The following is a 144,179-nucleotide window of genomic DNA, read 5'->3' as shown; positions in this document are numbered from 1 at the left end:
TTCAAAATCAGTTTAATCATTAAAACCACATTCATCATTTTAAGGCTCTATTATCGAAATTATGGCTTTGAAATTATTGTCTATGTTAAACTAGCTTTTAACAGGAGTCATTAGGAGACACCCTCTTGTTCAACAGGAGGCGCTAGGAACAAAGGGTAATACTCTGATAGTATCTGAAATTGTTACCTATACTAAACTAGCTTTTAACAGGAGATGGTTTTCAGCAAGCGGCCATAATTTTTCAGCAAGAATAGCGGCACCAGGAATAAAGGATAATACTCTGTTAAATTTTATAGATTTATTCACATGGATGGATTTATTCAAAATCAGTTTAATCATTAAAACCAAATTCATCATTCTAAGGCTCTATTATCGAAATTATGGCCTTGAAATTATTGTCTATGTTAAACTAGCTTTTAACAGGAGTCATTAGGAGACACCCTCTTGTTCAACAGGAGGCGCTAGGAACAAAGGGTAATACTCTGATAGTATCTGAAATTGTTACCTATACTAAACTAGCTTTTAACAGGAGATGGTTTTCAGCAAGCGGCCATAATTTTTCAGCAAGAATAGCGGCACCAGGAATAAAGGATAATACTCTGTTAAATTTTATAGATTTATTCACATGGATGGATTTATTCAAAATCAGTTTAATCATTAAAACCAAATTCATCATTCTAAGGCTCTATTATCGAAATTATGGCCTTGAAATTATTGTCTATGTTAAACTAGCTTTTAACAGGAGTCATTAGGAGACACCCTCTTGTTCAACAGGAGGCGCTAGGAACAAAGGGTAATACTCTGATAGTATCTGACATTGTTACCTATACTAAACTAGCTTTTAACAGGAGATGGTTTTCAGCAAGCTGCCATAATTTTTCAGCAAGAATAGCGGCACCAGGAATAAAGGATAATACTCTGTTAAATTTTATAGATTTATTCACATGGATGGATTTATTCAAAATCAGTTTAATCATTAAAACCAAATTCATCATTCTAAGGCTCTATTATCGAAATTATGGCCTTGAAATTATTGTCTATGTTAAACTAGCTTTTAACAGGAGTCATTAGGAGACACCCTCTTGTTCAACAGGAGGCGCTAGGAACAAAGGGTAATACTCTGATAGTATCTGAAATTGTTACCTATACTAAACTAGCTTTTAACAGGAGATGGTTTTCAGCAAGCGGCCATAATTTTTCAGCAAGAATAGCGGCACCAGGAATAAAGGATAATACTCTGTTAAATTTTATAGATTTATTCACATGGATGGATTTATTCAAAATCAGTTTAATCATTAAAACCAAATTCATCATTCTAAGGCTCTATTATCGAAATTATGGCCTTGAAATTATTGTCTATGTTAAACTAGCTTTTAACAGGAGTCATTAGGAGACACCCTCTTGTTCAACAGGAGGCGCTAGGAACAAAGGGTAATACTCTGATAGTATCTGAAATTGTTACCTATACTAAACTAGCTTTTAACAGGAGATGGTTTTCAGCAAGCGGCCATAATTTTTCAGCAAGAATAGCGGCACCAGGAATAAAGGATAATACTCTGTTAAATTTTATAGATTTATTCACATGGATGGATTTATTCAAAATCAGTTTAATCATTAAAACCAAATTCATCATTCTAAGGCTCTATTATCGAAATTATGGCCTTGAAATTATTGTCTATGTTAAACTAGCTTTTAACAGGAGTCATTAGGAGACACCCTCTTGTTCAACAGGAGGCGCTAGGAACAAAGGGTAATACTCTGATAGTATCTGAAATTGTTACCTATACTAAACTAGCTTTTAACAGGAGATGGTTTTCAGCAAGCGGCCATAATTTTTCAGCAAGAATAGCGGCACCAGGAATAAAGGATAATACTCTGTTAAATTTTATAGATTTATTCACATGGATGGATTTATTCAAAATCAGTTTAATCATTAAAACCACATTCATCATTTTAAGGCTCTATTATCGAAATTATGGCTTTGAAATTATTGTCTATGTTAAACTAGCTTTTAACAGGAGTCATTAGGAGACACCCTCTTGTTCAACAGGAGGCGCTAGGAACAAAGGGTAATACTCTGATAGTATCTGAAATTGTTACCTATACTAAACTAGCTTTTAACAGGAGATGGTTTTCAGCAAGCGGCCATAATTTTTCAGCAAGAATAGCGGCACCAGGAATAAAGGATAATACTCTGTTAAATTTTATAGATTTATTCACATGGATGGATTTATTCAAAATCAGTTTAATCATTAAAACCAAATTCATCATTCTAAGGCTCTATTATCGAAATTATGGCATTGAAATTATTGTCTATGTTAAACTAGCTTTTAACAGGAGTCATTAGGAGACACCCTCTTGTTCAACAGGAGGCGCTAGGAACAAAGGGTAATACTCTGATAGTATCTGAAATTGTTACCTATACTAAACTAGCTTTTAACAGGAGATGGTTTTCAGCAAGCGGCCATAATTTTTCAGCAAGAATAGCGGCACCAGGAATAAAGGATAATACTCTGTTAAATTTTATAGATTTATTCACATGGATGGATTTATTCAAAATCAGTTTAATCATTAAAACCACATTCATCATTTTAAGGCTCTATTATCGAAATTATGGCTTTGAAATTATTGTCTATGTTAAACTAGCTTTTAACAGGAGGCGCTAGGAACAAAGGGTAATACTCGGATAGTCTCTGAAATTGTTACCTATACTAAAATAGCTTTTAACAGGAGGTTATTTTCAGCAAGATTAGCAGGACCAGGAATAAATGATAAGACTCCGCTAGTCCACATGGATGGATTTATTCAAAATCAATTTAATCAATGAAACCAAATACATCATTCTAAGGCTCTATGACCGAAATTATTAGCTATGCTAAACTAACTTATGATAGGGGTGATTTTTCAATTCAGTTAAGTAATTTAACTCGAAAAGCTGGTCAATGTCCTTCAATTACAATAATAAATACAATGGCACAAATAGAGCCATTTTGTGCCATTTTTTCATTTTAAGCAAATTTTGCTCCACTCGTGATTTTTATTAGCAGCAAGAACAGTTCCATCTTCCAATTAATAATATGTTGAACATTAAATGTCAAAGTTGGAAATTTAACTTTCGTAAGCAATGCGACTGAGAATATCTTTACATTGCATCAGATTAGCGACGTTTCTTGACTACTAAGGTACTTATGTCGGCCCTGCTACAGCTACAGCTGTAGCTACAGCTAGGTTTTTGACCTCTGGGTTCCATAAAACCAAGCTGAGATCAAACCCACTGCGCCACCAAATGACAACTGAAAATATCTTATATTAAACTAAGCTGTTTTAAAATTAGGAGGCTAATTAAGCAGTAATATTGCATAAAAAATCGTTTGTTAGAGAGTGCAAATAATAGCTTTGTTAAAAAAAAAAGCTTTTTTATTTGTTCAAACATTCAGAGCTAAGCAAGCTGCTCGGTGCCACAAAATTACGAAGCAATTATAATAAGAAAGCAAAATAATAAAACAAAAGGAATGAAAAAATAATAGCACAAAAGGAAAAAATAATAATATTGAAAGAATAATATAATAAAAATAATAAAACGAAAGAATAATAAGAAAATATAACAATATTAAAAGTATAATACTAATGTAAAAATTGTAATAATAATAGAAAACAAACAGGCAGCGTTTCTTTACATAAACTGTATTACATATTGGAATCGTTGAATAATTTAAAAATTTACTCGATTATCGATTCCGATCTTTTTAAAAGCATTGAATATCACGATTTCGATTCCTAATTGCAATTCATCGTTCTACAAGTAGTTTTATAATTAGCCACAGGGGATGGGAGAAAAGTTATTGCCTTATTGAACAAAAAAAAAAAAAAACTGTCCCAGCACATTACTCTCTACCTTCCAGTGCAATTACTTCTTCATTGCGTCAATGAAAAGCCCATGAGAGCCAAATACATCAATTTATACAGTAGCTACCGGGCATAGATAAACAGAAGTGTCATTAATACTAGTTTGCTTCATGGCAAAAATGTTTCACGTCTCAATTAAATTTTTAATACGAACTGCAAAACCTAATATTTTTTTTACTATTTTTTTCTCATTTTGTTATATTAAAAAAATAGCTCTTAGTCTTGACAAAGTAAATTTTCCACCTTTCCTTGTAATTATCGGTTTGATTTGCTTCATCACGTTTTTAGTGTTCAGAAATCATGGGTTGTTTCTTCTAAATTACGCAGTTTTTTTACAGTTTTGATTTAGCCATATATTTCAAATGACCTGGTGCATCGGTTGGTAAGGTCCGTGAAGTTCCTAGATGGCTTCATTTTGTTTTACTCCTATCCAAACAGAAATATTTTTCATTTATCTATGGCTACTGCAAATTTTAATCTTTCAAGCAAAAGTTTTCATTTTATGTAAAATATTAATGGTGATTGATGTTGTATAAAGAGTTTATTAACGCTGAGATACACAAGCTCAAAACGGGGAGGCTAAAAAATTTCCCTGTAACCTGTCACGTCATCCGGGCCGATGCACCAAAAAGGGTCTACTAGAACTCTAGGTGGTGCAGTTGCTTATGAAGAAGAAGAAAAATATCCCTATCTTATAATAATAATCCTAAAACTCCTTATTAGTAGTTCTCATGGTAACCATGCTACTGGGTAGAATCCAGTCAATAAACATTCAGAGCAACAAAATCTATCAGCTTCTAAAATTAAACAACATATTTAGTTTAATTAATTTGACTAAATCCTTATTAACTCAAATTTAGTGCATAGCAAAGTATATTAACTTAAATTAAGGAAATTGGAACTTCTTTGGAGGGGGTAAAGAGGGAAGCTTTGAATAGATTGGGATGGAGGAGGAGCGTGCGTTGGTTTGGTGATGCAGTGAATTGTTAGAATCACAAAATCACAAAATTCAGTAATAAGTATACTCAGCCATACTTGTGAAGTATGTAAAAGGACTTGTAAGGGGAAGATTAAGAGACTGGAAAAAAAAAAATACTATCCAGATTTTACTACATTTGCACTCGTTTTACAAGAATGTTCTAGGGGCTGAAAATAGAATCCTTCGAGCGTATTCAGTTGGCAGCCCAGCCTACCTCCCCACAAGAATCAATACTTTATTTCTAAATAGTTTCTACAAACTTTCAGAAAGATTGGCCGAAAAGGGTTCAAGTCTGTATTTATTTTGAATGGTGCCAATAATCAAGACCGTCAATATGTAGACCTCGCCTTAAATTATACCATTTCAGTAGAAAAATTCTGATTTTAATCCATTTTCAGAAAGCTTTCATTTTTGAAATATATTTTACGATTTCCTAACGTTTATCTGTGATTGTCTGAATATGGCACTCTTATTTATCAGAGAGGATGGGATAAGGAAAGGACGGAGGGAAAACATCTTGGGATTGAGAGAGCGATGGAGTAATTCTGCTTGTTTTGAAGTTTTTCTCGCCCTTTATCCCCTTTGAGAAGTTTTTTTTTTGTCAAGCATTTACAAAAGGAGCGATTTCCATCATTCTAACTTTGCGAAAGTACAATTTGAATCTTTCTAATCGCATATACGAGGAGCGGTAGAGAGGTAGAGATACTGATTTTTTCTTCTTCTTGACAAAGTTTTTATAAAACCCAAACATCAATGTTATCTACTTCAAAGTAATTCCCTTTGGTAGCTCCACATCGATGGAAAGTTGTTCCCACTCTTCGTAGCAGCACTAACATTCTTCAACCGTTATGGTCTTCATCATGTACAGCCTTTTGGATGGTGTCTAAATTCCCATAATGACAGCCTATCATTTTGGTCACTTCAAAAGCCTACTAGAATGTTAATTTCCGTTTGATTGCGTTTCCTCCTGATATTATAGGACAATTGATTCAATACGATCACTCCTGGGGCAAACAAACAAAACAAATAAACAAGCATCTGAGATATTTCTTATGTCAAAAAATACAAAATTCCACATTTAGAGCTTGAAACCTCTATTATTTTTTAATTCTCTGATATACTGAGAATTTTTTTGGTTCTCTGATATACTGAATCTAAAAGTGTTATTTTCAAGTAGATTCCTTGACTTTTTTTTTTTTTTGGGGGGGGGGGTCCCCTTTTTCAAAGGGGGAAGCCATATTTTCAGGCTAGTAGCTTTTGATGGATCACACTAAACTTAAAGAATCTTGTATATTCGGAATCGGCGTGAAAAGCCAATTCTTTTGATGTATCTACTGATACAAAAAATTATTTTTTTTATAGTTTCGGTTACTATTGAGATTTTCCATAACGCCGAAAAGACGGTAAAATTTCACTTCAATTTCGTCGGCAAGTTTTCAGTCCAAGCTGATGGAGCCACAGGGAACTCCCAAAGCACCCAAAGTGCTGAAATTATAATTCTTCTGCGCTGATTTTTAGCATTTTCAGAGCAGGTATGCTAGCAGATTTTAAGAGACTGCCTATTCCTGAACTGTAAAAAAGAAAATTCTGCTCCGTTGAGTCGAAAAAAAACTCGCACTTTCTGATGATGTAAGATCATTAAAATTGAGCATCTCTATCTCTATCCAAAATGGCGAAAATTAAATAATTTTGCTAAGATTTCCAATAAATTAGGTATCAGATTTTAGCTTCCAGCCGTTTATTCGGATGTCTTATCCAATTTCTACAAGTTACGGCAAGAACCCCGATCAATTCTAAATAGTTAGCCCACATAAACTAAAAAAGTTTATAATGGACGATATAGAGCGATTCTTTATGCTACTGTACGACTTTAAGCCTGTCCCAAGCCCGCCCGTGTTCCAGACGGAGTGGAACAGACAATTTATTTTCAACTGCAACATGAGCCGTTTGAAAGACCTTTTCCCAAGTAACTAAGCTCTTAACCACAAATAAGACGTCTCAACTTGTTTCAAAATCGGCAGTTCGTACACAACACTGCAACTACTCAGAAACTTCTTCATCTTCGCTAAATGAAGTTCTATTATGCTTGAAAATAACGGCATTGCCGATATACTTTGCTTGGATAGCCTCAGCCTTTACTGGATAAACTGGATCAGTGGGCATTGGCTTATTTTTAACGTTTTTCATATTTGATTGGTCAAGCGGTCTTCTGTTACAAGGTCGAAGGTCCTCTTCTTTTCATAATTTAAAAGCCTCATAACGTTATAAAGGGTACTCAAGGGTCCTGAGTCTCTAATGAGAATCTTTCTGCAGGTCCTAACCACTACTCAAATTAAACTACAGTCAGGCCGGCCATCTACAATAAGACCTGACTAGTACAAGATTTGACAAGTGCTAATTTGAAGCAATCAACATTTTTCAGCCAATCAGAAAATTCTAGGAAAAATTTGATTGGCTTAAATAAACCCTGGCATTAGTAGAATCTCTTTATGACTACAGAAATTCTCATGAGTTATAGAGTATTACTACTACTGACAGCTCACCACAGCACAGAGCCAGCTGAATGGTAAGCCGTGTCATGTTGGAACAGAACCTATAAATATTATTCTGACCATTTCAGAAATTAGAATCTAGTAAATGGTAAGTCGTGAAAGCCACCAGTGGTAAATAGAAATGGTAAGTGGAAACCCACCTGGGCGGTAAGTCATGTCATAAAAAAATAGAGGCTCAATAGAGCCTATAAAATATTATTCAGACCATTCCAGATCTTGGAATTTAGCCGAGTGGTAAGTCGTATCATACTAAAATTGAGGTGTTAAGTCAAGAAAGCCACACGTGGTAAGTAGAAAAGGTAAATAAAATCCGCCTGAGTGTCAAGCCGTGTCATAATAGATGGTTTTGGAAATGTAAAGAAAGCTCCCGGCAAATTGTAAATTTTGAACCTGCGACCTTTGCATCCAGCATCGTCTATAAAATCAAGCGTATTTACACACTGAACCCCCCCCCCACCTAAATCATTCAAGCTAGAAAGTTATAAATTTTGTTCAAACTGGAAACTATTCCGATATTATAGTGGGCTAAAATTTTTTTATTTTTTTCGGTGGCGTCAATTAACAAAAATTTAGGGTGTAAATGTATTTTTCAAAATCTAGGAGGGAGGGCAAATTTGTGTTTTTTTTTCAGTGGAAATACCAAAAAAGACACTTTCACTAAACATAACCCTCAAAAGGCTATTTGCCAAAATACAGAAGAGAGAAAAAAAATCTAGGGAGGCATAAGCCCCCATTCCCAGTTGAAGCCACTTCTTTCAGTGCCTTAGCTTCACGGCTTTGGGGCATTAGAGACCAAATTTTCAGAAGGTAACATCACCAGCTATGCAAGGAGTTAGAGCTAAACTTAGAGATGGCCAATAAAACAATAATTTAGACCTACTAAAATATAAACGGAAAAGCAATGCACTGGATATTTGTTTGAATATACGGATCAAAAGCCCAAATAGATTCAAACTCCCGATTAGAGTTAGAGCAGTCAGAGATGGCTAGTAAAACAATAATTTAGAACTGCTAAAATATAAACGGAAATGCAATGCACTGGATATTTGTTTGAATATACGGATCAAAAGCCCATATAGATTCAAACTCCCGATTCGAGTTAGAGCTAAAGTCAGAGATGGCCAGTAAAACAATAATTTAGAACTTCTAAAATAGAAACGGAAATGCAAAGCACTGGATATTTATTTGAATATACAAATTTCGTAAGAATACTAGTTTTGGTAAGAAATGTTAGGAGATTTGGCAGAAATTATTAGCAGAAAACTTACCATCTCGACCACCTGTAGCAATTTCTGGAGATGTGGTTTCGCTACCCTTGCCACAAATGCTGTTCACTGTGCCGACGTGAGCATGTTTAACTTTGTAAATTGGTTCATCCAGATTATCCACGTCCCTTAAAGAAAATTTATAAATATAACACAAATTCTTGATAACATGACTCTGTTTCGTTTTTTTTTATAATAAAAGGGAGCAAAAAATACAAGTAAATTTACCATGAAATCTCAGCGCAATTGGAAAAAAATTGCCCTATGAGGTCCACGTAACGTAGATGTCGATTTTCGGATGCTCTGCCGGGAGTGCTAAGCGTACTTGGGGGCAAACAAACCAACACTTTCTATGTTTCGCCTAGATTTCTCTAATTACCCGTTTGGAGGTGGGTGAGCTTTAGGTTTGTCTTACTGACACAACTATAACTCTATCAGGGTTGCAGCAGTAGCGGCAACCAAGTAAGATAATTTAAAAATAATAACTGGTCCTCCATTTGAAGAGTCATAGTTTTGATTCAACTTACTCAGTGTAGGAGATAAGAGATAAGATTTTTATTTCAAAAAAATCTCTATCACAAGCCCACAAAGGGCCGAATTCGGACTTCGGAGTTGACAATATTAATGGTTGCACTAAACTGGCAAAAATGAAAAAACCAACAACAAAAAAGAAAAATCATAATGAACAACCATTTAAAAGTCAATAATTACACTGTAAAAACTCAATTAAAAAAGTTAAAAACATAAAAACCTGTCAAACTAAACTTACACAAATACAAATCAGAAAAAGAATTAAAAAGGATATAAAAAGGGGGGGGGGCAATATAAGCAACTAAACACGAAAAAAAACGAGACATAAGAACATATAATTTAAAGGGGACAATAAAAAGTGTCAATAACGAAGTCCAGAAAAGAGTTAAAAAGATAAAAAATGGTCAAGAAAGAGGGGGGGGGGCAAAAATAATAAGCAACAAAATAAAAGAGAACGAAATATAAAATATATAAGAATTACAGTGGGAACTAAAAAAAAAAGGAGAAGGGACAAAAAAACGAGTGCAAGAACCTGGGCGGCACCATCAGCTAATCAAAAAAAAAAAAAAAAAAAAAAAAAAAAAAAAAAAGAAACTAGTGGGACATTTTATTCATTTTTTCTGTAATAAAGCAGACAAAAGTTCTTTCTGTGAGGGTTTGACCATCCCTAAGATTTGCTGGCAAATGCTCCTTAAAAGGATCCAATGGGGAAGATGGAGTTTCATTTATCAGCATACATAAAACTAGGTAATCAGAAGATTAATGAGCAGATATCGCTACTGAATGTTGGAAGATACGTTCAAAATGTGAAAAATTACGAACAAGCAATTATTAGAATTATTTCAAGTAATTCAAACTATTTCGAGATAAAATAAAAAAACAACTGCATTTTTTTCAACTGAAAATAAGAACCAACATTGGAATTTAAAACGAACAAATATTATGCAGTATATGAGTACCTGGCTCTTCACCCTAAAGTACTTTAGAACTTTAAAAAAACTTCTTATTCTAACTAAACAGCCTTTGTGTTTCAGGAGTCGTTCTTAAAGAATTGGGAAAACAAGACAAACTTTAGCGTAAAGATTTTGAGATATAACGGAAATTTTTTTAGATAAGCGTTATTTCTTTGTAAGAACTAGTGTTTTTGAAAGCAACACTTTATGGGAAAAGTCTTAACACTGGGAAAAGTTTCCTGAAAATATGTTCATTGCTGAATCCGAAAGCAACAAGCTAGCAATTGAACCAATGCCCTGTCCTTGTCATAAACAGATTTCCAAATCATAGGCAGCGCAATAGCACTGCATGAGTAAAGAACGATGTTGGCACAATATGTTGTTTATTTTTTTTCCAGACCACGGCACTTCGTATCGAAGGAGTTGTCGTAGAAACGTGAAAAAGGGCTCATTCGATTGGAAATTGGAATGGCTAGTGCCCTTTTTAATAGTCAAAAGTGATCGGAAGGCAACTAGTAGCCCTTCCATACCCACAATTTTTCCCAACCCACCCAAGCCACATTTTGCCACATCTACTTTGTTCAGCGTAGTGATTTACTAGATGAAAAATATGTTTTTGAGGAGGACACTCCCCCCAGAGCCCTCAGGACAAGGGTTGTTAAGTTATGCCCTGGGGGCATATAAGGTTTTTACTAAAGCTTTGTCGTAGAAACTTCAAAAAGGGCTCATTCGATTGGAAATTCAAAGGGTTAGTGCCCTTTTTCATAGTCGAAAGTGATTGGAGTGTAACTAACACCCCTCTCACGCCCACCTTTCCCCAAACACTTCCAATCCAAATTTTGAGATGGCCATTTTATTCAACGTAGTTGAAAGTTCTGAAAACTAGGTCTTTGAGGATGAAAACCCCCCTACAGCCCTCAGGGCAAGGGTTATAAGTTATGCCCTGGTTGCATATAAGGTTTTTATAGAAAGCGTTGTCGTAGAAACTTCAAAAAAGGGCTCATTCGATTGGAAATTGAAATGGCTAGAGCCCTTTTTAATAGTCGAAAGTGATTAGAAGGCAACTAACACCCCTTCCACGCCCACCATTTCCCCAAGCACATCCAATCAAAATTTTGGGATAGCCATTTTGTTCCATGCAGTTTAAAGTTCTGGAAAATATATCTTTGAGGAGGACACTCCCCCCTCCAGTCTTCAGAGCAAGGGTTATAAGTTATGCCCTGGGGTCATATTAGGTTTTTATTGAAAGCTTTGTCGTAGAAACTTGAAAAAGGGCTCATACGATTGGAAATTCAAAGGGCTAGTGCCCTTTTTAATAGCCAAAAGTGATTGGAGGGCAACTAACCTCCCTCTCATGTCCACCTTTTCCCAAAAAGATCCAATCAACATTTTTAGATAGTCATTTTTTGGGAATAAGATAGTCAAAGTTTTGGAAATAAGGTCTTTAAGGATGCCACCCCCCCCACAGCCCTCATGGCAAGAGTTGTAAGTTATGCCCTGGGGGCATATAAGGTTTTCATAGAAAGTGTTGTTGTAGAAACTTCAAAAAAAGCTCATTCGATTGGAAATTGTATAGGCTATTGTCTTTTTTGATAATTGAAAATGATTGGAGGGCAACTAGCCCCCCGCTCACGCCCACCATTTTCCCAAATATACAATAAAATTTTGAGAGAGCCACTTTTTTCAACGTAACTGAAAGGTCCGGAAGTTAGCTCTTTGAGGATGACAAACCCCCCAAACCCCTCAGGGCAAGGGTTGTAAGTTATGCCCTGGGGGCATATAAGTTGTTTTTTTTCACAGAATGTTTTCGTAGAAACTTCAAAAAGGGCTCATTCGATTGGAAATTGAAAGGGGTAGTTAACTTTTTAATAGTCGAAAGTGATTGGAGGGCAACTAACCCCCCTGTCACGCCCACCATTTTTCCAAGTACATCCAATAAAAATTTTGAGATATACATTTTGTTCAACGTAGTTGAAAGGTCCAGAATGTATCTCTTTGAGGATGAAACTCCCCCCACAGTCCTCAGGGCAAGGGTTGTAAGTTATGCCCTGGGGGCATATAAGGTTTTTTTTTTACAGAAAGCGTTGTCGTAAATTTTCAAGAAGGACTCATTCGATTAGAAATTGAAAGGGCAACTAACCCCCCTCTCACGCCCACCATTTCCCCAAACACATGCAATCAAAAGTTTGAGATATTCATTTTGTTCAACGTACACAGCCTTCAAGGCAATGGTTGTAAGTTATGCCCTGGGGGCATATAAGGTTTCTTATAGAAAATGTTGTCGTAGAAACTTCAAAAAAGGCTCATTCAATTGGAAATTGAAAGGGCTAATGAACTTTTTAATAGGCTAGTCGAAACTGATTGGAGAGCAACTAACTACCCTCTCACGCCCACCATTTCCCCAAACACATCCAATCAAAATTTTGAGATAGCCATTTTTTCCAACGTAGTTGAAAGTTCTGGATATTATATCTTTGAAGATGATACTCCCCCCCTAAGGGCAAGGGTTGTAAGTTATGCCCTGGAGGCATATAAGGTTTTTTTTTATAGAAAGCGTTGTCATAGAAACTTCGGAACTTCGAAGGGCTAGAATCCTTTTTAATAGTCAAAAGTGATTGGAGAAAAACTAACACCCGTCCCACGCCCACCATTTCCCCAAAAACATCCAGTAAATACTTTGAGATAGCCATTTTGTTCAACGTAGTTGAAAAGTCTGAAAATTATGTCTTTGAGGATGACACTCCTCCCACAGCCCTCAGCGCACGGGTTGTAAGTTATGCCCTGGTGGCACATAAGGTTTTATAGAAGGCGTCGTAGAAGAAACTTCAAAAAGGGCTCATTCGATTGGAAATTGAAAGGGCTACTGCCCTGTTTAATAGTAGAAAGTGATTGGAGGGCAACTAATGCCCCTCTCACGCCCACCATTTCTCCAAAAACATCCAATCAAAATTTGAAATAGAAATTTTGGTCAACGTAATTTAAAGTTTTGGAAATTAGGTCTTTGCCAGCGTTGTCGTAGAAACTTCAAAAAGGATTCATTCAATTAGGAATTGCGAGGGCTAGTGCCCTTATTAATACTCAAAAGCGATCGGAGGGCGACCCCCCTCCCATGCCCATCATTTCCCCAAACACTTCGGATAAACATTTTGATATAGCCATTTTGTTCAACGTAGTTGAAGGGTACGGAAATTATGTGTTTTAGAGTATAACAATCCCCCACAGCCCTCAGGGCCAAGGTTGTAAGTTATGCCCAGGGGGCATATAGTATCTTTTAAAAAGTGTTGTAGTAAAAACTTCAACAAGGGCTCTTTCGATTGGAATTGAGAGGACTATTGCCCTTTTTAATAGTCGAAAGTAATCAGAGAGAGAATTGCCCCACCCACGCCCATCATTTCCCCAAACATTTATGATCAACATTTAGATATGAATTTTTTGTTCCATGTAGTTGAATGGTCTTGGTATTAGTTCTTTGAGGATAATAACCCTCCCCCCATATGTGTAATGACAATGGCCCTAACTAATGCTCTTGGGTAATATAACGTTTTTATAGAGATTATTGTTATAAAAGCTTAAAAAAAGGCTTATTCAATTGGAAATTGAAAGGACTAGTGCCTTTTAACTAGTCAAAAATGATCAGAGGACAAATGTCCCCCTCCACGCCTATCATTTCTCCAAACGTTTCCGATCAAAATTTTGATATAGCTTTTTTGTTAAGCCTATCAGAAAGGTCTGAAAATTATGTCTTTGAGGATAACAAATCCCCCCAGCCATCAGGGCAAGGGTTGTAAGTTATGCCCTGAGGACATATAGGGTTTTAATAGAAAGCGTGGTCATATAAACTTCAAAGGGTGCTCATTTGATTGGTAATCAGACGCTCTATTGCTCTTTTTAAGAGCAAAAGTGATCAGAGGGCAGCTATCCTCTCCCCCCTACACATACGTCGTAGTGTCCAGAAATGCGTCTAATAGAAGTTTTGAGACAGCCATTCTAATTGAAAATCTTCTAAATATCATATAACAAGACTTTTGGGGTCGAAACAAACCCCAGAGATTAGGAGAAAGGGTTGTAAGTTATTCCCAGGGGCTGTTTAAAGTTTTTATGGAAAGGATGGTTGTTTAACTTCAGAAGAGGCCCAGTCTTTCTCCCTGAAAAAAACTATGTCAATATAAAAGGAACAGAAAATAATCAAATAAACTTTTTGCACAAAACAAGTTTTTCAAAAAAAATGTAAAGAACTCTGTTAAACCAAAAATGAACAAAAATAGAATTCAATAATTTCTACCAAGCATAAAATTACCACAAATCAGTATAAATAAATAAATGAAACCCAAAACAAACAGAAATTAAAATAATTCAAACTCAAAACGAGCAGAAATTAATCTGCGTAGGGTTCTAAATCCTATGCTTTTCAAAAGCCAGAATGTTATTTGTACTTTACTGAAAAAAATTATTTTAAATGTTTTCCCTTTTATAATTTTAAGAAATCAAAAATTAATTAAGATTTTAAGGAATATATATCAGTATATGTATATTAAACTGACAATGCACATTTTTTTCGGTAAATTCATTTGAATTTTTTTCAGTAAAGTAAAGCCATCGTTATTTACCGATGTCTATGGCAGGATTTGGTACATGTCAAAGGAATCAATGTTCAGGTTAGTTGCATGAACTTATGCGAGTGCGTGGTTTTACGCAAGATGACACACGTATTTTTTGTTGTTCCGAACAAGTTCACTTTAAGGCTGTAAAAGTTTGTAGTGAACTTTTAAAAGAAGTATATTCAAAGCTTGGTTTTACAGAAATGGCTTTAAGATTTTCGGATCGTCAAAAAAATAGAGTAGGAAATGGAAAAGTATGGGAAAGAGATGCCGTTGCCTGATGCCGTTGAAAAATTAGGATTGAACTATGCACATAATCCTCGAGAAGAACTTCAACTTAGCATAAAATCTGGCAACTTTTTATACAGGGACAGACGGGAATAACCATTACCCCGTCTAAGTACATAGGGCAATTCTAGGGACATTTGAGAGTTTAATTGGAATTGTAGTTGAAAATTTCCACTATGGCTCGCTCCCACAGAATTTGTCATTCTTACAGTTATCATCAAGGCCGATATGTATGCTACAGAACATAGTATCTTAAAAAAAAGGTATTAGAATTCACACCCTCTTAACGAATGAAGCAATGCAACACAAGACAACCTTGCATAGTTCATAAAAGTGCCAATATTATGGGATATAGGTCAAAAAGAAGAGATAAATAAAACAGTATCAGTCAGGATATTGAGAGACAAAAATACAATGAATGTTCTTTAAAAAAAAAGGAACCGCATTACTTTTACAAAACTTCAACCACGGTTGCTCCATTGAATTCAGCATTGGGGAAGTTCTGCCACCCCTCTCACAACAAAAAGTTTGGAGTCACTTCATATTCAAACTCCCTTTGTGCTTATCAAGTTCGATAGTTTAATTAATCGACCGCAGGGGAAAATGGTTGTAAGCTATGATTATGACCTCATTCTTGATCTTCTATACAAGGATGTAGTTTTTTGTCAAAAAATCTGATTTTATTTTAAATACTGTGTCTTTTAATGACAAAGACGCTCTAGACGCTAAAGACGCTCTCATATAGCAATTTCCTTTAAAATGAGCTCTTAAACAGCTCATTGATGTTCCAGTGCTTCGCTAGCAGAGAAGAAGGAGAAGAACGGAAAAAGGAGGACACATCAGCACTTTCCATGCAAAAAACAATGATTTTCCTTGTTGTTCTAGCCAGGAGACCGTAGGTTTCCTTAATAGGGTTTTCGGCCATGACGATTCCAATTGTGTATGGTGTATTTTTTGTTTACGTCCAATTTGGTTTTAAAATGATTAATTTTGGGCTACTATTGGCCAAGGTTCGCCCTTTTCTATATTGCAGCTGGCGCTGCAACCAAGATACTGTTTAAGAAGCTAAAAAAAGGAAGAATATTTTGATTATAGTTTAAGTAAAAAAAGCATGTTAGGTAAATTTTCACAATAAATATCCTGGGCTAGGCTTCATTGAGGTTTCGGTCCCAGAGCTCCCCCATGCCACTTCGTCATGTCTACTCATAAGATCCTGATATAAGGACTTTGCCATACTGTCAAAGATACATTCATGAGACACTGTCAGTTTTAAGGATCTATGCAATCATCATTCCTAGTTATTGAGTTGTGTTGAGGTACCAAAAGAATGAAATATATTCAACAAAGTTATACAAAACAAAGTTTTTGAAGCTCTTTTCTTGATATGAAGCCATCATCGTTAGTATCAACGACTTTTTCTTTCATCCCTGAATTTACTTTTATCTTAATTTTTCTCTTGTATCTCCGCAAGTCAAATGTCCGAAGGATGTGATTTATTATGCCCCTGTGCATTAATATAGCTAGGTTACTCAGCCATTAGGCATACTTTCTGGAAGCCATGTCACGTCGTCAAGTTTATTTCATTAGTAAACTTCAACTATCATGGTTGCAGTACTACTATAAATCGACAAATATAAAGTTTATTCAGCTCAACACAAATAAGTGGTTGAAAATTAGATACAACAGCTTTTAAGTAACGCACATAGGAAAAATAAAAATATCTGATACTTTTTGACGGTGCAGGAGATAGGAGCCGTTCCCTTTAATCGATGGTACTTAGGTTCAATCCTCCCTGTCGCTACAAGATGGGACTACGTTAATACGTTTAATTGTTCAAATTTAAATATTTTTTAAACCTGTCTCAGTAGAGTTCTTGTTAGCCTGTGAGACTGAAATGTAACTTAAAATCCGTCAAAATTAAGTTTTCTAATTTTTCTTTCCCATTTTTCAGTTTACGCCAAAAGACTTATTCCAGTCCAATTTGCAAAAGAGATGCGCTTTGCCGAGACAACGCATAACAAAATATGTATGACTTTCGCTTGATAAGGTATTTTTGACATTTTAACAGATTATTCTTATGTATATTTACTTTTTAAATTACTAGACAGTACGCCGAAGATATACGACATACCTAATTTTGGCAAAAGGCCAAAGGAGACATTTCATACTTCTTTAGAACTTGTTTCTCTACTGCAATAGGCAAGAAAGTTATAAACAAACTATTGAAGAATTGAAAAATCACGCACCCAGTCAGGTGACATTAGGTAACTTCAGAGTTTCAATTATTAATATGAATGCTTTAGACCGAACCACAGTCTGATTTCAAATTAATTCTTAATGAATCGAACTTGTCAATTTTGCAGCAGAAGTACGTTCATAGAATGGGAGCTTTAGACCCTGACCTCCATAAATCCGTAAATTTTAATCTTCATAACTGTCATTTTCTATTGTTTGATTATTTGTTATAATTTTACATATTTCAGAAGAGGTTAAACTCATTTGCCAGAGGATGTCGAACTAATGGAAAGGCAGTACATAGATATTTTATTATATGACTGCGACGCCTTTTCACTGCGGCTTCGACTCCATGTAACTGCAACTCCTTACGACTGCAAATACTGCATTCGCATGTAGTTGTGGCCATGAGCAGTGCTCGTTTCGAGTTCGACTCGGTTATTTATTGTAATTTCTGTTTGTTTTGGGTTTTATTTATTGATGGTGATTTATGGTAATTTTAAGCTTGGAAAATTATTTGAATATACTTCTACTCATTTTTGGCTTAATGAGGCTCTTTACTTTTCTTTGATAAGCTTGTTTTGTCGATTTTTTTTTTAAATTAATTTTGTTCGTTTTTTTATTGGCATAGTGGGCAAGTGGCAAAGTGGGAAATTGGAACTTCTTGGCAGGGTGTAAAGAGGTAAAGAGGGAGGTTTGCATAGATTGGGATAGAGGAGGAGCGCACATAGCTATGTTGGCCTTGTATATATATATATATATATATATATATATATATATATATATATATATATATATATATATATATATATATATATATATATATATATATATATATGTATATATATATATATATATATATGATATATATATATATGTATATATATATATATATATATATATATATATATATATATATATATATATATATATATATATATATATATATATATATATATATATATATATATATATATCACCATCTAGGGAGTACTTTGAAGACACAATTAAAAAAACTTCTACCATGAAGTGTTCAACGAATTAACTGTAAAACCACCGAGTCTGCTCGTGTTAAAAACGGCGGTATTTTACCTTATCCTTACCATCTTGGCCATGGCCAAAATTAGAAGCAATTACTGCCTCAGCTCAAGCGAAGAGAAACGTCCTGAGATGTTTAGTGATTCTGAGATTACTCATTCGATTAAAGTAGCCGCCTCAGCGGCAGTACCATCTGAGAGAATTTGGGTTGGTACACGGAAAAGGGGCTGAAGCAATGACCCAGAGCTACAACTTGCACAGAACCGTCACAATTTTTGGTTTAAGATCTGGGTGGATTGTGATCGCCCCAGATATGGTTTAATTTATAGGATCCTTAAATCAACTAAAAAAGAGTACCAGAAAGCTGCACTGCTCTTCAACAAAAGGCAAGTGTCTATTCTGTCTCGTGATATCCGAAATCATCCGCATTTACTATGGAACAACGTACCAAAGTTCACTTCATCGTCTTATAGAATAGAATATGATTTATTGGCTAAAATAGCACAAAAGCTAGCATAATCACGTCAGAATAACAATAACAAGCCAGATGTTAGGGGATAAACATAAAACAAAAAATTGAATCAACAACAAAACAGATGCTAGGGGATAAATATAAAACAAGAGTTATATCAATTATTAAAATGGGAAACAAAACAGGGGACAAAAGAGTTTTTGTTCCTCATGGTCAACATTTGGGGATACAGGTCCAGTATCTTTGTCCAATATCAATCTGGTTTTTGTCAAGACTAATTTGAAGTTCATCCATTTTATTTACCAGTGACCTTACATTTACTAGAATGATTCTGGGAAATGTGTAGGAGGAGGAGCAATGTATCATACCAGGGTTTCTTGATTTGCTATTGGACACTTGTTGTAAGTTCTTGGGTTCATTTGAAGCAAATAACGGGGGTGAGGAGATGGAACGTAACATGAAGGTCTTCTTAATGGTTTTTTTCGGTGCCGTTGATAATTCGGATTCATGTTGCTTTTGAGGGCTGGTGGGAACAGTGGGCTGGTGTGCGCGTGGGCTGGAGTGGGCTCTTGTTCGCGTTCTAATATTATTAATGTAACTTGCTGGGAAAAACACTTCTCTTCGTTATTCACTGATAGCCCTCCAAGCTTGTACAGCGCAAATACATTCTAAGACCACACTAACTATACATGACGTATGAAACCAAGAAAGGAAAGGATATAATAAATGAAAAATAAAATCAAATAGGTGAGAAAACGAGGATTTTGTCAGCCAGTGGCAAAATATGAAGACGAAGAATAAGCAAATATTTTAACAAGGACCTCCGTAAAGTCGTCTTCAGAGCTCAAAAAGAAAAAAGAAACAACAAAATCTAACCTTTCGAAGTGAGCTTGACAAGAAGAGAAAAGATACTGAATAAAAAAAACCAGCCGGAAATCAATGATTTTATTTTTTTCTCACCTGTTTGATTTTTCATTTATTATATCCTTTCCTCTCTTGGTTTCATACGTCTTGTATTGCGCAGCAATTCATACCAACTGCACTATGCGAGGGCATTGTGACGTTTGTAGCGAAAAAGAATAAAGACCCTCAATCTTGTGACTCTTATCGTCCAATTATAGTTTGTTCAGTTAATGCAAAACTGTTTAAAACGAGTCTTCTTTTAAAAATCTCGAATAGGTTTGATCATGGAGATCATCAGTTTGGTTTTTACTGGTCTTGGTGTTGGGAATACATGCAGTTTTCGTGTCTATTTCGGAGAAGTATGAGAGAATGAAGAAACCTTTATATGTTTGTGCAAAGAATATTTCTAAAGCCTTTGATTTGATCCTATATTCCCAAGCTGTTTTAGCACTTTTGAGGAGTGGGGTAGACCCATTCATTTGTGCATCCCTGTGGCAATGGTATCAAAACTCTTCTATATGTGTTCGCATCGAAAATCTTTAGAGCAGCAGAATTTCTGCGCATTGCGGAGCAAAACAGGGCTCAGTGTTAAGTCCTGCAATATTTAACAATGCCATCCGCTCTGCAGCCTGCAGAATACCTCATTTTCCTATTGAGCCATCCATTGACACAAGTCACCTTTTGTATGCAGATGAAATTCTTCTGCTGTCTGATAATTTGCAATCACTATAGGCTGCTATGAACAGCCTTTATGCCGGGTTATCTAACATTAGGCTGTCAGTCGTTTCTGCTGAAACTGAATTTCTCGTTTTTGGATGTCATCACACTCTCAATTTAAAAATTCAGATTGGCCCTGATTCAATTTTTGCCACTGCGTCTCTCAAGTACCTTGGACTTGCATTCGGGACCTCGATTCGAGCAACAAGGTCACTTACAATAAATGTGTTGAGAGAGAAGTAGAGAAAATACTATGGACGCTTTTCTAGGGTTAAAGGTCAATTTGACAAAAAAAATCTTGGTCGGCTTTATAACTCGTCTTTTGCTCCCCATGTATTTTTTTCTAGTCCCATTATGGAAGTTTTTTTTACCATGTCAACAAATTCGGTCTGTCTCAGGGTTGCCACCGTCAGTAGGATTTACTAGATTTAGTAAAAAAAAAATCTAGTAAATTTAGAGGATCTAGTAAATTTCCCGAAATCTAGTAAAAACTATTAAAAACTTTATAGTAAACAAAACTTTTTTTATTTTCCATGAATTCAGGGAAAAAATTTACAATTTTGCTTGTATATATATATATATATATATATATATATATATATATATATATATATATATATATATATATATATATATATATATATATATATATATATATATATATATATATATATATATATATATATATATATATATATATATATATATATATATATATATATATATATATATATATATATATATATATATTTATTTGTATGAATGAATGGTTTTTATTTCCTATCATAAATAACACAAGGTTACACAACGGAGTAATGAAAAAAAGAAAAAAAAAGAGAAAAAGAAAACGCAATAAGAGAAACAACAAGACTTCAATAACAATCTATATAAGCATACTAAACTCGTAATCAAACTAGCCTACGATAGCTCGGTAAATATTATGATCAGGATTGAGCGAACGCCAAAATCGGACGATTCGCTCAGTAGCTGCAGTAGTCGGGTCCGCAACGCTGTAATTTTTCGAAACTCTTAAATTTCTCTCCCATGGCGTAACACTTAACAGATATTTTGCATATTTATAGTAAACCCGACGGACTGAGCGCTTATCTGATTCGGTGAAAAGAGACCAAAACGGCGAGAGTGACAGAACATGCGGGATAACGAACACGGAATAAAGCCTTCCGAGTATATGGCGGTTATACATACGTTTGCAGGGTAGGAGTAGTCCGTATGCTTTGCGTGCCTTTTCTGAAAAATGCTCAACCAGTGCTTCACGAGTAAACCGCAGATCTGAAGCGATCGGCAGTCCAAGGTAAGTTAGAGATGGCTTTGAGCTCACCGCAGTATCGCCTAGGTGCACGCTAATCGGGGTCGAATCTTTCACGTTGTGACGAAAAACAGCTACTTCACTTTTGGCAGCGTTAAAAGCTAGTCCAATCTTAGCATATCCATCACTCAATATATTGTAGTTATCCTCAACCCTTGAAACAGACCTACGTGCGTTAAGTATATCATCAGCGTAATTGATGAGCGACACGTCAATACCTAGATACATGCAGCACGTTTTGGCAGATTCTTGAGGGACGATAATACTGTTGTTGTATAGGGGAGGGGAAGTAATGGAGCCTTGCCGGATACCTTTACGGACAGGTATAACTACGGTGGATACCACCATACCGCGATGAGTAGGGACTTTAATCTTCACTCTCAGCCTCCTATGCATGATCCTCAATGCAACAACAACCGAACGATCAACTCCGCGTTTGCAAGCAGAACTAAGTATTTATACGTGGACACCGGAGTCAAATGCTCTACGCACATCGTAGCATGCTAGAACAAATGTATCATTATTATCATGAGCACTGAGCAAAAGATTAGCTATCAACGAATGAGCATGCTCGCGACTAGTACCACTCTTTAACCCGAATTGCGAATCGGGAGTATAACAAGCTTCACTTAGGTCACCAAAAACAAGCATTTCCATGAGTTTGCAGAATACCGGCGCAACAGTTATGGGGCGGTATGATGAACAGTTCCTGGGATCATTCCCTTTTTTGGGAGCTGGTGTAACGACGCCAACACAGAAAACATCGGGGACAAGACCGCAGGTAAAGATCATCTGGTACATAAGAGCAAGGTGATTTAACACACTGTCACCCCCAATAGCCAGATGCATTCCACAAATATTATCATCACCTCAAGAATACTTCTTTTTCAGTTTAGATAGCATATGACGGATACTAGACAGTAACAACGAACCCAACACTTCGGTCATTTGACGCTAGGAGAGGGTCGAGCTCTTTTTCGAACTCTTTCTCGAGAGCCTTGTTTGGCGGTGAGATTTCGGCAGTGAAATATTTATTCCAATTACTTCCAATTGGCAAAATTTCTTCTTTGAGAGATTTCGGTCTCCTTTTCTTTTTGATATACTTCCAGACTGCATTTGGGTCACCTTCAAGCACTTTGCAATTCTGGTCCATTAAGTCGGTTCGGTGTGTATATATATATATATATATATATATATATATATATATATATATATATATATATATATATATATAGTACCAGGAGCCGAGCAGCAAAAGGTCCTTTGGCTCTTGCAAATACAATCTGGCGCTATTTCCCTCTACTCATTGCAGTTAATAAAGATGAAGATAATACCTTAAATGTACTGTGGCAATAAGTGCATCCAAATATAATTGATTAATAGAATGCGTGAAATTTAAACAGCTAATGTTAACTGATTAATATATCTGAGTAAGATCTAAGTTAGAGATATTACATTTCACAATGAAGTTTGATAATATTTAAGTTTGACAAATGTTAAGTGTTTCCATTTATTCAGACCTGAGCATGTGGTTTTATTTGGTTTGAACTTTTGAAGATATTTCCAAGCATTTTAATCAGACAATCCAAACAAAATATGAACTTCTTAGCCTAACATCAAACAAGCTATAATAGATTTTTTTTTGTTTTTTTTTAGAAATCTCCCAGAAAATAGACACTATGTTAAATATTTACCAAATTTGAAGCATTCCATTAAAAGTCCCAGTAGATATACCTCTATAACCAAGAGAAGAAGGAGCTACACAAGCAGAACGAAATGCACTTTCTGTGAAAACCTGCAAATTGAACTTTAATTATTTATGTTAATAATGTTATTAGTCACATTTTTTTATTTACACTAATTATAGCCTACTTAGTTCTGTTGGCTACAATTTTTAGAGTGGGCAGTCTGGATTTTGTACTTTAGCATCACAAACAACATATTCCCAAAATATTTTGAGGTTTTTGCAAGTATGATATCCTACAACTAAATCAAATCAATGCTAGGAACAGGAAAAGGCCCAGGAGAATTTAAAAGCCTAGTAGAGGAAGAAACACTAAAAGGAGGATAAGCTTGGCAGACTGGCTACAAAAAATTCTCATATTTTGTTACATTAAGCAAAAGACCGGTTTCAGTAAAAGGACAAGAAACTTTTGAACCATCTACAACAGGCCAATTTTAGACTGACTTGTTAGAAGAATGTCATTATTGTAGGCAGAGGCTGGTGTCCCCCCCCCCGTGGAAAGTAAGGCTTTTCATATTTGATAATTTTATTTGCATTTTATTTCATTAATTTCTGTAGAGGGAAGGAGTTTTGGCACTTGTGTATTATACCCCACTCACCCAAGTTTAAGTTGTGGAAAACTCAAGAACAAACTGGTTTCTTTGCTAGTTTTTTTCAGCTTAGTGCAAGACAAGACAAAGACAAGTGACAGAATATATGGGAAATATATAATTTGGGCTATATATTTGCAAATAGGGGGGGGGGGTATTTTCCACGCAGGAGGTGGAGGGGGGGATAGTCTCTGGGGGGTAAACGCCTAGAACCAGTGTAGGCAAAGGTATGACATATCATTCAACCCAATGGAACAGATAGAAGAAGTATTCTCAAAAACTTCAGAAATACACAAATTTTAGAATGCTACAAGACAAAAGTTCATCCAGTCATATGCCTTGATGAACTAAAACATTGCAAGAGGACAGGGCACCATAACTTTTAATTTTAAGATAATAAATTTCACACCAGAACTTCAGAAGAAGAATGACTGTCAGGGTTGACCTGGAATATTTGATGGCTCTTATGTTGTTTGAGGATGCTTTGTGCACTACCTCTGCTGAATGTAATCAAACTGTAACAAAAGTCTGCTTTTGCAGTACATTTGGTGCCATTTGCCTCTGGTGCATATTTTCCTGCAAGTCAACTACCAAGCTGATGTGCTAAGCCAAGGTCACCAGGAGTGCAAGGTTTAGCTACCCAAAGCAGATGAGTTAATAGTAACACCTTCCTTGAATCTGTTAAGCATTTTGTAAAACATACAAAAAAAATGTCCTGTTATTCTAGACTTGGATAACCATAATCCAAACCTATGAAGTGGCAATACTTACTTTGCAGTATTTTCAAGAAAAATTTAGCCTGACAAATATTGTGTCTGCTTTCTGCTTTTCATACAACATGTATTTCCCTATTTGACAGGGATATTTTGTCAGATCAAGGTTTTTGCCATCTGCAATATCAGACATATTGGTAATTATGGAGCATGAGAACCCTGGTCCCTTAGCATTTTTCAAAGCCCCTCATACCAAAAGGACTCATAGTCACTGCTGAACAAGTTTGACCTTTCTCCTGTGTGTCCACAAATAGCCTCCTGCTTTGGGGCAGCAAACTTGCAATTGGGGTAAATCCAAATAATTACCAACAGACCTTAAAAAGATGATATAGAGTGAGCAAAAAACATAGAAGACCACACAAAAGAAGCATGAAAAGTCACCAAAAACTTGTGAAAACAGCAATAGTGAATTTCTTGATCTGAACAATGCTTAGAATGACAGGTTACTTCATTGTGGTGACATAGAAAACACCAAGCCTTTTGACCCTAGTTAAAATCATGGTAAACAATTTTATTCTTATGAAGCTTTTGCTTAGCAGGAATTGCACAGAGATTGTTTACAGTATGTTCCTCAAACAAAACTGTTAATCAAGGTGATTTCAGGGTTTCCTTTATGAAAAAAGTGGACATAAATTTGTTTTCCCAGATATACCAGTTAAAGTAGATGTCAGTGCAGACAACATGGTTTAAAAACTTCCTGGCCCACAAGACTTGGGAGCCACATAAACAACTGGACTAGGATTAGTCTTTGACTATAATCCTAACTTTTACAGACTACAGTGAATTCATATTCAACAGATTACAGTTTAATTTTATCACTGACTGCCAATGAAAACTAGTCTTTTTGACAGAGAATGGTTTTCATTGGCTGTCACTGACAAAAATCAATCATTCTAAAATAAGCTAGCCTTTATTGAATGCAGTAGGAAAAAGTTTCACTGTTATAACACAAACTTTGTTAAGGCTCATCAAAGGTCAATGTCCTTTGGATGTGAAGGGTTGGGGATAGATACAGTAATAGTGTACAGTTGGGCCTACTCAAAAGAAAATATTGTAAATTCCAAAAACAACCTAAAAAAAAATAATTCTAAAATAGCCTACTTTTTTATATTATTCCTCAAAGCACATCACTTTATTTTACCCCCCCCCCACACTAATGTGTAAATATAGCCTATATCCCCAATCATATATATTCTATTCTATACTCTATACTTTTTGTTATATGTTGCTCTTTTGATCAAATGAATTTAATGGCAAAGAATCAACATCAACACAATCAAGAAATAAAAAAAATGCAAGTAAAATATATACTTTAAACAAGACCCCATATATTTGCACATTATGGAGTGGATGGGTAAATTTTCTAATGAGATAGCTAAGAAATTTACACAGTAAAATCTTAGTTTGACTACTTTTTACTATCTTGAAAAGTAGTTGGGATGGGAAAACAAAACTTTCAGAGATAGGTTTACAGACTAAAATATGTCCCAGGAAGTTATTTTGAAGTATCTACCTCTACTCTTTCCCACTCTAGAAGACAGTGACCTTTGATGACCTTTAAAAATCTCTGTGTTATTAAAGTGAAACCTTGCAAAACAGATCCTCTGCTCAAGTGAAATATAAGAAAACTCTTTTCAGCTTCACAGCTTTGCTCAGTCCTAATTTATGAGGTTTCAAAGACCTGCAAATATATTTACTAAATTTAGAAAAAAAGACCATTGATATTGCTTAAAATTCTATTCAAATAGCCAGACTTGTATTTTCAGAGCTAAAACAAGAGACAAAGAAACTGATATTCTCACTATATAGGTAAGTTTGAACTTTATCCCCCCCCCTACTAATGTGCAAATACAAGCCGCAAATACAGAGGTGGGGGGTAAACGGTAAAATTCTAGTTTAGCCGCTTTTTGCTATATTTGAAAGCAGTTGGGTCAGGAAAATGAAACTTTAAGGGGCGGGTCTACAGACTAAAGTATGTCCACAGCTGGTAAAACTGTTTTCAGCATCACAACTTTGCTCAATCTCAATTTATTAGGTTTCAAAGATCTGCAAATAAATTTCCTAAATTTAGGAAAAAAACAGTTGGTACAATCCCTTTATATGGGCCTTTCTGAAAAGTCAAGTTTGGTTAATGCTAATGAAATAAAATAGATGACTATATAATAGTCTAGAAACAAATTTGGGCTATATATTTGTACATTAGGGGGAGTGGGGGGCAAAACATTACATATATTAAATACCTAACCTAGGTACCTTCCCCCAAAAAAACTCCAAAAACAACCCTTAAAATATCTTAAAACCATGCTAGACAAAGTATTTCTCTCAGCAGTGTCTTGAATCATCTTGTAAAAACAGGTTTTTCAAAGTGTCTCTGCCATTTGACTGTAGCATCTCTTGTTGGACTTCTTTAGAGGCCCATATAAAAGGATTGTACCAAACAATCATAAGGCATAAAATTCAATAAAATTACAGAAAGTGTATTTTCATAAGTAAAATTAGAGAAAAAGATACTTACAACTGAATATTAAGAGAAAATGTTGTTTTGTCAAAATTTATATATGCATAGATCTGTCAAGTAGGCTAGGCAAATTTATAAGACAAAATCAGAATAGGGTTAACACAGAAGCTTGGAAATAACTTTCCAGCATATTTTTCTGGCCCTGGATTAATTACTGAAAGTTTTGATTTTTATAACCAGTAAAATTCTACTTTAGCTATTTTAACTAGGCTATCTTGGAAAGGGGTTAGGTTAGGAAAATGAAACTTTCAGGGTTGGGTCTACAGGCTAAAGTATGTCCCGGGAAGGTATTTTGAAGTACCTACCTCCACTCCTTCTCCCTCTAGAGGGTCCTGACCTTTAAAAATATGTGAGTTATAAAAATGAAACCTTGCAAAATAGATCTTCTGCTTAAATGAAGAACAAAAAAGTATTTTCAGCTTCACAACTTTGCTCAATCCCAATTTATAAGGTTTTAAAGATATGCAAATACATTTCCTAAATTTTGAAAATAAAACATTGATATGGATTAAAATTATGCTCAAATAACTGAAATTACATTTTCAGAGCTAAAATCAGAAAAAAAGAAACTGATAACTGAAAATTAAGGTAAAATGTTGTTTTGTCAAAATTTTATTGGGTATAAACCTGTCATGTAGGCAAATTTCAGGACCCTCTAGAGGGAAAAGGAGTGGAGGTAGGTACTTCAATAGGTAAATTTATACCAAATCATATCACTAATTAAAAACTAAAGTGAGTATGCCATTCATTGCCTTTTTTTATGCTGATTGTACACAAAACAATCATTTCTATCGAAAATGAAATTCAACCCCCCCCCTATATCTATCAAATCAGGGTATATATTTCTACATTAGGGGGGTGGGGGTAAAGTTTAAACTTACCTCCTATTTACATCAGATATAAAATTTGCCCCCTACCCTCCTAATGTAGAAATATATAACCTGAATTGGCATATATAGGGGGGGGGGGGCTAAAATGCATTTCGGATAGAAATGATTATTATATTTGTAATCAGCATAAAAAAGGCATCAAATAGGCAAACACTCCTCTTGGAGATACCCAGATCCAGATACCCGATTATACCTTGGTCACCAACTTATCTAGAGAAGGAGGAAGAGGAATAGCCGTGTACATCCGAAGCTCTCTGAAGGTAGGAAGCATAGATATTAATTCAGATTATGAACCATATATTGAACAAGTGTGGATATCTGTCCTCCTGCCTTCTGGGCCATTTTACATTGGTTGCATGTATAGAAGCCCCAGTTCCCCTAGCCTTGAATCCTCTTTACTTGCTATGAGTACTTCAATTGATATTAAAATGAAGCTACGAGGAAACATAATTATTGTTGGTGATTTCAATCTCCCAAATATTCAATGGGTCAATGGATTTGGTTTTTCTGAAAATAGTTTAATAAGACCATTCCTGGAGTGCCTATTTAATCATTCTTTGTACCAGGCAGTTAACTTCCCGACAAGATATAGAAATAGCCAGAACCCTTCGCTACTTGATCTACATAGACTCATAGACTCATAGACTCATTTATTTATAAACAACTATCGTAGCCGTGGCCGAAGCCCCGACTAAATGGCGCTGTTTAGTACATTGCATAAAACTGGTCACTGGCGGTTTAAATAACTGACAAAAAAAGGCACAAAAGAATTGCTGTGACGGGTTGTTCGACACTTTGGCGGCACTAGTAGATTTTTATGGCGGGTGTTGGCGGTGATAGGTGCAGGTGGGGGAAGCAACGAACGGTGTTTCTGGGACGAAAGAAGGGACTGCCCAAAATTGCACATTAACTGTAAGCGCCTATCACGCAACGTTGGCAGTCGTAAGGTACTAAGGGCAGCCTCATAAGAGTTGTATTTCGGGCCTAGTATCACTTTCACTGCCCGTTTTTGAATGGCTTCCAGATCTTCACTTAGGTATTCAATATTATGAGCCTGAGGGCCCCACACAGGACACGCATATTCAAGGATTGGGCGCACATACGTGACGTAAACCGTCTTCAGCTGACTTTGTGAGAAACCCAGTCGGCGCAAGGTAATTAGCGACTGTAATGCGTAACTACCTTTTTTCACCAGACCGGCGATGTGCGCGCTAAATGAACAGTCGTCACTGAAAGTAACCCCGAGAATCACTGAGGTTGAGGTAGTAGGGTACCAAGGAACCGGGCATGAGAGGTCACGCTTAAGCGGATTAAACCTCATGACTTTTGTTTTATTCATATTAAGCTGGAGGTCATTAATGCTACACGCCTCGAGAAAGGAGTTCCTGATCTCACTGCTGAACTGGGGATACACGTCTGACTTTTCAGCAAGATATTTCAGAAGTAGGGAGAGATCGTCCACGTATTTGAATCTGTCTTCAAACTCGAGGATAATGTAGTTAATTACCGCTAAAAACAAAAGAGCTGCCAGCTTAGTGCCTTGTGGTGCGCCACACGTTAGTTCAGCCCACTCAGAGTTTAAGTCACTAGGGAAGAGAGCATAGACACACTGACAGCGGTTACGCAGGAAGTCAACAACTAAGAGCAAAATATGCTTCCTAGCGCCCATCTTTTTGAGGTTATTTGCTGCTGTATAGTGGCGGATCAAGTCAAAAGCCTTACGATAGTCGACTAAAAGCAGGTCAACGAGGCTACTGCCTTTGTCCAACCACTCAGTAATCAGGTGGTAGAGACGTACTAGATAATGCGTCGTACTACTCCCTTTCAAGCAGCCGTACTGAAACGGATCTAGGGCTGGCTGAACTTGGGCTAGGAGCTCTCTATAAATAAAAGATTCAGTCACTTTAGCCATATTAGGCGTAATAGAAATCGGACGAAGCTGATTGCAGGACTTCGGGTCTTTGACTTTAGGTACGACGCGGACGTAGGCTTTTTTCCAAGCACTCGGGAATTTGTGCTCCTTGAACGACTGATTGATCACTGATGAGAGTGGTTTTGCTAAAAACATAGAATATTCTCTTAAAAGTTTAACTGGCAATTCTCCTGGGTAAGAAGCACAGTTGCTTTTTAACTTTTGAAGTTCTTTATACACCGCGAACTCGGATACTTCAACGATTGTATCTTCAGAGACGTCAGCGATGAGGGCTTCGATTTCGGCTTCGGTGAAGGACGGGTGAGTAGTACAGATTGAAGTGAAAAAGGCGTTCACTTCGGCTGATTTTATCAGCGTTTTGTCGTCTTTCTGTATCTTAATTTCACTGGTGGTACGTTTACCGGTAAGACGCTTGACTTCAGAGTGCCACCTACGGGGCTCACCTTGAAGGAGAGGCGAGACTTTGTCATGAACGTACCTTTTCTGCGCTGCTCGTAACAGTTTAACAATGCGGTTACGAAGTTTGTTTGCTTGAACAATATCCCCACTGCGATGTAACTGGCAGCGAGTTAAGATAAGCTTCTTTAGATCGGGTGTTACCCAAGGTTTGTCAGTATCACTAACAGTTATTTTTTTTCTCAGGGAAATGTTCGTGATATTTACATGACAGCAAAGAGTTGAAAGTATCAACTTTCTGGTCGATATCTGTCATAGAGCAAATCTCATCAAAGTCAAACGTCCCAATCCACTGTCCAAAGGAACGAATTGCCTCTTTAGTCATAGGTCGAGTGGTAATTTTTACTTTACGTGGTGCTGGAAGGCCAACTTTGGCCTTCCAAAGAAGTGTGTTATGGTCAGAGTTATGCAACGGACCGAGAGAGAAGGGTACTTCGTAATAATCGGGAATGTTCGTGAAAATAAGATCTAATATACGACCACTGACGTGAGTAGGGATTGAGACAACTTGCTTGAGGTCAAGCATGCTGGAGACCCATGCCTTATTAGTCTGATTGAAATCACCAGCGATTACAAAAGCAGGCGCTGCGTGTTTGCGGCGTAGGTCATCAGTGCAGTTTTGGATATGCTGGATCAGTTCTTTTCTGTTCTTTGCACTTTCGGGGTAGTAAACTGCAGCTACAACCAAGCACGAATATCGCTTTGATAGGCGCTTTGGTTTGCATTCGACCCAAATTACTTCATGGCATGATTCACTGGGCTGACTTAGTAATTTACAAGGTAAGTCTTCCCGAAAGTACAGTCCGACCCCACCGCCTCGTCGGTTAATCCCTCGGTCGCGTCTCGTATTAAAAAAACACTTGTACCCCTTGATATGCCCGGTTTCATCGTTAATATCCCAACATTCTGTGATAACAGCAAGGGGGGAACTCGTCTGTTTGAGAACTACTTCAAGTTCGTCGGTTTTATTGTTTAGTGATCGGGCATTACATACTAGGATATTGGGAAGTCTGCACTTCGACAAGAAATACTCAGGTGTTAGGGGAGGTGGGGTACTTGACAGTGACGATACTGGGTCAGCGTACCACGGACGAAGCGAAGGAGGGATTTCACTAGGAGGGATGCAGTTAACTACTGTCAGAATACGTTCCCTTGCTGTACTGAGAGACCTCGCTCTGTTGTTAGAAACGAGAACAGGGATAGCACAATTTTTATTTCTTTGGCCTCCTCTTTTACCTCTGTGGCTACGCTTGGATCGCTGTTGACTTGGATTGACATCTGGCGGCTTTCTCAACAGTCGAAAAAGCCTTAAGTTAATGAAAATAAATGGCGCCACTGTCAGACGAGATGAATTCAGTTCGTATAAATCAGCTTTTCCGTACTTTAATGCCATCGTTATTGCACTAATGGAAACTATGACAGTCAAATTTTCAATTATTCATACCACCACAGCAGAAAAGAAACCATGAGAAAATTCACAAATAAAGCTATACTTGTACGACGCTCAGGCTGCTATTTGAGCGCTCTGGAACGCCATCTCCAATTAAACTCCAAATTACAAAATACAGGGCGCCACTGTCAGCGAGATGAATTCAGTTCGTATAAGTCAGCTTTTCAGTTCTTTAATGCTATCATTAGTGCACTAATGGAAACTAGGAAAGTCAAATTTTCGATTACTTACACCATCACAGCAGAAAAACCACGAGAAAATTCACAAATAAAGCTATAATTGTACGACGCTCAGGCTGCTACTTGAGCGCTCTAAACGCAATCTTCCAAAAAAAAAAAAAAAAAAAAAAAAGGACTACTACTCCTACTCTACTCGACTCTAAAAAAATCTACTACTAGCAAAAGACCAAGAGTCTATAATAAGCATCAAGCCCCTACCACCATTTGGAGCTAGTGACCACATTGTCATAAGTTGCAGTTTTAGACTGTATCTCCAAAGACTAGAATTTACAAAACATGTGTACACTGATTACAGTCTAATTTGTCAGGAACTGACTCAATGTGATTGGTCTTTCATTGAGAATACAGATGTGGAAGAGTCATGGACAACTACGAAAAGAATATTACTGAAGGCTATTGAAAATCACTCTTCTACAAAATGGAAAAGGAAACCAATAACCCTCCCGTATATTACAAAAGAAATAAAAATGGCTAGGAACAGAAAAAAGAAATACTGGAAGCTGTACACAAAGAATCAAAACCAGGCTGACTATTACACAAAATATAAGCAGGCGCGAAACAAGCTTAGAAGTCTCTCCAGAAATATCACCGAGAAGTATGAGGAATCAGTGGCAGCTGCAACAAAAACTAACCCTAAGAAATTTTGGAGGTCTGTGTCATCGGGTAAGCCTGGAAGGCATTCTGTCACTCAACTTGTACAAGATGGATCTAAAATCTGTGACCCAAGGAAGATAGCTAATGCATTAAATAAGCAGTTTATTTCAGTATTCACAGTTGCAGATAATGCACCACGTCCAGACCCCCCACAGTACAAAATTCAAAAAGTTTGCCACACATTAAGATTACTCAGGTAGGTGTAGAGACTCGACTAAAGAAGATTAACCCAAATAAATTAACAGGACCTGACAGAGTGCCCCCTTACCTCTTAAAGGAGACGTATGCAGTACTATCACATCCTCTCACCCTACTATTCCAAAAGTCCCTAAATACTAAATCTATTCCACAAGACTGGAAGGAAGCTTACATTACACCTGTTCATAAAGGAAGCAGCAGAGATGAAGCCAGCAACTATCGACCAATTAGTCTCACCTCGGGAGTGGGAAAACTTCATGAAGGCATAGTTAATTCAGCCATTATTGAACACCTAAATGCGAACAAGCTACTATCTCCTAGCCAGCATGGCTTCCGCCCCAGTCGATCAGTTGATACTAACCTCATTGATGCTTACGAGCATGTCACAGAACTTATGGACACGGGATCCCCAGTTGATATGATATTATTAGACTTAGTGAAAGCATTTGATAAAGTATGTCATAGGAGGCTAAATTCTAAACTTCACGCAATAGGCCTCCACGATGAAGTCATAAATTGGACGATGCAATTTCTTACCAACAGGAAGCAGGTGGTAAGAGTATTTGGGGATGGTGGATCAATTTTCTTCTCAGAATCAGCAGATGTAGAAAGCGGAGTACCCCAAGGCACGGTTTTGGGCCCAACTCTATTCAACATCTATATTAATGATGCATCTTCAATCATAAAGAATAAGATATGCTTATATGCTGATGATTCCAAAATAATCTGTCCAATTTATGACCCCCAAAGTACCAAAGACATCCAAACAGATCTTAACGCACTCTCAATGTGGGCAAAAACCTGGCGACTAGAATTTAATATCCAGAAATGCAAGGTCATACACTTTGGAGCAAACAACCCTCTCAGCCAGTATTTTATGGAATCCAATTGTGGTTTTAAACAGCCACTTACAACCAGTCACTGCGAAAAAGATCTGGGAGTCTTGGTTGATAACAAGCTCAAATTCAACTTACACATGCAGTCTGCAGTAGCCAAAGCCAACCAAACTCTTAGTATAATAAAGAGAATATTCTGCAGTAGATCTCCAGCAGTGATTACTAAGCTCCTAAAGGGCCTGATCCGACCAAAATTAGAATTTGGGATGTCCATTGCCACGCCAGTTAACAAGCTTGACCAATCGATTATGGAATCGGTGCAGCGGAGAGCAACGAAATGCATAAGGAGTTTTCAAAATTTGCCATATTCTACCAGACTTCAGAGGCTCAAAATACCATCTCTCACATACCGACGTAAGCGAGGAGATGTATTGATGACATTCAAATTGATCTGCAACCACGATATCATCCCTGACTTATTCCAGTTAGATAGTTCGTCAAGAACAAGAGGGCACCCCTAAAGCTCTACCGGAAACGCGCTAATACCAGGCTGCGAAACAAATTTTTCTCCAACCGTGTGGTTGGCTTATGGAATTCCCTTAGCCAGAATGCAGTCATGTCCCCTAATACTGAAGCCTTCAAGTCAGCTGTTGACAGAGATTGGTGCAGCAAGCCATGGCGCACAGTTTGGGATGCGCCCGATGAGCTGAGCCACCATCATCATTGACCGGCGTCTACAGGATTCGTCCTTATCGCTGGCTAGTGCGATTTAAGGTAATTTAAGGTAAGGTAAATGGTATATTCACTTTAGTCATAACTCAATAAGGTAAAGTTCTACCAAATCATATTATTGAGTTAGGAATAAAGTGAATACACCAAATACACTATTTGATGCCTTTTTTAATGCTGATTACAAATATAATAATCATTTCTATTGGAAATGAATTTCAGACCCCCCCTATATATGCCAATTCAGGGTTAGGTTGTAGAAATATATACGCTGAATTGGCATATATTGGGGGGGGGCTGAAATTCATTTCCGATAGAAATAATTACTAGGATATATTTGTAATCAGCATAAAAAAGGCATCAAGTGGTATATTCACTTTATGTGTAAGTCAATAGTATGATTTGGTAGAACTTTACCCTTAATAATAGCCTATGATTTGGTAGGCTAAATACTTACCCTTCAAAATACCTTCCTGGGGACATACTTTAGCCTGTAGACCCATCCCTGAAAGTTTCATTTTCTGAACCTAACCCCATTCCAAGATAGCCAAAAGTAGTTAAAGTAGAATTTTACCTTATAACCTAACCCCTTTCAAATATAGCCTAGCAAACAATAGGCTAGCTAAACTAGAATTTTACCATGTAAAGTTCATTGCTAATTTTTTGCAGTTCATATTATTGACTTAAAAATAAAGTGAGCATACAACTTGATGCCTTTTTTTATGCTCTTTACAAATATAATAATTGCATTGAAGATTCTGTTTACCTACTTAACAGGCTTAGGCTAGCCTACTTTCCAAGAAACCAATCATCCAGAAATTAAAAAGAATAGTTAATATATGGTAAATACTAATTTTGCATGGGTCTCCAGCTGTCCATGATAGGCACCAAGAATTTGGATTATTCCCTTCTGATCTGATGAAGACCCAATAACAGCAAGACTTGGTGAGTGCTCAATCCAGGTAACATGAAATGGCATGAACTTCAAACTTTCAGAGCAAATAACTATCATTTTGATCAAAGCTTAGTTTTGACAGAGAAACGGCACTACATCCACAAAGAAAAATTGTGCAGTTGAAATAAAGAATAATTCATGCTACTTTAATTTGAATTCCATGCGGCGCTAGTCCAGTGTTGCCAGATCCTGAACAAAAAAGTAAGCTGCAGCCTTTGAAAAACAAGCCAAAAATAAGCCAGACAATTTTTTGCCCAAAATCTAACTTTACTTTTAAAGGTGTCCAAGTTTTGACGGCCGTTTTATAGAAATACTCACCAATATTCAGGTCCTTTTATCCTACTGGCATTATCCACCTTTCAATTCGTTCCCTGGCTAGAGGAAGTTCAGTTCCAGTGTAGAGATTATTTTGTGGCTGCATTTAGTAGAATTGTGATAAACCGCTACCCCATGTGGAACTCTAGAGACTTTACAGAAATTCCCGCGCGCTATGTTCAGAAAATGCTCGACCATGCTTACTTTCTTGTCCAACAGTTCGGGGAAAATTATTGACGAGGACGCCCACCGGCTCGATTTCTCCTGTGTTAGTTCGAGCACTGTCCGTGTGTGCGCCGCAATTTCTGTATCCCATAATTTCACTGAGTCGGACCTCCGATTACTGTAATGATACTCTGTGACCCAAGGCGTTTTAATGTCAACATTTTGGTTCAGTCAGAGGTTCTTTTTGGCGCAATAGAGTTATTGCCGGAACAAATTATTAAATTTGTGTCCCAGCCCTTATGTATTGGTTGGAAATAATGATGCATTGCTTAATAACGACCGTAACCCGCAGACAAAAACAAAAAGGATCATTAGATCATTGGTTTATTATCACATAGATACACAAACAAAAATCAGATCATTGGGATATTATCACATATAGAGTCATAAAATTATGGAAATCACTTTGTGTAAAGTCAAAGCTTTGGAATAAAATCCTTTTCCCAATGCTAAATGCGATGCTAAAACGCCCTTAAAGGGCTACGAAAGATACACAAGGAACACAATCATACTTTTGTCTTTATCACAAGTCCATTCCAGAGTCATAATTGGCTATCACGAACCACAATACGTCCCTGGGACCAAGAACAAATAAGACTGAGTAGAACCACCGTCTTTGGTCCATGCACTGACTATTGGATAACCCGTAAAATATGAGCGGAGTTGGAGCCAATTTGAGAACTGGCTGAGCACTGAGTTGACGGCCGTCAACTTTCCCTCATCGCCGCCGCGCATTTGCGAGGAAAAGACCGTAGCAGGCCTCCAGGCGTGTATGATTAGTGTAATCAAACACTTTCACTTGTTCTCACTCAATTTTTATTCTCCGGGGCTGTACTGCGATGAGCTAGTTGTAGAGGTAACGAACTGTAATGTTCCGCGCCAGCTCCACCTCCGCTCAAATTCGCCAGGTATCAGCCGTATTTTATTCGACTCCACATGGTTGTAGTATCAAGATAGGGAGACGAAGGTTCTTAGTCTTTATTTGTTCTTGCTGGGACGGATCTCCAGGTTCCTGTTTGATGAGCCACATTTTAACTAAGTTCGAACATTCCACCACTTTAAACATGGATGGGAAGTATCGTGGGCCAGATTGGGAATGACACTGCGTCATAAATTTCGATACTTTACGTAAGACAAGCTAAGAATTGAATTTTGTTGATGTGCTGCGAGAGCCAACTCACTCATCGATTTCAGAAGTTTACAACTTATCATAATTATATTGACCTTTAGCGCAAGACGGCTGTCCAAACTCTGGCTGCCAGTCGTTGAGTGAGTGCGTACCTTTTAAGGCGCTTTATGACGGGAAAACTAAAAAAAAGTGGCAGTTTGGAAAAAAAATGCTCCAGGGTGGAATTTTCGGTGATTAAGAATACCCGTCTTTCATAGCCCTTTAAGATTGACCAAATGCCTCTAAGATGTCACTGAGTTCATCTTCTTCGCCGTCAGTGTCAGGTGCATCAGCTCTGCCACATCGTCCGATGTCAGACGCATTTTCAGCTCCATTTTTCGAATATATGGAACTGTTGAACGAAGTCATTTTGGCCGATGGTACGAATGACGAACAGCAGTGGCCACTGAGAGACATCCACAGTCTAAAAATCAAAATTGCGTTTAGCATTGGTAAAAGCATTCTATTCCGAAGCTTTGACTTTACAAAGTTCATCATAGAAAACGCTCTCTCAACGACTGCGTTGCTGATAGGCAAACTCAGCAACGACAATGCCCACTTTGCGAAATCCTGAAAGACTGGCTCTCCAAGAGGGTCGCGAAACTGAAGCACGTGGACCCAGAACTCAGAGGAGTCTTCTGGAAGTTCTCCACCACAATGTTCATTCCAGTCAACCTCGAGCAGGCGTCTCCACTGGTTTTCCATGTCTCCAAATTCTGTCACTGGAATCACACTAAGAGGTAGATCGGCGAATCTGGGTCTAGTCTGAGATAAACATATTGTCGGTGAGAGATTTCTCAATTTCAGAAGGGAATCAATGGCAAGAGGTAAACGTTTCAGAACTGACCTCCCAGCCTTCTTGAGAAAGCCGTGACAGCGAAGTTTTATTTACTCTTTCATCTCGCTTGGAAGATCAGCTTCGGTTAGTTCAGAAAGAAACAAATGCCCAAAGTCTACCTGGTCGACAGGAAGGTAGTAAATTAGAAACTCAAGGTTGACATTAAGGGACACTCCAGACGGTCGAAGGATCCTCCGCAGGATGCACATGACCAAATCTTTCAGCTCTTGAAACAGACGAAATTGGTCTGCATTCGAATGTTGAAATAGTATGTTCACCCTCTGAAAGTCGGCCAATAGCGGTTTCAGAAAGACAATGTATAGACGCTTGTGCTTATCACTGTACATTTCGTGTAAAGTTCATGCTGTATAGCACCGCTCTTTTTTCTTGGCGATGCAAAAATGTGTTGTCAGTTCGAGGTATTGCTCATCAACTCTACAAACTGCGGTGTCTCGTGAGAACCAGCGTGTACTTGAAGGGGCCACAATTTTAAGGGGCGAATTTCCATGATTTATCAGCCTATATATCTGGCCGTACGCTTCCCGTCGCAACGGGATTACGCTAAACCACTTGTACGTTTCCGAGAGCATAAATTCTAGGTTGCTCGGCAACTCTTCCACCGCCTCGGAAGCACACAAGTGCAGAGAGTGGCAAACACATTTGAAAAGCTGAAGGTGGGGTAACCCATCTACTTTCAGCAATGTAAATAGAGTGATTTGCGCCACACATGTTATTTGCCCCATCATTACCAATACCAATCAGGTTTTTGAGAGGTACTTTGCACTCTGCAAAAAATTTTGTGAGTTCTGCGTGGAGTATAATAGCTGTAGTTGATGGTACTTCAACCATTCCTAACGCAGTACACACTATCTTTTTCAACTTCGGGCTGTAATATCGAATGCAAATACACATGAACTTCATTGTAGAGACATCAGTTGACTCAACAAGTATTAGAGAGTACTTACCATCTCCAATGTCAGCCACTATCTCCTTCAGGGTTTCAGGTCCAAGCACATTCTTAATGAGAGCGGAACTTTTAGTTCTTTTTAGCCTCACCGATTCACCAATAGGCCCAGGAAATAAGTCTTTGATGATAGTAGAAAGATGGTCGATTGTTCTCACCGACCAGTGACAGGCTACATGAGCAGCCAAGACCAGCTCCGCTTTCCGCGAAGCCAAGTTCGTTGACGTGACTCCTAGAAAATTAGCATTAATTATTCGTTATTATTTCGGCTATGTTTCATAACCGTTTATTTCGGCTATGTTTCATAACTTTACTCTGAATGGGGATGTGGTTGGGGGGGGGGGGGCAAAACTTCCGTCCGGATTTTCCCCATGAAGGGAAGGTCAGAGGGGGATGAAATGTTGCATGTTTCTTGGTTAGGACATGGCCTACAAAACGCAGCCCTCCCCACCTCTCTGGGACCGAAGATCGCTTAACACTGTTGTGGTATGCCTCTTTACAGAAGCACAAGTGTACTTCCTTGGTTGATTTCAATGACTGGTCACCGAACTCCGATTGGGTCCCCCATACGCAAAATAACGGGCCACTGGCTATTAATCGTTATCAAATTCTGTTGAGATCTAAATGGTAGATATTCTTGGTTGAATGACGTATTTGAGGGCCTCTCTAAAATACACACAGAACTCAAGATGGGGTTAAGACTTCCCAACAAAACACACACTGGACACTGGGCCTTAATGCTACGAAGTTTCGGAGGAGTGCTACAAAGACCACTCTTTCTGGTAGGTGGCTTGATGACAAGAACGTAGGGACCCCCCTATTGTTAAGCCATGCTCAAAAGAAAAGTACTCACCACATTCAGTGACTGGTTTATGTATTTTCAGACTTGCTGCCTTCTTCTCATGCTTTTTCGATTTCATGTGCTGCTCCAGATCATGTTTGTGAGCCCTAAGCTGTGTACCGTTGCAGATTTTACACGATGCTTTTGTGTCATCACCTTGAACAGGCTGAAGCCAGCCTTGGAATTTTGTATCTTTCACCCACACAGACTGATATAGTCTTTCATAACTCTTTTTCACAACTTTTGTCATGCTGGCTCTTGGTGTAACATTTCTTCCTTCTTCAGGTTCCTTGCTGCTTCCTTTATTTTGGCCTCTGGACACCATTTCTCCTGTTTCACTTTCAACACAATTCTGATTGTTTGTTTCAGTCTTTTTGTTAGGGTTCTGCATATAACTAGTAATTTTGGACGGGGCAGGCTTAACTACGTTAGTAGACCCTGAGGTAGCAATCTGGTTGGCTGAGGTAACAATCTGCTTGGCAGTAGATGCTTGAGGTATACGAAGTTTAGAAAGAGAGGTTTGAACCACCCTTTCTGGGACTAGGACAGGGTTAAGTACTTTAGTAGAGACTGAGGTAACAATCTGCTTGGCAGTAGATGCTTGAGGTACACCAAGTTTAAAAAGAGAGGTTTTAACCACCCTTTCTGGGACTAGTTTTGGTGTCGGACTGCCAGTATCTGAGTGACTGTTCACCACTTCGGAGGTAGAGCCCGCTACGTCTGGTTCCACCAGTTCTTGGACTAATTTTGATTCTTTTAACAGCTCTGCCACTGTCTTAGACTTTGGTAGAACAGCTCGTTTTCGCCTGTAGTGGCTGGTGGCACTGCTATCACTGTCCATGCTGTCAGTCTCAGAGTCACTGTCATCTGACTCATCAGGTTCCACCCAATCTTGGGCTGATGAATCATTACACAAATTTGCCACTATTTTAACTTTTTATGGAACAACTCGTCTGTATTTGGTGATGGCACTGCTATCTCTCGTCCCTATACTAATTTCAGGTGCTGATTTGTCTATTAAAGCTCGTTTTGGCTCGGATCCACCACCATCAACACCATCTGTTCCAGCACTGTCCGGTTCAGTTGAGTTGGAAGGCCTAGTAACAGTGAAAAAATTTGAAATTTTTTTCTGCCCGTTTCCATCATATCCAGTTGAACGTTTCATTTTTATTTTCACTCGGGGTGAATGACATTCAATCTGAAAAGAGTATGGAAAAATTAACTGAATCTGTAAGTTCATCTTGGAGTAAAAATTGACAATAAGGTCCAAGCTGATCTTCCAAAGTTTCTGGCGAGTGACTCTGTCACTCGCCAGAAGCTTTGGAAGATCCTAGAGAATGACGGAATGCCGCTGAAGTTTGTTGAACTGATGAAGGCATACTATGACGCGTCAGTGAGCCGAGTTCGAGTCTATGGTGAAGAAACTGAAGAATTCCTGGTTGAGTTCGGAGTAAAACAAGGGTGTATCCTCTCTCCGACTCTGTTCAATTATTGCGTCGATTGGGTGCTTGAAAATGCACTGTCGTCCTATCCAGGAGTTCAGATCGGACAGAATCTCTCACTGACTGACCTCGATTATGCGGATGATGTTGGCCTCCTGTCAGAACCCGTAGAAGCTCAAAACATGCTTGACAACGTGGTGGCCTGGGCAGACCTGATCGGCTTGAAAGTCAGCACAGAGAAAACGAAATTCATGGCTATTAACCACGACACAGGACCATTCACACTAACTGTCAATCAAGTTCAACTGGAAAAAGTCAACTGTTTCACATACTTAGGCTCCCAAATATGTATTGACGGATCCTCCGACGCTGATATCCAACAGAGAATACAGAAAGTGCAGACAGTCTTTGCCTCCCTTCGGAAACCCTTATGGAATCGCCGCGAAGTCAGTGTCCGAACGAAAGTTCGAATCTACATGGCACTAGTCCGCACCGTTCTCCTTTACGGATGCGAAACATGGTCGGTAAAACTACAGCATGAGAATATGCTGAAGGTGTTTGAGCATACCTGTCTGCGAAGAATTCTCAGAATACAGCTGCGTGACCGTATCTCCAGCGCGGATCTACGTCGAATGTGCAATATTCAGAGAGATGTTGCGCTCACTATTAAAGAACGCCGTTTGAAATGGTTGGGCCATGTTTTACGGAAGCCGCCAGAATACTTGCCTCGCCAAATACTTCTAGTCGAGCCTATTAGCTCCTGGAAGAGACGCCAAGGAGGACAGAGGAAAAACTGGTGGAACCTGGCCAAATCAGACCTTGAACCTATCGGGGGATTCAGAAAGTTCGGACAAAGATGGTCAACTCAGTGGCTTACTTTTGCAGAGCAGCTGGCAGAAGATCGCTCAACATGGTCCAAGAAGGTCTCCAAGATCATCGATGCCGGGCGAGGTGGAAACGCCTGATTCCCGCCACAAGTACAAAGTAAGTAGTAAGCTGAGCTTGTACTTGTAACAATATTTGAATAATATATCCCGCCTATTCTGACGACTTCTAATTACTAAAAGATGATTTTTTAAACATCTTGCAACATAGCTGGGTTATAGATTTACATTGCAATACTGACTTAAAGAAGTTTAATTTTTGATTTCAGAAGTTTAATTTCAGAAAAAACTCAGCCCGGGTCAAATTTGTGCGAGCAAAATCTCAGCCAACAGCTCTCACAAAACCAATAGAAGAGGAATTTCTGAGCTGAGCTTGGCCAAAAGGTTGCACAAACAAATGAAATTAAAATTGTGAGAAAGGCTGAACTGAGCTCAGAAAAATCGAGCAATGGAAAACGGCCTCAATGTTGAGTTTTCTCATATACTTCCACAAAATAAAGGTTGTAAAATGGCTATATTGACGGTTCTAGAAAAATCTTTCAGTACTGAGATATCAAGAATTATTAAACAGGGGCCTCTCAACAGTGAAAGGGATGAAAACAAATAGCATTTGGCAGAGCAGAATCTCAACTTTCTTTTCATTCCCAACAACTATGTTTATACAAGGTTTAAGTACTGATATCAGTCAGAGAAATTAAAGCGAAAATTAAATATGGTCAGTGGCAATTACAAAGGCTCAGGCTCCTGTATTCATATATCTCTTTCTGATATTTTCATTAGTATTATATGGTACTTTATTACATATTAGCTATTAGCCTATATTATATATAACTAATTTCTCTAGTATTTAACTATAGGCTAATACATTGGGAAAAATGAATGTTAAGGTTTTTGAAAGAATAACCAGTTCTGCAGTTATTAGACATCTTAAAGCACGTAATCTCTTGCATTGAGAAAACAGTTTAATTTCATAATATACAGAATAATTGTAGCTAACACATTCTGACTACAGTTCCACTTTAATTCACTCCCCCTCCTAATATGCAAATATATTGCCTAGCTCAAATGATAAATTTCCCATGCATTCTTCCAACATCTCTTGTTTCAACATGTTTACCTGTAAATCAAATCAACTGTAATGAAACATGAACCAGAAAAATACAAGTTGTTGGTAGCAGAATACATGACAGATGTATAATTTAGGCTATATGTCTGTACATTAAGGCGGGGGGGGGGGGGGGGTAAAGCAAAGTGGAGCTGTAAACAAAGTGTGTTTAGTTAGAATTATTCTGCATATTGTGAAGTAAGAATGGTTTTTTTGACATCTTTCCTTCTCAATGGGCTCTTCTCTGGATCTCTTTTGTTATAATATGTATATTAAACTGGCTATCTCCTTGGTCTACAAGTCATCCCTGTGCATGATTGAGTGCATAATTTACTAAAGTAGCCTATTATTTAAAATTAGGCTATTTCTAAAAGTGCATAATAATGGAAGGAAACATGATAATCTGATCATTAAAAACCTCCTGCATATTGTAAATTAAAAATTCATTGTTTTCTTGTTTTTTTCTAGTCTTTAGGTATTCATTGAGCTTTATGTATGACAATTGTGTGTGTGGGGGGGGGGGGGTACATTTGTGACTTGACTACCACATTTGGAAAGGGTATTAAAAAGGAACCAAGTAGTGGATTCCATATGTTCCTATATCAGTTATGGAGTTAGTATATAATGACCAATATATTAGCCTATAAATTATGGGGCTCTACACACAATGAAAATAAAACCAAACCCATAAATTGTTTTTTTTATATTATCTTGTATTTCACTCTTTATTTATTTTGAAATATAAGCAGTAAACTTTAACCTGTTTTCTTGTACAAATTTGCCAATTTAGTCAAAGAGCATTGTATGCAAGAATTGGTCATCCTCTAATTAATTTGACATTGCCTAATAATCTGAATAGTTTGGAAAATTTGTCAACTATACTGTCTGTTCTCTTCCATTCCCATGTGGCTAGGAATGTATTGCAAGTACATTTATGCTTCAATTCTTGTGAGGATTAAGGGCATAGGATACAGGTCTAAGTCTGTAGAGTAAATACTAGCTGGGATTAAGGAAAGAGTCCTGATAATTAGTATATACCATAAGTTTTCTACAGTTTTTCTTCAAGTTCTGCAATAACTAGATTTTTAGTAGCTTTGATAGAATTCCCATATCGGAGTCTGAGGTACTCTGAGTACCTCAGACATATACAAATATAAATAAATGTATTTTCTCAGAATAGGCCTAGACGAAAAGTGAAAACGGGTATGGGGGTACCCAATATATTGGAGGCAGTACCCATTGCATTGGGGTGTGTACCCAGTAGGCTAGGCTGTGTACCCAATCTGTTTGTACAGAGATACAAACCACAGAAAATAGCTAGAGTGTACATGACGACTCCTGGACGACTCGCATGAACTAAACAGCATCTGTAGATGTTACAGACATGCCTGTTATGAGTTTGATTCCTGGCGTTATTCTATACTAACAAGTAACAGCTAATATACTGTACCTTCAGCTGTAGTTCAACCCCATGACTTAATGGCTAATGCTTTTTATGCTGTTGTTACGAAGCCACGTGTCTCTTAGGATATGAAAACTCCACCGCACTGCCGCGGGCAGATTCGTATTTTGACCATAGAGTTAATACGTGATTTTGACCTTTCGTGAGCATTCGTTCGTTCGTTCGTTCGAGAATCGGATTAATTGCCAAAAAATATAAATTCTTCCCGAAAAAGTAAATCACGCCAATAAATAAGCCAGCTCAAAATAAAAATAGCCAAGTTTTAAGCCACAAGCCAGTTCCAAAAATTTTCACGCCAGTCGCCAACAAAATAAGCCAGTTTGGCGTAAAATAAGCCAATCTGGCAACACTGCGCTAGTCTACTGAAAACAAATGTTTCCACTAGCACTGCCAAATATTTTAAGCAGAGAGTGTCATTTTTCAGTCGAAAAGTGCCATTCAGTGCTTTTTAGAAACTCGAAAAGTGTCAGCTTCGTATTGTTGTTAATGATGAAAATACACAAGTCCTTACAACGGCGAGAGCACCCTGCCTAAATTTTTGATATCAGATGTAATTTTAAAGTAACACTAGTGACCGGTCATACTAGGACTAGTCGTGACTGCAGCTACGAATTATGGTGCAATTACACGATGCAAAAAACCGTGATAGCAATCAATAGGCTAGCTAAACTAAAATTTTACCAGGCAAATTTCATTGATAATTTTTTGCAGTTCATATTATTGACTTACAAATAAAGTGAGCATACAAATCGATGCCTTTTTTATGCTCCTTACAAATATAATAATTGCATTAAACATTATGTTTACCTACTTATAAAGGCCTAGGCTGCTTTCCAAGAAACCAATCATCCAGAAATTATAAATAATAGTTAAGATATGGTAAATACTGCTTTTGCATGGGTCTCCAGCTGTCCATGATTGGTACCAAGAATTTGATTTATTTCCTTCTGATGCAGAAAACCGTGAGATTTACAATGCGGATTGGTGTATGAACAATTTCACGCATGAATTCATGATAGCAAAGAGTTTAACAAAGCGGGAAATATAGCATTTTTAGTCAATCCAAAGAAAAACTAAACAGTTTTCACTTTTAGCCATGTTCGCATGAGGAACAGCATGGTTTTTGTGATCATGTTGTCGTATGCTTAGCAAAGAATATCTGTTCATGCGGGTCTAATTAAAAGTGATATTATACTAACCGAAAAGCTATGTGTTTTGAAAGCAGCCGAATGGTTTAGCGCATAAGTTTGTACAAGGAAAAATTCTCACAACGCAAAGAATGTAGCTTTTCCCCACAGGATTGCCGATTTGGTATAAGTTTTTGATGCTTCTAGTTACAGATAATAAAAAAAAAGATTTGGAAGAGGTCTATTTTTAATAATTAAATGAGTTTTATGCTTTTCGAATCAAAGACATTGAAAATATCATCGAGGCCACAAAAAAATTGTGGGACCAGAAAACACAGTTTTCTGGATTATGCAATAACAACTTATTAAGAAACACTCCCTGTAGCGGAAAAAACTGGGTCCTAGATATGATTTTGACTACGCCTCATCTGCGTGAGAATGGTGGGTAAATGTCTATCTATCACATATATAAATAATATCTCTCCTTCCATTTCTGTCTAATCACTTACAGAAACCCAAAAGATTTGGAACTTATTTTTTAAATTTACCTACAAAATCAGAATAACTGCATGTTCATTAAATAGTCCATAGTCAAGCTGTTGCCTCTAGGGATCCTGTAAAGCATAAAAATAAATAGATACAACTTTAACTTTAGATAAGAAATCAAGATTTGACAACAGATTAACAATATTAACACGAAATGTATTATACTTTTGATATCATGGTTGCAGCAGTAGGTGTAACCTAGTAAATGACGAGCCACGGCCCATAGTAACCAAAATTAAAAAATGTGTTAAAAACTGTCAATCGAGTAGTAATTTCCATTTCTTGCTTTAGAAATAGTAATGATTATCTAAGTTAGTCTTAATGTAACATAATTAGAAATTAAAACACAAATATAAACCCCTCTTTCGAACTAATAATTAAGAAAATACAAGTTCAATTCTTAAATAAAGGTTAACAGTGATTTCGGCATTCATTTTTATCGTGATCTGTTTAATTAGAGTAGCTACAAAATGAGCATTAATTTTACTCTCAACAGCAAGCATCAAACTGGATTTTGCTATGTGACAAATTCCTTTGTTTATGGCTAAGATGATAATAGCTCTAGGATTGTCTTTTTGCCTTGTTACGATGAATTTTTTCACCATTAAAAAAAAAACAAAGAGTATTGGATCTCTGTTGAAGTGTCTTTTAACTTATTAAAAAATAAATTTATTTACTATTAAATAAACAATTTCGTTGGTATAAATAAAAGCTAGCCACTAAAGAAGGAATGTCTTATTGGTATAAATAATAGAATGTCTTGAACCGATGACCAATCCTTAAAAAATGTGATAAATTGCGTTTTATTATACAATAAAAATACTGCATACAATGTTTGTATCGAAGTAAATTATATAGATCAAGACATTAACAGCTGGAGTACAAGGCGCGTAACCAAGAATAATCTAGCCCATGTGTAGGACGGGTGTAAGGAAGGGCCAAAGACCTGAAAAAAAAAGTCAGGGAAATCCCAGGTCTTATTAAGAATAATATACCCCAGAAAAATGGCAATTTTATTTAGTCTTGTGTTAGTCTCGAGTCAGACAAGATGTGTTAGTCTGGATTTATTTTTGAGTGAGATAAAGTCAGTTATCACTCTTGAAACAGTCGAGATGAAAATTAGCCTAGAAGTCTTAATAAGACGCAAGTGCAATTAAAGCTTTTTAAACAGTAGTATAAGACTTGACCCTTGTGATTTGCCAGTGGAGTAAAATTAGTTATCGCACCCACTGAACGCAATCCTTGTCAGTGTACCGTAATAGAATTCATGTGTTTTTACATGGCCTTTGTGTATGTTATTAGACCCCAGAAATAGCCTCCGTGACTCCGATTCACTCCCAGGGAATCATTAGACCCAGCGTATAATTCGTAAAGGTGTCCTTGTATTTGTCCTAACTAGAACTCATGGCTATGACACTGTTTACGTGTTTCCTTCGACAGAGAGATGTTTAGAGAGGTTGTCAAGAAAATAAGCCCAGTCTTGGGCAAATAAATCCACTAATCATATCTTGTCTATTATAGCAAAAAAGTTATAAATGAATTACCCCCCCCCCTTCCCCGAAACAATAAGAATTTTTTGTTATTAAGAATTTAAATTAACAAATCCCCCCCCCCCTGGAAGATGACATGGCCGTTTTAAACAAGGAGAAAATCACAGAGGCTAGCTATCAATAAATTCTTATGGAAAAGTGAAAATAGATTTACTGAGACTTAGTAACATACAAATATATGTCAGCTTTATACCTTTAGTTTTCAGTTATTTTAAACAGTGTTATTTTAAGAGTGCTAGGCTAAACAGAATATTCCAGATAGCGACACCCACCCCCAAGACACTGACGTATAACCAAAAATTAAATTATATATAGTCTAAATATCCCAAAAAACCTTTTTCCGCAAAGATGGAAGAGAAAGTTGGAAAATGTCGCAAGAACAAAAAAATAGTTACAAGCACTAAAAGTAATCGCAACCTCAGTTTAAATATCAAAATCCCTCCCCTAATATGGACAGAGAAAATCATATTGACGAATTTAATCTCCAACTGGCGCAATTTGTGGAAATATGGAAAACGGACCTAAAACATTAGTGAGAATTCTACTCTTAAGGCTAAGGGGCCAAATATTAACATTTTTGAAGCAAATTAAAAACGCAATAATTGCAGCTAATAATTCCCTCATAAACTCAAAAGAAAAACTTCAAAAGCTTTCGAAGAGTGATCATTCAAAAGGCTTAAGAAATAAGAAAATATAATTCACCCGGATCGGGTGAGTTACATGAAAAAATTGTGGCAAGTGCTTTCAAACAAAGACTAAACCCAAAACTATATTTCCTATTAGTTGCAAAAAATAACGACAATGTGGAACTAGCTATCAATGAGATGGGTTCCGCAGATTTTATTGTTCTATGTTCACCGGACATTGCCAGAGCATTTGATTTGTGTATTTTTGCCCAGATTTTGGTAGAAGCTTTAAAGAGAGGGGTTGACTTCTCAGTTATAAGGTGTCTTCGATACATGTATAAACATCTGCGTGCCAAAATGAAGTGCAGTTCAGAGCTTTTTAATGTGCTAAAGGGTGTTAGACGAGGAAGTCTCACTTCCCCCGTGCTTTTTAATAATTTAGTCATTCCAGCCCAAAGTTCTATTGCGTCCACCTGTATTTACGGGGGATTCGACGTCTCTTTACTTACGTGTACTGATGATATCCTAAATCTGAGTCGTACTTTCTCTGGTTGTGAGAGCACTTTCTCGAAATCAAAACTAGAATATCAGCAGATTGGTTTAAGTTTTAAAGTGGATAAAACTGTAGCTGTCGGTTTCAACCTCAAAGCATAGTCTGATAAATTCCTCCAGATTGCTGAAACTTGTATCCCCCTTTCTAAAAGTCTTATTTACCTGGGAATGCTCATTGGAAATTCAATTACGGAAACTATTAAGCTTGCCATCAAAAATCTTGAAAAAAATACGAGGATAGCTTATGCGTCGCTTGTCTCTAACGTTACACACCATTGTCGTTTCCATCTTTCTAAACTTTATAATAGTCCAACTGTGCCTCATCTTATTGCTCTGTCTCCTATTAGGCAATTTTTTCCTGCTTAAAAAAAACTTGTTCACCGGATTTATTTAAAATTTGCTAAATTCCTTTTACATGTGCCCCCTTGGACTAGTAACTCTTTTTTGTCCCACAAATTTAAGCTCATTTTTCCTTCGACAATTATTAATAAAGAGTAAAAGATTTTAAATCTTCTGTCAGAAAACAAAATCATGATTGGTCCTCTTTATTCTTATGAATTTTTTTTTATATGTCTTGATTTGCATCCTGATCTTCTGATTATGATAAATGATTTGTGATTATGTGTATGATTATTATGATTGTAAAAACTACTTATTTTTGTTCAGTGTATAAGTTTTCTTGTCTTTTTTCTTTTTTTCCCTTATGTACTCTGCCATTCAGGGGCCTTGCGCCCTTTTTTGCTTTGACAGGTTGTAAATAAATTGAATTGAATTTTTAATAGTCAAATGGGATTGGAGGTTAACTAACCCCCTCTAAGGCCCACCATTCCCCCAAACACATTCAATCAAAATTTTGATATACCCATTTTTTTAAAAGTAGCTGAAAATATCTAGAAATTAGGTCTTTGAGGATGACAACCCCCACCCCAGCCCTCAGGGCAAGGGTTGTAAGTTATGCCCTGGGGGTACATAAGGTTTTTATTGAAAGCGTCGTCGTAGAAACTTCAAAAGGGCTCATTTGTTTTGAAATTGAAAGGGCTAGTGCCTGTTTAATAGTTGAAAGTGATTGGTGAGTGACTAACGCCCCTCCCAAGACCACCATTTCCCCAAAGACACCCAATCAAAATTTTGAGATAGCCATTTAGTTTAATGTAGTTGAAAGTTCTGAAAATTAGGTCTTAGAGAAAGCCAACCACCCTAGCAGCGCTCAGGGTTAGGGTTGTAATTCATGCCCTTGGGGCATATAAGATGTTTATAGAAAGAGTTGTTGTAGAAACTCAAAAAGGGCTCATTCGATTGGAAATCGAAAGGCCTAGTGCCTATTTTAATAGTCGATGTGGATTGGGAGGCTTGAGATTTTTATAGTAAAGATCGATGTGGGTATAATGTATTATTTTTTTGTTGTTGTTGTTTCGACCAGGGCACTTCGTATCAAAGAAGTTGTCATAGGAACTTCGAAAAGGACTCATTCGATTGAAAATAGAGAGGGCTGATGCCCTTTTTAATAGTCGAAAGTGACTGGAGGGCAACTAATCCCCCTCCCATACCCACCCTTCTATTTTCCCATTATGTTTGAAAACTAAATGTTGCCTTAAGATTAAATCAAAATGCACTGTGTTAGTGCTAATTCCAAATAAGGCATCTCAAAAGTATCCCGAGAACGACTGATTGTATTATGTTCAAACTTTTGGGGCTACTTCTGCTCTTAAAATTTAACCAAATCAAAATAGCGTAAGTGTATCCAAGCTATCAAAAAAAGTAAATATATTTTTCTGCGAATGGTATCAGGTTTTCCATTTCAGGTCATCTAGAGGAGGTATGAAACTAAATTAAACACTACTATTTGTGCCCAGATTTTTAAAAGGGTGTTTGTTGTTAAAAATTGCTGAAAATTTTCTCCAGCATACAAATAGCAGGCCAAACTATAAAGTCTTAAAAAAACGAAAAGATTTAAAGTATTATTTTCTTTTTCCCTGAAAAGACTATGTCAATATAAACCGAAAAGAAATTAAATAAAAAAACTTTTTCCACAAAATAAGTTTTTCAAAGAAAAAAAGAAATCCTTTAAACAAAAAATGAGCAAAAAGAAAATAAAATAACCTACCAAGCCTGAAACTACCACAAACCAGCATCGATAAATAAATGAAACCTAAAACGAACAGAAATTACAATAAATAACCGAGTCAAACTCAAAAGGAGCAGAAATTAACATAAGTCAGGCTCAAAATCCCTATGCCTTCCCATGGTCAGAACATAATTTGCACTTCACTGAAAAAAATACAAATGATTGTGCATTGTCAGTTTAATAAACATATACTGATATTTACTAATCAATATGTTAATATTATTTGATTTATTAAAGTTATAAAAGTAAAAACATTTGTACTTTTTTCAGTAAAATACAAATTATGTTCTGGCCTCGGGAAGGCATAAAGGTTTTGAACCCAACTTGTGTTAATTTCTGCTCGTTTTCAGTTTGACTCGGTTATTTATTGTAAGTTCTGTTCGTTCTGGATTTCATTTATTTATCGATGCTGATTTGTGGTAGTTTAACGCTTGGTAGATTATTTTATTTTATTTTTGCTCATTTTTTGTTTAATGGAGTTCTTTACTTTTCTTTGAAAAACTTATTTTGTGAGAAAAGTTTTTTAAATTAATACTTTAAAAATGACCCTTTTTGTTCTAAAATAAACTTATCCTTCTCATGTTTCCTTTTCCGGTATTGGAAGCCAGAAAGACTAAATCAATAAACTATGTTCACTGTAAATTGAACAAAGACGAGAATTAATCTTATTCTTTTATTACCTACTTCATTTACGTATATAAGGTTGTATGTAGCCTACTGTGTTGTATAAACTTATGGGTACCCATAAGGGGGGGGGGGCAGGGGGCGCCCCTCCTGGCTGAATTATTAGGCCTTATTTTTATATTTTTGTTCTGAAATTTATATTATATAGCATTAAAAGTGCCAATTAGACTTGGTTTGCCCCCCCCCCCCCCTGACGAGGTTTGCCCCCCCTGGAATTCAACTTATGGGGGCCCATGTATACAGTTTTTCCACTTCGTACATTGTAGGACACGTCCGACACAAGGCTGTATGAGGTCAAACTTTTAAATACGGGAAAAAGAGGGTGTTTACTAATTACTTGATCTGACTCAGATAAGGTATTATTGAAATTATACAGACAATACAGCACAGTCACAGTGTAGCAACAAACCGCCAAATCTTGACTGATCTGATCACCTGTCACAACACAACTGTTGTTATGAGCAGACCAGGGATGGCAACAGCGCCGATTCACGTAGAAACATCAAACTTTCATTCAAGGTCAAGCGGCTACTCTGAGAGTATTCGGCGGCAGCCGCTCCCCATCCCTACTCCAAAATGCCCAACCAGCACAGTACCAACCCAAGCCTAATGAATCAATAAGTTTACCTCTAAAAGTTACATCAAGCTAATATTCATAAAGTTTTATTCTGAAATCAATTTTTTTTTTTCCGTTTTTGCCACTCTCTCCAGGTTGCCGCCCTAGGCGGCCGCCTAGTTTGCCTAGTGGACGCACTGCCACTGAAGCAAGAGGGATCTTCATCCGGAAAGTGGGCATGGGCTATATAATAATTTTCCTCCAAATTATTGGGAGTAATTTTTTATCCAAATTTATAAATAAACAATTTTTATCAAAATGATTCCCTTGCCTCCCCTCCCCGAAGCGACGCAACTTTTAACCCCCTTTATAAGGAGCATTTTCACATACTTTGTGTTAAGGAGCAAAGAAAAGGCAATGGGAGACCGCAGAATCAAATGAGGAGGAAAAACTCTCCTGGAATTAGATTATGCTGATGATTTAAGCATCCTAGATGAAAGTGTGAGAAAAATGAATGAACTTTTAGAGATTTTGTGAGTCCAGGGTCCTAGAATAGGTTTGAAAATCAATGTTAAGAAAACTAAGTCGCTAACGCTAAGAATAAATGAAGATGAAAAGTTGACGTTGGGTAACGAAAAGATCGATCAAGTGGACAGTTTCACTCATTTATAACAGGGTGGTGAATATGGTCCCCTTCATTTCAGTAACCTCTTGGTCTCGGTATTTAGGGCCAGTACTCTTGCACACTATGAAGATTTTAGGAATTATCAAACATCCAACATTAAAACCAACTGTCCTAGGATTTTTTTTTTGTAAATTAGTATACTTTTTCTTACATAACTAATTCAATTACAGATTTGAAGGGATTTGTCTAATAAAAACGGGTGACTTATTGTTATGATAAACAATAGAAATCAAATTGAAGACAGGCAAACGGAAATTAAGTCCCTGGAGGTGCCAATTTCATTAAAAAAAATAGTGTTAAAAGTAACAAAATCTTTGGATTTCAGATCTCCCCAACATCAAAAATGGTTAAAAAACTATGAAACACAAGAAAGTTGAGTTCAGCTACTTCTCCCCCCCCCCTCCCTCAACAAAAATTCTTTGAAAGGTCATCCTCAATTCCCCAGTCGTGAGACAAACCAGAGCCAAGAAATCATTTCCAAAGCCGAGTAGACATACCAAAACTGCCAAAAACTACAAATCTCTGGATACTAATCTGACTAGACGACGAATTTGACAGCGAATAGAAAAGTTAGACACTTATGTAAGCTCCAGTAGTTGAACTGCAACTAAGTTTAAGTTTTTCTAAGTTATCCTTCCTCTCACTCCATCCTGCTAAAATGTGGTATATTGCTTCAGGGTTGGTAATTGGAGGGGGGAGGATTGACAACACTATAAGGAAATGTAGGGGGGGGGGGAATGTATTTTTTTGCGATCTAGGGGGTAATTAGTTTTTCTTTTCAATTTTTTCAGTGAAAATTCCCCCAAAAAGACATTTTCCAAAATCCAACATTAAAACCAACTGTCCCAGGATTTTTTTTTTGTAAATTAGTATACTTTTTCTTACATAACTAATTCAATTACAGATTTGAAGGTATTTGTCTCATAAAAAACGGGTGACTTATTGTTATGATAAACAATAGAAATCAAATTGAAGACAGGCAAACGGAATATAAGTCCCTGGAGGTGCCAATTTCATTAAAAAAAATAGTGCTAAAAGTCACAAAATCTTTGTATTTCATATCTCCCCAGCATCAAAGATGGTTAAAAAACTATGAAACACAAGAAAGTTGAGTTCAGCTACTTCTCCCCCCCCCCCACCCTCAACAAAACATCTTTGAAAGGTCGTCCTCGATTCCCCAGTCGTGAGACAAACCAGAGCCAAGAAGTCATTTCCAAAGCCGAGTAGACATACCAAAACTACCAAAAACTACAAATTTCTGGATACTAATCTGACTAGACGACGAATTTGACGGCAAATAGAAAAGTTAGACACTTATGCAAGGTCCAGTAGTTGAACTGCAACTAACTTTAAGTTTTTCTAAGTTATCCTTCCTCTCGCTCCATCCTGCTAAAATGTGGTATATTGCTTCAGGGTTGGTAATTGGAGGGGGGGGGGGGAGGATTGACAACACTATAAGGAAATGTAGGGGGAGAATGTATTTTTTTGCAATCTAGGGGGTAATTAGTTTTTTCTTTTCAATTTTTTCAGTGAAAATCCCCCCAAAAAGACATTTTCCAAAATCTAGGGAGGCAAAAATGTGGAATTGGGGAGAAAATTCCTCTTCCTTCTCAATTGAAGTCCTTTGAGAAAAACACATTTCTTGAGGGAAATGCATTTTTTCTGTGTATCTTTATTGAATAGAAATGAAAAAAATGTTTTATTTTTGTGAATTGGTACCTCTGAATGCCATCTAGAAGATGACCTGTGCATAAGAATTTATTTTTAGGTCGAGGTGGAATAAAGAATTTCACTAAATGATATACGGCAGCTTATAAATTCCTGAACATCTCCCCCCCCCCAAGTTTGCATAAATGTGTGTGGAATTTGCTGAAATAATTCAACAGTACTGCAAATATAGGTCGTCTAGTTAAGGCTAGAACTTGAAGAAATCAACATTTTTGCCTCCCTATATTTTGGAAAATGTCTTTTTGGGGGGATTTTCACTGAAAAAATTGAAAAGAAAAACTAATTACCCCCTAGATTGCAAAAAAATACATTCCCCCCTACATTTCCTTATAGCGTTGTCAATCCTCCCCCCTCCAATTACCAACCCTGAAGCAATATACCACATTTTAGCAGGATGGAGTGAGAGGAAGGATAACTTAGAAAAACTTAAAGTTAGTTGCAGTTCAACTACTGGACCTTGCATAAGTGTCTAACTTTTCTATTCGCCGTCAAATTCGTCGTCTAGTCAGATTAGTTTCCAGAAATTTGTAGTTTTTGGTAGTTTTGGTATGTCTACTCGGCTTTGGAAATGACTTCTTGGCTCTGGTTTGTCTCACGACTGGGGAATTGAGGACGACCTTTCAAAGAAGTTTTGTTGAGGGAGGGGGGGGGGGGAGAAGTAGCTGAACTCAACTTTCTTGTGTTTCATAGTTTTTTAACCATCTTTGATGCTGGGGAGATCTGAAATCCAAAGATTTTGTGACTTTTAGCACTATTTTTTTTTTTTTAATGAAATTGGCACCTCCAGGGACTTAATTTCCGTTTGCCTGTCTTCAATTTGATTTCTATTGTTTATCATAACAATAACTCACCCGTTTTTTATGAGACAAATCCCTTCAAATCTGTAATTGAATTATTTATGTAAGAAAAAGTATACTAATTTACAAAAAAAAAATCCTGGGACAGTTGGTTTTAATGTTGGATTTTGGAAAATGTCTTTTTGGGGGGATTTTCACTGAAAAAATTGAAAAGAAAAACTAATTACCCCCTATATTGCAAGAAAATACATTCCCCCCTACATTTCCTTATAGTGTTGTCAATCCTCCCCCCTCCAATTACCAGCCCTGAAGCAATATACCACATTTTAGCAGGGTGGAGTGAGAAGAAGGTTAACTTAGAAAAACTTAAAGTTAGTTGCAGGGGCAGGGGGCGGGCGCCCCCTGCCCCCTCCCCCCCCTTATGGTTACCCATAAGTTTATACATCACAGTAGGCTACATACAACATTATATAGGTAATTGAAGTAGGTAATAAAAGAATAAGATTAATTCTCGTCCTTGTTCAATTTACAGTGAACATAGTTTATTGATTTAGTCTTTCTGGCTTCCAATACCGGAAAAGGAAACATGAGAAGGATAAGTTTATTTTAGAACAAAAAGGGTCATTTTTAAAGTATTAATTTAAAAAACTTTTCTCACAAAATAATTTTTTCAAAGAAAAGTAAAGAACTCCATTAAAAAAAAAATGAGCAAAAATAAAATCAAATAATCTACCAAGCGTTAAACTACCACAAATCAGCATCGATAAATAAATGAAATCCAGAACGAACAGAACTTACAATAAATAACCGAGTCAAACTGAAAACGAGCAGAAATTAACACAAGTTGGGTTCAAAACCCTTATGCCTTCCCGAGGCCAGAACATAATTTGTATTTTACTGAAAAAAGTACAAATGTTTTTACTTTTATAACTTTAATAAATCAAATAATATTAACATATTGATTAGTAAATATCAGTATATGTTTATTAAACTGACAATGCACATTCATTTGTATTTTTTTCAGTGAAGTGCAAATTATGTTCTGACCATGGGAAGGCATAGGGATTTTGAGCCTGACTTATGTTAATTTCTGCTCCATTTGAGTTTGACTCGGTTATTTATTGTAATTTCTGTTCGTTTTAGGTTTCATTTATTTATCGATGCTGGTTTGTGGTAGTTTCAGGCTTGGTAGATTATTTTATTTTCTTTTTGCTCATTTTTTGTTTAAAGGATTTCTTTTTTTCTTTGAAAAACTTATTTTGTGGAAAAAGTTTTTTTATTTAATTTCTTTTCGGTTTATATTGATATAGTCTTTTCAGGGAAAAAGTAAGTAATACTTTAAATCTTTTCGTTTTTTTAAGACTTTTTAGTTTGACCTCCTATTTGCATGCTGGAGAAAATTTTCAGCAATTTTTAACAACAAACACCCTTTTAAAAATCTGGACACAAATAGTAGTGTTTAATTTAGTTTCATACCTCCTCTAGATGACCTGAAATGGAAAACTTGATACCATTCGCAGAAAAATATGTTTACTTTTTTTGATAGCTTGGATACACTTACGCTATTTTGATTTGGTTAAATTTTAAGAGCAGAAGTAGCCCCAAAAGTTTGAACATAATACAATCAGTCGTTCTTGGGATACTTTTGAGATTCCTTATTTGGAATTAGCACTAATACAGGGCATTTTGATTTAATCTTAAGGCAACATTTAGTTTTTAAACATAATGGGAAAATGGAAGGGTGGGCATGGGAGGGGGATTAGTTGCCCTTCAATCACTTTCGACTATTAAAAAGGGCATTAGCCCTCGCTATTTTCAACCGAATGAGTCCTTTTCGAAGTTCCTAAGAAAACTTCTTTGATACGAAGTGCCCTGGTCGAAACAACAAAAAAAAAAAAAAAAAAAAAAAAATACATTATACCCACATCGATCTTTACTATAAAAATCTCAAGCCTCCCAATCCACATCGACTATTAAAAAGGGCACTGGGCCTTTCGATTTCCTATCAAAAGAGCCTTTTCAGAGTTTCTACGAGAACACTTTCTAAAAACACCTTATATGCCCCCCGAGCATGAATTACAACCCTTACCTTAAGGGCTGCTAGGACGGTTGTCATCCTTTAACATGTAATTTTCAGAGCTTTCAACTACGTTAAACAAAATGGCTATCTCAAAATTTTGATTGGGTGTCTTTGGGGAAATGGTGGTCATGAGAGGGGCGTTAGTCACTCACCAATCACTTTCAACTATTAAAAAGGCAATAACCCTTTCAATTCCCAAACAAATGAGCCCTTTTGAAGTTTCTACGACAACGCTTTCAATAAGAACCTTATATGCCCCTAGGGCAAAACTTACATCCCTTGCACTAAGGGCTGGGGTGGGGGGTTGTCATTCTCAAATACCTAACTGCCAAAACTTTCTACCACGTTGAACAAAGTGGGTATCTGAAAATTTTGATTCGACGTGTTTGGGGGAATGGTGGGCCTGAGAGGGGGTTAGTTAACCTCCAATCCCATTTGACTATTAAAAATTCAATTCAATTTATTTACAACCTGTCAAAGCAAAAAAGGGCGCAAGGCCCCTGAATGGTAGAGTACATAAGGGAAAAAAAGAAAAAAGACAAGAAAACTTATGCACTGAACAAAAATAAGTAGTTTTTACAATCATAATAGTCATACACATAATCACAAATCATTTATCATAATCAGAAGATCAGGACGCAAATCAAAACATATAAAAAAAAAATCATAAAAATATAGAGGACCAATCATGATTTTGTTTTCTGACAGAAGGTTTAAAATCTTTTATTCTTTTATTAATAATTGTCGAAGGAAAAATGAGCTTAAATTTGTGGGACAAAAAAGAGTTACTAGTCCAAGGGGGCACATGTAAAAGGAATTTAGCAAATTTTAAATAAATACGGTGAACAAGTTTTTTTCAAGCAGGAAAAAATTGCCTAATAGGAGACAGAGCAAGAAGATCAGGCACAGTTGGAATATTATAAAGTTTAGAAAGATGGAAACGACAATGGTGTGTAACGTTAGAGACAAGCGACGCATAAGCTATCCTCGTATTTTTTTCAAGATATTTGATGGCAAGCTTAATAGTTTCCTTAATTGAATTTCCAATGGGCATTCCCAGGTAAATAAGACTTTTAGAAAGGGGGATACAAGTTTCAGCAATCTGGAGGAATTTATCAGAGTATGCTTTGAGGTTGAAACCGACAGCTACAGTTTTATCCACATTAAAACTTTAACCAATCTGCTGATATTCTAGTTTTAACTTCGAGAAAGTGCTCTCACAACCAGAGAAAGTGTGACTCAGATTTAGGATATCATCAGCATACGTAAGTAAAGAGACATCCAAACCCCCGTAAATACAAGTGGACTCAATAGAACTTTGGGCTGGAACGACTAAATTATTAAAAAGTACGGGGGAAGTGAGACCTCCTTGTCTAACACCCTTTAGCACATTAAAAAGCTCTGAACTGCACTTCATTTTGGCACGCAGATGTTTATACATGTATCGAAGACACCTTATAACTGAGAAGTCAACCCCTCTCTTTAAAGCTTCTACCAAAATCTGGGCAAAAATACACAAATCAAATGCTCTGGCAATGTCCAGTGAACATAGAACAATAAAATCCGCGGAACCCTCTACATCTGCAAGAACCGTAAAAAGGGAAACAAGAGCATGCTCACGACTAAGTTCTTTCTGAAAAACGAACTGATGCGCAGGCACAGAACACTTTGGGGAAATATCTCTAAAAATAATAGACTCAAATATTTTAAAAGTGGTCCTTGAAACGGTTATAGACCGATACGATCGACAATCATCGAGATCCTTTTTCCCTTTTTTCGGTATAGGCGTAATCTGGCCTATACAAAACTGTTGAGGCACAATACCAGAAGAAATAGACATTTGAAAAAGTAACGAAAGGTGCTGAAACCAAAGACTACTACAATGTTCAAAGTGTTTCGTAGATATTAAATCAACACCGCAGAAGATTTTTTCTTAATTTTTTTAGATGAAACTCAATATCAGACGGCGTCACTATAAAAGCAGAACGAATAGAATTAGCAAGCAAATGGTCAAGCTCTTTTTCATATTTACTTTCTGCGACAAAGTCAGGAGACGAAAACTCACTTTTATAATATTCAATACAGCTTTTTTCTGGAATACTACTGACAAAAGTCCAGTCACTGCGTTTAAAACTTTTCCCTCAAAAGTGAAGGATCACTAGCTATCTTATCAACATTTTTTTTTAATCAACATTATTTTGTGGTCTTTAAGGGCTCTTGTGAACTTTCTTTTTGTCTTCAGACGCAATTCGTTTATTATACCGGAGCGCGGTTTATCGGATTCGTTCCAGATTCGGAGCCATAATTTAGCTGAATTACAAGCTGCAACAAGACTTTGATTTTTAGACCAGTCGGTGATTTCCATCTTTTTGCGAACGCGTCTAGATGGGACTGCACACTTTTCTGCGCATCGAAGCGCATGGTTGATTTCTGCAAGATAAATCGTAAGCTGCATTTCGATCAGGTACTTACTAATATAAAACCTGGATTCTGAACTAAGTAGGTGAAAAGGAACTTTAATTTTGTTGAGTAACGTGTCACACTCGGACATAAATAACTGACGATCAACGTGAATCCATTCTTGAACATAAAATAACTTTTCCTCTTGCGGGGTTTTGCTTCCGACATTGCACTCAATTGTCACATAAATAGGTAAGTGGTCGGAGTGGTAACCTTCACGAAGTAAAGTGGCTTGTTTGATCAAAAAAGAAGAAGCAACACGATCGATGTTCGAAGTTGAAGAGCAGGGGCAAACATAGGTATGGGATTAATTTTTGTCAGCTAATGAATACGAAGGAGGAATGGAGCTCCAAAGGAGCTGACTTCTGGGGAGTGTTTTATCAGTGAAATCACAGTTAAAGTCACCTATTAATATCGAGCGCGTGACTGCGCTATTTTGCATTATTTTTGATCAGCTTACACAGTTTCTTGTAAGCCCCCATAAACTTCACGTCGGATTTCTCGTTACGATAGTTTGTTGGTAGGTAAACATTCATTATGGACGTGTTTAGATATGAAACTGCAAGAACATGATCCCTTGCTTCGATCAATTTACATGGTAAGCGAGTCAAAATCGCGAGGCCGCCGGAAGGGTGTCCACAAGCTGAGGGCACTAGCCCTCTCAATTTCCAATTGAATGTGCCCCTTTTGAAGTTTTTACAAAAACTCTATCTATTAAAACCTTATATGCCCCCAGGGTATAACCATGGGCGTAGGTAGCATCTTGTGTAGAGGAAGGGCAGCCGCTTCTGTGATGGAGGGAGGAGGGATCTTACTAATACTTCCCAAGGTCGTTTGAATATGTCTTTAGAAACTAGTCATCTATATTTCACTAAAACTCGGCCTTTAACATTTTCCATGTTCTACTTTTCCTCCAACAGTATAATATAAGAGACCCACTATCGTACTTCCAATTCCCAGAAAACATTAACACCACAAAAGTGATTTGAAACAAATCACATTATGGTTAGATAACAGCTTCTTCTAAGAATTCAATTCAAAAGTTTACAGTTGGGCAAAATTAAATATCAAACTTGGTATAGGGGAGACCGTACCACGTTTAGCCAAAGCAAACAGTTTCAATATAATAACCTCTGGGGCTTTTGGTGATTCATAAAAGCTCTGACAGATGGCAGTGTATGTTTTTAAAATTTCTGACCTTAATTAAATTCTTTTACCAAAAATATCAAATTGGATCAGGTTTTATGGTGATTAACTCTGGAGTTTTGTTCAATTTTGTCTGAAAGCCTTTGCCTAATTACGAATACTAGAAAACTCGCGTTGTAAACTCACATTGCATTCTCTTATTATTTGCCTGTTTTTGGCAGCTTCCGAGACATGCCATCTTCACCAGTTTGCTGTTTGTATTTTTTCATCCTGTGGGATAGTGAACTCCCATGTTTGGCCACAATACCCAGGGTAATTTTGACATGCCTTACCAAGGTCTCCGAAACTGGGCTATGCTTGTAAAAGCTGTGTAAACAGCATATTTAAAGGTTGAAGGCAAGCTTAAAACCCAAAACTGTGTTAATTCTGGCATTGTTTAATCCTGTCAGAACACTAGGTGAACTGAAGCTCTATTTTTTTTCTTGTTAAATTTCATTCAAGATAAAATAATTAAAAGTGAAACAGAAAAGAAAAGAAAGAAAGGTGGCTGTGATCCAGAAGAAAATAAAATAACAGTTTTTTCTGTCTTATTTTACAAGAAGTCAGTTGGATTCTTTGGAAGTACCATGGGTGTCCCTAGAGGAACGCTGCAAGACTACATAAAAAAAGTTGAGAAGCTGAATATACCTCTAAAAAGTCTGGACCTGAATTTCTTTACACCCTGTTACAACACATGATAAATATTTTCAGAACATTCAACTTCGTTGAACAAAATGGATATCTCAGAATTTTGATTGGATGTGTTTGGAAAAATGGAGGGCGTGAGAGGTGGGTTAGTTGCCCTTCAATCAATTTCGACTATAAAAAGGGCACTAGTACTTTCAATTTCCAATTGAATGAGCTCTTTTTGAAGTTTCTACAACATAGCTTTCTATAAGAACCGTATATGCATCCAGGGCATAACTTATAACCCTTGTCCTGAGGGTTGTGGGGGGGGGGAGGGGCTGTCATCCATAAAGACCTAATTTACAAAACTTTCAGCTAAGTTGAACAAATTGGATATCTAAAAATATTGAGTGGATGTGTTTGGGGAAAAGGTGGGCGTGAGAGGGGGGCTAGTTGCCCTCAAATCACTTTTGAGACTATTAAAAAGGGCACAACTATTAAAAATGACACTAGCCCTTTGAATTTCCAATCGAATGAGCCCTTTTTAAAGTTTCTAAGACACAAATTTCAATAGAAACCTTATATTCCCCCAGGGTATAACTTATAATCCTTGCCCTGAAGACTGTGGGGGAGTGTCCTGCTCAAAGGTATAATTTCATGAACTTTAAGCTGCGTGAAACAAAATGGCCATCTCAAAATTTTGATTGGACGTGTTTGGAGAAATGGTGGGCATGGATGGGGTGTTAGTTGCCTTCCAATCACTTTCGACTATTAAAAAGGGCACTGGCCATTTCTATTTCCAATCGAATGAGCCCTTTTTGAAGTTTCTACGGCAACGCGTTCTATAAAAACCTTATATGCCTTCAGGGCATAACTCATAACTCTTACCATGAGGGCTGTGGGGGAATGTCTTCCTCAAAAACATAAATCCTATTTTGAAATCAACTACTCTGGGCAAAATGGCTACCTAAAAATGTTGATTTGATGTGTTTCGGGAAATGGTAGGCGTGGAAGGGATGTTAGTTGCCTTCCAATTACTTTTGATTATTAAAAAGGGTACAAGCCACTCCAATTTCCAATTGAATAAGCCCTTTTCGAAGTTTCTACGACAACTTTTTTGATACGAAGTGCCATGGTCTAAAGGAAAGCAAAAATAATACAATGTGCCAACATCGTTCTTATATGCCCCCCAGGGCATAACTTAAAACCCTTGCCCTGAGGGTTGTGGGGGAGTGTCCTCCTCAAAAATGGATGTGTCTGGAGAAATGGTGGGCGGGGAGGGGGGGGGGGCTAGTTGCCCTCCAATCACTTTCGACTATTAAAAAGGGCACTAGCCACTCCAATTTCCGATCAAATGAGCCCTTTCCGAAGTATCTACGACAACTACTTCTATAAGAAGTGCCCCGGTCTAAAACAAGAAAAAAAATAAATTAAAATAAATAATACATTGTGCCAGCATCGTTCTTTACTTAGGCAGCGCTATTGCGCTGCCTATGATTTACGCCAAGAACAAATCAAACAGCACAGCGGATCAATAAGAAGCGGGACCGGGACCCTCATCAGGAGCAGATTATCTACTTGAAAATAGTAGTAATAGCTATGATGTTGTGAAAAACGTCGGTGAAATTCGAACAGAGGAAGGTAATGATGAAAGTGTAGGTACTGAAGAAGAGTTGAATGTGTCTACGCTAGAAAATCAAGATTCAGAATCGGTTCTTGATTTTAATGACCGAGCTACTTGGCCTGACAGGTCAGTGGCGCCAATTCACGAAAATGTAGGGGGGGCAAGGATTTTTTTTCGATTTTTTTTAAAATTAAGATGCAAAAAAAGAACAACATTTAGCAAACATACCTAAAACAGGGGGTAGCGACGAGGTCGCTGCTTGGCAAAATCGTCGACTAATCTATCCAAATCCAGTTTCTTTACCTCCTCTTTTTCAACGGCCATTATCATGAGATCACTGAGTCTGTCGTTTCCCATCGTCGATCGCAGATATTCTTTCACATGCCCTATTACCGAGAAGACTCGTTCATTAATGGCAGTGGTCACAGACAAAGCAGCAACGAACCTCACCAGTTTTAGCACAGCAAAAAATGCAACGGGGAGGTTAAATAAGATTTTGATAGCGTAAAGTAGATATCTTTTTTGAATATCACTTTTTAACAGATGCAACTCTGAAAAAGAAAACTGGGATTCTATGTCATGGTCGTCAACACCGAGGATCTCTTGATAATGACACATAACTCTTTCCACTTTCGAAATTTTGAGAAAATTGGAACTTGAGGGGTCGAAGGCAGATAAAGCATCGAGCAGAGGCATATTCTGCATGAAACGTTGGTCCATCTCACTCGTGAAACGATCTATTACCTCAAAGTACAGAAGTTTACCGCAGTCTGATTTAACTGGCTGACTGATATTGCGTTTACCGGTTGTTGAGTTTGAAAGAAAGGCTTTGAGACGAATGGAAATGGCTTGACTTCTCTTGTTTCGAGCACTGGTTTTAGATTGTGGAGATTTCGATTCCTGGATATCATTTAAAGCTAAGAATTCAGATATGTTTTTGCTTAAGTTGTTCCATTCGTTATCATTTCTCAGCTTTTGGAGTGTCTCATATGTCCCAGAAGTCAGTGCAAGTGTCTTATAAATCAACAAACTTCCGGATTGAAGTTGCTCTGATAAACAATTTACAATGACTAATACTTTTTCCATTATGTGTAAAGTTGAAACAAAAGAGGCAGAGTTGATTTTGTCCAGTAGTCCTTTTGCTTCACACGCTGCCTCGCCGTTGGAACTATCAGAGACTGTGGCAAGCACAACAACAATACAATCAAATCTGGCCTTCACCTTCGAAATAGAGCGGACTGCGTAAAACCAGCGAGTCTGGACGGTCCTCTCTAGCTCCAAGACTTTTTGCCCGCTAATTAGCTGGGATTCCACAAATAGCTCGTGACGAGTATTGCTGCATGATATAAATGCGTAACAGAGAAACCACAGAGAAAAAACAAAACCTCTGTGACACCACAGAGAAAAATTCAGAAAGTTCGCTGATATTTTTTAGGCAGTCAGTCAAAACCAAGTTTAATCTGTGGGCGTGACAGTGTACATAAACTGCATGAGGCACCTTCTCCCTAAACTTTGCTTGAACTCCGTTAAATTCCCCACTCATAACGGATGCGTCATCATAACATTGGGCAATACACAGTATCGAATCTACACCAATCTTTTCTATAGTTTCACAAATCGAGGTGGATAAGCTCTCGGCGTCTAATTTGTGCATGTGATAGCAGCCGATTGGTCGCTCCACTACTTTTCCATTTGATGTGTACCTGAGTAGGATCGCTAATTGTTCTTTTCTAGAAACGTCTTTTGTCTCGTCGACAAGAATAGCAAAGTAATTAGCTGATTTTACTTCTGAAATAATATCTTGGCGCAAGGCATTTCCTATCAGTGTAACTGCGTCATTTTGGTACTGATGGCTGCAATAGTAACCATATCGGCGCTGTAACTTGGCCTTTAGCTTTTCGTCGCCTTTAGACATTTCCTCCATCAATTCAACCAAATTACCCCGGTTTGCAGATGTTTCTGATTCGTCATGACCCCTCAAAGCAAGACCCTGGCAGCCAAGAAAGCAAATAGCGCGAAAAATATACTTCACATGATCTCTATTTTCCTGAACCTCTTGAGATCTGGATTGAACTAAGGCATTCGCTACAGATTTTGAAGTATCAGTACTCATTATCTTAAATTCCGTCCATGCTGACATACAATGCCTATGTCTTTCAGAACCATCATGTTGCTTTAAAAGAGCAGAACTGTCTTTCCACTTGCAAAATCCTGACTCAATGAAAGCCCTTTTTCCAGCAGTTACTCCAGCCCTTAGAATCACCATAGAAAAATGGTGGCAAGCAAAACAAAACACGGAATTTAAGTTTTTTGAGTATTCAATCCATTCATAAGTCTTATAGTAATATGCACTGAATTTCCCTTCCGTTAGAAGTGGAAGCCGGATATCTCTCAAGAATAGGTTGAGCTGGTTTGTCGTGACGCGTCCTAGAGATATCTGAGAGAGTTTCTTGACTGCTACTGGAACCCGCAAGGGGTTCAGCGATGCAGACCGAACTCTCATGTTGATCTGAGCCATTTATTGTTCCGCTTGTTTCCGAAATTCTTTCACAGGTGGGGGAATTTATGTCAACTAACCCGAGACTTTCGGCGCTGACACTATTGCCAGTTTCTTGCACTAAAGTTTCTTCACTTTTCTTCCGCATTTTCACCGAAAAAAATCCAAAGTTTGTTGTCGCTTTTTACTCATAGTTAAACAAGTAGTAGACAATGACTTCACTCAGACACGGCAAGAGAAGAACTGAAGAAACATACCCCGCTTAGAAACCCCATAAACCAATCACTTACATTTCCTGTTCACGACAGTCCCATACACTCCACTGGGACTAGTCATCCCATAAACTATTCAACAACGTCACGAATCTGCTGACCAAAACCCCTTGAAACCCTAGAACACATTTCCTTTCCCAGCTACTAAAATGAAACTACCCCGCTTAGAAACCCCATAAACCAATCACTTACATTTCCTGTTCACGACAGTCCCATACACTCCACTGGGACTAGTCATCCCATAAACTATTCAACAACGTCAAGAATCTGCTGACCAAAACCCCTTGAAACCCTAGAACACATTTCCTTTCCCAGCTACTTAAAAAGGCAATATACAAAACTCATAGTTTACAACGAATTCTTCACAAGAACAAGAACGAAACGGGCACTGACCACATGAAGCTTTGTTTTGAATGAACCCTACTCGGAAATAAAATAGTGTAGACGCGCTCGCTCTTAGACATTTCAAAACAAGATTATATAATTAGGGCACCAGTTTGTTGGTCGTATTTATTGGACCAGTTGCTGGTTTAATATAGCACATAGCTAAAGTAGAAAATAGCTGTAAAATATAAATAAGAAGGTAATTTTCAAAGTCTAGGGGGGCCCTGCTCCCCCCCTGCCCCCCCTAATTGGCGCCCCTGTGACAGGTGCAATGACACTCTTCGGGTATCTCTTGTTCAAAATGGCCCTAATCAGGAAAAGGATCATTGATTTTCCACTCGATATCGGTCGTATGAGGTTTTCAAAGAATCATTTCAAAAGGCAACTAGCCAATGGTGAATCTGAGTGTTGTATATGGTTTCTCTACTCAAGATTTAATTATTTTGTTTTCTGCTTTTATTGTAAACTGTTCTTTAAATCAACTTCACCACCAAGTTTATGTTCAGAAGGAACCAAATGATTGGAAAATACAGCTAAAATTCTGACTAATCATGAAAAGAGCGACAGTCACATAACTTACTTTCATGAATCGAAAGAACTTGAGCTAAGATTAAATAAAATAAAACTATAGATGATCAAAATTTATGGCTGATTAAGCAAGAAGAAAGATATTGGAAAAGTGTCTTAGAAAGATTAATTGATCTTGGGCAGGTTTTAGGAGCTCAAAATCTGGCACTTCGAGGAAAATAAATGAAAACTCTTCACAGCCGGTAATGGAAACAAGTTGAAATTTTTGGAATACTTAGCACTATCTAACCCCTTGATCCATTAACATCTTCGCAAAATTCAAGCCAATGAGACAAAGACACATTACTTGAGCAAAGATGTTTAGAATAAAATTATCAAACTGTTAACAAACGCCATGCAGGCGAAAATTAATTCTCTAGTTCATGCTGAAAGTATTACTCTATAATTCTTAATTGCACTCCAGAAGTCAGCCATACAGAACAAATTACTGTGATTGTAAGATTTGTGGTTATCACGGAAACTACAAGTGAAATTTGAGAGCACTGTTTAGGTTTGATGCTCTTGACTGAGACAGCTGGTGCTTGTTTAACTGAAGCAATTGTTGAAAAGTTGAAAGAACTCGAACTTTACATCGACGATTTACGCGGTCAAGGCTATGATAACGGAAGTAATATGAAAGGCAAACACTCCAGATTACAAAGGAGAATCAAAGAGATTAACCCGAGAGCGTTTTATGTACCTTGTAGCTCATATGCATTGAATCGTTTTGTTAATGATGCAGCGTATTGTTGCTTGGAGGCTACGAAGTTCTTTGCTTGGGTTCAAGAAAGTTATTTATATTTTTCTTCTTCAATACAACGTTGGAATGCTCTAAGAAACATGTAACTAACTTGAATCTTAAGCCTCTTAGTGAAATCAGATGGGAAAGTCGATAAGAGGCTCTCGTACCTCTTCGATATCAGCTGGGTGATCTTCATAACGCTTTAATGGACATTTATAAAGACAGCTCCTTGAATGGATCATCAAATAACAACTCGCGAGTGCAAGCTTTAGGAATGGCAAAAAAAAAAAAAAAATGAAAAATACAATTTTGATGTAAGTGTAGTTTTACAGCACGATATACTTTTTGAATTCAACATAACAAGTAAGCAGTTACAATGCAAACAATTTGATTTGGCTGCTACCAAAGCTCAACTAAGCAAAACTAAATTGTACTTACAAACGTTACGCTGTGACGATGGCTTTGGAAGTATTTTACTTTACGCCATAGGAGTGGCAGAGGAGCTGAATATTCAACCAACATTTGAAACAGAAACCCTGCCAACTCAGTTGAAAAAGAAGAAAAAAGTTTAATTACTAAGCGGCTGATGAACCTTTGGTATCCCCTCAAGAACATTTCAAAGTCAATTTTTATTTTTTCATTCTTGATGCTTCAATTTCTTCTCTGGATGAAAGAATTCAACTGTTAGAAGAGGTTAATTCTACATTCGGATTTCTCTACAACATATCCAAGGTAAACGCCCCAACAACAAAGTCCCGGATGGACGATGTATGAATATACAACATTTCCTCTCAAACAATAATGCAAAAGATATTGAAGGCCACAAACTTAGCAACGAAGTTCAAACTGTTGCTAGGAGAGTACCCAAAACGCAAATCCAGAAGATGTCCTTAACTTCATCACAAGCAACGGCCTTAAAGATTGGGCCCCATATTTGCCCATGGCTTTACAGATTTTGCTAACTCTGCCTGTGTCTGTTGCTAGTGGTGAGCGGAGTTTTTCAAAATAATTAAAGCTTATATTCGATCCATCATGACGCAAGAAAGGCTTCAAGGACTGGCCACTCTATCAGTTGAACAAGACTTGGCAAAAGACATCGGCTTGAACGAGCTGGTGATTTCTTTCACAAAGATGAAATTAAGAAAAATTAAGTTGTAAAATGTAGACCTTCTCTCTGTTAAGTTTCCATTTTTAACTTTGGCCTGTAAACTATGTAAACTTTTATAATTAAAGTTATTTCTTCTGCAAAATTGTCAGTTTTATTTGATAAGTTCCTATTATGTACCTAATGAAATAAATACCCTGACACTAAGGGTTTTGCTTATAATTATCTATCATAATTATGGTTTCACTAGTAGCCACACAGTTTAGATTTTTCTCGTTAAGTATTCTTTATATTGTTTGTATGTGTATATGAAATTCATGATTGTGTGTGAAAATTAATATAACAGTCTCGTTAAGTGCAAAAAAAAAAAAAATGTATAAGAATTTGTGATCGAGTAAGGGCTTCAACTGAGGAAAAAAATGGAAACAAAAAATCTAATTTTGGGGGGAGGGGGGTGCAAAAAAATATCTTGCCTAGGGTAGCAGAATAGGTTGCGGCAGCCCTGCTTATCCCCCAACAAAAATGCTGGAGCTACGCCCTAGGGGGGATAGAACACAACCCTGTTTAACTCCTGATTTAATCCGAAAACGTCTTCTAGCCACATTTCCTACCTTAAACATAGTAGTGTTATTCTTGTACATATCACTAATCACTGTAATGTGTTTGTCGGGTATATCATACAAGGTTAAACATAGTTAAGAATATATTTAATTCATTTTTTTCTTATGGTGTCTATTTAAAAAATTAGCTAATGTTCCTTTAAACAATACTTTCTTTTATTAAAGAAGAATTCATCTTATTCTAATCATCTTACTCTGTCTAAACTTCCATTGATGAAGATCGAAAGGAGACAAAAAAAGAAATAAATAAAAAACTATGGGAAACGGCTAGACTATCTTAAGCCGCGTCTACATTCGGTATTTTCTGGATAACTGGAAAAATGGGTAATGTAGACCACTACTGCCGTCCCAGTATTCCTTTTCTAGGTATGGCTTAAAAAGACGCCAATAAATGGGCTAACATGCCAGAAAATGGATGGTGAAGATGGGTTGTTCCGTTTTCTGGCAACTCTAGTAAGCACTAAATTTGAAAAAGAAGCCATGGGGTTCACCAAAGTAGACAAAAAGGCTTCTAAAAACTCTCCCAAAAGGTCAAATGAAGAGACTTTCTCAGTAGTTGATATTTGGAAGGACAAATTTGATGACCTACGGAAAATATGACCTAAAGTTCAAACTCATATGGCCATTGCAAAGGAGTTATCAAGTCGAAATCCTTTGTTCCCATAAAGGAATCCTGTGGAGATTAAAATGGGGCTGCAGTATTTGAGGGACTACTATAATGAAATAAAGCCCAGAAAAAGTGACTCTGGAACGGGAAGTCAAGACATTACAGATTGGAAATTTTACGAGGAAATACACAGAATTTTGGGTGAGTTTCATTTGCCTAACCCCAGATTCATTTTCTACTTGTGTCTCAGTGCATCCATAACATCTTTCGATAAAGGTGCAGAATAGTTCCCCTGTAGTGTAGAGTGCAGAGGCCCTACCAATAAAGCAAGGCTTATTCTTACCAGTGTAGACTGCTACCTGCCTCCCAGGTTTCCGGCCCAGTTTTCCAGAAAATGCCGAATGTAGACTTAGCCTAATATTATGAAGCTCTTACCATAGCGAATTAAAATAGCAAAACCATTTAAAATGCAAACATATTAGATTTTTACTCATATTAGATGGATCAAATTACAACGAGCCACTCATCTGAATCTGAAGAGCTGAGATCCAAAAATGATTTTGGAAGAAGACAAAAACCTATTCCACCACCACTAAATCTAAGTGGTTGTACCTTGCTTCATGATGACGCTTTTTGCACCATTGCCTGCAGTTGTCTGATCCTTGAGCCAGCCAATGCACTCAATAGTCCTAGCTTTTCTGAAAAGCATTTGCCAATTCGAAAAAGGTCTCTTTATTTGAAATTATTTGGGGAAAGAATAATTGCAAAGTCATCTTTCCTTTTTTGATGCAAATAAGCCTAGGCTTACATCATAGGCTAGGCTTTGCCTACTTATACGATTTAGCTTCAAGGAAGGCAGTTGAGATAGTGTCAAGGTTAAATGAGTGAAATTACAAATTGTTTTTGTACAAATAGCCTGGGCTAAAAACTAAAAGGGGTTCTGATGGAGTCACTGCCCTTCTCTCCACAAAAAAAAACACTGAATGCTACTAGGCTATAAACCTTTAAAAAAATATTTTTCTATATTATTTGTGAAAGTAATTCACTTTGTCCTACCTTCACCCCCCTAATGTACAAGTAGATAACCCAAATTATGTATTCTTGAAGGATTTTTCTATTCACTTAATGCTGTTGATAATGCTTACTTATCTTTATTTTTATATGAACAACATCATCATTGGCATCATGCAAGGAAGAAATCCATAAAGAATACATACTTTGGGCTTTAGGCTATAGCCTATTTGCATATTAGGAGGGATAGGATAATTTGAGTTGCTTTTAAGAATGATATAAATAGATAACCTAGGCTATTTTGAAAATTTAAAAGTGGTTTTCAAATTTCTCTATTGTTTTTCCTTAGAAAGGCAGCCATTGCTTTATTACCAAAAGAGTCTGGTAGAACAAAGTAGCCTAGCAGTTACTAGCCCTTAAAATCATGGTTTTAACTTTAAATAAAACAGGCATAGTTTGATTTTAAATCTAGTGAAATTCATGAACTAGGTACTATTATAAACTAATATTGCCATTTAATTTCTAATTGCTGTATATTAGATAACCTGAGCAAATTACCAAATAACAACCTGTAAAAACTCAAATAAATAACAGTTATTTACCAATATCTGATTTAAAAAACAAACAACAAGAAATAAGGTCATACTCATGAACTAAGGCATTTTCTGGTGACAGTTAAAACAATTAGCTTGCCATAAATGAGAATGCCTAAAATAAGACATGAGAAAGTTCTTTATTTTGAAGTAGGCCTATATTTTACTTTCTCTTTAAAGGGTAGTGAAGAAATCTTGTTGTGTTCTATGGAAAAATTCACAATTTGACTAGGCTATGAAAAAGTTTACAGTACAAACAACGAAAATTACAAGATTAAATATGAGTTTAATTATAAATGGCAAAACCATTTTCAGTTAATTTTGAAAATGGTGTCATTTATTTCCAAAAATAATAACAATTTGTTTCATCATGAAAATTATTGTTGATAAACAAACCTGTTGTTATGATTATTGATCAACAATTTGGTTTACCTGGAAAGGCCTGCAGTAGCTTGCTAGTAAATAAGTTTTCAATTAAGAAAGTTTCAGTAAGATAATTTAAAATATTTAAATGATACACAGCAGTCCTTATAGTGTGCTATTGTTTTTTTTTTTTTTTTTGGTAATACATAGGCTAGATCCAGGAATCTTTTATGGTTAGATATCTGAATGTTTTTGTAGTGATTAGCCTAGAATAATGATTTTAGTTCTTAAAAGCACCAATGTTAAAAAAGAATATTTTAGCAGAAAAAAAAACTTTGCTTTTTAATATTATAAATTACCTTGCATCACATTGTCCAGCAATTAAGTACTATACTGTAGAGTATACTACTAGTGTATATAGTATTATATTATAAAAATAGTCCCTATTTCTGCCTACTTGCCTAACTAAAAACAAAACTACTTTTCAAACATTTTATTAAATACAGAAGCTATTTCTTTGTAATTTGTAGTAATTCAATGTATTTTACCTTAATTTGAACTTTGGAGCAAAATAAGGTCCAAGCTGGATCTGTTCTGCTCCGTGTCAATGATAGTAATTTGGAATGTCATTGTGATATGGGCCAAGTGATGTTGCATTGGTTGGCAGCTGAGAGGGAAGGGCTGTCCCATTTATATTTCCATGGTTTGTTGTTCCTGTCTTTGTGAAGTCTTGACTTAAAGGAGGCACTAGTGGGTGCAGTCATGGTTTTGTCTTGAAAGTTGTTCCAGTTGTTGGAAAAAAGCTTGGTAAAAAAGCTTTGGTGCATTCTGGTCTTCACTCTTTGCTTTGCTAGCTTCTGCAAGTGTCCTCTAGTGTTGTGTTGACCTGTATGTTTCATGAAGAGGATGTTGTTTGGTTGACTGTTATATTTGTAGGTCAGCATCATATCATATCTGTGATATCTGAAGACCAGCATTGGTAGTTTTAGGTTCTCCATTCTCTTATCATGCAACATATTTTGCAGACCCATGATGCATTTGGTGGCATGTCTTTGAATTCCTTCAGTTATTCTGGTGTCATGCTTGTAGGAGAGGGATGTCAGACATGTTCCAAAGTCCCTGAAAAGTCCAATAGCTTTGTAAAGTCTCAGGAAGACAGTACAGGTGTGGCTGGTGATAGTGCATTTCAGCAGGCCTAGACTTTTGACACCACTTGTTGCCAATGCCTGTGGAACTTCAATAGCTCATCAACAAGTACTCTCAAGTCTTGTTCTTCATGACTTGTTTGTAGCCGAGTATCAGATTGCAACTTATGGTCATGCACAGTATACTGGTGGTGAGTATGGTTATTGCCAAAATGGAGGACGCTGCATTTATTGGTGTTAAACTTGAGCAGCCATTCACTGGTCCACTTCTGGATTCTCTGGAGGTCTGATTGCAGGCTTTGTTAAATGGCTGGTCCAAAAAGCTTAGAATCATCAGTGTAAAGCGTGATGTTATTTGTGGCTTCGTTTGTCATATCATTTATGTAAATGAGGAAGAGGGTGGGGCCTAGGATGGTACCCTGAGGAACTCCACTGACAATGCCACATGCTTGGAGAATACTTTATCACTGTTATTGGTGAAAAGTCAGACCTGCTGCTCTTGGTCTCTCAGGAAATTTGTCACCCATTCTACTACATCAGTGTGGATGGTAAATGCCAATAATTTGGCCCTAAAGCATCAGTGGGGCACCTTGTCAAATCGTTTGGCAAGGTCAACAGGTACTCCCCTCTCCAAAAGGTCAGTGATGATATTGCAAGTTTTAAGTGTGTCCTCACCAACTTTCCCAGAAGGAAGCCATGCTGTTCTGGTGACAGTATACTGTTGGACAGAAGATGTGTCAGAATTTTGACATTCAAAAAGCATTCCAGGGTTTTTGCTACAGCCAAGGTTAAGCTGATCAGCTGATAATTCTCTGCAATTGTCTTGTCACCTTTCTTGAATATTGGGTTAATGTGAGAGTTCTTCTAATCCAAAGGCACAGTCTTTGAGTTTTGGGACTTCTGAAATATTTGACATAGTGGAGTTGAGATCTCATTAGCCAGTTCTTTTAGGACCCTTGGGGGAATGTTATCTAGCCCTGCTGACTTGTTAACATCTAGCACTTCATGTTGCTTCCATGCAGAACCCCAGAGAAATCATGATAGGTGGCATAAAGTTTGGTACACCATATGCTAGACTGTCAGGCTCATTGGTAAGCACTGGTGCAAATTGCTTGTTGAGTAACTCAGCAATTTCTCACAGGTCAATATCTACCATGCCATCATATTTCTTCAGCTTCATTATTGAATGTCTACTATGATCTTTGCTGTATACATAGTTCCAGAACCTTTTGAGGTTCCTCTTGCTATTATTGGCAAGTTTGGATTCAAAGTTTGAATACAGTTGTTTAGTGAAATTTTGTAGTTTATTTTGAGCTTTTACAAACTTCTCATAGTCATCATCTTTCCTAGTTTTGCAATACTTGTTCCAGTATCAGCTTTTTTGATTTTGTTCTCTATGTATCTGAGGGGTCATGTGTGGGAATGGCTTTGGCATGAGTTTTTTAGATGTGAGTTTTTTCTGGAGCATTGTAAGCTCCTCTTGGAAACTAATCCACTGTTGATCTACCTCCCCTTGAAGCAAAGACCCCCAGTCCATGCCACTCAACTCTCCTTTGATTGCTGCATAGTTGGTGTATGTCTTCTTGATATAATCATTTGTTATCTTGTGTAAGGCTAAATTGACTTTGATGACAAGGTGATCACTTTTGCCTAAAGGGTAACTTATGCTTTGTAGCTGTTCTTTGTTCCTAAGGGATACCAAATCAAGGAGGGTTGGTCTCTAGAAAAGTTGATACTTGGTTGGCTTTTCAACTATCCAAGGCAGGATCAGATCATGAAGGCACTCAGAGAATAGGAAGCTTTCTCTCAAGTGAAGGATGGGGAAATTGAAGTCACCAGCTATTAGTAAATTCCCTTTGAAACTCCCAGTTGCATTAAAAAGCATACTTGTAGTCACTCTTTCTGTTTCAAGCTGATCTGGGGCAGAGGAGCTCCTATATATACAGCCTAATTGAGTTACCACTATGTTGTTGTGATCAGTGAGATCAAACCATATAGCTTCCACATAATCTGAGTCTCAGGATATACTAATTTGTTGGGTGCTGTAGGATGCTTTGACAAGCGCCAATGTACCACATCTACAATTTGGTGACTGTAAATTCAAGATAACAAAATATCCAGAGAACTTAATATGGGATTCAGCCAACTTAATGCTACTAAACTTTAGGCAAACTGTGGTCAGAAGAACCGGATCATAATTTGTTGAATAAACAACAGTTTTCAGCTCATTCAGTTTGTTAGTAAGCTAGTCAATGTTAGTAATAAAAGCAGAAAAAGTTGGACTTACTCTTTGTTGGTGTTTCTTACTTTGGTAGATGGTCTGACAATTGGGCTTGTCCATGTGGTCATCTAGTGAGGCAAAGGTTGTTGTAGCCATTGATGCCAGATATATGTATATATATATATATATATATATATATATATATATATATATATATATATATATATATATATATATATATATATATATATATATATAGTGTGTATATATATATATATATATATATATATATATATATATATATATATATATATATATATATATATATATATATATATATATATATATATATATATATATATATATATATATATATATATATATATATATATATATATATATATATATATATATATATATATATATATATATATATATATATATATATATATATATATATATATATATATATATATATATATATATATATATATATATATATATATATATAGAAGAAAATAATTACATATTATTTAGCACTCTTATTTTTTTTTCAATGCAATTACATAAGCAACTCTGCTTGACTTCCGAGTTTATATATATATATATATATATATATATATATATATATATATATATATATATATAATAATTTTTATTAACTCATTCAAAAAAAAGTACATACAAAATGCATGAATAGAGCAAAAGAGATATAATAGAAAAAATAAAAAAGGGACACGAATCAACAAATTAACACAACACATGAAAACAATCAATTAAAAATAAATAGCTATTAAAATAAAGAGTAACTGTAGGGCTAATTGCCAAATTTAGGCTATTAGATGGATCTAAGGATCTCAGAAACTTGGCTCAGCATTTCAAAATGGCAGCAACTGGCTCTGCAGCCCCATACTTAAAAATGAATCTTTTAGCTCACAGAGGAACATTCAATAGAAACTCTAAAAATTTATAGAATGTAGATTGAAGTTCTTTCCTGGCTTTTTCTGAAAAATTACAAAGTAGGCCAGCGCGAGTAGAAATTATATCTGAGCTTATTGGCAGTCCTAAATACATGATGGAACTAGATCCTATAACTTGCCGATTTCCAAATTTACAAACAGCACCAGAGGAATCACCATTAAAAACAATGAACTCATTTTTACTAGAATTAAACAACAGGCAATTCCCTCCATACATTTCATTAAGAATATCAAAATTCTCTTCAATACGAGTTAAAGATCTACTTATAATAAGAATATTGTCTGCATAATTTAATAACATAATATCTACACCAAGAAATATAAAACTTGGTTTAACATAGTTTTGCGCTTCAATAATGTTGTTATTATAAAAAAGAGGCAATGATATTGCACCCTGCCTAATACCCTTTTTCACTTGGACTATTTGGGAAGATGAAACTGGACCCTCATTTGACAGTAAATTAATTTGTACTTGAAGATTTTTATACATATTTTTAAATGCTAATATCACAGACTGGTCAACCCTGCGTTTAAGAGCCAACAGGAGTAGCTAGAAATGCATCCCCGAATCGAAAGCCCGGCGCACGTCGTGACTTGCGAGTATAAATCTTTCATTTAAGTCATGTGCTTCTGCCATTACATTAGCAAGAATATAATGTACATTCTCGCGGCTAACCCCCTTTTTGAAACCAAACTGTGAGTCAGGAGTAGAACACTTATCTATGAGCATATCCACTACAAGTAGTTTGATTAGTTTACATAAAACTGGTGACACGGTTATAAGACGGTACAATAAACAGTCAGATGGATTTTTCCCCTTTTTTAGTATTGGTGTAATTACCCCCCTACAAAATAAATGTGGAACAAGACCAGAGTTAAAGACCATCTGTAACAGTAGCTGCAGATGTTAAAGTAATTTATCACTGGCATGAACTAAATGTAAACCACATAGCTTATCAAAACCTCTAGATTTCTTCTTTTTCAGCTTTAAAATAGAACAAACAAGATTAGAAACACCTACAACAAAACTGTACCTAGACCTACACAACATAAAACACTTATCAAGCTCCCCATTAAACTTATCCTTGAGCACAGGATCAGGGGTTGAGAATTCAGCCGTAAAGTAAGATAACCAATCATGTTCATTTGGGGGAGTAGTTTCAGACTTTATAATACTACTTTTTCGTTTAAGTAGTTTCCATACCATATTTGGATCCTGACTAATCTTCTCACTATGCTCATGAATAACGTCTCATTTATGCTTAGATAAAAGCTTTCCAAATTCATGTTTACTATAAAGACGAATCTGGTTAACAACGCCAGGTCTAGGCCGATCACAATCATTCCATATCCCAATCCAAAATTTCGCTTGATGACAGCTTCACTCAAAACTGGGTTCTGCGACCACTTAGAAATTTCAGTACCAACTTTGACCTTGCGTGTTGGGACAGCAGCCGTTTCAGCATATAGTAAAGCATGAGTTATTTCACTGCAGTAAATATTAAGTAGCACTTGTCTCTCCTTATCTGGTATATGCACACTCTGTTGAAGCAACTGAAAATGCACTTTGATCTTATCTAGAATATTATCTAACATAGCTTGATAGAGGATAGGATCAATCTTATTCCAATCTTCTCTAGTAATCCACTTTTTGGTGTAACCAGCATTAGCTGCTTTAATTATTTTAAAACTGTTTATAATTGGAAAATGATCTGATGCACAAACACTCAGATCTACATGAGATTTGCCATGCCTCTCAATCATTAATGAACTTAACATAAAATCAAGAGAAGAGGTAGAGCCAGAATTATGTACATAAGTAAAGTCAGAATCATTGATGGTCAGGCACAGATCATCACAGGAGGCTAACAATAATTGGGTTCTTGCACTATTATTATTTGTTAAATCACAATTCATATCTCCGGCAAGAATACATTCGAAACCTTGACTAAGACAGCTCCTAATAGAATTAGGAAGCTTACTGCATGCCCCACTAAATTTCACTTCAGATTTACCGTTTCTATAGTCAGTAGGCATATACACAGAGAAGACGATTGTCTTATGGATCTTAACAGCAATGAAAAAGTCAGATGTCTTATATAACACAGGGTTTAATGCGCCACTAACTAAGATGGCCACCCCACCAGATGGTCTACCTTTTACAGATGACTTTGCAGGAACCACAAAAGCTTTCACTCCTTTGTTTAACTCGAGGATACTGGTGGCTTCTATTGAAAGGAAATTTCCTGTAAATAGACTGTATCATTAAAACACAACAATCTCTCCAATAATGGTAGTTTTTTATCACACCACCATTTAGGGTCCATGACGATATGCGTAATGTATCGAAATTCATTGCTTAGACAAAACTTCCTGGGCTTCTGGCGTTTAATACTGTAGCATGGATGCCTAACAGATCCACACACAGCACATTTTTGAGCATTTTGGCAAGGATTAGCCCGAGAATTCGAATGACTTCCACCGTACCTCGAACTGATTGGAGGACTAATGCACGATTTAGCTGCACAACCAAATGATTGACAGGATCGAGTATTACCCATCTGTATTGCCTTAACAAAATTTGGTATCATTGCACAAATCTCTTCAGCTGAAATTTCATTTGGAAAATGATGAGTAATTCCAAAAAACGAAGGGCTTTTTACTTTTGCATTTACTGCTGTATCTCTTACACTCACTGTTTCAGCGAGTGATTCCGCTGCACATTTGTTGTTAAAAAAAAGTTTCCATTTAGTTTTTCTTGCTTTTAATTCGACAATATTTGAACTATTATCTCCACATATACTGTCTAAATATGCTTTTCGCGCTTTAGGGTTTGGTAGATCTTTGGGGGGATTCTTTAAGACTACAGCATATGACGATTTTGCTGCAGTAGAATGAGGCCCAGCAACACACACAGGAGGAGCAGGAACATGAGAAGAGGGACCAGACTCAACAAAGTTTTAAACTTGACGCACAATTCATTTACTTTTCTGGTAACAGTAGCCGTGATCTCGCCTGTGATTATTGGAACTTCGTCGGGTTCGAAAATTACAAAACGTGGCAAACAAGACTTTTTATCTTCACACGCATGAAATAATTTTATTATATCCAAAATATTGTCTATCATTTTTGTTCGCACAGTAACATGAGTAGAAATTCCTGCCAGAGGCCACAACAATTCTTTAGCATTAACAATCGAATCCTCTGAAAAAAATTCCACTGCTTTTCGGCTATATTGTCAGAGCTATTCCCGGCTTTAATTGCCCAACAAATGTAATTCAGAATATAAGATTGTCGTCACTCATTATTGTAATAGCAGAAACACAGTTCACAGTACATATACCACAGTCCTACATAAGCTTTTGTTTTCAATCTTATAGCTATAAATAAAAGTTCAGATAGGGATAAAATCCTTTTAATAGACAGTGATGATGATAACAGTGATAGAAATTCACAAAAAACACCAGATATTTCGGTCACATATACAGTGACCGTCATCAGTAGTAAAACTCATCAGTAGTAAAACTATCAAGTGATAGTTTTACTACTGATGACGGTCACTGTATATGTGACCAAAATATCTGGTGTCTTTTTTGTGAATTTCTATCACTGTTATCATCATCACTGTCTATTAAAAGGATTTTATCCCTATTTGAACTTTTATTTATCGTCATGGAAAGGCAGTGTGGTCTCCGAAATTATCTAAATCTTATAGCTTCAACGTAATAATTTCTCCGATAAACAATCGGGGATTTTAGAGTGATTCAATTAGAGAAGTCCAAAAACAAGCTTAGGTCATGAGTCAATACAAAACAAACTGGTTCAGCAAGTAGATCTAATTATCCAATAAATAATCCAACGACTTGTTATCACCTCGAATGTACAAATGATACTGTACATCTGTATCATATGTGATAATGTACAAATGATCACCTCGAATAATATATATATATATATATATATATATATATATATATATATATATATATATATATATATATATATATATATATATATATATATATATATATATATATATATATATATATATATATATATATATATATATATATATATATATATATATATATATATATATATATATATATATATATATATATATATATATATATATATATGTACAAAGCCATTTGAGGTAAAATAACTGTGTACACTCCTCCTTAGTCCCAATCTCTTTAGAGATGTAATTTTTTTTATATTGCCTAAATGTAAAATGCATTCCTAATGAATATGGCAAAAAATCTTCTCTGTCTTCTAATTGCAAAAGAAATGTTGATAATATAGTTGTATGCTAGATTGATCACATTTCAGATGGGGATAAGTCCATTTATTTAGACACTGAAAACAGATACAAAAGTCTAGATATTGGGATCATCTATGCAACGACCGTCATCAGTAGAAATAGTAAAGCACTAAAATTAAAACTGACATATTTATACAAAATAAAATAATGAATTTACCAGTTAATTTACTAGATTTTTGTTTCATTCGAGGGTTCATTGGCTAGAGAGTTCAATAGCATAGATCATTTATATTCTTAAGATATAAATTTTCTTCTTTAATATTTATTAGTTGTTATCTTCTTTAGTATATCTTACTGAACCAAAATAGATTGTTGAATTGAAAGTTTGCCTAGCCAACCTTTTTTCTATACATTTCAAGGGAAATGTATTTAAAAGTAAGAAACCCATAGGTGAGAGTATGCTACATGTTAGATTAATAGCATAAAACTGGTTGTTACAAAGCTATTGATATAAAAAAGAATTCCTGGAAGTTTGACTGATGTTCAATTTTTAAATATTATGAAAAAAAATTGAAATAAACAAATTTTGTTTCCAGTGAAGGGCAAAAAGTAATCTAGTCATATGTGAAGTTTGATTGGCAATACTGTAATATGTGCTTGTTTAAAAATTGGTCTCATTGTTCATTTGGTTGTTTTTTCATTTCATTTTTTTTTCTTCATTTGGTGTAATTTTTGCTCGTTTTTGAACCGTTATATCCTACAGTTATCCTTGCTTAACTGATCTAAAAAAAATTGGACCCATGTTCACTTTTTTTTTCTATTTAAAAGTATCTATCAATATCCCTATGTTAAAGAAGTGGTAGGCTATCCTTAATATGATTTGTAAGTTGCAATCAATGGGGCCCTATTTCAAGTTTCATTAACCATGGGGTTCAAGGCAAAAAATAAATACACATAGGTGACATATTGCTCTTTGCAGTGTCTATGATAATGCATAGAGTATGGTTATGCTGCGCTGTAATTTATTGAGATTTTTGAATTCAGTTAAGCAGGAAAAAAAACCCAACTTGATGTCATCTCCTCCCACATATTTATCTTGTGTATATGCCTTTATGAAAAAAATAATGCTTGGTTTTCTGGGTTAGGATTTCTGACCAGAACCTGATTATCTAGTTTACTACTTAGTATTATCTAGTGTTCATGGGAGCTGTAAGGGGGTAATGCCCCTCCCACATATATGTTAGTTTTAATACTTTAGTGTTTCTGCTGATATGGTTGAAATATCTAGACTTTTGTATCTACTTTTGCTGTCTAATAAATGGATCCTGCCCCATTTGAACGTTTATTTGTTCTTCATAGAAAGGCAGTTTGATATTGGCAAAAAAAAATACTTAATTGCAGGTATTAAGTCAAAAATACGGAATAAAAATAGCACCAAGTAGCTGATAATTCTGTTTTTAGGAGGTCTTCCTACAGCATAAGCTCCCCAAACATATTACCATCTCCATCATCACTCACTAATTACGTGCAAAAACTCCCAAAATCGCCGTTTCCTGGTCCTTTTTCACCATCTGCAAACACTCGTCATGAATTGATGACTCCTCCTGCTACGTCATCAGGAACATCCCCACAATTTTCCAGAGTGTATATACCTTTTCAAAGCACGCCTGTAGATGCCTCTTCTGACCTGAGTCCTCCCCCCTCATGCACTACAAAGACGGAGTTTGAGGAGTTTCCAAGTTCGTTCAAGCCAGAACCATCCTCAGATGAACTGCTAGTGCAGTTTAAAGAAGAAATACAGCATGATCAGTGGAATGGTTGTGTGTGGCTGTGTTTTGAGTCAGGTAAGGTTAACCTTCCTTCCAATGATAGGTGTTTTCTTGTCATTAAAAACAAAATTGAATGTAACAAGTTCAAAAATATATTTCTGCAAGCTAAGAGGAAATTGGTTATCTACAGTTTTCGGCAAATTTTTAAAACAATTTCAAATAATGATGGAGAAATATGTTGATGAATTTGAGCGTGAAATTGACAATTTTCAAAATTAAAACTTCCTAATCGCAAAATTTAAGAAATAATTCAACAAATTTTAGATTTGCGGTTTTGTACCTTATTCTAAGTTGTGAGTGCTTCGTGCTTTTTTTTAGTCTGTATGTACATTTGAGATTCCAATTTTTTAGGCTTTGGGTACCTTATATGTTTACAGATTTTTAAAGTCAAAATTTTCAAACTATTTGAAGTTTGCTTGATATTCCTGTTTTCTAATTTTGTGGGAAATCATATGTTTCTATGTAAACATGTTCTATGTGAATAGTTCGTAACAATTATTTTTTGCAAGTTGTTTGCCCCAACCCCCCAATTAAGTATTCATTTAAAGTTCATTGTGTAAATACTTTTTTTTTTGGATTTAGAACTATTACTGATAATTTGCAAAAGATTATAGTTCTTCCTGACTTACTTAATCCAGTGACCTAGTTACCAAGGAAATATAAATCTGAATAAGCCGGTTATCTTCATTTGTTTGCTTTTGAAAGCAATTTTGCTAACTTTTGATTTTAATCTTGCTTGGTAAAATGGACTAAGATTTGGAACTTTCGAACTGTTTTGAGTATTGCCCGTCATAAAATTTTCAACAGTTTCATTTGGAAAGGTGTTGAAGATGCTGTTATACTTCAGCTGGGAGCTGAATTCTATAACTCTGTGGATATTGTTGAAGCTAAATCAGTGCTTTGGGAGAAACTATCTATGTCTAACCAATGTAATGAGCGTGCTGTTGTTAACACCATTTACAATACTATTACTAAAAACTCACTGCAGAACCAATCCGTCTGAGGCCAACACAGCTACACAAGCTCCTCCTCCATCCCAATCTATTCAAAGACTCCCTCTTTACACCCTCCCAGTAAGTTGACATTTTCTTAAATCTTCCTTTATGACATTCTCCCACTCCAACTGCGGAAGTTTTGATTTCCGTTTAGCCCTATACGGTTGGCCGAAAAGGACAAACTTTGCCCTAGCTAACACAAGCTTTCTCTCATTATAGCCGTAGAAAGCGGGATTGAACCACACTTTTCGTACAGCCTACTGTTTGAAATACGGTCAGTCAGCCGGGTACTCAGAACAATCATTAGGCAGTTTCTTTGGAAAACTGACGAAGTGCTGATCATGTTTTGTTTTGTATCTACGCCAAGCACGTATGCCAGGCCCTTTGGTGGCCTGTCTTGTTTTTTTTTAGACCGAACCGTTCTTTTATCACCTATTTGTTACTATTCGTTAGATTGTTTTTAGCCATTCGTCTTGGTGATACAGTTTTGATCAATATGTACTTGCCTTATGAAAGAAGGATGGCTTAGTTTTTTTTTCAAACTGTGCCAAGTCATGTGACAAACTTCAGTCTCTGATGTATGAAATTGAATCTCGGGGTTATACGTGGCTGCTAGCAGGTGGTATGAATTGCGATATATCCATATTATATAGTCGAACAGATACCCTTATAAATTCTCTTCCCTTGACTTATAGTATTAAGAAAGACACTAACTACTCCAATATGCATAACATTCGGTCGTTACGAATTTAGGTCATGCAATCTGCTGGCCAGCCCTTCAAGCTTCTGAACTTTGTGTAAAAATAAATGAACGTGATTATGATCATTTACCTCTATTGTTTGAAATTCAAACTAGCTCAAATCTCAGTTATTGCCCTTAGTCATGGCCCTTAATTTGTGACCCTTAGCTATGGCCTTTAATCTTAACAAGTAAATTGTTAAACAGGATTGGAATAATGACAATTGGTCTCTTGATCTGATTACGCTTGGCTTGCTGTTGCTGAATCTTCCTGTGCGTTTTCTCGTTCTTGGCATCAGCTATGTTGTGAGTGACGTGCGAGAATTCTTAAACGCTTACTATAATTAAATAAAAGAACAACTATTTTTTCAACTCCAAGTAAGGAGCAACATTAAAACTTAAAACGGACAGAAATTTTTAACTGTACGAGGGGAGTTGCGATCTCCTCAGTATTTCGCTCTTTATGCTAAAGTTTTATTTTTTTTTTCATTCTTTAAAAATGACTCCTGAAACAATAGAGCCGTTTAATTAGAACAATATTTTTTTTTCATTTCTAAAAACAACTTTAGCGTAAAGAGCGAGGTATTGAGGAGGGGACAACCCTCCTCGTATACGTAATGCGTTCTGTTCATCTTAAGTTTTAATGTTGCTCCTTACTTTCAGTTGAAAATAACGATTGTCTTTGACAATCGTTTGATTGTCTTTGAATATTACCTGGAAATTCAGCTACCCCTCCATGGAAAATTATCTCCCCTCACGAAAAGTGCCTCCATGGAAAGATATTCCCGTTTCACATACCTTTTGGAAAATTAATTATGAAGTATTTGCCATTCTTACAGGCTTATTGCAGTAGTATGTACGCTTTAAATAAGCTTTTTGAGAATATATTTATTTATTTCCCTCAAAATTGAGAAGTATATAAAATACAAAATGAAATGCATCAACAAAGATGTAAAAAAATAAATATGTAAAAAAACACACACAACAATACAAAGTCAAACATTATTTAAATTCTGGGGAAAAAAAGGAAAAGGTTATGCATAAAGAAAAATTTTTCAGATTAACGGTAAAAATTATCCCTCTTAATCCTAGCCAATTCCAACGGCTCTTTAATTTGAATCTCAAAACCAATTCGTTATTACTAACTCAAATTGGAAAACCAAGTAAAAATTTACGATATTTAAAATAGCAAACGCAAATTGAAGAAAAATTGCAGATTATAAAATCTCGGAAAAGAAGGACAGGGTAGAGAAAATGCAGGAGGATAACTGCACTAAAAAGAGAACCTAAAATTTCACGACGGTATGATACCTCGAAGCCGTGTCATTGAGCCACATGCCTTTCTATTTTTTCTTGAATATTTAAAATTAGTATTGACTTCAAACTTCGAGCTGAAGCACAATAAGGTAACTCCAAATAAAGAGCAGTATCAAAAACCGGGAATGAAGTACTCCTGTTGCAAATTAGTTCAGCTCGGTTATTGTCATTGAAAATATTGACATTTTTTAACAATGATAGAAGGCCTCTATGTTTAAGCATACTGGAAAAGGTATTAAAATTATCGATTAAACTAGCTTTAGAACGACTCAACAAAATACTATAATCAGCATGTGCAATAAAAGACACATCTTGCCCCGAGAGATAAAGGTTGTGGATGGTGAACAAAGACTATCCACATGTTGACACTATTGCTCCGACATATTTCTACTACTACTTTTACTACTAACAACTCACCGCAGCACCAAGCCGCCTGAGACCAATACAGCTACGCACGCTCCTCCTCCATCCTAATCTATTCAAAGCATCCCTCTTTACCTTCTCCCGGGAATCTCCCATAAAGGACAATCTTTGGCAATATGTCATCCTTCATCCGCAGAACGTGCTGTAACCATCTCAACCTTTAACTCATTATAGCCATTGAAAGCGGGATTGAAGTACACTTTTCGTAAAACCTACTGTTTGAAATACCGTCAGTCAGCCAGGTACCCAGAACAATCCGTAGGCAATTTTTCTGGAAAACATCTTGCAAATGCTTCAGAAACATATTTGATCAATGATCGCCCATGCTTCAGAAACATATTTGATCACTGTCATCACTGTAGCTTCCAATATTCTAATCTTGTTTGCAGACATATTTCTGATTTGGTTAAACAGGATATCAATCAATTTGGTTTCAGGGAACATCATAGTTGTCAACATGCTCATTGGGCGCTAGTTCACATTTGTAAGAAGGTTAGTCAATATCGTTATAGTCTTCATTTTTTTCACCTTATATATCTCAAAAGCATTTGATAGTGTTTACCATTAGCAAACATGGTTTGCTTTGCATCACCTCGGGGTCAATGCTTCAGTGACTTTGAACTTCTGGTATTTGCATTCCTATTTGCAGCTCAAGTCGGGCTTTGTTTAATTGTTTGGACATATCCCTGTGTTTAGTGGAGTTAGGCAAGGTGGAGTTTTTTTTTTTATCTCGTATTTTTACCGCATTTTTTTTGCCAGTGTACCGCCTGGGATTAAAAGTACCTTTTAGACAGGTTTTCCAAACTTATCTTATTTATCCTATGCAGATGATTTGGCCTGTCACGTCGTGTTGGCCGCTTTCAAGTTGGCCTGTCATGTTCTGTCCAGTTAGTTGCTCGAAAGAACGTGTTCTTAGGGTTATTCTTAATGTAGATAAATGTGAATACCTTGAGTTTAACGGTGTTATTGCATCTGATTCCTTGAACTGTAACCTTTTTTTGTTCCACAAGTAAATTATTTTTTCTACCTAGATCTCACTTTTTGTAGATTACTTGGCCTTTTCTGGTCTCAAGTTCTTAGGGATGTTAAAATAAAACTTAAGGTACGTTATTCGAAAATGTTGGAAATCGGACTTAATATCAAAGACGAGCCTAATCCAAACTATACTGTAGCTTTTGTTACCATTCAGTACTTTCGAAGACGAATTTCGAAGACCGAATATCTAGGACGAGCTTAATCCAAACTGTAGCGTAGCTTTTGTGACCATTCAGTTATTTTTTATGCTGGTGTTAGCAGTTTTGTTGGAAATCGGACTGAATATCAAAGACGAGCTTAATCCGGACTGTACTGTAGCTTTTGTGACCATTCAGTACTTTAGAAGACGAATTTTGAAGACCGAATGTCGAAGACGAGCTTAATCCAGACTGTACTGTGGCTTTTGTGACCATTCAGTACTTTCTTATGCTGGTGTTAGCAGTATTTTCAATAAAAGTGATTCAGAACGGATCAAGATTGACTATTACCGGTATCTGAAATTTCTGGTTTATCTTTCCTGATCTTTCCGCAATAGTAATTTAAATTCGTTATATTCATGAACAGATAATATTCAAACATTTCAAATATGAAGTTCTAAATCATTAAATGATGCTCCATCAAGTCCTGGTCTGCTGCATTAAGTCTTGGTCTGTCTTTATAGTTTCATTTTTTTGTGTTTTGTATCTTGAATGTTTTTCTTTTCTTTGGTTACTCTGCTCTTGTGAAGTTTTTAAGTTTTATGTACTCATGTATGTAGTGTATTATCTCCTTTTTTCGTTATACTCCACAATTATCATTTTTGTGTATGATGTGGGTTAAAAATAAATTATTATTATTTTTATGCTTGAAAACTGCAAGGTCTCCATTTTTCGATGTGCCTCGATTCGAACCCATAATATTGCTAGCCAAGGGCGAAAATGGTTGTGTATTTTCTGATTAAATTTGGGAAATCAAAATCATTTTTGAATTTTTAATAAATGATTCATTTAAGTAAAAATGAATTAACTTTAAGTAAAAAAAAACGAACAGATACTAAGACACAAGATATGTACGCAACTAAGATTCAAAACATACTAAGCTAATAGTAAATCAAGAGATTTGACACACATAAAAGAAACGTATCAGATTCGGCATCTGAATTCCTCTTTACTGAAAAGTATTGCCCAAGAGCTATTGTACTTTAAAATGAATTTATGGCCGATTTTTTGTTGTTGCTAAAATAAACTTAAAAAAGAATTTATAGGTAAAAATGACGCGATAGAATTGAAGTCTGTGACTCGGGGCCCGAGGATCACAAGGTTGTCGGTAATTTCACTTGTGTAAAAACAATTAAAATAAGTTAAGTAACTGGATGTAAGATTTTTATTGAGAGGAGTATGAGTATGGAGATCATTCAGAGTATGAGTATAAGGTATTGGTGGGGCAGCGAGATTTTAAAGATGATTAAATTGGTTTTAGGTAAAAAATATTTGAAACAAACCTCCCTAATTTCAGTTTTTAATTGCGAATTTTTTTAATGCTATCTATCTCATGACATCTATTTACTAAGCTATTTATTGGCTATATATAGGATTAAAGAATTAATCAAACAGTTTGTGGTAACAAACTTTAAGTAAGAGCGACCCGGCTCAATAGTAACCGAAACTCTAAAAACGGAATTTTGATACTAATAGATATATCAAAAGAATTGGCTTTTTATTTTGATTTCAAATATATAAAAATATCATTAAGTTTGTTTACTCATCAAAGGTTACAATCCTGAGAAAATGTTCCTGATTTTCGAAAAAAGGGGGAAACAACCCCTGAAAATCATTTGATCTCAATGAAAATCACACCATCAGATTTATTGTAGCAGAGAACCCTACTGTATTGGTTTCAAGCTCCTATCTGAAAAAATTTGGAATTTTGTTTTTTTTGCCCCAAGAAAGAACACGGTTACTTTTTTTTTTTTTTTTTTTTTTTTTTTTTTTTTTTTCCCCAGGGGTGATCGTATCGACCTAATGGTACTAGAATATTGGGAGAGGGCTCATTCGAACGGAAATTAAAAGTTCTAGTGCCCTTTTAAGTGACCAAAAATTGGAGAGCAACTAGGCCCCCTCCCCGCCCCTTTTTTCCCAACATCGTTTGATCAAAATTTTGAGATAGCCATTTTGTTCATCATAGTTGAAAGAACCAATGACTATGCATTTGGATATAACATGATCCCCAAAAGCCCCAGGGGAAAGGTCTTTAAGTTATAAAATTTGCCCATTGTTTGCGCATTGTATTTGTTACTGCGATGTAGGTGTTTTGGAGGGGGCAACCCCATTTATATACGTAATAATATCTGTTCGTTTTAAGTTTGAATGTTGCTCCTTACTTTAAGTTGGAAAAATTTGTTTTTTTTTATTTAATAAATCATAGGGAATGGTTCCGTCTTAATTTTGTCTAATTGAAGAAGCAAATAAAAAAGTAACTTTAGCCTTTGTTACCTCACTTGCGATAACCCAGAAGGCGGTATGGGGTCCTTTTAGTCAAAATTATAGTTATAACTCACTCAGCTAATGTAAATACGTTTGGTTAGTACCGCTTTTTTATGCCTTCATTCTAATTGTTCTTAAATGGTTCGTTTCCAAAAATACAATGCATCTCATTTTTTAAAATGAAAAGAGCCTGAGCTTGGACCTTTTGAGATCTGTATTTTTTCTTAAGGGAAGATAAAAGACTTTTACAAACAGCTGTTCGTCAATAATAATCAGAAAATTTGGTACTTTTTTCTGTTTTTTTTTTTGCTCTCCAGTGAAATTTACGTTTTTTATACCTGTTTAAAGTATACGCTGTGTATACCTTCTTTTTGAATTTATATGAATTACAGATTTGCAATAATCTATTTTTCAACAGAAATTGTTTTTGTTTTGCATTAATCTTTTAATGACCAAACTGTTAATGACTATTTTCCCTTCAAAATTTTTTTCAGTGATAATGTTAAAAGAAAACTTAGTTTGATTAATTATGATTCCAGTTTTAATAATTTCTATCAATAGCTTCTACCCCATTGACAATGAAACTTTAGCAATACCAAGATTTAGCTAGTGCTAATCTACAGTCAGCCAATCAGAATTTTTAACAGAATTTCTTAGCCAATCAGAATTTTTCGTTCTTTGAAAAATCTGACCGGCCCAAATTAGCACTTAGCCAAATCTCAATTGGTTCAGTCTTATTGAGAATGTGGCTTCAGTAACATTGGGTGCTTATGGGTATTACTCTACTAGGACACCAAAATGTTGGCCCTTTTCTTATCAACCCAGGTTTTTGATTGGATTCCCATTTTCGGCATGCAATTGACCCGTCGTAGCCGAATGGGTAGCTCGCTAGAATTGGAATCTTCTGTCCAAAGGGGGCGAGTTTGATTCCTGGTGTGACCGTTTATTTGGTTTGGTCAGTGGCGTGACTCTGTAAGCTCGGCAAGTGTCAACCCAGCTTTAAATGGGTACCTGGAAAAATTAGGTGGAATGTAAGCAGAAAGGGTATGTTAAAGCACAGGTTGGCTGGCTCTTAACCCCCATTGCACTTCTTGGCTAAAGGGCCATGAAATAAAGATCAGCACCGCCGTTATGGACTGTGAAAGTTCAATGCTGTACTAAATTTTGGCATATTTTTGTTATTTTATAAGTTTCTTTGTATAGTTTCAATTTTGTATACCCTTGACTTAAAGTTTCCTTTTTATTTTTCAGGAACAAAGATCCGTTTCTTACCGAACGAAGTAACTGGCTTAGATCAGCCCCATCTTCAAGGGTTCACCTTTTCAGACGAGCTTGCGCAAAAAGAGAAAGTGCAAAATAATGGTGCCACTATTGCTCCTCATGGTTTGAAAGTTCTTAATATGGATGGCATTACTGGACAAAGTTTGGGTGTATCATTTCTTTATCTCACCCCATTTCTACTGCCTACTTTGAATATTGTTGCAGAGTGTAGGATTGATCATCCTTTCTATGTCGGGAATAAAGGTTTGATTTTTCTAATTTATTGTTTTCTCCTTCTTCTTCTTCTTATTTGGGTTAGTATTGAAACGCTTTCGCATAATCTCGTCACTGGAATTGAATTTAGGGCCCTGCTGCTGAATTTGAACTATTGGTCCTGTATTATCAAGCTGAGGTCAATCCCACTGCAAAACCACGGGACATTTCTATCTCCTTCTTGTCCTTTATTTTCTTTTCACAAACGTCTGTTTGCGGTAAAAACCACTGCTGCTCATAGAAGTGGTAATTAGTTAAGCATAGATGAGGTAATCCTGTGATAAAACAGATGGCATTGCTGGACAGTGTTTAAAAGTGGGCTTGAGCGTACTAAGGTCACTTATCCTTAGCGTTTAAAAAGACGTAACCGGTGTCAGACGCCAGAAGGGTTGCTACTTGAAAGATTCTAAATTAGTTGTCCGATTAGTTACATCTTCGAACCCCAGAACATGCAGGATAAGTGACGCCATGTGTAGGCAGACAATTTCATCATGTAAAAAATAAAAAAAAATAATGGGAGTAGAGACAGAGAAAAAAGTGACAGTAATAGGGAAAAGTGACACACCGTCAGGGATCTTGAAATAAACTGTGTTTGCGTTGAAATACATATGATTATCATTGTTATTCGCCGAGTTGTCTATAAGTATGTCAGCTAACACATGGCCGGATAAGTAGTTGTAGGTAACTTTAGCAGATTATATCCGTGGAAGTTAAGCTTAGCCGGATAAAGGATGCTCGAACTCACTCTAGGGGCATCATTTCTTTTTATCATTCCATTTTTGCTACCCACTTTGAACATTGTTGCCAGGTGTAGAGTTTGGTATCCGTTCTATGTCAGGAATACGTTGTTGTTCCTTATCTTTATTGCTTTCATGATCTTTTTATAAATATCTGTATGGGGTAAAAAATTACCGCTGCTCACAAAAACCATAATTAGTTAATTGCAGATGAAGTAATTGCTTAGATTTGTACTTGTGATAAAACAGAGGAATTACTAAACGAACTCTGGGTGTATCATTTCTCACCTATAGCATCTATTTCTACTTGCCACTTTGAACATTTTTGTAGAGTATAGAATCGGTCATTTTTTTCATGTCGGGAATTAAGGCTCGATTTTGAAGCTTTATCTGTAAATGATTCATGATTTCTCCACTAATTTGTGTTTATAGCTTAAAAAGACGCCACGAGTCTTAGATGGAGTAATCAGTTAAGTAGAAATAGGGCATTAGTTGAATTGCTTACTAATTTCACTTTAAAATGGCATATTCATTCCTGAAAGTTTCATTCACCTAGAACAACAACCCTCTGAGATATCTTCTCTTAATAAATAGGCCGTGCGGATGGCACACTGGACTTGTAATCTCATTTCGTTTGGGGCGTGGGTTCGAGCTCTTGTGTTGCTAGTCTCAAGTCCTGGCTTGAGGTGGAGGTCATAGGTGTAACCTGCAAGCTCAGCTACCCGGGGTGTGGAGGCAATGGCCTTTTGAGGCCTAAGACTTCATCCAGTTGGGTCAGCCTCGCCAGAAATTACAAATTGTAATCCAATAAAATCTATGATCAATGACTTCTAGGTACCATATTTTCATGTAAAATTACTTTTTTCCTCCGTGAGTTCTGGCAAAAGTGGAAATATGCTTTTTAAATTATATTAAAGAAAAATTAAAGCATGTTTTAAAAGATAGTGGGATAGATAAAAAAAAAGTAAGAAATAGAAGATAGTTAAATAATAGTAATATTATCAATGAAAGTCCGCTGGTACTTTGGCTAAAATTTGTTATACACTTCTGAGAAATTTGAAACATAAAAACAAATGTTAACGCCCCATAATAAACAAAAATACTAGCTAAAACTTTGTTGTTAAAAAAAAGTCTTTGTTGTTTAATATCCAATAATTTTCTTATTGGAAATAAAAACCCACCTTATTTCCAATCAAAATTTTGAGACAGCCATTTTGTTCAGCGTAGTTGATTTCCAGATAGAAAATATATTTTTAAGGAGGACACTCCCCCACAACCCTCAAAGCAAGGGTTTGACTTTACCCTGGTGGCAAGTAAGGTTTTTAGAGAAGGCGTTGTCGTGGAAACTTCAAAACAGGCTCATTCGATTGGAAATTCAAAGGGCTAGTGCCCTTTTTAGTAGTCGAAAGTGATAGGATGGCAATTAGCCCCCCCCCACACCCATCATTTCCCCAAACAAATCCAATAATTTTTTTTAGATAGCAATTTTGTTCAGCAAAGTTCATTTCCAGATAGAAAATATGTTTTTGAGGAGGACACTCCCCCACAACCCTCAGGGCAAAGGTTTTAATTTATGCCCTGGGGGCATATAAGGTTTTTATAGAAGGCGTTGTCGTAGAAACTTCAAAACAGGCTCATTCGACTGGGAATTCAAAAGGCTAGTGCCCTTTTTAATAGTCGAAAGTGATATGAGGGCACCTAGCCCCCCCCCACGCCCATTATTTGCCCAAGCACATCCAATCAAAATTTTGAGATAGCCATTTTGTTCAGCATAGTTGATTTCCAGATAGAAAATATGTTTTTGAGGAGGACACTCCCCCACAACCTCAGGGCAAGGGTTGTGAGTTATATCCAGGGGTCAAGTAATTTTTTAATAGAAAGTGTTGTGATAAAACTGCAAAAAAGGCTAATTTAATTAGAACGTGAAATCACTAGTGCTCTTTTTAATAGTCAAAAGTGACTAGAGGGGAAATATCCCCCCCACGCCCCGCACGCCCCCAAACACATCCAATCAAAATTTTGAGATAGCAATTTTGTTCAGCATAGCTGATGTCCAGATAGAAAATATGTTTTTGAGGAGGACACTCCCCCACAACCCTTAGGGCAAGGGTTTTAAGTTATGCCCTAGGGGCTAATATGGTTTTTATAGAAGGTGTTGTCGTAGAAACTTCAAAAAGGCTCATTCGATTGGAAATTCAAAGGGCTAGTGCCCTCTTTAATTGTCGAAAGTGATTGGAGGGTAACTGCCCCCCCCCCACGCCCATCATTCCCCCAAACACATCCAATAAAAATTTTGAGATAACCATTTTATTAAGCGTAGTTTTAAGTTCTGGGAATTAGATCTTTGAGGATGACACTTGCCCCACAGCCCTCAGTGCGAGGGTTGTAAGTTATGCCCTGGGGGCATTTAAGGTTTTGTATAGACAAAATTGTCGTAGAAACTTCAGAAAGGGCTCATTCGATTGGAAATTTAAATGGCTAGTTCCCTTTTTAATAGTCGAAAGTGATTTTAAGGCAACTGACATCCCTTCCACGCCCACCATTTCCCCAAACACATCCAATCAAAATTTTGATATAGCCATTTTGTTCAACCTAGTTGAAAATTCTGGAAATTATATGTTTGAGCAGGACACTCCCCCCACACTCTTCAGGGGCAAGGGTTATAAGTTATGCCCTGGGGGCATATATGGTTCTTATGGAAGGGATGCTCGTATAAACTTCAGAATGGACTCATTTGATTGGAAATTGAAAGTTCTAGTTCACTTTTAAAGAGTCAAAACAGACCGAAGCTTAATCTAGTCCCCCTACGCCCTTTTTCCCTAAACTCACCTGATAAAGATGTTAAGATAGCAATTTTGTGAAAAATAGTTCAAACATCATATAATAAAAAGTCTGAGGTTCACACAAACCCATTTTTTCCCTTTGATATTGTTACTTTGATATCAGTTTTGATACTTTGATGAATATTTGATTTTTTTTTAAAGTTTGATTTTTAAATAAGGAATTATTAAAAACTTGAAATTTTCTGCTATCAAAAACTAAAAAAAATAATTAAAAAATACTTTTGAAAAATATAAGTTTTTAAAATAAAATTCAAGGCAATTTTAAACTTAAGCTCATCAGATACGAATACCTGTTAAAATTAAACATAAAAATGACCGGAAATTAATATCAAAAAAGGAATGAAACCAAAAACGAACAGAAATTAAATAAACAATCATAGCAAAAACATACAGTAAGTAATAATATAAATGAATAAATAGATCTTAAAGCGAGTAATGCTTAGATTAAATATGAAAATTAAGCTTAAAACAAAAAAAAAATATTTTGCTCTTGAAGTACAAATGAAACTTAAAACGAACAGAAATTAAATAAACAATCAATGCAAACAAACATACAATAGATATTAATGTAAATTAATAAATAAATCTTAAAACGAGTAAAACTTAAATTGAATATGCAAATCAAGCTTGAAACGAACAAAAATAACCACAAACAAGAGTTTGGGTATGACCTCCTTCTCTCACTGTAAAAGTATAAAACCTATTGCTTCATTGGCGCTTTACAGAAAACTACATGCGTCTTGAACAGTCCTGGAAAGTATAAACAACATCAATTTGAATATTTGATGTATAATTATATCAATTGATTAAAGAACCATTAGTTCAATAATTTATTTCACTTCAATTATATGTCTACTTTAAATGCTGCAGGAACTGGAAAAGAGGATGTTTGCGATACAAAACGTTTTCAGTGAAGCGCCAAGGACGGTGTAGGCTTTGGTTTTTATTTACAGTTAGGAAAGGAGGCAGTATCCAATCACTTGTTTGTAGGGAAACTATATTCGTCTTTTTAAAACAAATTTAAAAAGAGCTAATAAATTAAACTGAATATTTGATGTATAATGATATTAATTGCCGAAAGCTCATCAGTTCAAGATGTTACTATAATTTTAATGTTTATTTTCAATATTTAGTACAAAAGAAAATATTTGTCACAAAATTGGTTTTCAGTAAAGCGCCAATGACGCAGTAGGTTTTAGACTTTTACAGTGAGAGAAGGAGGTCATATTCAGTTCAATCTAAATATCATTTCATATTCAATCTAAGCATTGCTCGCTTTAAGATTTATTTATTCATTTATATCATTACTTTTTGTATGTTTTTGCTATGATTTTTAATTTAATTTCTGTTCATTGTGGGCTTCATTTACTCTTCAATAGTAATTTCTGGTCGTTTTTATTTTGAATTTTAAAAGGTATTTTTATCTGCTGAGCTTAAGTTTAAAATGGCCATAATTGTTCTTTGAAAAACTTATTTTTCGGAAAGTTTTTTTTGATTAATAGGTCAAAAAGACAGCTGATAGATAGGTTTTGATGATGAAAACTGAAAAGGGATTTGCATGCTTATCAATAGCGGTTTTGGGCCTCATACTCTGGGATGGGGGAAAATATGCCATAGGAGTATAAAAATACAAAATAAAAGGAATTCAACGTCGGATGCCAGAGAAACTTGGGAGAGGGGGGCAGGTGCCCACCCTGCCCAGGCTTAGAACTACCGCTGATGCTTCTACCCAGTTCAGACGCATGGGGAGATCCTCAAAACTAATCAATTTTTTCGATAGCACCAATCAGTTTTGGGCAAGGAATGTTTCTGTTTTCCCTATGCCACCGATTGGTTTTTCGTGTGTCGTCGAGCCAAAATGAGCAAGCATTTTTGAAAGTAGAAAATACGTGAATTGTTAAGCACGCGAAAGTTCTAGACTTCGTGGTTCTTATCCAGAACCATCAGTTTTAATCCAGCATAAGTAGTCTAATGCTTTGTATAAAACTAACTCGAAAGAGGAAGATATTTGGCAAAAAGTACACTTGGCTTAGAGACTCGGCGCGTACAAGTGGACGTTATCTATGCTTAAAAAAAAAGATTGTATCCATCATTTGAACACTTTTCCCCTCGTACCGATCGGTTTTTCCATGCGTCTGAACGAATCATTAGTAAGAATCTCGTATTTAAAATGTTTCAAGGGCATACTTTTAGACTGGTAAGTGTGACCGTCCTTTTTGTGACTGGCATGTTTTTGTGAGCTAACAGAAAGTTGTCTTTAACAATTGTAAAACCATTTCTGCTACAAATTGAAACGTTGCTGAAGAAATGCTGATGGATTTTGAGCGTGAAATTCGTGAAGTCAAATATTTTCGACTCTAAAGGAATTTTAGCTTTGCAATTTTTATATTAAATCCTTATGCTTGTTATTAAGTTTTAAATGCTGTTTTTCAAGCTCTCTAAGTTTTAAAGTCCCGTTTTTAAGTCGAGCGGCATGTTTAAGTTTCCAAGGATTTTGAAGTTTTCTAAATCTTTGAAGTTTCAAATGCTATTTTAATTCTTCGTTCATGTTTGAAGGTCCCTTTTTGTATCTTACGGCAAAGGGCATGTTTTTTTCAAGGTAAAACTCTGTGAATTGTTAGTAACTATCGTTTGTTTTTCATTATCTATGTTCCTGCAAGCTAACAAAAATTGTTGGCAACAATCGTTAGCAGCAAATAGGACAACTGAAACACTTCTTTATGGCATACATAGGTGCGCACTAGTCCTAGCCTTGAGAGGCCCCAAGTTTTCAATCACACGGTTTCCCAAAGAAAGACCAAAAACACCAGGATTCTATCAAGGGGGGGGGGGGGGGTTCCGGTCTGCCCCCGTTCAAATATTTTTTGGATTCATAAATTGTTCTTAAAAATCAATGTTAAAGAAATATTTTATAAAAAGCTAAAAAAAACACTTCTGCGACAAATTGGTATTTAAAAAGCAGGTAAAAAACAACTCTTATTTGACGCCATTATATAAAGTCTATAGGAGGCATTTTTTTAAATAGAAAAATACGTCTATAAAATTAGTTTTGAATTCAGTATTTGCATGATGTGTTAAATGTATCTTTGATTGCCCCATAGATATTTTGTCCCTCCTCTAGGTTTTGAAAAATACCTTTATTGTATTTTAATTGAAAAAGAAAACAATGTTCCCCTCCCCCATAAGTTTTTGTCAATTTAAGCCACTGAATTGAGATGGTAAAAAATCCTATTACAGTTTTATTTATGATTTTTATATGAAATTTCCTGAAATATTTCAGGAACTATTGCTAATGGAAAGTAAGTTCGTAAAACGTCAAGATTAAGAAAATAACGTTTGATCTACTGCATTCCTTTTTGAAAGGAAATTGGAGGCCTTTTTGAAATTTCCCTTCAGTTTTGCTAAGAATATAACAGACTGCTTTTATAAAACGCCACTGAGTTCTATCTGCGCCTTAATTCAGGTGCCCATTACTCTGCCTCAATAGTATTTGGTAGCGCATTTTTATCGCTTGTAAAATGTAAAATTTTTAGGCTGGCTATTTACTTATTTAGGTTACCCATCACATAAAGAAGAAAAAACATTGAGCGTAATAAAAACAGAATAAAATGTAATTATTATTAAAAAATAATGTTGTTCTATGATTAATAACGGAGACGGACTTAAAATTTTGTCGTTCGATTGGCCTTACTGATAAATATTTTCTTTTTATTGCTCTCCTTAAAGGACTGGAAAAAAGATCGCTTCAGAATTTCAGGTAAGAGATAACTGAGTTTCATTGTCGTCTTTTTCTTCTGTTTGTTATCCTCCAATGTGGCTGAAATACCGAAATTGGCCACAAAATAAAGCAAGATTTGGCTAATCTCCTTATATTTTAAACATGCCGTTGTAAATTGTCTATATAATTTTTTTCTAATTTCTGTTCTATTTTCTAAACTAAAAACTTTCTAAACTATTCTGATCTATTTCACTAAGTTTTCTAGTCCCAGGTATATAGTAGTTGGAGTGAGAAAAACGAGAAGGGGATGGATATTGCTTTCTTTATTTGATATTCATTCACTACGTTAATATATTTTGTTCAGAAATATATTTATTTGGGGTAGGATATAATATTTTAGCGATTATTAAATATATCTTTCTAAACTGTATCTTTGTCCCGACATTAATAGATTTGCGTACATCTACGATGCCTGATATACGTCTTTTTGTCAACTTCAACTACAAGGATTTATGTCCATTACAAAAAAATGATTTGCAAGAGGACTTCCAACTGGATAGTACATATCACTCTTTGTCTCTTTATTGTCAGGTCTTTTTGTCAACTTCAACTACAAGGATTTATGTCCATTACAAAAAAAGTATTTGCAAGAGGACTTAATGTTCAACTGGATAGTACATATCACCCTTTTTCTTTTTATTGTTGGGTCTTTTTGTCAACTTCAACTACAAAGATTTATGTCCATTACAAAAAAAGGATTTGCAAGAGGACTTAATATTCAACTGGATAGTACATATCACCCTTTGTCTCTTTATTATCGGGTGTTTTTGTCAACTTCAACTACAAAGATTTATTTCCATTACAAAAAAAGGATTTGCAAGAGGACTTAATATTCAACTGGATAGTACATATCACCCTTTGTCTATTTATTGTTGGGTCTTTTTGTCAACTTCAACTACAAAGATTTATGTCCATTACAAAAAAAGGATTTGCAAGAGGACTTAATATTCAACTGGATAGTACATATCACCCTTTGTCTCTTTATTGGCAGGTCTTTTTGTCAACTTCAACTACAAGGATTTATGTCAATTACGAAAAAAGTATTTGCAAGAGGACTTAATATTCAACTGGATAGTACATATCACCCTTTCTCTTTTTATTGTTAGGTCTTTTTGTCAACTTCAACTACAAACATTTATGTCAATTACAAAAAAAGGATTTGCAAGAGGACTTAATATTCAACTGGATAGTACATATCACCCTTTGTCTTTTTATTGTTGGGTCTTTTTGTCAACTTCAACTACAAAGATTTATGTCAATTACAAAAAAAGGATTTGCAAGAGGACTTAATATTCAACTGGATAGTACATATCACCCTTTGTCTTTTTATTGTTGGGTCTTTTTGTCAACTTCAACTACAAACATTTATTTCCATTACAAAAAAAGGATTTGCAAGAGGACTTAATATTCAACTGGATAGTACATATCACCCTTTGTCTTTTTATTATTGGGTCTTTTTGTCAACTTCAACTACAAAGATTTATGTCCATTACAAAAAAAGGATTTGCCAGAGGACTTAATATTCAACTGGATAGTACATACCACCCTTTGTCTCTTTATTGTCGGGTCTTTTTGTCAACTTCAACTACAAGGATTTATGTCCATTACAAAAAAAGGATTTGCAAGAGGACTTAATATTCAACTGGATAGTACATCTTTGTCTCTTTATTGTCGGGTCTTTTTGTCAACTTCAACTACAAGGATTTATGTCCATTACAAAAAAAGGATTTGCAAGAGGACTTAATATTCAACTGGATAGTACATATCACCCTTAGTTTCTTTATTGTCAGGTCTTTTTGTCAACTTCAACTACAAGGATTTATGTCCATTACAAAAAAAGGATTTGCAAGAGGACTTTAATATTCAACTGGATAGTACATATCACCCTTTGTCTTTTTATTGTCGGGTCTTTTTGTCAACTTCAACTACAAAGATTTATGTCCATTACAATAAAAGGATTTGCAAGAGGACTTAATATTCAACTGGATAGTACATATCACCCTTTGTCTCTTTATTGTCGGGTCTTTTTGTCAACTTCAACTACAAGGATTTATGTCCATTACTAAAAAAGAATTTGCAAGAGGACTTAATATTCAACGGGATAGTAAATATCACCCTTTGTCTCTTTATTGTCGGGTCTTTTTGTGCACTTCAACTTCAATGATTTATGTCCATTACTAAAAAAGGATTTGCAAGAGGACTTAATATTCAACTGGATAGTACATATCACCCTTTGTCTCTTTATTGTCGGGTCTTTTTGTCAACTTCAACTACAAGGATTTATGTCCATTACTAAAAAAGGATTTGCAAGAGGACTTAATATTCAACTGGATAGTACATATCACCCTTTGTCTCTTTATTGTCGGTTATTTTTGTGAACTTCAACTACAATGATTTATGTCCATTACTAAAAAAGGATTTGCAAGAGGACTTAATATTCAACTGGATAGTACATATCACCCTTTGTCTTTTTATTGTCGTTTTTTTTTTTCAACTTCAACAACAAAGATTTATTTACATTACAAGAAAAGGATTTTCAAGAGGACTTAATATTCAACTGGATAGTACATATCACCTTTTGTCTCTTTATTGTCGGGTCTTTTTGTCCACTTCAACTACAATGATTTATGTCCATTACTGAAAAAGGATTTGCAAGAGGACTTAATATTCAACTGGATAGTACATATCACCCTTTGTCTCTTTATTGTCGGGTCTTTTTGTCAACTTCAACTACAAGGATTTATGTCCATTACTAAAAAAGAATTTGCAAGAGGACTTAATATTCAACTGGATAGTAAATATCACCCTTTGTCTCTTTATTGTCGGGTCTTTTTGTCCACTTCAACTGCAATGATTTATGTCCATTACTAAAAAAGGATTTGCAAGAGGACTTAATATTCAACGGTATAGTAAATATCACCCTTTGTCTTTTTATTGACGGTTTTTTTTGTCAACTTAAAATACAATGATTAATTTACAATAATAGAAAATAATTTTCAATATGAATTAATATTCAACTGGATAGTAAATATAACCTTTTGTCTCTTTATTGTCGGGTCTTTTTGTCCACTTCAACTGCAAAGATTTATGTCCATTACAGAACAAGGATTTGAAATAGGACTTTAATATTCAACTTGAGATTACATATCACCCTGTGTCTTTTTATTGTCGTGTCTTTTTGTCAACTTCAACAACAAAGATTTATGTCCATTACAATAAATGGATTTGCAAGAGGACTTAATATTCAACTGGATAGTACATATCACCCTTTGTCTCTTTATTGTCGGGTCTTTTTGTCAACTTCAACTACAAGGATTTATGTCCATTACTAAAAAAGGATTTGCAAGAGGACTTAATATTCAACTGGATAGTACATATCACCCTTTGTCTGTTTATTGTCGGGTATTTTTTTCAACATCAAAAACAAAGATTTATTTACAATAAAATAAAATGATTTTCAAGAGGACTTAATATTAAACTGGATAGTACATATCACCCTTTGTCTATTTATTGTCGGGTCTTTTTGTGAACTTCAACTACAAGGATTTATGTCCATTACTGAAAAAGGATTTGCAAGAGGACTTAATATTCAACTGGATAGTACATATCACCCTTTGTCTTTTTATTGTCGGGTTTTTTTGTCAACTTCAACTACAAAGATTTATGTCCATTACAAGAAATGGATTTGCAAGAGGACTTAATATTCAACCGGATAGTACATATCACCCTTTGTCTCTTTATTGTCGGGTCTTTTTGTCAACTTCAACTGCAAGGATTTATGTCCATTACTAAAAAAGGATTTGCAAGAGGACTTAATATTCAACTGGATAGTACATATCACCCTTTGTCTTTTTATTGTCGGGTTTTTTTTTCAAAATCAACCACAAAGATTTATTTACAATAAAAGAAAATGATTTTCAAGAGGACTTAATATTAAACAGGATAGTACATATCACACTTTGTCTTTTTATTGTCGGGTCTTTTTGTCAACTTCAACTACAAAGATTTATGTCCATTACAAGAAAAGGATTTGCAAGAGGACTTAATATTCAACTGGATAGTACATATCACCCTTTGTCTCTTTATTGTCGGGTCTTTTTGTCAACTTCAACTACAAGGATTTATGTCCATTACTAAAAAAGGATTTGCAAGAGGACTTAATATTCAACGGGATAGTAAATATCACCCTTTGTCTCTTTATTGTCGTGTCTTTTTGTGCACTTCAACTACAAGGATTTATGTCCATTACTAAAAAAGGATTTGCAAGAGGACTTAATATTCAACTGGATAGTACATATCACCCTTTGTCTTTTTATTGTCGTTTTTTTTTTTCAACTTAAACTACAAGGATTTCTTTCCATTACAAGAAAATGATTTGCAAGATGACTTAATATTCAACTGGATAGTACATATCACCCTTTGTCTCTTTATTGTCGGGTCTTTTTGTGAACTTCAACTACAAGGATTTATGTCCATTACTGAAAAAGGATTTGCAAGAGGACTTTAATATTCAACTGGATAGTACATATCACCCTTTGTCTTTTTATTGTCGGGTCTTTTTGTCAACTTCAACTACAATGATTTATGTCCATTACAAGAAATGGATTTGCAAGAGGACTTAATATTCAACTGGATAGTACATATCACCCTTTGTCTCTTTATTGTCGGGTCTTTTTGTCAACTTCAACTTCAAGGATTTATGTCCATTACAAGAAAAGGATTTGCAAGAGGACTTAATATTCAACTGGATAGTACATATCACCTTTTGTTTCTTTTTTGTCGAGTCTTTTTGTCAACTTCAACTACAAGGATTTATGTCCATTACAAAAAAAGGATTTGCAAGAGGACTTAATATTCAACTGGATAGTACATATCACCCTTTGTCTCTTTATTGTTGGGTCTTTTTGTAAACTTCAACTACAAGGATTTATGTCCATTGCAAAAAAAGGACTTGCAAGAGGACTTAATATTCAACTGGATAGTACATATCACCCTTAGTTTCTTTATTGTCAGGTCTTTTTGTCAACTTCAACTACAAGGATTTAGGTCCATTACAAAAAAAGGATTTGCATGAGGACTTTAATGTTCAACTGGATAGTACATATCACCCTTTGTCTTTTTATTGTCGGGTCTTTTTGTCAACTTCAACTACAAAGATTTATGTCCATTGCAAGAAAAGGATTTGCAAGAGGACTTAATATTCAACCGGATAGTACATATCACCTTTTGTCTTTTTATTGTTGGGTCTTTTTGTCAACTTCAACTACAAAGATTTATGTCCATTACAAGAAAAGGATTTGCAAGAGGACTTAATATTCAACTGGATAGTACATATCACCTTTTGTTTCTTTATTGTCGAGTCTTTTTGTCAACTTTAACTACAAGGATTTATGTCCATTACTAAAAAAGGATTTGCAAGAGGACTTAATATTCAACTGGATAGTACATATCACCCTTTGTCTCTTTATTGTTGGGTCTTTTTGTAAACTTCAACTACAAGGATTTATGTCCATTGCAAAAAAAGGACTTGCAAGAGGACTTAATATTCAACTGGATAGTAAATATCACCCTTTGTCTCTTTATTGTCGGGATTTTTTTCTTTCGTTTCCGTTCTTTTTCTTAATTGACGTGCTCGTGAAATTAATTCTGCTACTTTTAGTTTGTTTAGTTTGCTCTTTTGCAAATGTAGGGCTGCCACCCAGACAGTTCTAGTATCACCATACTAAACAAAAATTGTTAAATTTGCCCAAGAAGGTACGTAGATTCAAACGGAAGTTAAATTAGAATTTTTCATCAGTAACGCTTATTTCCTATCGTAGAAAACTCAATTCGTCAATATAAATATATAAACTGTAAAAACATATCATAGCCCTTATATTTGTACCATAAATGACATGCCTGCAAATTTATACTTTCCATGGCATTGCTTGAAGGGGTATATTAAGTTAAGTTATTCCGAAGGAGTTAAATTTATTCTCGTTCTGAAGTTGACTTCGATACGATCAAACTTCAAATTTACATTTGAAAGAGACTTTGGAGAACATTAGCTAGTCGAATTGAATAAAAAGCGCATGGAGCTCGCAAAACTCATTCCATTGGTTGTATATTATAAGTTACTAACTAACCCGTCGCGCCATGCTGTGATCTCAAAAGAAAGGAAATTCAAGGAAATTTCACCTCAGAAGATCCCTCCCCTACCTTATATGGAAACTCCCTTTCCGCGAAAAATCCCCCCCCCCTAGAAAATCCCCCCGCGTATTAGTAACGATCGTATTGTTAAATTTTCAGGTATTTCGAAAAATCGCCCCTGGAAAATTTCCCCAGTGGATAATTCTCTTCCCAGAAAATTGTTACCCTGCGGAAAATTCCCTTCTGCAGAAAATCCCTCCAAAAACATGATAATTGAATAATTTGGATAATTGATATCCAGAAAATATGACTAATATAAACTTTAGGAACCGTCAAGTATCTGTTTTCAGGAGTCTCTCATCTCGGTCAGCACGAAAAGTATTGAAAAGATTACAAGGGTCCTGGGGTAGAATTTTATACGTAAAACCTTCGCAAGAGTGTTAAACAATTCCTTAAAGATTCTTGGCGGTCGGATGAACACTGTAGTAATGCGTACAGGACACAAAAACACACAGACATTCATTCATTTTATTTATATAGAATAAAATGGATTCATTACACCAAAGAAAAATAACCATACCGAAACTGACTTAATTTTATTTGCAGTGTTTTGTATTTTGTTGCTAATGTGCAAATTCTCTGTAAACAACTTAATAGAGTCTAGCTATTTCTAAGTGTCCGAGTTTTTAAACAGCTATTTCTAAGTGTCCGAGTTTTTAAACAGCTATTTCTAAGTGTCCGAGTTGTTGACAGACATGAACAGATATTCAATTCTTAGTGGATGAGAATTAAACCGTGAAATAACTGCATTTTTTTGCAACAATTTTGAGTTTCAATTGATAAGGGAGGTGATCTCATTAGACTTTCTCATTGGGAATATAAAAGGAAGTCGCAACAATTGCACAAACATGCACTTTAATACCATAAAAGTTGGATTTTCACATCTTGTTAATTTCTTCTAGGGTGGTCCTCAGTTTGTCCAGATTTTACATATCAGCGATACGGCATTGCTTGTAGCCTCCTCGAAGTTGGTGATGTTTGCATCTGCCCATCCTCGCTATTAGAAGCTGTGTCTCCATCAGGAATTTTAGATAGAAAAATAAAGTACGTTGTCCTTTGGTTTGATACTATCGCTTTACATATTTTAATTACAATATGTCAATTAATTGCGGTTCATATGTTAATTACGGTTAATACTGTACTGAACTAAATTAGATTAATTATAATTTAATTAAACTTAGTTAAACTAATTTAAAATACTTAATTTGGTCAATTCAATTATTTAATATATTTTTTTAATTAACTAAGTTAAATTTGAAATAAAATAATTTGTTAATTAAGTACAGTAATTAATACTATAATTAAAAAGTGCAATAAATAGTGGAGTTAGTAAGTTAAAACGTTAATTATATATATTATTTATGAATATATGTTAATTATATTATCTTTTGATTAGGTACTATCAATTTACATATTTTAATTACATGACGCATACTATCACAATCTCTGGTCAAATGGGAGGAAAAATGTGCAGAAGGCTCTACTAGAGAGGGAGTTTAGAATATCAGAATTTTCGTGCATTAAACTTCTTTCCCCGAAGTATTTCTTTGGAATGAGTTCCTCTTATTAATTCTCCGAGTGGCTAACTCCTCCTTCTGTTTGCAACTGTGTTGAATATCAAAATATTGCAAAATAAACTATATCAATTTATTCTGTTTAAAATATTTTTGCATCCGGTTTTTATATGCTCAATATACTCATAAATGCACGCAGCTAAAGCGTAAGTGGCTTAGGACTGTTTTATTAGAGGCTCAAATCATAAACTAGTGGATACAGGTATGCCTTTATGTAGTTTGAGCGGGCTTCACAAAAGATGCATGTTTCAGTAGACGGTACTGTACCCTTACGTACTATCTAGCTAGGTTGCGACGTATTTAGTATTGTGTCTGCTGGTAAAAGACCTCTTACATTAAGGCTACACTTTCCCAAAAATGTATTGAATCTTAAATCCGCTTGAAGGACATTAGTAGTGCGGTTATAGTTTAATCACATTACAGCCCCTTAAGTCACTTAGGTTACAACTTAGGTCACTTAAGCAACCTTAATCTTCATACACCAAAAAAGTGTTCATAAAACATAGTGACTACAAAAAAAGTGTTCACTAAGGGCCAGATGAGGTTCGACCTTGATGCCCCCTGAGGGGTAAATTCTTTTGGATAGTGTCATGCCGATCCTAAGACTCTTGGATCCTGTCATGCCGCCCTTGCAGCTACACGAACGTATATAGACACGACAGTGTCAAGACAGTGACTTGACATATCATATATCTTGTTTCTGGTTGGATAGTTAGAGCAACTCTATTGCTTTGCCATGGAAGTACAGACACGTAGAGAAAGAATTTTTTCTCCCCTAGAAATGGTAGTGGATCGAAATAAAATCACACAATCATAGTCATTGGGATGGGTAGCTCTAACCCGAGGTATTCAGTCCTCCCCCTTTTGAAAACCTAGAAAAACGTGTGCATCACTGATGTATCTCCTTTTTTCTGGCGCTAGCAAGGCACTTGAAAACAATTGGAAGGTGTTTAAGGATTCATTTTAAAGCCAATGGTTATTTTTACATGCTTTTGTAAATTTGTCTTGATAGTACTAAAGTAAAATGTAACTTTTTCTAAAAAAATTGGGGAGGGGGGGGGCTGTTCGATGTTTCATTTGTATTTTTCGAAAAGGCAGTGGCAGCATTATAAGGAGTAGCCAAATTCAATTTCTGGAAGCAGGTCTTACTCCCAGAACTCCCCTTGGGAATCACCCCTGTTCTTGAATCACCCATGCCCCATCTTTTAATTTGACTGTTTATATTAAATGACAAATAATAACGAGACATTTAATGCTGCACAAGATTCTAGAGATGATACCAATATTGATTTCTCCAAAAAATGCTTGGCGCAACATTTTATCGGAAAGTATTTTAGCTACCTTATTTGAATATTGCTTTGACAACTGGATAGAACATATTTAGGTCCTCTTATCTGTCTTTACTTTCCTGATTACGGAAATACATGATTTTATCAGTAGTGGATTCAAGGATGGCCGATTTCTCACTTAACTCTCTGCTTCATTATTATAATATATAATATTGTAGTAATATATAATAATACAGAATAATATATAATAATTTAGTATTTAATAATATACAATATAAATGTTACATTTTAATATTGTTTAAATTGTTATCCCTTGGTCGAATAAAAACTTTTGCAAATAAAATCTTTTTATCGTAATCTTCCAACACAATTGCTTGTACGAGTACAATATCTTCCACCAATTTACTGTTAATACCGCAGAAATGTACTTATACAGTGTGTATGTAAAGGACACACGACAGTTTTAACATTAAATTATTTGTTTTCAGAGTCAATGTACTAGCGTTGACATAGTAAAGAGGTGAAGCCTACCTAGCTCCTTTATCTTTTCCCCTAGAAAATTTGCAAGGAAGGATTTGTTTCAGAAACTGAGACGGGGGGGGGGGGCGGGAGACTCAGTCATTTCGAAGTTAACCATTGTAGTTTTTTTTTTAGGATTGGAAAGTAATTTGCGTGCAACACGCCCCTTTTCCATACGAATTTCCCCAGAGCAAATAAGCTTTCAAATAGAAAGCTATTCTTTGTTCGTCATAGAAAGGCAGTGTGGTCTAAGAAAACAACATATAATTCAAGGTGTTACGTACGTCGAATATTTTCCCCAGGTCCTGCCCTAGACTCCCATTGAATCAGATCAACATTTCCAGATATCCATTTTACTCGAAATAATCAAAAGGACACTATATTTGCCTATGGAGACGAAGTGACCCACGTAGCCTCAGGGGACAGGGGCTAGAAATTATGCAAAGTTTATGTTATTTTCGCAGGGGCCGGTCTCTACGAAGAGCAAGACATATGTGACTTACGCTGTTTCAAGAAACGTCACAAACGTTATTTTGTCACAAAAAAGTGACAAAAAGTATCTATTAAGCAAAAGCAATTCAAATAAGGCTCAAGAAGTCCTTTTGTACAGATGAATAGATCTGTCAACTTTCACGAAACGTCACCAACGTTGTTTTGTCACAAACAAGTGACAAAAAATGTCTATTCAGCAAAACGAATTCCAATAAGTCTTAAGAAGTTTCTTTGTAGAGATGAATAGATCTGTCAACTTTCACGAAACGTCACAAAGGTTATTTTGTCACAAAGAAGTGACAAAAAGTGTCTCTTTAGCCAAAACAATTCAAATAAGGCTCAAGAGGTCTTTTTTTACAGATGAATAGATCTGTCAGCTTTCACCAAACGTCACCAACGTTATTTTGTCACAAACAGTTGACAAAAAGTGTCTATTCAGCAAACCCAATTCCAATAAGGCTCAAGAAGTTTCTTTGTAGAAATGAATAGATCTGTCAACTTTCACGAAACGTCACAAACCTTATTTTGTAACAAAAAGGTGACAAAAAGTGTCTATTCAGCAAAACCAATTCAAATAACCTAAGGCTCAAGAGGTCTCTTTGTACAGATGAATATATCTGCCAACTCACGAAATGTCACAAACGTTGTTTTACCACAAAAAAAAGTGACAAAAATCGTCTATTCAGCAAAACATTTTCAAATAAGGCTCAAGAGGTCTCTTTGTACTGATGAATAGATCAGTCAACTTTTGATAAAGTCTAGTTGATCTGGTGTAGTCAAGCCTGGCTGTCTTGTATCTCAAGCCAATTCTGTATAAGGTTACTTTTTTTAATATGAAATACTGAATTTGATGACTTGTTTATTTATTTCCACGAGCCAGCAGAAATTTGTTAATAATAACTGGGAAATCGGGTTTATGAAATTCGAGGATGTTTTTACGTCTGAATATATATTTAGAAATACATATGTTCCTATGATCAATCACAGTTCTCATTTTCTTAACATTGACTGAATATTTTTTTTTTATAATAATATTCTCAACCTTAAGAAAATAGGAACTTTGATTGGTAATTGGAAGGTATATCTAAATTTCTAAACATAAATTCAGAGGAATTTCAGAGGCAAATAAAGTGTTTGCCTATCAATTTAGAGATATTTAGAGCTTACTTCAATTTAGAAAGATTTATAGAGAAATAGTTTTAAAAATCAAGTTCACTTTTTTCACTAGGGTAAGCCTAGTTGATCCTAGTTAAAAAAAAATCTGATCTATTTCATTGCACTTTTTCTATTCCAAGCTACAGAGTACAAAAAAAACGAGAAGGGGATATGATGAATGTTGTTTTCTTTATTCTTGCAAGACGGATATTCATTCCTTGCATTCATTTTTTTTTTCAGAAATATGTTTTTTGGGTAAGATTTAATATTTCAGTGATCATTAAATATATCTTTCCAAAACGAATCTTCGTCCTGGTAATGCCGGATATACGTACGTGTGCAACGCCTGATGCAAATACATTCTTAGACCACACTGGCTATACATGACAAATGAAACTCAGAGAGGAGAGAAACTAACAAAATGAAAAATAAAATAAAAAAAGGTGAAAAAACGAGGATTTTTTCAGCCAGTGGCCGAAAAAATCCTCGTGCAGAAAATTTTATCCCAAAGGTTGTTCAGCCCCAAAGTTTTATGGTCTGCCTAAAATCCATAAGAAAGATATTCCGTTACGTCCAATTGTAGCATGTTATAGTTCTCCGGCTACAGGTATAGGAAGCTTCTTAGCCACCATTTTTAAGCCTCTTTTAAGCACACAGAAATCTTATATAAAAAACTCCATAGATCTTGTTGAGAAGTTAAAAAGTTAAAGCATAACAGAAAACACCATCTTATCTATTTTTGATGCAGTTTCTGTGTACGCTTCATGCAATGTCCATAAATGTGAGCAGGCCTGACAAAGAAATTTAGAGGATAATTCAGCTTGGTTGAATTACAAAACTTTGGAAATTGATACAATAATGACCCTTGTCCGTCTTTGCAACAAGTTCTCGTTGTATTTTAAATTTTAAAGAAGTTTGTTCCTTCAAATAATTGGCTTATCCATGGGCGCTGTCTTACCTCATACTTTTGCCAATTTTTACATGCATTTCACAGAATTATCTGTCATAAACAGTTTCTACTAAAAATACTCAATTTAGTGTTGTTTCGCCGATGGTATCTCTTCTGTATGGGAGAATGAATAAGACTCTCTAAGAGATGTTTTGGCACATTTGAACTCTTTTGATTCGAATCTCCAGTTTACCATGGAACTCGAAGATTCAGGTACACTGCCTTTCTTGGATGTTTTGATTATAAAAACTAATCCTAGTCTTGGATATTATATATATATAAAACCAACTCATAATGATCAATATCTACATTTTTCTTCCCATCACCCTCCTTCTGTGAAAAGAGAGGCAGTAATCTCATAAGTCGAAAAAGTTTCAAAAATTTGTTCCTGTGATTATTTAAAATCTGATTTAAATTATGTCAAGGTTATTCTTTTCTGCAATGGTTACCCAATAAAACATTGAAAATATAACAGATAAACAATTAAAAAAGATAAAAGAACAATAGAGGGAGCTTGTCCCCCTTGATACAGTTAAACCAGCAATTGAGAAAAAAAACTTTCATCGTTTTACCATACATCCCGAAACTTGGCGATAAACTTGGAAAAATTTTTAAAAAACATAGTCTCTCTGTTTCTTTCAAAATCGAACAAAAAGTTAAACACTTTTTCAACTCAGGAAAGGATAAAACGGACCCGGTACTGGGAAGTGGTGTCTAGAGAATCCCGTGTTCTTGTGGAAAATTTTACATTGGTAGAACCCATCAACAACTAGGTGAACGTTTGCATGAGCACAAAATTTCAATAGGTAAGTCCCTGAGATTAAAAAATAACAATGACAACTTTGATTTGGCATTGGCTTCGCATATTTTTGTAAATCCGACCCATCTAGTTCTGTTTGACGAGGCAACTTTAATATCAACTGTAAATGGCGTACCACAAACTTTTAAAGAGGTAATTGAGATAAAAAAAATATATGAACCAAAATTTAGCAATAAATGGGGGTACTGGAGATATCTCATTAATCCTAATATTGAACGACTCAACCAATACTATCAACCAAAATAAATTAAAAGAACGTATTGGCATATCTAATGAAAAACGAAATTGTTGACCAGCTAAAACTATTTCAAGGCAAAAAATTCTTGCCAAATCATCTTGGTGAATTAATTTTCATTTATTCGTGCCTGGTTTTATTCAGTGTCTGTTCTGTCTTTGTAAAGTAAACTTCGAAAGGTTAGATTTTCGTTTTTTTTCTTTGTCTTCTTTTTAGTTTAGCACCGAGGGCGACTTGGCGGAGGTCCTTGTCGAAATATTTGCTTATATTTTGTCATCTTCATGGTTCGCCACTGGCTGAAACAATCCTCGTTTTTTCACCCTTTTTGATTTTATTTTTCATTTTGTTAGTTTCTCTCCTCTCTGAGTTTCAACGCCTGATGCGCGTCCCATTTCATTTTTCATGGTTGCAGCGATAGCTGCAACCTAGTAAAGGTTGAACCACGGCCCATAGAAACCAAAAATTAAAAACACGTTTGTAAAAATGGTTATTTGTCGCTGATTCAGGAATGGTAACTATTTTCTCGATTAATTTTAATGGTAAAATACCATTTAGACAACAAATTTATGAGAATTTTGAAATATAGGCTTCACCCCTCATAAACGGCGTCATAGCGAAACAAAACTACAACATCGGAATTGCCATGGTTGGAAACCTCACACTGAAAACTTACACTCCCCTGACTTAAACAAAAAGGGAAAATCACTTTTGTTGCATGGGTAGCACTGATGTGTCGTTTTTTTTTCTTAAATTTCCACAGGGACATTGGGGTATCATCTAAGGAATATCATCTTGGGATATCATTATCTTGGGATATCATCTAAAGACTCAATCTTCTAAATTGAGAGTATATATCACCCTTCATCTCTTAGTTTAAAAAAGAAAAAAAAGAGCCAGAATAATTAAATGTTTGTCAATATATTTAATAAAAATCACTGTGTAATTCAACAGCTATCTTCAATAATACCAGCTTTAATCAATTTTGTAAGGTCAAATTAATTATGCCATCCTGACTTTAACACTTAATTAATTTCTTTCAGTGTATCTAGCGATTCAAGTGTTTTACCTACCATATTTAAAGAAGAAACGGAGTTTGTATTTCCATCTCTTAGTCAAATTGATTCTGATAACATCGGTATTGACGTTGCAACGCCGTTTACCTGTGACACACCCTCTGAAAACGTTAAAGTAAGTAGCTCTGTCGAATCATATGCATAATGTACAATATATGTTCAATTTGTTCATAACGTACAATATATGTTCAATATATGAACTTTTATTTATCGTCATGGAAAGGCAGTCTGATTTTGTTTATTTACCAACTTTCCATTAAAGTATTCAACCAGTAAAGTGATACCTATTTTTACGATCTTTTTTTTTTACATTTTACAACCTTAATTCATGTTTAACGTTTTTTAACGTTTTTTTTTTTTTTTAATGAAGGCTCTAATTTAACGTTTTTTTTTTAAATGAAGGCTCTAAAGTATAGTCAGTCAAAGGGTGCACCTCCTGCCCATGGCTCACCGCAGTATTGCCATGTCACCCCAGTGGGGCTGCACCAAACGTTGGCAATCACGACCCCTCCCCTCCCTGAAAAGAAAGAATATTAGAAATTTCATTTTGAGACCCAGTGCATTTTACCTACATACGTACTAATGTGTATATCCTACATACTAACAGAGTTAATGTGTTTCAATTTTATTAAATAAAACCAGTAAAGTGATACCTATTTTTAGGATCTTTTTTTTTTTACATTTTACAACCTTAATTCATAACTTTAATTTTAATTCATAACAATATATATATCAACATTGAACTTGATTTTCAAAACTATTTCTCTATAAATCTTTCTAAACTGAAGTAATGTACAATATATGTTCAATATGTTCATAATGTACAATATGTTCATAATGTACAATCAATATGCAGAATCATGTACAAAATGTGTTGCGACATAAAGAGTTCAGAATAAAATAATTTAAAAATATAAAGTGATAAAGAACCACCAATAATATGATAATATTAAAGCTGATTAAATCTATATTGATTGGCCTCTTCTGAAAGACAAATTCAAAGCAAATAAAAGCAGTACCATTAGATTTCTTATTTCGTGCTAGTTCCAAATATCATGACTTTTCTGACAATCCATCCTACTCCTCATGATGGTCCCAGATATAGCCCTTGAAAATTAAAGTTATGAATTAAGGTTGTAAAATGTAAAAAAAAAGATCGTAAAAATAGGTATCACTTTACTGGTAGAATACTTTAATGGAAAGTTGGTAAATAAACAAAATCAGACTGCTTTTCCATGACGATAAATAAAAGTTCAAATAGGAATAAAATCCTTTTAATAGACAGTGTTTCACAAACAGTGACAGAAATTCACAAAAAATACCAGATATTTCGGTCTCATATGCAGTGACCGTCATCAGTAGTAAAACTCTGATGTAGTAAAAATTTAATATCAATCAATCATTGATGTTAAATAAAATTTAATATCAATCATGAACAAAAACAACATTAACACATCTCCTCCAAATGCCACAGTATGATATGGAGGAGGGATAATCAAACTAACTCACAGAAAAAAAAAAAAAATAATAACAAGTATTATTAACTTCAGAAGGGGTTTAAAAAACAACATACTAAATGCGGTCTTAATGGTTTCCTTCAGGAATTTTTGCTCCCTATGTAAGAGACATTCGTAAAAAACATGTAGATGCCTTGTTTTATTATTAACTTCAGAAGGGGTTTAAAAAACAACATACTAAATGCGGTCTTAATGGTTTCCTTCAGGAATTTTTGCTTCCTATGTAAGAGACATTCGTAAAAAACATGTAGATGCCTTGTTTTATTATTAACTTCAGAAGGGGTTTAAAGAACAACATACTAAATGCGGTCTTAATGGTTTCCTTCAGGAATTTTTGCTTCCTATGTAAGAGACATTCGTAAAAAACATGTAGATGCCTTGTTTTATTATTAACTTCAGAAGGGGTTTAAAAAACAACATACTAAATGCGGTCTTAATGGTTTCCTTCAGGAATTTTTGCTTCCTATGTAAAAGACATTCGTAAAAAAAATGTAGATGCCTTGTCACATGTAGATGCCTTGTAGAAACATGTAGATGCCTCTGCGTCGTTTTAGTTTGTCTTTTCCTTCTGCTGGCCGCAGTCGCGGTTGTTGTCTTGACCTTGAGATTCTTGTTCTCTCTTTGTTTTTAACTTTATACTTATTAAAATACTTTTCTTTGTTTGTAATGCAACAAGCAGGACTATATAATCAGTTGTTGCTGTTGTTGTTTTTTTTTTAGGGGGGGGGGGCTTGGTGAAGGCAATGGGCCTCTGTGGTCTGAGCCTCAATCCAGAGCTGATGGGTCAACTTCGTTAAAAGGAATAATTAATTAAAATCACCTGCCGGTACTTAAAATTGTTTAATTTTTGCCTTTCAGAATAATTGGAAATTAAAATTTCCTAAATTACATTAAATTGTATTATATTAAAATTAAATTAAATCATAATTAAAAAGCTAATGCTGTTATGCTGGAACATACAAAAACAAAAACACAACAAAATACTATGCGAATTTGTGAAAAAAATGATGAAATGAGCAAAGAAGAATAAAAATTACAAGGTAACCAACAAAATATTGCACAATACCACGAAAAAACTGTACACCCAAGTTATGAAATGTTGGTAGTCAATAATAATTAATATTTAATGATTTTCTTCTCGTTTCAGCACCTTTTTTTAAAAATGTGATCCAATCCAAATTTTGCATAATTTTTCTATGATTAGAGTAAAAATTTATGAAGACAGCAATTTATGAAAAAAAAGAGCAAAAATGTACGAAAACAACCATAATTTACGAAAAAAAACAAAAATTTGCGAAAACAGCAAAAATTTAAGAAAACGACAAAAATGTAAAAAAAGCAAAAAAAAAATTACGAAAATGAAAGTATTGAATCTATACAGATGAAATATCGTTCTTTTTCAACAGTGGATTCTTTGACCGCTCATTGACCGAAAAAGAAGCTCATAAAGATATAGAAATAAACGAAAATCTTTTTACAACCTGAGGGGTCAATAACTGACTCCTAGATCTTGTCAGGTAGCGATTTAATTTGACCTAGAATGAAACATATCTGAAAATTAAATAGAAGTGTAAGCATGCATTAAACAAACATATACGTTACGCAAAACAGAAGCTCGTAAATTTTTTATATGCTTATAAAAGCCAATAGAAACTGAAACTCTTATAAACGCAAGCTTTTCTTTACTTAAAAAATTTTAAGTTGTATTAATAAATTTATTTTTTGTTCTTTTTTTTATTGATATAATTAATTTCAATCTATAACGTTACACTTCCATGAATAATCCAGGCTATTCGAATGCAATCTTTTTCACTAGTGATAACCTCTGTCCTTAATCTCACCTTTGTGAAGTTCTAAAGCAGATATGGGCCGGCACTTCGCTTACTCTGATGAAACCGAAGCTCTTATAAACGCGTGCTTGACGGTAAAAAAAAAATCTGCTGTTTATTCTCGTTAAAAATAGGTAAAGGTCATTAAGTTTAAAGTCACGCATCAAAAGCTATTAGTAAAAGAAAGGCTGTATAATTTTATAAAATAGGGAAAAAAAACTCGTAAAATGAGGTGCTATTTGGAATGCGGTTATATTATTACATTCAACATGTCTAAGAGTCTTTGAAAGGAAATCTTTGAAAGATCGGTTCTGCATGGATCTAAAGTCGGGATAGGAGCTTACCAATTTACGAAACCAAAGAAATTTCGGCACCCAGAATTTAAAATTGGGGGTACCTCATTGCTAATTTTTGGTGCTCGGGATTTTAATAAAGTAATATAGATAACATTATAGTACATCGGGTGAGTACTGATGGGATTATTGCTACAAAAACTGTTATAATTTGAAAACAGTCAACAATATGCAAGGAAGAAAACTGAAAAAAAAATTCTTCTGTGTAACACTCCCCCCGCCCTCTAGAAAAGAAAGCGTGAAATATTACGTGAGAAAATTTGTGAAAGTATATTTTGAAGAATATAAGAAATTTGTGAAAGTGGAAAAAAACAGGCATACTTTATTACAACATCGAAAGAAAAAGTAACAAAGAAAGAAAAAGAAAATATGTTTCGGTCCCCCACCCTACAGTGTTTGTCCCTTACTTAAAAAATAGCTTTTTATATTTACTACCTTCTATATATTTAAAGATTGTAGTAGATTAATGTGACAGAAACTTTCTGGAATTCGTTCATGCATCAATTACAGAAAATCTGTGAAAGTTTTTCTCAAATTATAAAAACAGTGTTTGGAATGAGAACTATTTTTTACCCAGCCCATTTACAATGTGAATTATCTTGAACAAGAAATCCTTTTCTTCATTTTATCAGAGATTTTTTTAAAAATATATCCATTGATAATTGCAATAAAAATGTTTTTTTTATATTTAGATAGAATTTTGAACGGCAAATCAAACAAGGGTTTTTTTCTCGGCTATCTCTTTATGTACTCTCAAGAGTCGCTTGTTAGGGCTAAAATGAATGGTATTCATAAAATGCGAAAACTTATGAAAAACGCTAAGTTTTTCCAAGTTCAGTGCCCTTTGGAGGGATTGAGGTAGATATTTCCAGGTGAGGAGTATTGCCTAGAGCATGCATAGGATGATAAATTATAGAAAAACTGTAAAAGAAGCTTGGGATTGGAGGGGGAGGGACTGATATAAGTTATATAAAAATAAGAACTAATATTATGTTTGCTACCAGTTATCCATATTTTTTCTAGCCAAGGAAAAAGACAGGGAAATACTTCCTAGGTACCCCGTCACCTGGAACCAAATTAAAATAATTGGCATGACTAAGAAATTGTTTAACTGATGCAGTTTCTAAGGAGGTCATGGAACTCCTAATACCGAAGGGGGATATTATCATGTGATCTATTTTATTTATTGAGTTTCCTGGTGTACTGGAATTAGTAAGCTATTAGCAATTAGAAATAGTAATTAGTAAGCTATTCCGACCTTACATGTCTTTGGGTAACGAAGATTGGATTTTTAGTGAAAGCTGTCGTAGCGTGTCGGAAGAGGACTCATTGCAGTGTAGATTTCAACTCCTTTTTTTAGGTCCCAAAGTAGATTATGTCACAACATTGCCGATTTGTGTCCCAAACACCGCCCCAATGCCGCCAAGCCGTCCCAATGCTGCCAAACACCAATATTTGCTCAAATAGGGGCAACATGCTATCTTGCGGTGAATCTGATATACGTAATTGGTTAAAAGTATAAAAAAAAACTATATATAACCTTTCAAATTAGAGGGAATTTTTCCACACTTGGGTGTATTAATAATTTGTATCCTTCTTCTGTGTTGATTTGTTCATTTCTGTGTCAGAAATGAATGAATGAGCCCAAATCTTCAGGGAAGAAGCCAGGCGCGGCATAAGTCTTAAGAGGTGCATTTTTAAGATTAAGTTTTTCAACTTACTGGGAGATGTCTTTCATATTAGTGTAAGACTTGAGAATTTACTCCCTAACCTTCCTTCGATAGGAAAAAAGTGTTTTGTGTGAACGTGAAAGTGTGGGTGATAAAGGGATGTAAAATTTCATGCTTAAAGCTGTCTCCGGCACACCTAGGAAGTTGAAATTCCAAAGGAAAAGAAGTTTCTTTCCGACAAATATATTTTGCTTAAATATTTTACAAAAGGGGAAATGTATTTAGCAAATTCCCGGTTTAGTTTTCTAGAATGTGTTACCGATTTTTGGATATATTCTTATTCTTACACACATAAAAACCTATATCCAAGCAGTTTGGTCCTGTTTGTGGGAAGAAAATAATTCGGCTAAGCATTTCAATGTAGGCTATATCAGATCCGGGTATCAAAAATGCAATTCGTGAAAATTAGCTGTCCCTCTCTACCAAATTTTGCTAAAATCAAACTCCTCGTCCTAGTTAGTGCCATATTAAAAAAAAATTCCCTTTTTCTCTATTTAGGACAGGCAGCATCTGATGCCAATTCTGTAAAGGCATTAGCTGGACACTGGCTCTGACTTCCGACCGAGTTTAGCAAGATAGGGTAAATCCATTTTGTAGATGCCTTGATGGCAACATTTTACAAGCCCTCTCCCTGCATAGAGGTCAGATCAGATATGGACCCCCCAAAATGCCTAACTAAAGAGTTTGGCTCTTACTTCCTACCAAGTTGGGTTTGGATCCGGTAGCCTATTTTTATAGATGTTTAAATGGATAGGTTTAATTGAGCCCCCCTCCCATTTTCTTCCTAGATTGAGGTCAATTGTGTCCTGAGTCACTCAAGGACAAATCTGTAATCATGACTCAAAAACTCTTTGATATCAACTTTGATGGAGATTGAATACTATTTATGAAAGATGCACCTACTTTGTTTTGCGGCTGCAAAACGACCCATGGTGGGGGGAAGGGAGGTGTTGTTTTTTAGTTTCTTTTCATCAGCATATCTATTAGTGGGGATTGTTGGAATTTCCTCGTTGTACCCTTTAGAGTCCAGATGCAATCCAATATTGACGAGGAGAGGAATAAGAGGGTCCCTAAATACTTGTCATCAGGACATCTACCCAGAAGGGACTGTCCTTCTAACCCAGGATTTTGACGTAATATGAGATAGGTTTTAAGTTATACTTTGTTCCTATTATAGAGTGAATTAGACAACGCTGCTTCTCTTCATTGCTCAGCCTCCCCACCTGTATGCTCTCTTCCCAAAGACTCTTCTACCGTGTTGCCTTCTGACACTCAAAAGAAGAAGAAGAAACCAAAGAATCAAGATGAAAAAACGAGAAGACCTATGAATGGTTTCATGATTTTTGCTCAAAGAAATCGTTTGGATCTAATTCAGAGGAACCCTGGAAAAGATAACAGGTAGTGTTTCTTATAAGTATTGCTGTTAGAAGGATTACATAGAGCGTGTTAAGGTTTTATCTGCCATTGAAAAAGTTTGAAATATTTTTAAGGCTTCAAGTTTGTTTTTATATTTAATAGAGATTTTAGATTAAATTAAACCTAGATTCAGCAATTAATTGAGTGTTGAGAATGATTGAGCTATATAACCAACAATTATGGTCATTACTGTCTCCAAATGTGGAAAAAATGATAAAAGCATTGTCATGACTCTGCAACCTTCTAATTATGCTTTTCATTTTTTATTAGTCCTGAATAGCAGCTACAATTTTTTTTTTTTTTTTTTTTTTTTTTTTTTTTTGGCGGGTGGTGATAGGTCTTTTTTCGAAGACAATGATAGCTTCCTCTGTCTCTTTTAATATTTGTTGTTTTTTTTTTACATAAAATTATCATTTCTGGAATGGCAAAACAAATTTTAAGCATGAATAGGAATATTTGGGTGTTATTATATCAGTATTTGGGTGTTATAACTTGAATTATATTTGCTTTCGTTACACTCATTTCTTCTCACGTTTAAAGAGTAAATAATCCGGAAGAATCATTACCAAAGGCAATGCGGTCTCCTCTCCTATTGGTGGAGGAATGGGCAAACCTAATTTCTTTTGCAAGTGATTCGCTAGTCCAATATGCTAATCCTGAGTGCAACACCAGGAAAAAAAGGATTTCAAAGTTTTATCAGGAAAAGAAGGACTGTTTGTAGTGGGGCCACCAAAAAAGAGTTAAATCTGAGATTAAGTGTCTTTTCCGTATTATTTTGTAATTTATTCTAACTTTTGTTTTCATCCTCTTATTGCTTTTGTTTGAGGTTCGTCTAGAAAGTTGTTCCGTTTTCTATTTTCACCGCGTCTGCGGAGTTACTTTAATTATGGTTATTCCTGGTATTTTGTAAACTCATCGAGGACATGTTATCGGTATGTTACATAGTAAATAATTAAAAATAGCGTATTGCTGCCATCGTAAAAGAAAGAAAATTCAAGGATAGTTTCCCCCAGAAAATTGTCTTGTGGAAAATTGTCCCTTGCAAAAAACTTGCCCTCCAAAGATAATCCCCTCCGTGGTAGAATCCTCGTGAAAAACCCTCCGCTTTCCTGCGAAAAACTGAAAACTTACTCCGCTTCCCCGCGTATTAATAATGGTTGCATTTTTAAATTTAAAGTTGTTTGAACAATTTTCCCGGGAAAATTCATCCCGTGAACCATTCCTCTTCATTGTGGAATCAAGTCCATAAATCGAAAAATAGGATAATCCACCTAATCGATAAACACGAATATCGATTTTATACAAACAAACACGACACGAATTTATACAAATTAAATTTATTTTAATATAGAAACCCCCCCCCGCCCTCGGGAAGATTTTCTCTATGTTTAAAATTACGATGGTATCTTCAAACTTGAAAAATATTGTTGAATACCAAATTCAGAGAGTTTACTGAAATATAAGTTTTATAATTCTGGAAGTGTGCTAGATGACGGAATACATACTTAATTAACCCGTTATTACTAACCCGTAGTGAACTACTCGTATTGAACGGGCCTTGGGGGAGGATTGTATGCCTAGAACCTTTGCGAGTGTTTACTCAGCAATTTCTTAAAATTTTTTGGCGATCAGATGAACAGTGTAGTAATGCATAAAGGACAGACAGACACATATACATTTGGTTTCATATGTATTGTGGCTGCAGCAGTAGCTTCAAACTAGTGAGGAATAGATTTATAAACCAACTGAAACTCCCGTTATGGTAAGCTAAAAGAAACCGTAAAGGTACCGTCTTGATAATATTCGTGCGATCGTAGCAATGGGGGGGGGGAGATAAATTCAGACTGTATTTGTGAGAGCCGATGTCCTAAGCAAGCAGATGGAGATCACAAAATTCGTTTTTTTTTTGCTGTAAAAAATAAAATGTATTTGCCTGAGTTCTCATTGCTTTGTCTATGCACTGAAAAAAGTAGCTAAATTAATAAAGTTTGAAACATGCATATGTTGCAGAATAATTGTGGAACTATGAGAATATGAGAATAGATACAAACTGCAGAAATCTTAAAAAAAAATTTATTAGTGAAACATTTCCTGGAAAGTTGACCTGATATTTCATCATATTGGATCATCAACCGAGTGAAGTAAGTGAAGCCAGTGGTGTAAGGTAATGCCCTCTCTGCCTCCTTTCCGCCCCACATCCAACTTTTAAAAATACTTTAATCCTAAGCCACATTACCACAAGACCGTTAATGCTCACCTTTAGAATTTTGATTAGATTAATATTTAAACTGCCCCTAATTTGAATCCCAATAGTAGTGGCTAACTTTTTTATCCAATACAAATCTGATTCTAATAAGAAATATTTCTTATTGGCATGTAGGTTTAGCCTAAGATATGGTAACAGTAATCATTGGCCCAGACGAACAGAACAGTTTTTGAACGTGTCCCTTTCCAATGATGAGTTTATATTCTTTTCTTTTTTAAACAGGTCCATCAGTGTTATTCTCGGTGAAACTTGGAAAAATCTCAGCCAAACAGAGCGCAGCATGTACTCAGAGGAAGCTAAACTGCTTGCCACTGAACATAAGCGTTTGTATCCAGATTGTTGGAAACGAAAAAGGAATTCAACTACAAAATCTTGATCATTTGTAGAAGTTAATCGTTATTGCTATGACGAATTTGAAGTTACTAGCGCTAGGATCTTTGTATTATTTAGTGGTGCTCTCTTTGTTCTTTTTCATTTCATTCCGTTTCCTCTCATTTATTTTTTATATAAAATGAAAGCCATGTTTAATGGCATTGAAGTTAATATTTATTTCGAGATTTCTGACTGTGAAGTATAAGGGCTCTTTACGTTTGTTGGTATGCGTTTGTTTGTGATTATGATTGTTATTATAGTCTTAGAAGTAAAGTATTCGCATAAGTAAAACTAACAGAAATTTGCGGTTTACGGTGAATCCATGACCCTTTGCTCCTCGTTTATTTCTGTCAAGAACTTCATTTATGGATGATCTGTTTTTTTTCTTTTGTTCAAAATATTAGGCTAAATCAGGATGTACGCAAGACGTGCGCCCCCCCTCGTCGCCAAAAAATACCTCTTAAAAAATTTGTGTATGGCTCCGACCTGTAGTATATCGAAAAAGAAAGGCTAAAAGCCACTGTTTTGTTCGCCTCTCCTCCTGAAAGTGATTTTTGTCATTCCTTTACTTTAATTCAAGACCTACTCTACCGCATTCCTTTACTTAATTCAAGACCTACTCTACTGTATACCTCTGCTCCCTCCCTAATCTCCCTTCAATAGGAAAAATGTTTTTTAAGTAAACGTAAAAGTTTGGGTGCTGAAAGAATGTACATATTCATGCTAAAGGCTATCTCATGCCAACTTATGAAGTTGAATTGAAAAGAAAAAGGAGTTTGTTTCCGACACCAACTTCTAAATACTTCTTTTCCAACTTCTTTCAGGTTTATTTTTCTAGAATATGTTAAAGATTTTTGGATATATCCTTATTCTTGCACACAAAAAAACTCATATCCATGCAGTTTCGTCCTGTTTATGGATATAAAATAATTCGGCTAAACATTTAAAGGATATCATATCGTGGCGTCTACTTCCGCTCTGCTCCCCTCCTCAGTTAAGATTAAAGACATGTTTAATATCTGATCTTGCTATTAGTTAGTGCATGTTTTCTGGGTAGGTCCAGAGATGGGATACCTTCCTTCATTATGTTTAAGCGACCACTGAAATACGTGTGAAAGGTCTTTACGCTATTTATATTTTTATTAATAATTGGCCATTCATTCATCATCCCTCCAAAAAAGCTATAAAACCCCAAAAAAATGAATTTGAAAAGAATGGCCACGTTTTTTTGTTTTTTTAATGATTGTTCTCCTTTGTTGAATGGCCCTCTTTTCCTAAGAAAAAAAAGGTGAAATATTTGTGGGGAGAAAAGGCAATGACAAATAAAAGAGGGACTAAATATCGAAGTAGTCTAGTTAAGGAGAAACACGAATAAAGAAGTATAAAATGGTTGTAGTATGTTTTCCTTTTTGTGTGTGAACAGAAAGGAAAACTCTTCGAAGTGGCTATACATATAAGGGCTTTACCTCCTTATAAAATATTGCTCCCTCCCCCTCCTAAAAATAGAACATTTAAATAACTTTTTTCATATTATTTTCAATGTGACAAGACTCCTATTTAGAACCTCAAGTTCAAATATGTTTTAAAACTTAAAAATAAATATACAAGTCATGAAAGGACAACAGTATCATAATTTTAAGAATCTTAGGATCTTCTTATGACTCATGTATTTGTCATATAATTCACGTGTTCCCCCACTCCCCCCTCCTAAATATTTTTTTGCCTTTCATTGCTGTATATTGCTTCTCGGCAATATTTTGTTTCTTAAGAACAACAGTATAGGTAATATACAGTAGCGAAATGTTTCTCCAAACATCACACATTTCATAGCGCGTAATTAGGTAAGTTAACGCACCGTCAGAGCAATACGTCAGCAGAAGTATGTACGTCAGAGCCATAGTTTCAGCTGCTACTTGGTTTTCCATCTGAAACGTTTTATTACGCGTACGCAAAGGCGGAGTCATGAAGCATGTGTGGCTTTAGATCTGTGTCAAAAATTCTCAATGGAGAGTATAGGGCTTTCCGCTACTGTATATTACCTTCACTCAGTCTCGAAGCCATTTTATGAACTGGTATGAGCGAATGTATATTAGGGTGGCCAGCAACCGGCAAATTAATAAACAAAGGGAGTCTCCCAGTCTGGTATCGTGGCTATCACATTTTGAGGAACCAAATAGTAATTTGTCTTCCTTGTAATGGCCAAATGGCCTAGAAAAGGACATAAGACTGTCTAGTATAACTTGCGTAGAATATCCCTTTAAAGAGGAGTACCAAGAGCTATATAATACAATTACAAAAAAAGAGGTTAAGGAAGTAGTAAATAAATCTCCTGGATATTCTTCTCCTGGGCAAGATGGTATACTGGGCAAGATGGTCTCCTGGGCAAGAATATTAAAAAAATCTAGAGATGATTTGTAGTATTTTGAGTGTTTTTGTCTTTAAAATTATGTTTTAAAAGCTTAAGGTTACTTTACAAAATGTTTAGGAAAATAAAGAAGAGCCTCTTTCAATATATAGTACAATTGAACCATAACAATCAGTTTTGCAATTGTATTTTCTCCAGTGATTTTTTTGTGTATGTTTTTGTGGTGCTTCTTAGAAGATATGGGTCTTTCATTTGTTTGCACTGTCTAGTTGGACATTGTTGTAAATCAAGTTTATTGTTTGCACCGTTTCTTGTGTTTGTACTGTGTAGTAGGACAGTGTTGTCTATCAAGTTTAGTGTTTGTACCGATTCATGTGTTTGCACTGTCTGATAGGACATTGTTTTACATCAAGTTTAGTGTTTACAAGTTCTCATATTTCTGCAATATCTAGTAGGATATTGATGTATATCAAGTTTATGGTAGAGCTCGGGTCTTATTTGTGCACAAGAAATGATGGGTGTCAAGGTCACCACCTCTCATTATCTCCCCCTCCCAAGAAAATTCCATGAAAAAAACCTTAGCTAGAAGGTGTAAATAACAAGCTTACAATCGGAATATTTAGGCCTGCAGTTGAGGTATTTTTAGGATTTGGTGAAAGTCTCCTCAGATCCCCCCCCCCCCTACCAGGCAGATCTAGGTTGTGTGTATTTATGACAAGAGCAGGACTACGCTATCAGTAGAATTATTAGCTTTGTGTTCTGTTTAATTTTCTTTGATCGGTAGCCTTTAATGATAAAAGCGAGTATAATTATGTTAAAAAAAGAAATTTTCAAACTAAAAATGGTGATATTCTGGTTCGGAACTTCAGAGGGGATAGAACTTACAACCTTAGTACCACAAAATACCAACTGACCTTTACTTCGTTGCCTTTATAAACATGTGAAAATGACTTCATGTTCCCAATTTTGCCTTATATTATCCTTAACACTGGAAAGTGGATCTTTTTTCACATAAAGTCTTCAATGCTCAAACCGCAGATTATTTATTTTAAGAAGATTAGCAAAAAACACAAATGAAATAAATAAATTTGTTTCTTGTGAAGAAATAAAGCAACCAATTGTTAATTAAACTGTTATTTCAAGCTGATTAAAAAAAAATCCAGTAATGTACGCTCAATACTTTGATAGTCAAAACAAGTTTTTATTTTATTTTTATATTATAAACAATTTAAAAAAAAATTAAAGAAAATTAAAAATTATTTTCCTACGATCTTCTACATTTTCGTAATCACGCCATCTATATAAGCCATACATTTGTATTTAAAAAAAGTACTTTTCTTCCATGTGATGATGCGTTGGTGATCGCAACACATTATATTAAGTGTAATTTAGCTTACATCAGTATAGTAGGGAACCAAGCGTTTCAGTATAGAGTGAACTTTTTTTTTTACAACAATATTTCACACATATGGACATCATTTTATATCAAGATGCATAGAGGGGTTAGTTTTTCTCTTCTAAATTTTACTCAGGGCTTCCTTGAAATATATATTGAAATAAGTGGGAAAGTTCAGTTCAAATATAAGAAAAGATAATGTTGTTATCCAAATTACTAAATAAAGTACGCATTTTATAAAATAGTGTTTGATGATGATATAAAACTGTGATTTGGATAATGCATTTTGATATTTCTTATTAGTTAGGCGTTCCAGGTAAATATAAGCACATTAATATACTGCTCCTCATCTTGGTTATCTCAGTTCTGAGATAATAAATAACTTCTTGATCAGGCACGTACCCAGTTTTTGTTTGGTGGGGAGGGGGCAATTCTGAAAAAATTAAAGCAAATTTTGTTTTATAGTTTGAATAAGAAGTCCACAGGAATTCATGAACGATAGGGATTCCAGGGAGGGGGCAGGTCTCAAAGCCTTCCTCCTCCTTCTTGGGTGTATCATTAACGTTGATACTATTAAAGTAAAATTATATTTTTAGTTACCACTTTTCAATCCATTGTAGTTAAGAAACAGACCCCCTCCTCCCAAAAAAAAATTCTAAGAAAAAGGATTTGATCTGGTTAAATTGTGCTTGCCTTTAAGGTTTAGTTCTAATAAAGGGAATATTTGCAACTTTAGGGGAGGTGATTTTATTTTTGGAAGTTTGTATAGATTAAATGGATAGACACACATAAATTCTGATAGTATGATCGTTGCAAATCCTTTGGTTACGACATACGAACTACTAGCAGCCTATACCTTAATGTAAATATGCCTTTTGAGGTCCAGAATGACTTTTTTTGCCATCTCTTTCTTTGTGCCCATCTTTTCCTCTGTCTCTCTGTCTTCCTTTCTATATCTCCCATTTTTTTTCTCTGTTTAATACGTATGGCCTAAAATTTTTATCAAAACATGACATAATTTTCGAAGGTGTTGTATCTGGTGATACTAAATGGCCACTCTGAAAAGTTTGTTTCTTGAAATATAACTTAGGCCTTAAGGGGTAGAATAGACAATATAAGTTTGCTTTTCTGCTCATCTGTAATTTTTCCTGACTAGTTGAGTGATGTAGGAATGAAGAAGCTCAAAAACCACAAAGTTAATGGATTATTTTGCTTTTGAAGCTTTTGGAAGTTAATTTGGTTGCAATATGAATGTCTTTCCCGTTTATTATCAAGAGCTTCTTTAAGCAGTGTTGTATACCTTTTTTTCAGATTAAAATGTTTTGTTTTGCATATACTTAGATTTTTCAAGGATTAGGCCTTCACATGGGAAACGTCCCCCCACTGGGTAGATCTAGGTTGAGTGTCTTAACGACCATAGTAGAGCTATTTGGATCCTTCGTTTTTCTATTAGCAAGAACTGTTGGCTTGGGAAGATAAGAAGAGATGGTCCCTTCTAAGCATCTTACACCTACAAATAATAGAGAGGCTGGTGTGATCTCCTCTAACCGTTTTAAATATGAATTACACACGACGAAATTAGGAATTTCAAACTACAATCTTTTCCAACTGCTACCGTGTTCATTTACTAGTTTGAAAGTTTTGCATATTTTTAAGTATAAGATCAGGTTTGTTTCCTTCATGTGTACGTGTTAAGATTTTTCAAGGATCAGACCTTCCCGCCCAAAATGTCTCCCACCCCCACGGGAAGATCTAAGTTGTGTGCATTTACAACCAGAGTAGGAAAAAGGGAGGAAGGAATGGTACCCTCCAAGGGCATATCCAGAATTTTTGTTCGGGGGGGGGGGGGAGGGTACAAAGAATTTATGAAACGTATACAATTTATTTTTATATTTGTCTTTTTAATTTTTTACAAATAGGACACGAATTTCGAGGGGGTTGTGGCTCAAACCAAGAAACCCCTTCCCCTGGATACGGCCTTAATTCCTTCTAATCGTCTTTTATCAACGAATAAAGGAGAGTGATGCGTGGTGTCTTTTAACCGTTTTAAAAACAAATTATAATATGGGGAAATTAGGGATCTCAATCTATAATCATATCCAAATGTTACCGTACTCATTTACTAGTTTGACATTTTTCCAAATTTTGGAAGTTAATTTTGTTCTAATAATAATATCTTTCTCAGTCATTATCAAAAACTTCTTTAAGCAGTTTTGTACACAACTTTTTTAGATTAAAATATCTTGTTTCAGTATCAGACTCATATTTGTTTTCCTCTCAGATAAGTGAACAGTAACTCATGGCCCAATTTAGCTTCTACCAAGTTCAAGCCGTTCCCCTATAAAGCTCAATAATTTTCACAGCGGGACCAAAAATAGGGGGGTTATTTTGACATAGAATGTAAGCCCATTTTGTTGAAACCTTGTTCCACAATTAAAATGCTTAGTTACTAAGTTTGTTCAAAATATACGTAACTATACCTGCACACAAAGGTTAGGGCTAGAGGGGAATTTTCCCCTCAAGATTGATTTCAATGAGCTCTCTAGAGAAGAAGAATTGCTGAAAGATGTGGTAAAACAACAAGCAGTGCGTTTTTACCCTCAGCCACCCCTAAAAATCCCCATCAATTTTTTTTTGTTTTTAGTAAATCTGATTTTGCACCAGTTTGAGCATTTTAATACTTTTTTTTTTAGAAAATTGCCCAAGTTTAAAGAAGTGTGGACGGGAAGAAGTATCGGCGAATAATAAGTTGGCTGTTTTTGTAGAAAAAAACACTGCATTCTTGGCAAATTTTTTAAATTTGCAACACAAACGCTCAACCGAAGCATCAAATTGTTTATAACATCTTGGGAATGACTTTAGGGATCGTGTTTAATCTTGAAGGAGTATTGGATGCAGAAACATCCAACGGGCTTATATTTTTACTTTCGAGGGAGAGGTAAATTGAAAGACAGTATATGCGTTCAAGTCATTGAAATAGTATATCTGCAATATATACTAACTGGGTGTGAAAAATCTGTTCAGTGTGGTGACACTAGAGCCTTCAAATTATACTACCCGAGTCGTGCTGATCTGGACAATGCTATTGCCAATCTTCTTAAGATCTACCTTGAGCTATTCAGGGTTGAGGAGTTCTGTTTCCTGCCCCAGCGCTGCTTTAAATGTCACAGTGTTGGTCATTTTGCTGCCATCTGTAACCAACAAGGAAATTGGTCACACTGTTGCAGCACTTATCATATGTCTTCAGGAATTAGCCCGTGTAAAAACCCCTAAATATGTCTAAATTGTATCTCGAATAAGCACAATTGTTACCATATCTAATGACCGTTCAATCAAGAACAGCCGTCCTCGCCTCCTGTACCATGGTAGGATACTAGATGTTTTGTTGGAATATGAATGGAATAAGTGCTGGACAAATTGTCATTTCGGAGTGATCTATCGACAAAGTACGACTTTATTTACCTCCAAGAACATGTTCTCCCGGAAGCCAGTTTCAACTTGCTAAAATTTTCTCCAGATCGTCATTATATTATACAGCCAGCACACAAAAAATCCTGCAATCACGGACGTCCTTCAGGACGGCATGCTATAATCTCTTATTCTGGTCCCCCGCCCCCTGCCTGTCTCCACCAAATTAAACACTTCCAGCTTATTAAGTGTGGGGATTTCATTGTAGCGACTGTTTACTTGCCTACTAATTACAATAATATTGTTTCGGAGCAAAAGTTTGCTATCGCTTGCAAGAGACTCGGAATCTCAATAAAGAAAGTACTAAGGGACGGCTTACCATAAGTGATTTTGGGAGACTTTAACTGTAACCTTGAAGACAGCAGCAAATCTCGTGCCCGTGCGCTTTTAAGTTCACTTCCTACTGGATTTAATCTAGCCATGAAAAACAACCAACATTTTGTTACAAACGTCTCTCAGGTTCTGTCTAACATTGATCACGCTATTTGTTTTTACTTTGCACCACCTACCGTACAGGTAGGACTTGACAGAATGTACTCAGATCATCTGCCCCTGTCTGTCGTTATCCCATGTACTGTGAATGTTTACCCGCCGGAATCTAAACCGAAACTCGTAAGTGACTGGAAATAGGTCACCCACCCTTTATTTCAACAAAAGTGTGACAACGTCCTCGTTAAAATTAAGTTTTTATTTTTTCTATTACCGTGGACTGCTGACTTACCCGACATAAAAATAAGACTGCAGGTGGACATACACTTCAATTAAATATGTCCACGTATCAAACATATCTAAAAGCCAAGATGTTCCGAGTGTTGACTTGAGTCGTATATCTCGAGCAAAAGGATGGGCCCAAAACTCCGATTTGGCTAATGCAAAGTGTAAGGTTGCCCCTACTATCAGGGCTAATAAATTTGGTAGCGTGTTACAAACGGAGGCTTTGGTAAGAAATCGGTACTCAGAATTCAGTGACAACTGATTTTTATAACGAAAGAAAATAAAAAGAAAATATTCTAATTCTGATTATGTTGAATATTTCTAAGCCTCTTTTAAGTTTAATTTCTATAGTCCACTTGTTCAATCCTCCAATGTTTACCAAAAATTATAAGGTTAAGCGAGGTCTCGGTTATCGATTGTTTCTACCTAAAGGAGTTACAGTTAAATACCTGGTCAGAATTTAAGTTCTAGGATATTAAACTTTTTTACTTAAAACAATAGCTGAGCTAAGCTAAAAAAAACAATGCTCTATTTTATTTCAATTTACGTTAACCCACACCAAGAGAACTTCTTGTTATTTCTTAAAAAGGGCTGTATGTTCCTGGGATCTCTAGTAAGCTTTTACCTTAGCAAGGAAAACTCTCAATTGAAAATATCTGGACATAAAGGTATGGAAACTCTTAAATTGACAATATTGTTCCCTTTCCCTTAACCTATCTGTATAAACATCGAGGCCACCTTTGTATAAACATGCAGTACGGGTCTAACCAAATGAAAGAATGATTAAAAGGGAAAAGGGTTCTCCTTCGTATAGACGTCTGATGATTGCACAAGGGGGGGGGGGGCAAGTAATGTTGTTGTCCGATAATTCCAAGTAATGTTATTGTCCGATAATTCCAACTTTCGGATATAAGGTCTTTATACAGTCAAGCTAAGTTCCAAGGAACTCTAGGCTGAAAAGGGGAGCACAAAGGGCTCTTCTAACGTTGACTTCTTGGTTAAGGTTCCTTTCCTCTTTGAACCCTCAGTTATTCGAAGATTAAATTTCTCGGAATAAATTCAATTTAGCTTATTCTAACCTTAAAATGCTGTTTTGTCCAAATGGCCCAGGCCTTGTCCAAGTGGAAATACTACCGAACTATAAACCCAAAATCACCAACTTATAGGAAAATGTTAGATTTTAGCACTAGTTGTTATTATTTTCTCCTACATACGTATTAAAGTTATCTCCAAGTGACAGAAATCTTTAGAGGTTTTCTTCTTATTTTAATTTTATCTTCAAACTTTAATCTCCAAGGGGAATTCAGACAGACAGTGGTAGTCTACCTTAATTACAAAGTAAAAAACTTACTCGCTGTTCGTTCTAAAAAAGACTACCCTGTTTTCGTCCCCGAATCCCTATTTTAAGTTTTGTCTTATTTTGTTATTCTTTTCTCTCATTGGCCAGAGACGAGTTTTGATGTAATCGTAATAATAAGTCTTTTGTTCAAAAAGTTAGTTTCCGCTTTCTTCATTAAAAACCCTGTTTAGTCATGTGATACAAATCGCGCAGTCTCTCTTGTCGTTGAACCCGCGAGTTTAAAGCGGCGGTCCGGTATTTGTATTTGCATTTTATGGCCCTTGTTAGATCAAGGGTACACTTGTTCAAAATTTGTTGTTGTTTGTTTCCTTACACAAAGAAAATTGATACTTCGTTACCTTTATATTTACTCAAAAGTCATTCTTTGCTATTTTTACAATTTAGTCAGGTTATGATGTCTTTCCCACATTCACACAACCTCCCACACTTAAAATTCTTAGTACAGTTATTTTTTCTAAATGAAACCATAACTTTGCTAAGAATCAATTTAATTCAATTTCTTTTTGTTCCAAAGTTACGGGAAAGCCTTGAGACTTCTGTTTTCTGTAGTCTAAACAAAGTTTTCTTATTGTTTTGAATATTCTTCATATTGAAAATAGTTCTAATAAAGAGATACATAGATGATAAGTATTAAAAATAAATTTCCAATAGCTAGCTCTTTCGTCCCTTAAGGAAATGTGCATTTTTCTTAGTTCAGCTATGCCAATCTGCGTCTTGGAGTTGTTCTGGAAATATACAGAGATTGAATCTTCAAATTCTTTGTTCCATTCGTTTTCTATTCCAGCTATGGATAGGCTCCCTTTTAGGCTAATTATAGATATTTTTAAAGGTGTCATTTCTTTTGTAATCTGTCCCCTATACATACTGTTTATCTTTAACATCTCTGCAGTTAGAGAACATTCTTCTGGCAATTTCAGTACTGAGCTGCCCTTTATATATCTGAATTTACTGTTTTTCTCTGTTTTGCATACGAAATGTATTCTTATTTCTTCTTTGAAAGGAAATGTGATTATATACTTTTCCCTTCCAATTCTTTGGATTAAGAATTTATTTTCCTTTATAATTTTGGTTTCACGCGCTTTATTAATTAATGCATTATTTTCCATGTAGTTTGCTAAACTGCAGGAGTTTCTTTGTGTGCTTCTAATAAGAAATTGGTGGTTGCACAATAGTGGTATACCCTTTAAGTTACATTTCCTTTTCTATATTGTCATCTTCTAAGAAATATCTCGTTTGATCTTTACTCAACGCAAAGAATTTAAACTCGTTTTCTATTTGAAAGAAATACGAAGTGTTTGACACTGGGAATGGAATGCTGAACATTTCGAACATTCTGAACCCATCTTGTTTATTTGATACTGATAAGTCACAAATAACCAACAATTTCAATTGTTGTGTCGCCACATTGCAGTTAGTCAATTTATAAAGTTCCAGTAAGCCGTAACGTCTATAATTAACCGATATTCTATAACCTATTGGTAGCGAATTTTCAATTTCGAAAATTATTCTGAGCATGTCTGCTGGATCTGTAACAATGAAAGGGAAGCTTTTATTTTCGGCTTGAAGAATAGAAAGGATTACTGTTTCTATTTTCTTTGCTATCTTTTTTATTTGGATTGAACTTTTTGTCATTTCTTTGTTTATCTGTAATTTTAGGAAATTTATCTCATGAATCTCAATTTAGGATATATATTGCTAACTTTATTCCTACTTAAACATAGATCACAATTCTTTACTGCCTCCTCAACTTGGCAGTACATATTTTCAAAAACACAACTTTGTTTTAACTTATTCAAAGTTTTTACCGTCCCCATGTGTGCTCCTAGGAAAAGGCTCGCATGCATAAGATTAATGATTCCTCTCATTAGTTTTTTTGGTAGCATGATTTTAAATTGATGCATCTGTTTCCCTTTTTCTGAGTCGTCTATTGCGTACAATATTCCTTCGACTAGGATTAACTGGAGATCTATTAATCATTTCACAACAAAAAGATTCCCTTCCCCCGAATTTGAAGTTTCTGGTCTGTTGTTAATTTGAGCTCTGCCCGAAACGTCAAATTTTGGAAATTCTTCCTGCGGCTTACCCCTCTTGGTGCCTAGGTCTGCGGGTATTCCAGACCCAGCCCAATTATCTATGCTAGTGACCCTTTCTATAGTCCTAGTCTTTGCAAGCTCCACTGCACGAGCTTGTCTTATCCATAACAGCTCGTCCCTCTCCGAGTCTGAATCCCTGGACGTTTGGGATTCGGCCCGATTATCCAAAGTGCCAGTAACTCCCATAGTAGTTCTGGTGTTAGAAAGTTCCACCGTTAGAACTAGTCCTTTACAGGGTTCAATTGCACTCCCCTCTAAAATTGACCTGCTGTCAGCAACACACGCATGCGTACTGCCCTTTACTTTTACCTCTTCCAGTTTGCCATGGATATACCCAGAGGTTAGGCATCTATCCCTGTACCCAGGCTTGTTCCTTCTTATAAAAGGAAACTCCTCTTCAGTATTACTACTGAATTCGTCCCCTTTCGATGTTTTGATAGCTCCGGGAATGTTTGAGCTACCCGTATTTGACTCACACCCCTCACAGGGCCTGGTCAAACCAGTCTGGCTCGACTCTTCATTTCTACCCTCCTAAGACTTCTCATTATTTTTATATGTATCTTGGGGAGATTTTAAGCTTAAGAGTGTATTTTTTAGTTTCATTATTTTGTTGATTGCCACCTTGATCTCAGGGTCTTTTAGTTGAAATCTCCTCATCTATTCTTTACCTATTCCAAAAAAATCAATCGGGACCTCGTCTCGTAATATGGATAATTTTTCTCTACTTCTAATTCATCAAGATTAAATGACCTATGTTACTTATATAACTGTAAGCTAGAGCCACTCAAATAGTCGGCAGGGTTTCTGCTAGTGCTACTGTGATGATATGTATAAAAATCGTTGGCTAATAGAACCGAACTCCTATATAATTTTGAGTGAAGATCCTTTGATCTTTTAAGATATGTTAGTACTGCACAATCTACAAATATGTCAGCTCTCACGGCCCATAAATATACCTTTTGGAAGTGCTTTAGACTTTGTACTAAGGCAGAAAGTTCCCTGTTGTGGTTATCGAACCTTGAGGCTGCGCCACTAAGAACCTTTGAATATGTTGCCACTATTCAAAATCTATCTGTTGTTTTGCATTCTTACATTAAAATTGAAGCAATACTTTTTTCCAAGGCATCCATGACAAGGTATAATTCCTTGCCTTTATCAGGAAATTATAAAAAAATACTATTTGGATTTAATAATTCTGTTTTTAATTTCTCAAAGGCTACGCTTTGTTCTGGGCCGAAAATAAAAGGAACATTTTTTCTAGTTAGTCGAATTAAAGGTTCGGCAAATTTTGCGTAATGATGATAGAATCCCCTGTAATAACATGTTAAACCTCGGAATGACCTAATTCCTGTGACGTCACTTGGTGGTTCTAATTTCTTTATAGCTTCTAATTTTGTGCTTGTGGTTTCACTCCTTTTGTGGAGACTCGAAACCCTAACAAGTCACATTCTTCCGAAAAAAATTGAGATTTATCATTATTAAGCCTTAGATTAAATTTTATAGCCTGTTTTAAAGTTAGTTCAATATGTTTCAAAAGTTCCCTGACGTATGTATTGTCAAGTCATCTACATAGCTTGATGAAAATGAAGAGAATTCGGGTCCGTAGACCTGATTTAAAAATTCAACAAAGGCACGAGGCGAGACAACTGACCCTTGTGGTACGCGTTTAAATACATGAGAAATTCCCTTATTCGAAAAACTAAAATATTTTTGGCTTTCTTCAGCTAAGTTGCAGTGACTAAATCCATTTCTAATATCAATAGTTGAAATGAATTTGGTTTTATTATATAGATCTGAGATGACCTCTGAAATTCTTCGAATACCCCACTGTGAGTCTTTTATCGCTTTATTTATTGCTCTTATTTTTACTTTATATCCTGGGAGGTCATTTTGCCCTACATCATAAGGTCCAGTTGCAAAGGCTCGTTTCAATTTTAATAAGACTGTCTCTACTATTTGTTTTCTTTCTGAGCTTAACGAACCCGTTTTAATTATCTTAAAACATTCGCTGTCTTCCCATATTTTTTTATCATCCTCTACAGAGAAAGATTCGTCTTTATTTTCTATTGCTCCTGCTGCTAAGAGAGTCGTATCCGTTAAATATTCATTGTTTATCACCTCATATGAACCAACGGTTTTACCTCGTGGCAAGTTTAGAGGTTCATCGTTAGTATTAAAATAAACTATTTATTGCATTGTAATAAGTTTCACATAGCGACGGAGATATGTGAAATTTTATTATATTTTAAATTTAACGTACAATCTAGTTTGTTTAAAATATCAAATCCTATAATTACGTCAAATTTCAAGTCTGGGACGACTAAAAATTTCCAAAATAATCTTTCATTTCGTTTTGCCTCATCTGTAATGCAGAATGCTACCTTTATTTCTCCTATTAGTGGTAAAGTCTCTCCACTTAAAGATTTCATGTTTCGAGAGGATGGTTTGAGGCGTCTACGAACCTCTACTGGGAATTTTTGAAATATTTCCTCCTTTAACAAGCTTCTTTGGCACCCGCTATCCACGAAACATTTTACAAAATTTTTGTAAGTTCTACGACAACACCTTCTATAAAAACCCTATATGCCCCCAGGGCATAACTTAATACCCTTGCCCTGAGTTTTGTGGGGGAGTTTCCTCATCAAAACTTATTTTCTATCTTGAAATAAATTACGATGAAAAATTGGCTATTTCAAATTTTTGTTTGGTTGTGTTTGGGGGAATGACGGTCGTGGAGGGGGGCTAGTTGCCCTCCAATCACTTTCCACTATTAAAAATGGCACTAGCCCGTTCAATGTCCAACCGAATGAGCCCTTTTTGAAGTTTCTACGACGACTCCTTTGATACAAAGTGCCCGGGAATGGAGAAAAAAAAACACACTGTGCCCACATCGTTCTTTACTTAGGCAGCGCTAGCACGCTGCCTATGATGATAGATATTATAAGCTCTGATGATAGGGAGTCCTAATGTCGTTTTGTTCTCTTATATATGGTTGAAACATATCACAAAAGCAACGGAGAGTTATATGAACCGAGAAGGTCGAAAGAGGCGGGAGTCAACTGTCACTTTGATAAACCTCCCAGGTCAAAATTCATCGTCCAGCCTGATTTCCGAGCAAGATAGATCAAATAGGTAAGTAGTTTTAGTTCATCTGTTGAAACATCATTTCAACATCTTGAAGTGGACGCTATCATGATAATGCTAAAATATACGGTTGCTTTTAAAAGGGTCTTAATTAATACGTGCCTCTTTCCAGCGGTGACCCCAACCCCCTCCCTTTCGAAGCATGAGTACATTTGAAAATAAACAAAAAGAAGTAAATAAGAAGTAGTGCTAAAAGCGAAACTCATGGTAGCACTTGCCCCTCCTCCCCTCGGAAAAACTTCCTGGTTCCTGGTATTGCCTTAAGTATAATTAAGTTGTAGCCCTAGCTGAACGCTATTGTTTACTCAAATTATCATGCATGGTACCTTGGCGCTCATTGTTGTATTTTTCTTTTTATCACGTAAGTAAGATAACCCACAACCCTCAGGGCAAGGGTTTTAAGTTATGGCCTGGGGGCATAACTTCCCTTCAGTCTCCTCCTCACAAATATGTTTTCTATCTGGAAATCAACTACCCTGAACAAAATGGTTATCTCAAAATTTTTATTGGTTGTGTTTGGGGGAATGTGGAGTGTGTGTGTGGGGGGTGGGTGGGCTATTTGCCCTCCAATCACTTTGGACTATTAAAAAGGCCATTAGCCCTTTGAATTTCCAGTCAAATGTAATTTTATTGAACTTTCTACAACAACGCCTGCTTTAGAAACCTTATATACCCCCAGGGCATAGCTTAAAACCTTTGCCCTGAGGGATGTGGGGGAGTGTCCTCCTTAAAAACATCTGGAGTTGATTCATCTGGAAATCAACGACGCTGAACAAAATGGATATCTCAAAATTTTGATTCGATGTGTTTGGGGGACTGAAGGGCGTGAGGGGGGGGGGGCTATTTGCCCTCCAATCACTTTTGACTATTAAAAAGGGCACTAGCCCTTTGAATTTCCAATCGAATGAGACTGTTTTGAAGTTTCTACGACAACGCCTTCTATAAAAACCTTATATGCCCCCGGGGCATAACTTAAAACCCTTACCCTGATGGTTGTGGGAGAGTGTCCTCCTCAAAAACATATTTTCTATGTGGAAATCAAGCACGCTGAACAAAATGGCTATCTCAAAATTTTGATTGGATGTGCTTGGGGGAATGATGGGCGTGGGGGGGGGGGGGCTAGTTGCCCTCCAGTCACTTTCGACTATTAAAAAGGGTACTATCCCTTTGAATTTCCAATCGAATGAGCCTGTTTTGAAGTTTCTACGACAACACCTTCTATAAAAAACTTATATGCCCCCAGGGCATAACTTAAAACCCTGGCCCTGAGGGTTGTGGGGGAGTATCCTCCTCAAAAAAATATTTTCTATCTGAAAATCAAGTACGTTGAACAAAATCGCTATATCAAAATTTTTATTGGATGTGTTTGGGGGAATAATGGCCTTGGGGGGGGGCGGCTAGTTGCCCTCCAATCACTTTCGACTATTAAAAAGAATACTAGCCGTTTGAATGTCCATCGATTGAGCCTTTTTTGAAGTTTCTACGACAACGCCTCCTATAAAAACCTTATATGCCCCCATGGCATAACTTAAAACCCTTGCCCTGAGGGTTGTGAGGGAGTGTCCTCCTCAAAAATATATTTTCTATCAGGAAATCAACTACGCTGAACAAAATGGCTATCTCAACAGTATGATTGGATGCCTTTGGGGGAATGATGGGCGTGTGGGGGGGCTAGTTGCCCTCCAATCACTTTCGACTACTAAAAAGGGTACTAACCCTTTGAATTTCCAATCGAATGATCCCATTTGAAGTTTATAAGACAACGCTTTCAATAAAACTTTATTTGCCCCCAGGGCAAAACTTACAACCCTTGCACTGAGGGCTCTGAGGGGGTTATCATCCTAAAAGACAAAATTTCCAGAACTTTCAACTACGTTGAACAAAACGGATATCTCAAAATTTTAATTCAATTGGAAATCCAAATGGTTAGTTCCTTTTTTAATAGTTGAAAATGATTGGATAGTGACTAACGCCCCTCTCACGCCCACCATTTTCCCAAACACGTTGAATTAAAATTTTTAAATATGTATTTTGTCCAATGGAGTTGAAAGTCAAGGACTTGATTTCTTTTAGGATGATAACCCCCTCAGAGCCCTCAGGGCAAGGGTTTTAAGTTATGCCCTGGGGGCAAATAAGGTTTTTATAGAAAGCATTGTCGTAATAACTTCAAAACAGGCTCATTCCATTGGAAATTCAAAGGGCTAGTAGCCTTTTTAATAGTCGCAAGTGATTCGAGGGCAACTAGCCCCCCCCCGACGCCCAGCATTCAACCAAACACATCCAATCAAAATTTTGAGATAGCAATTTTTTCAGCGTAGTTGATTTCCAGATAGAAAATATATTTTTGAGGAGGACACTCCCCCACATCCCTAAGGGCAAAGGTTTTCAGTTATATTCTGGGGGCATATAAGGTTTTTATATAAGACGTTGTCGTAGAAACTTCAAAACAGGCTCATTCGATTGGAAACTCAAAGGGCTAGTACCCTTTTTAATAGTCGAAAGTAAGCCTCTGGAAGGACTTCCTTTTCAGAATAATTTTAAACAAGGATAGAATCTAAAATGCACTACTTGCTATTTTTGCCACATCTCCCCTGATAGCCTTCTTTACTTTTTCGCTTTTACTAGGGAAATCCTCCAGCTCCGAAGAGCAAATAGCTTCTATTTTCATAATAGATGGATCAATAGATCTATGACGTCCAATGCCTTTTCTATTGATAAGACACTTATGGTCTAGACTCAGACCAATAGTCCAAACCCATCTCCAAATCTGTAATTAACACGTATTCTAACAGGACTTATATAGGGATTGGGCTATGATACGGAGGTCAGCACCACCGATAGGATTGTATTGTGCCGCATTCTTTACCCTTTTTTTTTAATAGAAAGTAAAACCATTAATGTATGGGTATTTATGACGTCATTCTAGTGGAAAATATTTTTACAAAATTAATGAAGGCCCTAAACGAATTATCCCTAGGTCATGACCTATTTAGATCGTTTTTTTTTTCACAAAGGAGAACTAACGATTATCTTATTAAACGAATAATTATCACCGAACGAAGCTCAGACTCCAGATATACAAAATATTATTATAACTGTTCTGTCGTAAAGCATAGCTTTTAATGCGAAACAATTAATAATATGAGACTTACTTCGCAGCTATCAAATGGGAATGTCTTTTTCTTAAAGCTTGCAATTAACTGATTTGTTAACAAATTAGGTTTTGAAACTCTTCTTACTTATAATCGAGGCTTTAAACCTTCAGGGGTGTCTAATTTCAGTCATAAGGCCATTTACAAAACATTAAGCTCGAGGCTGGTAGGGAGAAACAAGGGGGAACTCCTTTTGTTTTAAACAAATTCAACAGAACGGTTTTTAACATCCATTTGTCAACAACCCGACGTGGAGCAATACAAAAATAAATAGAGACAATGAAAAAATATAGGCCAGTTGGAATTCAGTAATAAAAGTGATATGTCTATAGAGATAAACATAATAGAATGGACAGCATATTTTGCCTTTCTAAAAACATTTTTTCGTAGGTAAGTCATTTAGCTAATAGCAAGTGTTTAAACTTGAATAATTTTAATAGTATATTAATGTATAGCTTAGATTTATGGCAGTGTTTCTCTTTCGCTACAGAAATCGGGAAATTTACAAATTGTGGAGCCCCATGATTATATATCATTTTTGCTTCCCTTTCTGTTGATTTTTCACACACGTTCCTTATTTTCAAACTTGGCACCCATTAGGTGATAAAGGGAACACTTGTACCGAACGTTTTATCATTAAGAATAAGTTCCCTGGTAATCTTAAAAAAATTTCTGAGACGTGTATGATTTATAAGCTTCCACTTAACCAATTTCAAGACTCGGAATTTGTGTATAGTGTCCTCGGTACTCTAACCATCATTTGTCATATTCAAAAGCCCATTCATGTCCAAAACATAGGATGTAAAGAAGTTACGAACGTAGATAAAATACAAATAAAAATAACTAAAAACAGAAGTGAATAAGCGTACTTCCACAAAGGGTGGAAAATATAGACCACTCCTCCCTAGATAGATCCTTTTATATCCCTCAGTATAAAAAAATGCCCCAAAACTAATTTTTGCCGCTTCACTCCCCCCTAAGCCAAATTTTCCTCCCAAAACTAAAATTTTCTTCTTCCCCAAAAGTTTGACCTCAGCCTGTTGGTGGGATTTCAATTAAAATAAAACAAATAAGCAAACAACATGAAACTGAAAAAAAAAGTGTACTTGTATCATTGGTCCGATTACCTACAATCCACATGGAACAGTAGGTTAGTACAGCTTGAAATTTATATTGCACATTTTTGTCTTCAGCCAGATAACATGATAGTTCTGGCAAAAAAGATTGTGTGCTATCAACTGTGTATCTTATATTCAGAGGGGGAGGGGGGGGGGGAATACAAATCTTTCTGAAAGTCGTGACCAAATCCGAAGAAGCAATAATGATATGGTCACCAATCGCCTTCAAATGGCTTACAGAACTGATAGACTATCTGAATTATCCTTATTGCAAGCATATCTGCTTCAGTTCTGCTCTAGGATGACAGACTATCATTAAGAAATGAAAGAATCATTTCTATATAACTCTGAAAAAGCTGTGCCAGCTTTGCCTCTCATAGAGACTATCTGTCTTGGCTTTATTACTCTAAAGCCTTTGATCGCTTTGACCAAGTTTTTCACTTTTCAGCTAGGTTCGGAAGTGTTCAGTTTTGAACACAAAGATAAAAAATAAATATAAATGGATAGAATTATTGTTTGTTTAAGAAGATAAGATGTTTTATTTTTTAAATGAAAATTACAAAACCCAAAAATTCAACCAGCTTAATGGTTCTGATTAAAAAAAAAAAAAAAAAAAAAAATCAGACAAAACAAGATTTAAGAGGTTCGCACTTTCACGTTTTTTTTTTCTTTTTCAAATTTCGCGATTTTTTCTCTCACATTAAAAGCAATATTATTTTAAACTGAAGATTAAATTAAACAATTCCCACAGGAAACAAAGGGGACAAAAACTATATTATATATATATATATATATATATATATATATATATATATATATATATATATATATATATATATATATATATATATATATATATATATATATATATATATATATATGTATGTATATATATATATATATATATAGACCCTAGACGTTCAGTCATTTTGATCAAAAGTTTCTGTCCATCCATCGACGTGTGCTTCTATTAATCTTCAATCGACCCTTCAATCAGCCCTTCAATATCGACCAAAGCTAATCTAACACACTGCTTTTGATCAAAATGATTGAATTATTCAAACTTTTTATCACTGACCATCAACGCTTGACTCAAGCGTTAAACAGGCTCCTAGACGGTCAATCATGCTTGAGTCAATCGATTGACGGAAGCTTACATCCATAGAAAAATTCCCCCTTCCCATGGAAATATCCTCTAGACAAATCAATTTTGATGACAGTTTATCCCGGAAAATTATCCTTAACATCTCCACGCGTAAAATTGAGTCGGCGAAGAGAAAGCAAGACATAAAAAAAGAATTTCGCATAGGAATTCTGGCAAATTCCCCCACTGAAAAATTTCCCCTGTAAAGTTCACCCCTGGAAACTTCCCCAAGCAGAAGAAAATATGACAGGAACACACTAACATAGGCTACAACTCAGCTAACAAAAAGTCTTGCATTTTGTTTTGTCTTTTTGATTTTTAATTTCCACTTTGATTAGATATCATTTTGTTATATCATGAAATAAAATGTTCATTTTTTCATTTCATTTTGATTAATCAGTGTATCAAACAACTAATTAATCAACGGGGGGGGGGGGGGGGTCGTCATCTATCCAAATTCTCCGCTAGAAATACCAAAAAAGACCTCGTCTTTATTAAAATACCTCCCCCCACCTCAAAAAGAAGGTATTTTTCAAAATCTAGACAGGGAAGAAGTAAAAAAAAACCTAGAATATGGATTTCAAGTCAGCCTTATCTACTGGAAACTGTTTGGGAATTAAGTTTTAGTACATTCAGACACACTGGTAAATCACCATATAAAGAGATCCATGGCCTACAGAACCGATACTGTTTACATTTTGTAAAAAAAAAAAAAAAAAAAAAAAAAAAAAAAAAAAAAAAAAAAAAAAATTAAAACCCAAATTTTGTATTAATAACCTAAATAGTGTTTTTTTCTTAAAGATAAATTATCAACAAACAAATGACAAAAGAGTATAGTGGGAAGGTTGTAAGCCAACCAAGTGCACTTAATCCGATGTCTTGAATGTTGCATCTGCCTGTCTCTACGACAAAGACCCTTCCACCCCAAAATAACGTTTTTGTGGTACGAACCAGTGAGTATGGGTAGCAACACTCCACCAAGAATGGAAACTGGTACTAGTGTCGACAAAGAAAAAACATCAACCACAGGCGTCCTGAGTTTCATTTTATTGAGGGGGGGGGGGATCTTCATAAATTTTTACCTGATTTATGCCGAATTTTCTGCAGAAATCAATAATTTTGCTAAATTTCAGCTTATTTTACAAAATTTTCGCCTTTGGCGAAAATTTTACCGAATGCAAAAAAGTTGAGGGGGGGGGGCCTCCCCCCGCGGGACGCCCCTGACACCATCAAGCGTTTGGAATTTCATGGCATTTCTTACTTACTTACTTACTTATGTCTCCTGCCGGGCGCTGCTCGGCGTAGAGAGTGACGTCTGCCTCCTCCATCCACTTCGGTCCATGGCAAGCGTTTGCACATCGCTCAGCCTGATATTTGCCATCGCCAGGAACTCGGACAGGCTGTCAGACCATCGTTTCTTCGGTCGGCCGCGAGGTCCCTCCCAACCGGCTTTGACAGGG

The 144,179-nt window shown here is 35.8% G+C and overlaps 2 protein-coding genes and 1 pseudogene across 4 annotated transcripts in view; 1 reads left to right on the top strand and 2 right to left on the bottom strand.

Annotated features, from left to right (window-relative positions):
* The window catches only part of Wdr92 (dynein axonemal assembly factor 10), a 51,846-nt gene extending 12,456 nt beyond the window's left edge, over nucleotides 1–39,390 (bottom strand). The window contains exons 1-3 of one of the 3 annotated variants that reach the window (XM_089091703.1): nucleotides 39,241–39,390; nucleotides 23,459–23,559; nucleotides 8,706–8,830 (exon numbers count right to left, since the gene is read on the bottom strand). In XM_089091703.1, coding sequence (XP_088947829.1) covers nucleotides 8,706–8,830; nucleotides 23,459–23,559; nucleotides 39,241–39,243 — 229 coding nt within the window. In that variant the 5' untranslated portion in view covers nucleotides 39,244–39,390. Of the gene's footprint in view, nucleotides 1–8,705; nucleotides 8,831–23,458; nucleotides 23,560–35,624; nucleotides 35,876–39,240 lie in introns of those variants that run through there. The other 2 variants (XM_089091701.1, XM_089091702.1) reach the window with 2 other exon arrangements.
* On the bottom strand, nucleotides 37,660–38,625 carry LOC148950678 (uncharacterized; annotated as a pseudogene).
* Nucleotides 39,391–71,208: 31,818 nt separating the features above from the next.
* LOC148950676 (HMG box-containing protein 1-like) lies at nucleotides 71,209–128,227 on the top strand. Its single transcript, XM_089092556.1, has 7 exons — nucleotides 71,209–71,445; nucleotides 82,758–83,140; nucleotides 91,348–91,620; nucleotides 106,079–106,220; nucleotides 113,250–113,397; nucleotides 119,889–120,109; nucleotides 122,616–128,227. Exons 1-7 carry the CDS (start codon nucleotides 71,219–71,221, stop codon nucleotides 122,767–122,769), a joined length of 1,548 nt encoding a protein of 515 aa, XP_088948682.1. The 5' UTR covers nucleotides 71,209–71,218; the 3' UTR covers nucleotides 122,770–128,227.
* The last annotated feature ends 15,952 nt before the right edge of the window (nucleotides 128,228–144,179 follow it).

This window comes from Artemia sp. Qi Xiang Cuo, chromosome 7, assembly GCF_049724085.1.
Source record: "Artemia sp. Qi Xiang Cuo chromosome 7, ASM4972408v1, whole genome shotgun sequence".
Lineage (NCBI taxonomy): Eukaryota > Metazoa > Arthropoda > Branchiopoda > Anostraca > Artemiidae > Artemia > Artemia sp. Qi Xiang Cuo.
The sequence above is the reverse complement of the archived record's forward strand: the minus strand, read 5'-3'. Positions and strand labels throughout refer to the sequence as shown.

What these genes read in the sequence shown, in the direction of transcription:
- LOC148950676 (XM_089092556.1), top strand. Translation starts at nt 71,219, where the DNA reads ATGGATCAAATTACAACGAGCCACTCATCTGAATCTGAAGAGCTGAGA. An exon ending in TTTCTATGTCGGGAATAAAG is followed by an intron (nt 91,621 to 106,078) that starts GTTTGATTTTTC and finishes AATTTCTTCTAG; the next exon opens with GGTGGTCCTCAGTTTGTCCA. An exon ending in ATTTTAGATAGAAAAATAAA is followed by an intron (nt 106,221 to 113,249) that starts GTACGTTGTCCT and finishes AATTTCTTTCAG; the next exon opens with TGTATCTAGCGATTCAAGTG.